Genomic DNA, 144,179 nt, shown 5'->3' on the forward strand with positions numbered 1-144,179 from the left:
ACTAGATGAGCACACCAGGTGAGCCAATGACAAGAGGCATATATGTGAAGCCACCAATCAGCAGCTAACTCCCAGTAGTGCATTGCTGCGCCTGAGCATACCTAGATATTCTTTTCAACAAAGGATACCAAGAGGAGAAATCAAGTTAGATAAAAGAAGTACATAGGAAAGTTGTTTAATATTGTATATTCTATCTGAATCATGAAAGAAAACAAAATTGTGTTTCATGTCCCCTTTAATAGGTATTTAATAGACACAGTAAACACTTTAATGTTTTATTATAAGTAGTAAAAACTTTGCATATACTCATTCATTTTATTTTGTCCCCTTTTCCTGTAATTTTAATCAGAAAATTGTGATCTTAGAGGGACAGTCAAAATTAAACTTGCATGATTCAGATAGGTCAGCACTGATTGGCTAAATGCATGTCTGTCAAAAGAACTGAAATAAGGGGGCAGTTTGCAGAGGCTTAAATACAAGGTAACAATCCCTGTTAGAAGTGAAAAATCAGACTCCCTACTTAAAGGTACAGTTAAGTCAAAATTAAACTTTGATGCTTTAGATACAACGTGCAATTTTAAACAACTTTCGATTTTACTTCTATTTAATTTGTTTTGTTCTCTTGATATCCTTTTTTGAAAAGCATACCTATGTAAGCTCGGGAGCAGCAATGCACTTCTGGGATCTAGCTGTGGATTGTTAATTGCACTTATATGCCCCTTCTCATTGGGTTTACCTGATGTGTACAGCTATCTCCCAGTAGTGCATTGCTGCTCCTTCAAGAAAGGATATTAAGAAAATGAAGCACATTTGTTAATAGGAGTAAACTGGAAGGTGTTTTAAACATGTAAGCTCTATCTGAATCATGAAAAACAAAATTGGGGTTCATGTCTCTTTAGAGCACCTCTAGTCTTTATTAGGGAAGATCTTTAAAAGCAGGGGTGGAGTGCAAATTTGCGCACCCACGAGTTCTTTTAAGCTCTCAGGGTCGCATACTCGAACAAAAAAAAAAGACTGCAAAGTTGTGAATGTAGGATCGTATTCCCCCATAGGCCTCTATTTAACAAAGGTCTTGCGGACCTGATCCGACAGTGCGGATCAGGTCCGCAAGACCTCGCTGAATGTGGAGAGCAATACGCTCTCCGTATTCAGCATTGCACCAGCAGCTCACAAGAGCTGCTGGTGCAACGCCACCCCCTGCAGACTCGCAGCCAATGGGCCGCCAGCAGGGGGGTGTCAATTAACCCGATCGTACTTGATTGGGTTGAATTCCAGCGATGTCTGTCCGCCTGCTCAGAGCAGCCGGACAGGGTTATGGAGCAGTGGTCTTTGTCGCCAGAAACACGGGGCATCAAGCTCTATTCGGAGCTTGATAGATATGCCCCATAGACTTTAATGGAGATACGTTTTGAACAAAAAACAAACAAACAAAAAAAAAAAACAGCCACCAGCTCATACAAATACGAGAGCAGGATTGTAATGAGATATGTATGTATTTCTATACATATTATTATTATTATTATCGGTTATTTGTAGAGCGCCAACAGATTCTGCAGCGCTATGTATATATGTCTGTAAATAGATATATACACATAAATAAATACATATTTTCAGATGTGGTAATCTTGGATTCAATAAATGTCCTAAATGTTCATATCCCTCAGCCGATTTGTTACATATGCTATGGCACTGTCCAAAAGTAAAAAATCTCTGGACCAAATTGGAATATTGGCTAAAGAATGTATTAAAGATAGCCCCTCTCTCTTTGTCACTTTATCAGATAATATTTTGTCTAAAGATCGAACCGGGTAAACAGATTAGCGAAAAAGTAATTATCTCCTCTATTCTTGCCACCAGATACTTAATCTGTAAAAAATGAAAGAGCCGAGCAATCCCAAGTATTCCCGAGGTTAAAAACTGCATGAAAAAGCAATGCATCTTAGAACAAAGAGATACGAATATAGAAAATGAGCAGGATATCAGAAAGTTTTTTAACAAATGGGCAGTATTTCTAAAAATATTTCCCTCTACAGAAATAAACTATCTAATTTTCCCATTTCAAAACTCAGAAGTAGTGTTATTAGGGAACTGGTAAGTTGCAGAGAGGGGCGGAGGAGGAGGACAGATGGGAATTGTTCTTCCCCTTCCTTTTTTTTTTTTTTCTTTCGATTTTATATTCCACACAGGGTGAGAAAAAGGAAAAGACTCAAAAACTCTGTCAGAGATAAATGATTATGATGTACTAGTATGTTGAATAATATACAATGTAACTTTATTCATGTATGACAAGTAGGATTAACACAGCATTGTATAAATTAACATATCTGAAATTTTTTGATTATGTTATGCTTTAATATTTACCATTTTTGTGCATGAGAACAAATGTATTATCTTATTTTGTACAGTGTTTTTGATTATAAATAAAAAAACCCCAAAAAAACCCAGTACTGATCTGGATCAGACCTACATGTCTGACACATTTCCAGAATGACACAGTGTTTATAGACTGCAAAACTATACTTGATGCTGAAATTGGATGACCACTTTCTCCTGAGAGATTCCCCGTAGCGGTGTTTGGTGCTCCTGTCTACGTCACCTGACGCTGGTGTGTGGGCGGTCTGCCCTGAGTCTTTCGGGCGACTCCGTTGGTCCCGTGCAGTCTAGTCGGGCACTCCGGTTGTGCCTCTCTGTTTGTGAGTAGTTATCTTCAGGGGGGTTCATCTGCTATCGCTAGTACTCTCCAAACAATATTACCCTATGTTGGCGCCTCTTTTCTTCCCTGCACTAACAGGTTTCATTTCTTCACTTCACACCACCAAGAGTGCTTCCAGACTTTGTTCATCTATCCACTATACATCAGTGCACCTCCCTAGAATCGATGGTTCTAGCTTCACTGGACTTTTTGTCAGTAAACACCATTGGTGGGTTTGGTGCACACAGAGAGGTAGCTATATGTAAAATTATAAGTCAAGCCCTATATCTCTATTCTGTCTCCTTGGGTCAATGGAAAAACGCCCAAAAAAACATTAAAATGTTTAGAAAAGCAGGCAAAATATTTTTTTCTTAATTAGGCATAATAAAAATAGTTATGGGAAATGTAATCTTAGCTGTAATGTTATGTGTCCTATGTATAATTTGGGAGAAAATTGATCAAACTCCATTTGCAATTTCAGAGACTTTAGGGTTCAGGCTCAAAGGTAACAACACATTTAAGAAGGAGTTCTTAATGTTTCTCTTCTCCACCACCTCAGAGATAGTGAAGATAAATCAATTCAGATTAGCTTGTTTAGGATGATTGATAGGCCTTGTTGTTCTGTGATTGCAGTGGAGTCACTAGAAGGGTGCGGCCCACACCCGGGTGACACCCTAAGGGGGGGTGACACCACACCACACACCATCAAGTTGTATTTTGTATATAATAGTTTATTATCATTTATCGTCACTAAGTACTTTAGTGAGAGCTAAGAGTTATGATTATGAGTCAAGTGCTGTATTAAACTATGCTATTAAACTATCTGTGCTGTATTAAACTATTATTATTATTAATATTACTTTACTTTAGACTTAGTGTGCACTGTGCCACCCCCCCTCCCCCCACACACACACACATGGCAACTGGCTGGCTCACCGGGGCACCGGGGAGATGGTGGAGAAGCTGAGAAAGCGGGAGGAAGAGCAGGACCTGCTCAACTCATCGCTGCTGGCCCTCACATCTCACTTCGCACAGGTGCAGTTCCGACTAAAACAGATTGTGCGGACCTCCGGTTGGGCGGAGCTAGCGGCTGGAAGCAGGTACAAGGAGCTCCGTGCTCAAACTAATGCAAAGCCTGTAAAACGCTTTCTATCCTGCTTTTTTTCCCACGCCAATACCTTGCTGGACATCTCCAGAAGGACCAGCTGGTCACAATAGCGTGAAGGGCAATTACAACGCCATGCCCAGGGAATCCAACTGAGTTTGCGGCGTAGCCGCTCTGAGCGCCATCTTTGGGCCACAGTTGCCTGTGGGCACCACTTGAAAGCCAACACATCTGAGGTAATAGCCGACCATCACATCAGTGCTGACCACAGTGATATAGGACGGACCCGGGGTGCCCATAGACTTACCGGCCATGACTCCCTGCACAGCCTGATACATACAGTAAGTCCCTCCTGGGGTCTTTTCCTCACACCTACCACTAGTGATACAAAGACATACATACTTACCACTCTGAAAAGCTTACGCATTTCTAAACAAGACTTATTCAAATGGCTATGAGTTATAAAATAACCTCTTGGAACATTGGGGGTATAACCTCCCCTGTGAAAAGAAGTATGATATTACAACATCTTAATACACAGTGCATGGACATAGCATTGCTGCAGGAGACTAGGTTATCAGCTGCAGAACATGAAAAACTCAAATCACGATGGGTAGGCCAAATTATCTATACACCGACAGAGGGTAGAAAGCGGGAGGTGGCAATACTAATCAGAAAGGGAATACCAATTTCTTTTACTGACACAGTAGCCGACATTATGGGCAGATACATCATTACAGCAATGCACGTGCACACCTTTACATATGTCTTGTGTAATGTATACGGCCCTAACATATACTGCCCTAGTTTCTGGTCCACCTTGCTGGCAAAACTGGCCACATATGATAATTCATCCCTGATTGTTGGTGGAGATTTTAATTTAGCACAAACCCTACCACTAGATAGGTTCAGAGACCCTACTAAGAGCCACACTGTTACATTGAACGCTTCAAGACACAAAAGGGAAACACAATTAATGAGCACTTTCAAGGAAACTTTGAGTTTGACTGATACTTGGAGAATGCTAAATCCAGACCAGAGAGATTATACTTGCGTTTCTAAGTCACATCACATCCTATCACGTATTGACTACTTTCTGACTTCTGTTGATCTCACACCCCAGATTAAGTCACCCACAATTGGTCAAGTAACAATCTCGGACCATGCCCCGATACACTTGAGGCTTCAACCTATAGCTAAGGGTCAGACAAACAAGTCCTGGAGATTTCCATCCTATTTATACAATAATGTAGAGTTCAAAAAATGCCTTACACAAGTTTGGACACAATACACGACTGACAATGAGCAGCATTTAGAAGATAAAGATCTGTTCTGGCACACCTCAAAAAGCAGTTATGAGAGGCCATATCACATCCTTTATGGCCCATTATAACAAATTGTCCAAAAAAAATAGATGGACAATTTCTGTCCCAATTAACAGAAGCTTATAATGGATATCTCTCCCTCTCGATTAACAAGACAAACTTACTATGACCTAAAAACAACTAGAGACACCTTTTTAGCCCAGCAAGACTACAAATACAATATTCATAGACAAGGACGCTTTTACAGGCATGGAAACACAGCAGGCAAATTGCTAGCTAACCTGGTTAGGGCCCAAAATCCTAGGACATATATAACATCATTACAGACACAGTCAGGCATGATCACACAGACAAAAGAGATTATGGATGAATTTGTCACATATTACAAGTCATTGTATTCCCAGCAATATATAGACACAGAGAAGAGGGACAGGTTCTGGGGGGATGTTGTGGTTCCTGCTTTGACAGATGATCAGAGGGAAAAATTGCCCCAATCAAAACTCAGGAAATATCTAGAGCGATTAAACATCTTAAACTGGGAAAGACGGCAGGCCCAGATGGGTTGCCGGCAGAATACTATAAACTCCTAGGGGAGGAAGTTGGCCCCATATTATACTCCTAACTACTTAACGAACAGGTCTCAGCCTAATGTATGGTTTACGGAGGTATTCTACCCAAGCCGGACAGAAACCCCACACTTACCTCCTCATACAGACCGATATCTCTGCTTAACAGCAACTACAAGTTACTGACTAAAATATTGGCAGACCGATTAGCACGGGTCCTCCCATGGTTAGTTCACCCTGATCAAACCGGATTTGTCATGGGATGTTCATCCGTGGTAAATATAAGAAAAACTCTAGCTATATCTTCATATTATTGGTACACAACCCATTCCGGTAAACAATCAGATCTACCAGATGCATGTGTTTTGGTGCTGGACGCCGAAAAGGCCTTTGATAGGATAGAGTGGGACTATCTATACACATCCATGACCCATTTCGGGATCACTGGCACCTTTTTTAATCTTATCCAGAAATTATACTCAGCCCCTACAGCGTCAATAATTATAAATGGTGGCTTGTCCACATCCTTTGGTCTACAAAGAGGGACCTGGCAAGGCTACCCCCTATCTCCACTCCTTTTTGACCTGGCCATAGAACCATTAGCTTGTTATATTAGGCAACATAGCAATGGAATTGGTATTAAAGGCTGCAGACAACATTTATAGCTATATGCTGATGACCTTTTACTATTCATAGAAGATCCAATGTACAATATAGACAAACTCCTAGACATTATTGACACATTCGGAACTTTCCCTGGATACAAAATCAATAAAGACAAATCTGAAGCCACATGGCTTAAAAACACTAAGCATCACACCCTCAACAGTACTGGCCTTTATACAACGGAGGGGACATTTAAATATTTAGGCATTCAAATCCACATTGATCCCAATAAACTATATTCATTAAACATAAGTAAGACGGTCACAAACATAAGGGAACTTTTGCGAGTATGGGATAAACTTACCCTGTCTTTGACGGGGCGAATACATCTGTTCAAAATGATAGCTTTGCCTAAGATACTTTATCCATTACAAATGCTTCCCTTACTGCTATCACAAAAAGATGCCAAGGCAATACACTCTGCTCTGGGCAAATATATCTGGAAAGGAAAAAAGCAAAGGATCAGCAGGATGGGTTTGGCCATGCCATTTGATAGAGGGGGACTGCGCCTCCCAAACTTCCTATGGTACAACTGGGCGACACTGACTAAGACTGTACTAGATTGGCTGGTGGGAAATGGACAGTTTACGATCCCTACTTTAGAGACAGGTCTTACATATCCACTACACCTAGCTTTCTTGCCTCACGCAAAGTTGAATTCCTTGCCCCAGGGAGTTAAGTATCATGTATAATTTAAAGATCCCCTGAGGGTCTGGGCCAAATTGTGTAGATTATGGGTTATACAGTTTACTACCAGTGGGTTCCTTCCTATACAGGGTAACCTCTCATTTCTGCCGGGATACACTACAGAAGTGTTTAAGGTGTGGCAGGAGAAAAACCTTACTCAAATCAGACAACTGTTTAATCCACTGACCCTTGACATTCACCCTTTTCAGGAGTTACAAAATACTTATCAACTTCCAAACACACATAGATTTGCATATCTTCAATGTCGACATTATGTTACACTAACAACAATTATATCATTACATTGTGCTCACTGGCCAAACAGGGCTCGTTTAGGTTAGCAAACACATTTGATCTCATACCCAAGCATCATGATGCTTTAAACATCCAAAAAATATCAGTAAAATGGTCTAAGTGCAGAGCGATGGAGATTGATGGTGAGAAACTTACAAATAGCTTCACGAAGGTAAGGGACACAACATTATCCGCAAACTTGAGAGAGGCACATACTAAAATTCTTCAACAAGCATATATCACCCCAGCCATCAGGGCCAAGTGGGTTGCTGGAGCAAGGGATGTTTGTATTAAATGTAATCGGGGGGGGGGGGGAATCCTGATTGGATTCACTTATTCTGGGACTGTCCCAAGTTAAAGTGGTTCTGGGGCAAGATAATATACTGGCTGACTAAGGTGACCAAACAGCAGATATCCATATCAGCACAACAGGTTTTGTTTTAACTCCCGGAACATGAAACACACTCACAGGGCACCTTGACTAATATGGCTATTTTGGTGGCCAGGCAACTGATACTACACAAATGGGTGGATAATACATTCCCACCGTTCCAAAAATTTCTTGCAAACATACATACCCAAATGCTGGTAGAGCAAGCAGATGTCAAGGGGAATAGTGAACAAAGGATATCACGTTTCATAAAGAAATGGGAGCTATACTTACTACACTTACCAAAAACGGTTAGAAAAAGAGTCTTATACCCATTTAAACATTGTGACTTTATATTAAAAGAGAATCTCAGAGGAAACTGGTGCTTCTCTGGCACTGCAACATAAAATGTCCAATCGTCTAACATAACTCTCTCACACTTGCATTACTTCGGGGGACTAGCAGGTGGCTGGTGGCCTGGGGGCGCTCCGGGTAAGTAGGATTTGCACCACATTCTACTGGTGCATGTTATTATTTTATTTTATTTTACTTTACTTTATTTTACTTTATGTTGTTAATTGTTATTATTGAAAAGAAAATGGAAAATGAGGGGTGAAAAGCATGACCAATGACCTTCGGATTATACTAATGAAGGACTATTATGAACTTTTCATTGGACAGCGACATCATCAAGGCCTTGTATTGGTAGTGATGTAAAACCTTTTCTATATAAGGAGACTTACCAATGTCCTTGGTTTATGTAAATGCCTCTTTGGTTGAATAAAAAAAGTTTTAAAAAAAAAACAGATTGTGCGGGCGGAGGGCAGCGAGAAAGAGTGTCTGCTGGCATAGCTAGAAGATTTTGCATTCAAGGGTTGCTCGCTTGTCTTGGGGACCCGGGAGCTGCAGGAGCAGGTCATACAGGACTCAGTGAGCTGGGGGAAGATTTCATGGATTAGAAGAACCGGGAGGGTATCAGGGATGTTGGACTTGGTGACACAAATGGGGGTATAGCAAAATAACTGGGTTCCAAGGATGACAGAACGAAATTAAAGAAGTGGCAGAGAGGGCAGTGTTAGCTGGCTGCATAGTGCAGGGTTATGGGTTTGGCAGACAAGTAAGGGACCTGGTGTTATTCAACAAATTAATTGGGGGGAGAACGGGTATTGGTTCTGTGTGTAGGGGAGCTGTTTAAACACCTGCTATCAGTTCAGATGCTACCCCTACCAATGCAGAGTTTTAAATCTCAAACATGCTCACCCCCTATCGCATATTCTGAGCTGATAGTTCCAATAGAATTTCATGATACTGACATGCAAAGTGAGAAAGTCAGCTCTGTGCCAGGAAAATAGAAGGGGTATATGTTTCAACCAAAATAACATGCAATAGCTACTAAGAGCTGCAAACACTTATATAAACTACTTAAACAAATTATTATTATTATTGCAGTTGGCACTGTTGTTATTATTATATAATGTGAATTTTGTAAGGAGCTAAGAAAACCTTGTTAATATCTAACAAAGCATCAAATACAAATGTACATAATATAAAATGTGGTAAATAATATTTGTTCCACCTCCTGTGTCGTTCTCCTACTCTCATTCAGCAGTTGCCGCTTTCTCTGCACGTTGTTATTTATACTTTTATGTTAAGGGACAACATTATCAGACCCAATACACAAGTTTGATGTGTATATAAGAGGTTTATGAGAATACAGATTTAAATACACCAATACCAATGGAGCTAAATGGTATCCACATTAGCTTACGTGGCAAGTAGTGTGAGACGGTGGCAGAGAACAAATTATCTACCCCACAAACTAATATTCACCTATATTACGAGTTTTGCGTTGCGGCTCGTAATGCTGAAAATATGGCATTTTCAGCGTTAAAACAGCACAGCAGCTATTACAAGCCTTGTCGGTATAGGTGTACCGCACACCTTTTAGCCTGTATCGCAACGTCAGTACCGCACTCGTAAAAATTACGTTTTTTCATGGGATTCCCATAGCGCCGGTATTACAAGTTTTTCTGTGAGGCTAAAAAGCGAGCGTTACAGCCTAAAACAACAAGATGCATACTGCCATCTAAAGTCAGTAGTTGTGAGTTTTACGCTACAAAGCTGTAACATAAAACTCATAACTAAACTGTTACAAAGTACACTAACACCCATAAACTACCTATTAACCCCTAAACTGAGGCCCTCCCTCATCGCAAACACTATAATAAATTTATTAACCCCTAATCTGCTGCTCCCGACATAGCCGCAACAAAAAAATGTTAACCCCTATTTCGCAGCTCCCCGACATCATCACCACTATACTAAAGTTATTAACACCTAAACAACCGCCCTCCCGCATCACAAACACTATGTAAATATTATTAACCCCTAATCTGCCGTCCGCCCACATCGCCCCCGCTATACTAAAGTTATTAAGCCCTAAACCACAAGCAACTATAATAAACCTATTAACCCCTAAACTGAAAGCCCCATCACAACTAAATATACTAAATAAAACTATTAACCCCTAAACCGAAAGCCCCCAACATCGCAATAAACTAATTTAAACTTGTAACCCCTAAACCTAACGCCACCCTAACTTTATATTAAAATTACAATTTCTCTATCGTAAATTAAATTAAAAACTTACCTGTAAAATTAAAAAAACTAAGTTTAAACTAACAATTAAACTAATATAATTATTAAACTAAAATTAAACTAACTACCAATTAAATTAAACTAAACTACACATTAAAAAAATCCTAACACTACTCTAAAAATTACAAACTATCGGCTAGATTACGAGTTTTGCGTTATGAGCAAAAAAAAGCAGCTTTAAGGCTCATAACGCTGCTTTTATACTACCGCTGCAATTACGAGTCTTGTAGGTACAGCTGTTCTGCACACCTTTTTGGCCGTACTGCAAATTAACACGCAATTTGCGTAAAGTCTTTTTTCAATGGGACTTCCATTGCGCTGGTATTACAAGCTTTTTTTTTTAGGCCAAAAAGTGAATGGTACAGCCTATCCCGCAAGATTCGTAACGCATTCTAAAGTCAGTAGTTATGAGTTTTACACTACAAAGCCGTAGCATAAAACTTGCTAAAAAGTACACTAACACCCATAAACTACCTATTAACCCCTAAACCGAGGCCCTCCAGCATCACAAACACTAAAATAATATTATTAACCCCTAATCTGCCGCTCCGGACATCGCCGCCACTAGAATAAACATATAAACCCCTAATCTGCCGCACTCCCGCTTCGCAAACACTAGTTAAATATTATTAACCCCTAATCTGCTGTCCCTAACATTGCCGCCACCTACATTTATTAATATACTAATCTGTCGCCCCCAACGTCGCCGCCACTATACTAAAGTTATTAACCCATAAACCTAAGTCTAACCCTAACTTAAATATAATTAAAAGAAATCTAAATAAAACCTACTATTAATAACTAAATAATTCCTATTTAAAACTAAATACTTACCTATAAAATAAACCCTAAGATAGTTACAATATAAACAATAGTTACATTGTATCTAGCTTAGGTTTTATTTTTATTTCACAGGCAAGTTTGTATTTATTTTAACTAGGTGGAATAGTTACTAAATAGTTATTAACTATTTACTAACTACCTAGCTAAAATAAATAAAAATGTACCTGTAAAATAAAACCTAACCTGTCTTACACTAACATCTTACACTACAATTAAATAAATTAGCTAAATTAAATATAATTACCTAAATTACAAAACCCACCCCACTAAATTACACAAAATAAAAAACAAATTACAAGATAATTAAACTAATTACACCTAATCTAATAGCCCTATCAAAATAAAAAAGCCCCCCCAAAATAAAAAAAACCCTAGCCTAAACTAAACTACCAATAGCCCTTAAAAGGGCCTTTTGTGGGGCATTGCCCCAAAGAAATCAGCTCTTTTACCTGCAAAAAAAATACAAAAAACACAACCAACCCCCCCAAATAAAACCCTAACTAAAAAATCCTAAGCTCCCCATTGCCCTGAAAAGGGCATTTGGATGGGAATTGCCCTTAAAAGGGAATTTAGCTCTATTGCTGCCCAAACCCTAACCTAAAAATAAAACCCACCCAATAAACCCTTTAAAAACCTAACACTAACCCCCTGAAGATCCACTTACAGTTTTGAAGAGCCGACATCCATCCTCAGCGAAGCCGGAAGAAGTCCTCAATGAAGCGGCAAGAAGTCCTTAACGAAGCCGGGAGAAGTCTTCATCCAAGCCGGGAGAAGTGGTCCTCCAGACGGGCAGAAGTCTTCATCCAGATGGCATCTTCTATCTTCATCTATCCGGCGTGGAGCGGGTCCATCTTCAAGACATCTGGCGCGGTGCATCCTCTTCTTCTGACGACTCTCGACAAATGAAGGTTCCTTTAAGTGACGTCATCCAAGATGGTGTCCCTTAGATTCCGATTGGCTGAGAGAATTCTATCAGCCAATCGGAATTAAGGTTGAAAATCAGCCAATAGGATTGAGCTCGCATTCTATTTGCTATTCCAATTTTTAAGGGTTTATTGGGTGGGTTTTATTCTTAGGTTACGGTTTGGGAAGCAATAGAGCTAAATGCCCTTTTAAGGGCAATGCCCATCCAAATGCCCTTTTCATGGCAATGGGGAGCTTAGGTTTTTTTAGTTAGGGTTTTATTTGGGGGGTTGGTTGTGTGGGTCGTGGGTTTTACTGTTGGGACGTTGTTTGTATTTTTTTTACAGGTAAAAGAGCTGATTTTTTTAGGGCAATGCCCCACAAAAGGCCCTTTTAAGGGCTATTGGTAGTTTAATTTAGGCTAGGGTTTTTTTTTATTTTGGGTGGCTTTTTTATTTTGATAGGGCTATTAGATTAGGTGTAATTAGTTTAAATATCTTGTAATTTGTTTTATTTTGTGTAATTTAGTGTTTTTTTTGTAATTTAGGTAATTGTATTTAATTTAGGTAATTTAATTGTAGTGTAAGGTTAGGTGTTAGTGTAAGACAGGTTAGGTTTTATTTTACAGGTAAATTTGTATTTATTTTAGCTAGGTAGTTAGTAAATAGTTAATAACTATTTAGTAACTATTCTACCTAGTTAAAATAAATACAAACTTGCCTGTGAAATAAAAATAAAACCTAAGATAGATACAATGTAACTATTAGTTATATTGTAGCTAGCTTATGGTTTATTTTATAGGTAAGTATTTAGTTTTAAATAGGAATAATTCTTTAGTTATTAATAGTAGGTTTTATTTAGATTTCTTTTATTTATATTTAAGCTAGGGGGTGTTAGGGTTAGACTTAGGTTTAGGGGTTAATAACTTTAGTATAGTGGCGGCGACGTTGAGGGCAGCAGATTAGGGGTTAATAAATGTAGGTAGGTGGCGGAGATGTTGGAGATGGCAGATTAGGGGTTAATATTATTTAACTAGTGTTTGAGATGCAGGAGTGCTGCGGTTTAGGGGTTAATATGTTTATTATAGTGGCGGCGATGTCTGGAGCGGTGGATTAGGGGTTAATAAGTATAATGCAGGTGTCGGGGCGGCATAATAGGGGTTAATAAGTGTAAGATTAGGGGTTTTTAGACTCAGGGTTTATGTTAGGGTGTTAGGTGTAAACATACATTTTGTTTCCCCATAGGAATCAATGGGGCTGCGTTAAGGAGCTTTACGCTGCTTTTTTGCAGGTGTGAGGATTTCTTTTCAGCCGGCTCTCCCCATTGATGTCTATGGGGAAATCGTGCACAAACACGTAAAACCAGCTCACCGCTGACTTAAGAAGCGCTGGTATGGAGTGTGGTATGGAGCTCAATTTTGCTCTACGCTCACTTCTTGCTTTTTTAACGCTGGGTTTAGGAAAATCGGTAATACCAGCGCTGTAGGGAAGTGAGCGGTGACAATAACAGGAAAGTTAATACCGCACCCCTCTTACCGCAAAACTTGTAATCTAGCCGTATCTAATTACAAAAAATAAATAAATAGTAAGTTACAAAATATAACAAACACTAAATTAAAAAATAAAAAACGAAATGATCAAATATAAAAAAAAATTACACCTAATCTAATAGCCCTATAAAAAAAAAAGCCCACCCAAAATAAAAAAAAGCCCTAGCCTACAATAAACTACCAATGGCCCTTAAAAGGCGCAGTGTCAGGGGCGGAGCCAGCATTCCACTTGAGCAGATGTACAATGCTGGAGCTCCAGCTAATAATACATATTATATCTGTTATATATAATTTAACCCATGACACAGGAGATGTACACACTTTAATTGAGCCCTACAACAGCCGAGGAACTGCTGGGCTGGTTGAAAGCGGGCTTAGTTAAGTGAAGAGGAGTGAAACTTTGTGATGCAGATTGGGGCCTAGTCAGACTCAGAGCCCTCCAGGAAAGAGGCGCGCCTTGCTCCTTACATAGCAGGACAGCAAAGAGAGTGTAACGGAGTACATGGCTTTTGGGAGCATGGGGGAGCTTCCCGTGGCATTAAAGGACTTATTTGAGGACTTTGAGGGACTTTGAGGGCAGGATGTGCAGAAGATTTGACCGCTTCCTATCTATTATGGCAGACATACACGCAGAGGTCGGTAATGCTGATCCGGAGGTGGCACTATATGCAGCTTCTCGTGCACAGCGTACCGATGTACAGGAGGAGGCGATACAACCCCCGGCTGTCTCTGTGCGCTTTTCATTTGCAGCTCTGTCTCGGATCCGGGGAGATATGGCCGGCCTTCCGAAAGAGGAAGATGAGCATCTCAGTGCTATGAAGGATAACTCTTTATTTGGCGCTGCGGGGCACATTATGCGTGAGACGCAAATCACAGGGAGTTTTGTTGCTGATACAGAGCTCCACGACTATCCAGATATGCTGGAGGATTCTCTGGGTGGACCTAACTATGATAGAGGTACATTAGAGATTTGGGAGACAAGGGACCTCCTGCCAATAACTAGCAATGCCCCCTTTGCCGGTGCCTTTATAATACAGAAGCAGCGCCTTCAGAGTCCTGTGACTTTGTGCCTTCCCTGCTCCACTGAACTACCCGTAAACAAGAGGGGACAACGACCCTTAATGTCTGAGAGGAGCAAACAGGGAATCGGCTAAGACTGTGTTTGATGTTTATATGCAGTCGTGCATGTTAGTACTGCAACATTTCTTGAATTTTGTTAACTGTGGTCTGCTATGACGGCCCTTAGGCCTGATATATAGATTTACAGTATGCTCATGTGCTTATTATATTACATTACATGTTCTCTTAGGGACGCATTGTATGTATCCATATAGATTATTATTATTTTTTGAACACTTGCCATATATATGACCAACTGTTTTGCAGTACCCAACTTGGACAGGTATATTTTCAGGACCAGATTTTCACATACTATGATGTCTACCCTGTCAAAATTCATTCACTTTCTCTCACTAATTTCGTATGTGGATCCTTACCCCTCAACATTATTATGTATGCATGTGCTTTTATGTTGTCTATGGACAATTAATAATTTTCCTTTTTTTTTTGATCAGGCTTTATTCTGTCATAATTACAGTAGCTATTAGCCTATGCCATAGGTCTCAGAGAAATGTATAAATTTTCCTACGGCTATGAATGGGGTTTCCCTTACCAGTTAGGGGTAATACATAGATTTATTACATGGTTTAAATAGGGAGAATTCCCTTCCTGGGTCTATACCTTGGGGATTATTTCTGTTCAATATTCCTGTTGATGTGTCTGGGGGAAGGTTAGACATATATATATATATATATATATATATATATTCTTTCAATTCCATTTCAGGTTCTCTAACATTGTTCGCATTGGTATTTTTTTTTTTTTTTAAATTTTAAATTTTTTCTTTATTAAGAACAAAAAGTACATACAATTAGATAACCAAAGAAAGAAATTACTTTCCACAAGTACATCAAAACAATTACATGGCTTTAACATATAACAATTAGGCGTATTGCAGAGTTATATACATCCATATATATTGTAAGCAATATTTGTGCTTCTATTCAGTCAATGCGGAGTGTCTATAATGTACCTAGAAGTCACGGATAGCGGAGTATAACTCCAGTGTCGTAATGATAAGGTTAAGGTGACAGTTATAACCACGTTTCTCAGTTAGCTTGTCGGTCTCTATTTTAACATGGTCATTCAGTGGTGTTGGGAGTAAGGGGTAGGTTATAGGGTAAGTAGAAAGGGAGTCATCACATGGGAGGGGGTGGGGAAGTTCAGGTGAGAAGGGGTGAGGAGAGGGAAAGGGGTTAGGGTAAAGAACGCGGTAGTGGAGATGGAGACATGAAGAAAGGGAGTGGGGGAGAGAGGGGAGAAGAGAAAAAAAAAAAAAGGGGGCTAAACTACTTGTGCGCGATATCTCCTGGCCCAGCTGCCTAGGAAGAGGGAAAGCGGTACGGGAGTCCATATGGGTCTACTGAATCTGAATCCAGTCACCCCAAATTGCCCAGTAAACTTCCATTCGCTCTAGCGAGCTATATGCAAATTTTTCCATGTTGGCTAAGTATTGTATTACCTCACAGACTTCCGAAATCGTGGATGAGGTAACCTGTTTCCAGGCTCTAGCAATGCAAAGTTTGGTGGCTGCCATCACATAGATCACCAGTTGCTTGCTACATTTGGGGAGAGTTTTATCCATGATGTGGAAGAGGGCCACCCTTGGCGTAAGCTGTATAGTCAGATTCATAGAATGCAAGAGTGTCTCAACATCTTTCCATAGGTCTTTTATTTTAGGGCATGACCACCACACATGAGAATTGGAGCCTACCCCTTCGCACAATCTCCAGCAACCCGGAGATACATTAGGAAACATTCTCGACAGTTTGGTGGGCACTCTGTACCATTGTAGTATTAGTTTCATGTAACTTTCGAAGATCGTTATACAATGGATCGTTTTTTTTGTCAATTCGATCGCTGCTTTCAGCTCCATATCTGATATGTTTAAAGCCAACTCCTTGCACCACATTTTGATTTGACTTGGGAGGCCCTCTGAGTGATCTTGTAGCATGGCTTTGTAGTGGAATGTGAGGGGCTTCCATGTCCCCATCTCAAGCAGCCATCGTTCTTCCCATTTAGAATGGGGTCTGAGAGTCTGAGTGCCAAATTTCCAGGAGCGAAGTAAGCTGAGTACCCTGCAGCTCTCAAAGTAGAGCCATAAAGGAGAACCGCTTAGTAAGTCGAGTACTTGATGGACTGTCATAAGCTTACCATTTGAAAACAGGTGTTCCACCATGTCCAGGTTGTGTTGTATCCAAAACTCAAGATGGATATTCGGTAGATCCCAGAGAAGACCCCTTATCTGGTGGATCGGTGAGGGGTGTGGGGCAATCTCCTTATGATGTCTAAGTTCATGCCACATTTTAACATTTTGTTGTACTATGGGGTTAGGAACCCTATCTACCAGCTGCTTGTGTTTATGAACCCAGAGAATACTTGGTAAGTCTAGGCCTTCAGGCAGGTGTAGTTCCTCTATTTTGAACCATTTCGGTTTCTCTATAGTCGGGCCCCAGGCCGTGATCTGTGATAGTCTAGCGGCTTCATAGTAAAGGAATATATTTGGAAAAGCTACTCCACCTTTAGAGAACTCTCTCTGCATGGTTTTGTAGCCAATCCTGGGTATCTTTTTCCCCCATACATACTTAGAGAAAATTCGGTGAATTTGTTGTAATGTGCCATGCGGGATGTTCAATGGGAGACATCGGAATAGGTACAGCGCTTTAGGAAGCAGTGACATTTTCACCGTGGCGATACGACCCATCCAAGAGATTTCTCTGAAATCCCATCTGTGTGTTAAAGATCGTAACTCAATGATGAGGGCGTCAAAGTTTAAAGAGAGGATGACGTCTAAGTCTGAACTTAAGTGAACCCCTAGATGTTTGAGGGACGTTGTAGACCAATGAAAGTCATACGTTTCGCGTAGGCTCAGGAGTTGGTCTTCGGGCAAGTTGATACTGTATGCCTCTGTTTTTGTGACGTTTATCTTGTAGTAGCTCAGAAGGCTATACTGTTCCAGGGCAGTGAAAACTGCCGGGACTGAACTTTGGGGGTTTGTGAGAAAGAGAGTAACGTCGTCCGCATACAGAGCAATCTTTTCCTGACTAGTGCTTACTGGTAATCCCTCAATAACAGGTGACATCCGAATCAGTTCCGCCAATGGTTCCATGACCAGGGCAAATAGCAAGGGGGATAATGGACAGCCTTGCCTGGTACCATTAGAAATATTGAAGGGAGGAGAGCAGAAGCCCAACCCTCTTACTCTGGCACTTGGATTAGAGTACAAGACTTTAATCATGGTTATGGCTTCGGGTGGGAAGTCAAACGTGTCTAAGACTCTCCACATATACTCCCATCTGACCCTGTCAAACGCTTTTTCAGCGTCTAGTGACAGGGCCAGAAGGGGGACAGCTCGTCTCTTCGCCTCAGAAAAGACGGAAATCAATCGTCTCGTATTGTCCGGACCCTGCCGGCCATTCACGAATCCGACCTGGTCTGTATTGATTAATCCCGGCAGCAGAGGAGACAGCCTTTCCACGAGAATTTTAGAGTATAATTTTGTGTCTACATTAATAAGTGAAATGGGACGGAAATTGCCACAAAGGGTCGGGTCTTTACCCGGCTTTGGGATCGCAACTATAGTTGCTTCAAGATATTCTTGTAGTATCTGTCCTTCAGTTCTGATTTCGTTATACGCTTGGCAGAGTACGGGTTTGAGTTGCGCTTGTAATTTTTTGTACAATTGCCCCGGAAACCCATCCGGGCCCGGGGCTTTATCAGTCTTCAACTGTTTAATTGCTATTCCAAGTTCCATCTCGGTGATAGGTTCAGTTAGCTTAACCTTGTCTTCCTCTGAGAGTTTGGGTAGGCCTAGTCTCTGTAAGAAGGAGGAGATGTCCGGAGGAGACATCACTTTGGGTATCTCATGAGAGTTAATGTTGTACAGGCGTTCATAAAAGTCGGCAAAAGCCTTCCCTATGTCTTCAGGGGCATGTACTTTTTGTCCTTCATGGACAAGGTATGGTATTCGGGAGCTAGCTAGTCTCTGCTTCAGTTTATTTGCAAGCATCGAGCCTGCTTTGTTGCTTTTTGAGTACATAACCATTTTGAATCTCGAAAAGGGCTCGCTTAAATTTTTCCACTTCCAGGTTTTTAATCTGTGATTTCAAGTTCAAAATCTCAGTGGATAGGCTAGCTGTAGGCATTAGTTTATTTTGTTTTTCTTTCGCCCGTAGGTCGCAAGTGAGCTTGCCTAGCGGGGCCCCCCATTTTTTTTTGATATTCGAAGCCTTTGCAATACAAAATCCCCTGATGTACGCCTTTAATGCTGCCCACCTTATTTGATGCGAAGTCTGATTGGGTCTGTTAGTGTCTAAGAATTCCTCAACCTTGTCGACCAATTCTGTGACAAAAGAGGTGTCCTCCCAGAGAAACCTCGGGAGCCTCCATGACGGTCTAGCCAATACGGATCTCTCAATGTCGATAGACATTGTAACAGCGTCATGATCTGACCATGGACAGCTGCATATACTGGAGTTTGTGATGTTGTTCATAGACCAGGAGTCTACAAAGAAGTAGTCCAATCTCGAGTATGACCGGTGAGGGGGAGAAAAATACGTGTAATCTCGTGAGTCTGGGTGACATGCCCTCCACACATCATAGAGCTCAGACTGGTATATCAGGTTTTGAAATTTAGGAGCTGTAGACCTAGAGTAGCTGTCTAAAACTCTATCTTTCGGGATTTTTTTGTCCATATGGGGGTCCCAGACTAGATTAAAATCTCCTCCTAAAATTAATGTGCCTTGCTTCAGGCCATCGATAAGATGCAGCATTGTGCGGAGGAAGGCTATCTGACCTTGGTTAGGGGCATACAAGTTTACTAGAGTGAAGAGGTGTGAATTTAGTCTGCAAACCACCAAAAGAAACCTTCCTTCTGGATCCATTTCTATATGTTGTGGTTGGAATGCAACTCTTGCACTGATGCAGATTGAGACACCTCTGGTTTTTTCATGGTAGGTCGAGTTAAGGACCACCAGAAAGTGTTTAGATTTCAGTACTGGAGTATTAGTTGAAGACCAATGCGTCTCCTGAAGGAAGGAAACATCACACTGGAGCTTCCTCAAGTAAGTTTGTACCATGCTTCGCTTCTCTGGCGAGTTAAGTCCCTTCGTATTGAGGGAGACAAATTTAAGACCAGGGTTCATCGCGCAAACAAGAGAAAAAAAAAAAAAAAAAAAAAAAAGGGGGGGGGGATCTAAAGGATGAGGGGGGATGAGGAAGGGGGGTTAAATAGCCGTTGTTAGTAGTCTAGTCTGAAAGCAGTAATGAGTGTGGGCTGGTGGTTATTGTCTGCTTATAAGTTATGAAAATATGAAAAGTAGGTCACTAAGTGAGTGCGATTGAATCTGTGTTCTTGTGCTTACTTTCGGTAAGCTATGGTGTTACCCTTGGGGGGGGGTGGAGAGATACAGTCCTACGACTGCATTAACCGATGTCCAAAAGAGTAATAATAAAAAAAAAGAGAAAGAAAAACTGAAAATCGGGGAGAGGAGAGAGGAGATGGGGTTCGGGCCGAGGCAAGGTCTGTGAGCAGGGGGGGGGGGGGAGGGGGAAGGAGAAACAGTAATGTGCGTCACGTCCCTGGTAGGCAAGGTCTATTCTGTGTATATTTATCGAGGTATAGCTGTATAATTTAGTATCATTATATAGGTCATGAGGAAAGAAGGAAAGGTGGTCCTGCTTAGGGTTTAACTGTAAATGATTGAGAGTGCAAATGTCAAAGAGAGAGAAATGAGATATTAATGGTTCAGTCTGCTGTCCTGATGGTCATGTAAAAACTTTATCTGATCAAAACAATATCTTTCAATCGTAAATGCGAGAGAAACTGGTGTAGGATCACAGTAATCATAATAGCTTCACTCTGTGTAATTAGAACCTACCAACTGTATTCTAGCGCATAATGGTATCTTTATTGCCTAGGTCAGGTGTTCCTGTTCTGATCTAACATCTGGTATGGGTCATAATAGCTTCACTCTGTATAACAAAAACCTGCCAACTACATTTAAGTGCATAATGGTATCTTAATTGCCAAGGTCAGGTGTTTCTGTTCTGATCTCACATCTTGTATGCGGATATCTATTGATATTTAGGCTAATCTATACTCACAGGTGCAAAACTAATATATCTTAATGAATAATTAACTCATATAAACAATAGAGAACTAGAGGGGAGCTAGTAAGGCCTTTTTGTCAAACATGCTTAGGACTTGTCTTCTAGCAGTTACTTTAGGACTTAATAAGTTGTGCCTTATCAAGCAAGACTCTCTGACTGAGGCTAACAGGCTCCAGTCATGTAGTGAAACATATCCTTCCTATCACAGCCACACTAACATACCCATTCGCATGTTCAATGACTTATGTGTCTCCATTAGTACCTAGTGAGTGTATGCTAGGTTTGAATATAATCGTAGGGTGCTATGGGCCGAGAGCTATTAAAGCAAGAATGAGTGTCTAGGGGATAGGGTGCGGCAGTTGAGGTCCTGGGAAATGATAAGTACTTTGGAACAAAGATAGTAATATTTTATCTCTTATAGAGACTGTTAGATTGGTCAGGAATTACCTGTTTCAAATCTCTAGACACAAGTAACATATAATAAACATAGGGCTTGTGAGTTATGATAAACAGTGCATATAATCAGTGTCAAGAGTAGCACATAATAACTATAAACATTGCAAGAAAAAAAATAAAAATAAATAAAAAATAAAAATTCAAGCATTTTCGTTATCAGCAATAGGTCAAAATGGGATAGTCTCTTATTGCGTGTCCAAGTTTTTACAGCATATCCCCATTTATACCTTCCATATAGGATTCACTGAAATTTGCAACAAGTAACAGAGATGATAAAAAATAAACCTAAGCATTGCAAGAAAGGTATGTATTACTCTGACATTTTCACAGTCAAAGCCAAGACAGGAGCATGAATCCTGAGGTAGAAAGTCTCTTATGACAGTGCATGTAATCAATATCAAGAGTAACACATAATAACTGTAGACACTGCAAGAAATAAAATTCTAGTATTTACATTATCAGCAATAGTAAACCTAAGCATTGCAAGAAAGGTATGTAGTACTCAGATATTTTCACAGTTAAAGCCGAGTCAGGGGCATGGTTCCTGAGGTAGAAAGTCTCTTATAATATGTATGTGCCCATGAAACTTATCTTCAATCAGGATCCAATGTCTCTAGTCCTGTAGTTTAACATTCCCCCTTTCATCACAGTTGTACAACTAGGGAGCAAACAAAACATCCCCCCTGCAAAACAATATAACAAAAAACATTTAGTAGCAAAGGGTATACTTATCAGTCTTCATCTCCTGAGGATTCTTCTGCCCTATCTGATGATAGTTGCTGAGGTGCTAAGTTCTGTCTTTTAGAAGGGGTACTTCTCTGAGCAAGGGGTCTCCATTCAAATGCAGATGGTCTTAGGATAGAGGAGTGGGTAGTGTTAAGTTCCGTATCCTGAGGGATAAGGGAGCTATTTTCTCCAAATTGGTTGGGGAACTTGGTCCATCCCTTGAGAAGGAAGAGGCCTTTGTCTGGGGTATCCGCTGTGTAGAATCGTCCATCTTTTTGAATCAGTAGTTTAGTAGGGTATCCCCACCTATATTTAATCCCCATCTGTCTCAATGTCTTTGTCACTTCACGAAATGTGCCTCTCTTTTGCATCGTATATTGAGACAGATCTGGAAATATTTGTATAGAGGCAAATTTGGCTGGTAGAGTGGGGCGAAGAAACATGGCTCTGAGGATTTGTTCTTTGTATGTGAAATAGTGGAATCTGGCAATCACGTCCCTTGGTTTCTCTGCTGAGACATTCCTCCCCCTGGGGAGTCTGTGTGCTCTGTCTATCAGGGTCTCATTGGGGAAACCTGGAGGGTGGAGTATTTCACACAGTTCAAGAAGGTATTTGCCAAGATCAGTTGGGGTAATCTCTTCAGGTACACCTCTAAATCTTAAGTTGTTCCTGCGAGAACGATCTTCCATATCCGCCATCTTGGCTTCAACCGTGTCTAGCATGTCAACTAGAACTTGAGAATGGTTAGCCAAATTTCCTTGTTCAACTGTTAAGTCCTCTTGTTTTTTTTTTCCAGGACATCAATGCGTTCACTAATAACGCCAATATCTCGCCTGAGGTCCGCCGTGGAGCTCTTAATAGCTTTTGTAAGGGAATCTTGGAGAGAATTCATCCTCTGGGTAAGGGTAGTGACAATATCTGAGGCTACAGAGTCAGGGATACTGCTCTCAATGCTAGCAGCTTCGGCCATATCACAGCCGTTCCCTAGTAATTGCTGTGGAGTGTCAGGATCGGTTGCAGGTTTTCCCAGAGTAGGTTTGACTTTAAAGTGGTCTACCACTGATTTCCTATACTCTGAGGGGTTAGCGGTTTTTCTTCTAGACCCTTGTGGCATGATAAAGGAAGTGGGGGTTCAGTAGAAGTACTCCAATATGAAATGATATGATTGGGTAGAGATCTCTTAGTTTCTTAGATCATATTCCTTTATGTTCCATTTTATGCCTCGGCCCTAAGGACCCCTGTCTCCTAGTGCATGTTGTGAGCCATGTGGATCGACTAGTTTAAGATTAGAGCCAGCATATGGTTGTACTTTACCCAATGGTGGCCTATAGTGAGAGTTTCCTCGGTTTCAAACAGTTTCAGAGTGAGGAAAAAGCAATTAACAGAGTAAAGCCTTCTATAACCACTGTCTCCCCCCCGGGGATATGCCTCCTATCGGCGAAGTCGGTAAAAGGTTGGGGGGTATGACCCACAGGTACCCCGCTCCTGCAGGAAAGGGTGGGGGGGGGGGACTAGTGAAGAGTAGTTATAATAAGGATAGTGAGTAGTGCCAGGCCCTTATTGTGGTCAGTAGGTACTGAGAATTCTGTTAGTGTAGGCTTCTGAGGGGCTGCAAGTAAGTATGAGGGAGAAGGGAGCTGCAGCAAACGTCAGAGGTGTCCAGGGTATATAGGGCCGATACAGTGTTAAAAAGCTGCTGTGAAAAAGTCTGTGTGAGCAATTGCCTGTGCGCTGTATCTTAGAGGGGGGTAATATACGTAGTGATTTGGATATAATAGTCACAGTCTATGTGTCCCTTATAGGAGCAGCAAGGAACTCACTACTTACAGGTTGCCACGTGGGATGCTGCGGGGGTCACTTTGTCTGCCAAAGTGGCAAAAAGTAGAATCCAGTCGGTGCTTCCCCTCTCTCCTAGGGTTATTGTAGGTCCGGTAAGTCTACAAGGTGTATTGTTGCCACCGGGTACAGTTTTATTTCTTCAGGCCTGGTATCGAGTGCCGGTGTAGGCCGCAGCCGCGGTCTTTCCTGGAAAGCGGTCCGGTTCTCTTGGGTGGTCTAATTTTGCGGCCAAAATTAACTGAAAAATCGGACAGGGATCTGCTCCGGATAGTGTCACTAGCTGCCCCAGGTGGTTTGTGTGCAAATTCGCTGGGTGTATCTAGCTAAAAAGGCTGAAATACCGCTTTTGCAAGGAGAGCTCAGTCACTACACGTCTTGCTAGTTATGCTGCTGGCTCCGCCCCCCCGCATTGGTATATTATACACTTTTTTTTAACTGGTATGCTAGGGGGGAGATAACATTGCCTAATTAGGGGGGGAGGGCAGAGCATGTCCTTGTTTTTTTACCTTACCAGAAAAGAGAGTGACCCTCTAGTTGATTTTGAGTTCCTCCCCTTTGGTGAATAGTTATGACGCCCTCACATGACCCCACTGAGAGAGGCCTAGTTATTTCCCTCATTTTGGCATTAATTGACTATTGCTTTGCTGAGCTCCGCCCCTACATTTGGAATTAGTGCGGATAGGGGTATTTAATACTCTCCGTAGTTCCAGGCAGAGTTAGGGAGTCTCTGCCCTATCTTAAGTGCTGACGTTAGCATGTTATTTGATCTCTGTGAATTTGAGGCCCTATAAAGGCCTATAGTAATTTAATGGGTGCACTGAGAAGTATACCATTACACCCTACTATGGTATTCCCCAGCATTTACCCCAGAAAAATGAGGTTCCTGTGTAGTTTGCACCTTCAATTCCAGGTATCTTCTATGAGGCACAGCGTATTAAAATTATACTGAGATAGTTATAGTGTGCCTTCACTATAGGAAGGCTTGGAGCACCTTCAGTTCAAGGGTTGGATTGTGAGTTGATACTTAAATATGTTGTAAGCTCATCTGACCTTTTGTTTTTTGTTTTGCTTATTGGATGATTTCTTGTATTGTACAAACCATGCTTATAAACCTCAATAAAAAAATTATTTACAAAAAAAAAAAAAAAAAGCGCAGTGTCTCCTTCCCTGCTCGTTGCCAGGGGTAGTGTCGGATCTGGATGCGTGCGGTGCTGACATCATCACTGCACTCTCCTGATGCCGGTCGGACCTCTGTGGCGCAAATTCTGCGCCTATTTAAACTGTTTTGCAACGATCTGTCACTGCCCAAGTATAGGTGTTGCTTTGTGTGCTTCTGGGTGTGACAGATCGTTGTACTTTTGCCTACTATTGTTGCTGAACCTGCCTGTCTGACTACTCTACCTGCTTTAACCCTTAACTGCTGGATTGAACTATTGTTGCTGAACCCTCCTGTCTGACTACCTGCTTAACCCTTAACTGCTGGATTAAACTATTGTTGTTGAACCTGCCTGTCTGACTACTCTACCTGCTATACCCCTTATCTGCTGGATTGATCTATTGTTGCCAAACCCCTGCCTGCCTGAGCATTCTAGTGGTTTATCCTTGGACGGCTCTGCCTTTGCCGCTGGGGACTGTCCTGCCTATGGTGAGTGCTGCCTTCCTCATCTTACTACTTTCTCTACTCTGGGATATTCCCTATCATTCCGGCTCGACACCGGGATAACAAGACTACTGGCCGAGTTTGGTCTGATAAAGGAGTATCCCACAAGCATTACAGACCCTAAATTAAAAAATAAAACCCTCCCAATAAACCCTTAAAAAAGCCTAACACTATCCCCTGACGATCTACTTACAGTTTTTAAAGTCCTGCATGAACGATCTTCACCACGGCGAAGTCTATATCCAGGCGGCCCCTTCTATCTTCATCCCGGCGGCGACATCCTGATCCAAGCGGCGAGAAGTCTTCATCCAGACGGCCTCTTCAATCTTCATCCAGGTGACATCTTCCATCTTGATCCCGGAGCACGGAGCAGGTCCATCCTGAATACATCCGGCGCGGAGCATCCTCTTCATACGGTTGCCGCCGTACACTGAAACTTCAATGCAAGGGACACGATTCAAGATGGCGTCCCTTGCATTCTTATTGGCTGAAAAATTTGAATCAGCCAATAGGAATTAAGGCTGCTAAAATCCTATTGGCTATTCAAATCAGCCAATAGGATTTAAGCAGCTCTCATTCTATTGGCTAATTCAAATTAGTAGTAGTGTTAGTAGTAGTTACCTTAGACGTGACAGAGTATGGCTAATTACTACCAGGGGCGGACTGACAAGTCAAGCAAAAATCGGCCATTGGCCGAGGGCCCTCATCTTAGAGGGCCCGCAGTAGCAGAAATAAGTTTTGTTCATTTTTTTTTTTAAATAAAATTTAATTTATTATTTTTATTTGGCCTGGCGGCTGGACTTGAAGTCACTTTGAGGAGGTGCTCTTGTGTGTGCGGTGGTGGAGATAAGTGTGTGGGGTCCAGTGAAGTGGAACTAGCTGGTAAGTGCTGGCTTGGCATATACATGCAGCTAGGACTGGAGCCCTGCACCTGCAATATGTGGACCGGATGTGGATCCACATATTAGTGATCTCATCATCAGCCAGCTCCACCCACCCACTCTCAGCCATAAAAGTTTGAGTTGACTGCGCACAGTGTGCTCTCACAGTGAGGAGGAATGGAAACAGCTATTTATTAACCCCTAATCTGCCGCTCCCGACATCACCACAACAAAAAAATATTAACCCCTATTTCACAGCTCCCCGACATTGTCACCACTATACTAAAGTTATTAACCCCTAAACCGACACCCTCCCGCATCGCAAACACTATTTAAATATTATTAACCCCTAATCTGCTGTCGGCCCACATTGCCCCCGCTATGATAACAGAAGAAATTAGAATATTGTTTATGGGGTTCTATGTCTCTTTAATGGATTTTGTGTGTTGATTTTCCATCGATATGTGACCATTTTCCAATGACTTGTTATGCATGCTGCAGAGTATAAAATGTATTTTATAGTTAATTTTGTTATTTGAAACACGTGACGTGCTGGCAGGCTTAATATTTTATGGCCAAAATATAAGCGGCGCTGGGGGGGGGGCTGACCACTGGCTCAGTTTCTAGTGGCAGCCCTGATTACCACAGAACCCCATAAACAATATTCTAATTACTTCTGTTATCACTATTTATCACTCACTTGCTCTATTCTCTTGGTATGCTTTGTTGAAGGAGCAGCAATGCACAACTGGGAGCTATCTGAATACATCAGGTGAGCCAATAACAAAAGACATATGTGTGCAGCCTCTAATTAGCAGCTCTCTCCCAGTAGTGCATTACTTCTCCTGAACCCACCTAAGTATTCTCTTCAACAAAGGATACCAATAGAACCAAGCAAATTAGAAAGCCACATTTTCAAGATACCTGAACTGGAGCACCGGTTAAATAATCAGCAGATTAGTAAACATGGTTATTTTACCAACTCTCATCCAAGGTAATCCTGAAAACCTGGCCTGTTGGGGATGCTTGAGGACAGGTTTGAAACCAATGCTCTATCTGAATCATTGAAGTTTAATTTTGACTTTATTGTCTCTTTAAAATATAACATCTACCTACTTACCAAAAAATGTGGCAGCGCAAAAATTAAACTGATATAGGGTACACTCTACCTATTAGATACCACAATTTAAAATTCTAAAATCTTACAATCCAAAGAATACTAAAAAGTCTTTTATACACAATTCTAAACTACCAATGGTAAAGTGCGAGTGCTATTACTATTCTTCCTTAAATGATTTAATTAAAAAATGTATTTCCTTATCTACCTGAGTAATATAATAAACTCAAAAATCTGTTATGCATGTAAAAAATCTATTACACATATAAAAATCTATTACACATAAAACACTGTTTCATGTAGTATAAATACCGCAGTTCAACCTCTTGAATTAAAACAGGTCCCGAAAAGGGTTAAAGTCCAAATGGAGTAAATATGGCTTGAATGTTCTTTAGCAATAGGTTTCCAGCTGATATCTGTGATCTTTCCGTTGCTGCTTGTCTCAGGGTCCTACTTGTATCCAGATCCTCCTTTCACACGAACTAAAACTACAAAAACACAAGCGCATCCGAGATTCACTGTATCTTTCTTTATTATTTTAAAATAAAGCCATAAAAATACACACTTACAAGATAAGTGCAAATTATGTGCACATAAAGTTTAAAGTTGCTCTGCGGTCCCAACCCAAGCCTCAGTATCTGGTCTTTGTAATGGGAGCTGTATGTCCGCTCTTTTATTCCTCCAGCTTAGTGATTCAGCGAATCCGGTATTGTTTCACCGGTAAGGCACGATTGTCCTGTCAGTAAGCAAGGTTTGTTCAACTTTTCCTCCCGAACGCGTTTCATTCACTCTCGGGTGAACTTTCTCAACGGGCTTTGCATGTTGAACAGCTGTTGTTGTGAGCTTTAAATTTACCGGGTTTGGCTCTCATTGGTTGGTGTCATATTACTCACAAGTACAATGTATCAGAGTTAGTTGCGGTAAGTCTGACATTACATCAGTATAAGTGCTCTGCAGATGTTAAACTGTAACTTATCCTAAAACATTTATATTAGTAAGATGAATCATTTATAATTTATAGGAAACTGTTCATAAGTCTCGCTCTGTGTTATATAACATCAAATCAATTCCACATTAAACGCTATTAATACCTACAATCAACTTTCTCCAAGAAATGCTTAAAATCCCTTTACAAAATAATAGAATTATAAATCAATACATAACCTTCAAAAAAATATATAATAATTTAACAAACACATTTAAAAAGATGCAATTTGATTAATATTAATTAAACTTCATTATGATATTAACCCCTTAATGACCACAATGTACCCTGTATGTCACTGGTCGTTAAGGGTTTTTTCAGGACATAATAGCACAAGTCTAGCAAGAAAACGCTATTAATGCCCTCTCTCCAGAAGGCTTTGTGGAATAGAGCAGTCTCAACGCTGGTGGCAAGACCGCACTATAAAACAATCATGTCCCAAAAAAAGGCCAGCGACATACAGGGTACGTCGCTGGTCCTTAAGGGGTTAAAAATCCCTAAAAGACAAACCATTCTATACAATAAGATACGATTAAATAAACTTATAATTAAATTATGCTAAATTTATTCATGTTTCCTTTTATTTAAATTTTTTTAAAAATATTAAAAAATACTAAAAAACTAGTAATTACTATAGATTAACACTATACTGCTCTTTACCTATTTCGTGGGACAGACATATATTACACTATACCATAAAAGCTTGAAGATCAATTTCTATGTTTAATCCTCTAGGGCTTAAACTTCCTAATTGGTGAATCCACTTGGTTTCAGCTTTTCTAAGTTTTAATAGGCGATTGCCCTGATTATCACTAGTGACATGTTCCAACACTTTGAATGTAATTCCTACACTACTACACTGATGTTTTAATTTACAATGATGGGAAACACTATGGCCTTCTAAACCATTTTTTATATTGTTCAAATGTTCATAGACTCTCCTTTTTATTTTACGTTTAGTACGCCCTATATAAATTAATCCACAAATACACGTCATTTGGTATACTACATATGTTGAATGACATGTAGTTCTATCTTTGATTTTAAATTCATTAGTTCTGTCCCAATTCCAAGTACTCTCTGATGTTTCATCTATAATAGGGCATAAACAACAGTCTATTTTCCTACACTTATATGTTCCTGGTTTAAGTGCTAACCAATTAGACAGGGTTCCCTCATTTTTTGGTCTGGTAACTTTCAGTTTGGATGGAGCAATTAGACTCTTAATGTGCCTATTTTTCCTATACACTACATCAGGCCTCTCTTCTAATTCTCCTGCTAATATTGGATCAGCTAATAAAATTTTCCAATGTTTATTTAAAATAGATCTAACACCCTGTACTCCTTCACTATATGTTGTTATAAAAGTGGTATTATTTTTCCTCTTTCTTACATTTGATACTTTATTTCCTTTATCTACTAGCAGTTTACTTCTATCATATTCTAACCCTCTTTGTTTAGCTTCCTCTATTCTTGATTTTTCATAACCTTTTTGAAAAAATGTATTGCTCATTATCTCTGCCTCCTGCATATAATTATTGATGTCTGTACAGTTCCTACGTATGCGCCTAAATTGCCCACTTGGGATATTTTCCTTCCAACGGGGTAAATGACCGCTAGTAGCATGTAGAAAACCATTTTTATCGGTGGCTTTCCTAAAATTCCTCACTGCTATTTTATTAGAACCATCAATATACAAAACCAGATCTAAAAATTCTATTTCAATAGATGAAATTTTACTAGTAAACTGAAGATTATATTGGTTGTTGTTAATATATTTAATGAACTCTTCTGCTTGTTCCCTTGACCCCTTCCAGATCATAATAATATCATCTATAAATCTGTAGTATTTGTATATATTAGAATTGAACCTATGTTTCCCCCAAATCATAGAATTTTCAAAATGCCCCATGTATATATTAGCGTAAGATGGGGCCATATTAGTCCCCATCGCTGTCCCTTGGATTTGATTGTAATATTTTCCTTCGAACAAAAAATAATTGTGAGTTAATATATAAGAAATACTGTCACCTATGAATTTCACATGTATATCAGGGATATTCCACGTTATACTAGTTTCTTTGAATGCTTCTATGCCTAATTTGTGGGGGATTTTTGTGTATAACGAGGATACATCACACGATATCCACAAGAAGTCATCTTGCCAACCTATACCTTCAAAAATATTTATAGTATGAGTTGTATCTTTAAGGTACGATCTCACCTTTTTGGCCATTGGTTGAAGATACCAATCTACATAAATGGATAAATTACTACTCAGTGAGTCAATACCCAACACAATAGGTCTTCCCGGGGGGTTGGTACTATTTTTGTGGACTTTTGGGATATGATAAAATGTAGGTATATTAGGACTTACTTTATATATAAACTTAAATTCCTCATCATCAATAATATTTTTTTTGTATATTGATGGTTCTAATAAAATAGCAGTGAGGAATATTAGGAAAGCCACCGATAAAAATGGTTTTCTACATGCTACTAGCGGTCATTTACCCCGTTGGAAGGAAAATATCCCAAGTGGGCAATTTAGGCGCATACGTAGGAACTGTACAGACATCAATAATTATATGCAGGAGGCAGAGATAATGAGCAATACATTTTTACAAAAAGGTTATGAAAAATCAAGAATAGAGGAAGCTAAACAAAGAGGGTTAGAATATGAGAGAAGTAAACTGCTAGTAGATAAAGGAAATAAAGTATCAAATGTAAGAAAGAGGAAAAATAATACCACTTTTATAACAACATATAGTGAAGGAGTACAGGGTGTTAGATCTATTTTAAATAAACATTGGAAAATTTTATTAGCTGATCCAATATTAGCAGAAGAATTAGAAGAGAGGCCTGATGTAGTGTATAGGAAAAATAGGGACATTAAGAGTCTAATTGCTCCATCCAAACTGAAAGTTACCAGACCAAAAAATGAGGGAACCCTGTCTAATTGGTTAGCACTTAAACCAGGAACATATAAGTGTAGGAAAATAGACTGTTGTTTATGCCCTATTATAGATGAAACATCAGAGAGTACTTGGAATTGGGACAGAACTAATGAATTTAAAATCAAAGATAGAACTACATGTCATTCAGCATATGTAGTATACCAAATGATGTGTATTTGTGGATTAATTTATATAGGGCGTACTAAACGTAAAATAAAAAGGAGAGTCTATGAACATTTGAACAATATAAAAAATGGTTTAGAAGGCCATAGTGTTTCCCATCATTGTAAATTAAAACATCAGTGTAGTAGTGTAGGAATTACATTCAAAGTGTTGGAACATGTCACTAGTGATAATCAGGGCAATCGCCTATTAAAACTTAGAAAAGCTGAAACCAAGTGGATTCACCAATTAGGAAGTTTAAGCCCTAGAGGATTAAACATAGAAATTGATCTTCAAGCTTTTATGGTATAGTGTAATATATGTCTGTCCCACGAAATAGGTAAAGAGCAGTATAGTGTTAATCTATAGTAATTACTAGTTTTTTAATATTTTTTAATATTTTTAAAAAAATTTAAATAAAAGGAAACATGAATAAATTTAGCATAATTTAATTATAAGTTTATTTAATCGTATCTTATTGTATAGAATGGTTTGTCTTTTAGCGATTTTTAATATCATAATGAAGTTTAATTAATATTAATCAAATTGCATCTTTTTAAATGTGTTTGTTAAATTATTATATATTTTTTTGAAGGTTATGTATTGATTTATAATTCTATTATTTTGTAAAGGGATTTTAAGCATTTCTTGGAGAAAGTTGATTGTAGGTATTAATAGCGTTTAATGTGGAATTGATTTGATGTTATATAACACAGAGCGAGACTTATGAACAGTTTCCTATAAATTATAAATGATTCATCTTACTAATATAAATGTTTTAGGATAAGTTACAGTTTAACATCTGCAGAGCACTTATACTGATGTAATGTCAGACTTACCGTAACTAACTCTGATACATTGTACTTGTGAGTAATATGACACCAACCAATGAGAGCCAAACCCGGTAAATTTAAAGCTCACAACAACAGCTGTTCAACATGCAAAGCCCGTTGAGAAAGTTCACCCGAGAGTGAATGAAACGCGTTCGGGAGGAAAAGTTGAACAAACCTTGCTTACTGACAGGACAATCGTGCCTTACCGGTGAAACAATACCGGATTCGCTGAATCACTAAGCTGGAGGAATAAAAGAGCGGACATACAGCTCCCATTACAAAGACCAGATACTGAGGCTTGGGTTGGGACCGCAGAGCAACTTTAAACTTTATGTGCACATAATTTGCACTTATCTTGTAAGTGTGTATTTTTATGGCTTTATTTTAAAATAATAAAGAAAGATACAGTGAATCTCGGATGCGCTTGTGTTTTTGTAGTTTTAAAATATAACAACTGCAAATGTTTTTCATGAAAAAACGTTTCAGTCAAAATATTAGACTTTCTGAAATAATTTAAATATTTCACTTGCAACATAGGGTGGTTTCAAACCCTGAATAATTCTAGCCAGAGAATAGTATACATATCCAAATCACAGATTATCCTGAGAATTGTTCTATTAGCAAAAATGCTTCTAGTAAAAGTTATTACTGTTTTTCAGTGGCATATGCACCAGTATTCAAACACCATGCATGCTCACTATTTACAAAGACATCATTTATGTAATTTAAGCAACTTGACTCTAAGAAGGTGTTGTGTTTGAATACCTGGTGCATGGGCTCTTGCAGCATATGTGCATATTTTACAGAAAACTGTTATAAGTTCTACTAGAAGCACTTTTTGACAATTGAGGTGGGCACATGATGTTGCATAACTTAAAGGGACACTGTACCCATATTTTTTCTTTTGTGATTCAGATAGAGCATGCAATTTGAAGCAACTTTCTAATGTACTCCTATTGTCAAATTTTCTTCATTCTCTTGTTATGTTTATTTGAAAAGCAAGAATTTAAGTTTAGATGCCAGCCCATTTTTGGTGAACAACCTGGGTTGTCCTTGCTGATTGGGCAGCACCAATAAACAATTGCTGTCCATGGTTCTGAACCACAAATTTGCTGACTCCTCAGCTTAGATACCTTCTTTTTCAAATAAAGATATCAAGAGAATGAATAAAAATTGATAATAGAAGTAAATTAGAAAGTTGCTTAAAATTGCATGCTCTATCTGAATCACAAAAGAAAAAAATTTGGGTACAGTGTCCCTTTAAACACGGACCGTGCTGTCTCCTGGCTACAGCAAGCCTTTAAGTCATAGCTTCCTTTATGTTCATAAAAAAAAAATATAGAAACAAAGAAGAGTACAGGCAGTGCAGAGTTTTTTACATAACACCAAACCAAACAGGGAACCAAGTCACCAACAAGAAAACGTTTTACATGAGCTTTTGGAGGGGAAAAAATGAAAGCGTTATATTACTTTGTACATCCAACAAAGTCCTGCAATTGTTTTACCTATAATAACAATAAATCTGATGAGTGTTTACTTGCACTGTCACATAGGATTGTGTTTTCTATTATATATTTGCTTTGTACATTTTTTATCCTCTTAAAATCCAAAGGACATTGTGCTAAATTTTGATATCGGTTGCAGTCCTGCCTCAAAAGCAGAGACTAAATTAAAGCCAACTTGCTGTACTTATCAATAGTAAAAAAAAAAAATAGCTTAAAGTTCAGTTGCTGAATCAGCTAGAAATGGCTTTAATTTTTTCTCTGCTTTTGAGGCAGGACTGCAACAGATATCAAGATTTAACACAGTGTCCCACTCCCTTGGATTTTAAGAGGATAAAAAATGTACAACAAAGCAAATATATAATAGCAAAAACACACTAATCCTAATAAGCAAAGCAGCTGCTATTTATTCCACATTCACTGGCTGCCACACTGTGTAGCAGTGCCCGCCCCGGCCGCCCTCTCTTGTTATGTGACTCACTCAGCTTCTCGCTGTCTCCTTTTACCTTTTTCCATCCAGTCCAAGTCAAGTTTCCAGGGCCAGGCTGAGGCTTTGTCAACTTTCAAGTGCATGTGCGGCCGTGTCACGGACTCCCACCCAGTGCCTTCCTCTTCCTGCATGCATGCATGTGATGTGCACATAGTGCCTAGTATGGCCACTGCCGGCCAGTCCCGCGCACTCTATTGTCCCGCCCCTTCTCCCCGCCCTCCTAACCAATCAAAATACATTCCTGCCCTGTCCTGTGATGGTCACAGCCAAAGAGTCTGTTGCAGCGAGCGGAGCTTCATTAGGATCGGGCCGCAGGTGGGCTTGGCTTGTGGGTGTGACATCATGGGCCCGGGTCGAAAACCCCCCATAACAGACTACAGACTTCAATATTTTTTAACAGCATCTGTGATGAAAAAACATATTACAAATTATAACATTACTTTCTATGTCAGTGGGCCCAGTTGGACCCCTCATCCCAGGCGGGCCCCTGACTGTAGTCATCCCTGACTGTCACCCCCTGATGGTGGCCCTGCGGGTGACACCAATCCTAGTGACGCCACTGTGTAATTGGTTGAACTATAGCAGGAGGTGGGATTGTACAAGGGAACTCTTGTGCAATCTTAAATTTAATCTAGTGATGCTGCATCTTAAATGTTGATTTCAGGCAGACAGATTACCTGCTTAATAACTTGTACCTGTAAAGCTTGATAATGTTTCCTTTTAGTATATTAAAACTTTAAAAAAGACAAGTTGGTAACCACCTGTATTAAATCTATATTTAAAGGGACATAATACTCATATGCTAAATCACTTGAAACTGATGCAGTATAACTGTAAAAAGCTGACAGGAAAATATCACCTGAGCATCTCTATGTAAAAAAGGAAGATATTTTACCTCACAATCTCCTCAGCTCAGCAGAGTAAGTTCTGTGTAAAAAGTTATACTCAGCTGCTCCCAGCTGCAGGTAAAAAAAAATGAACAAATGAACAGCAGCCAATCAGCATCAGCAGTGCTGAGTTCATGAACTCTTTTACTGTGATCTCATGAGATTTGACTTAACTCTCATGAGATTTCATAGTAAGCTTCCTTTACCTGATTGGTGAAATAATATGAGAGTTCACGAGGCTCATCCCCTAAGCTGTCCCAGGACAGACACACTAATATGCTGCTTAGAAATTCTTTACAAATTCTTTAGAATTTTTTTTTTTTTTTTGGGGTTTTTTTCTTCCTTTTTTTTTTTTCTTTTTTCTCTCTCCTTGTAACATTATACATTGCTGGATATAAATAAAAAGAAGAGAGGGGGGAAAAGGGGGAAGAAAAAACAAAAGACACCCCACAGAGAGACCTCAAAGTCTTAGACATAGTGCATAGGCGCTAGGCTGACCCTGCCATATGGGTTGGTAGAGACTAATAATCTGCGTAAATATATGATGTCAATAATACAGTTTATTTAGTTGTGTTTTTTTTTTGTTTTTTTTTCTTTTCTCTTTTTTTTCTCGTTTTTTTTTTTTTTGTGTGTTCTCTATGTGTTTTATTTTGTTTCTCTGTATGTGACGTCATGAGGGGCATGACGTTTAAGGAAATTGTTTTGTAAGGGAAAAAAAAAAAAAATTCCAGCAGAGTATACAACCTAATTTTGTGAAATGTTAGCAACTGATAAATATTCTTTGTTTGTGATTTCACGTTATATCTTTTGTTTTTCATGGGCCCTGCATGGCGCAAGATGTGATTTTCCTTTTTTTTCTCTGTATGCATTGCTGGTTATAAATAAAAGTTTAAAAAAAAAAAAAAAAAGAAATTCTTTACAATGGGATGTGGCTACTGAGGAACTTTTGAGGTAAAAATATCTTTCTTTTTTACATAGAGATGTTCAGGTGATATTTTCTAGTCAGCTTTTTACAGCGATACTGCATCACTTTCAAGTGTTTAAACATTTGGGTATTATGGCCCTTTAAAAAAAAAAAAAAAAAATCTATGGACTGGCTAAGATTTGCTTCTTACTGAAAAAAGAGAAATGAGAAATTATTTTTTTAACAAAAAAAATAGTGTGTTTATTACAGAGAAAATATTGCTGTTAATGTTTTATCACAGTGAGATACTGTTCTCCTGCTGGCTAAGGCACATTAAAGATGTAATTTTTGCAAGAAGATTTAATAAGTATTTTGTCTAAAATGTCATGAGATCATTTATGAAACTTATGAAAAAGTTAATAATCAAAAATGACATTCCTAAGAAGCCATTTTATTTAAATCAAATATTCATATTATATACTGTATCTGTAACACAATTACATTTTATGGATTGAATATAAGCAACAGATTTACGAAACCGAGAAAAAAGTTAAACAAATTATTTGAGATACCAGAAATTTGACTGAAAATCTATACTTAAAGGGATGGTGTTACCCTAATTTTTTTCTTCACTTCATTTTTTTCCCAGTGATTAATTCCGCCTTGAGTGTAATACATTGTCTTCAAAAGATTATTTACCTTTATTTCAGCTATTTTTGCCTATGGTATTCCTACCTATGCTGAAAGTTTCTATACTTAAGTATTGGCTATAGAGAAGCTGTTTAAACAGACAGCTGAAGAAATTATACTCACAGTAGGGGTTAGAAGAGATAAAATGACAATTTTCAATTGTTCTGTATAAGTTTGATAAACAGTCAGATAATATAAAGGAACGTGTGTTTACAGAAAGTGATAGAGATCTGATTTACAACAGAGGGGTTTTTTGGTTACGCACACCACAAAAGGACTGTTTAAACTTAACACACATATTGTGGGAGTGCTACCAAAGTGACCAAAATAATTACAAAACAACAAAAGATATTTTGGTGCACATCCAACCACTTAAGTCCACTCTTTCATGGCATATTAGTATATGCTTCTGTCTGCCAAATATACTTACATAGCTTCTAATAAGATTGGGATAAACATCTCGCAATAATATGAGCTTATATTTGTGCTGCACAAAAAAATATACTTCTATCTGCTAAATATATTTACATAGTTCAAATAAAATTGAGATTAACATCTTGCAATAGTATTGACTTATATTTATGCTGCAAAAAATTTTTTTTTTTTTTTTTTGCTTTTTAAAAAATGCCTTTAAATGAAATGGGATCTTAGTCACACAATATGATCATATTCTGCTAAGCCAGTCTACCACTTACAAGGTGTCCCACATCAGACCGGTCCTATACTAACCAGTTTCCACACTGCAGCAAGTCATGTCTACACAGTGTGAAGCTTTCTAGCTTATTGAGTATATTTATCAGGAACACACCTGGGCTGGGTGGCGTGCAGTAACCAAAGGGGAGGGATTTGGTCAGCTCCCTATTTAAGAAATACAACAGAGGGGTTTTTTTGGTTACGCACACCACAAAAGGACTGTTTAAACTTAACACACATATTGTGGGAGTGCTACCAAAGTGACCAAAATAATTACAAAACAACAAAAGATATTTTGGTGCACATCCAACCACTTAAGTCCACTCTTTCATGGCATATTAGTATATGCTTCTGTCTGCCAAATATACTTACATAGCTTCTAATAAGATTGGGATAAACATCTCGCAATAATATGAGCTTATATTTGTGCTGCACAAACAAATATACTTCTATCTGCTAAATATATTTACATAGTTCAAATAAAATTGAGATTAACATCTTGCAATAGTATTGACTTATATTTATGCTGCAAAATTTTTTTTTTTTTTTTTGCTTTTTAAAAAATGCCTTTAAATGAAATGGGATCTTAGTCACACAATATGATCATATTCTGCCAAGCCAGTCTACCACTTACAAGGTGTCCCACATCAGACCGGTCCTATACTAGCCAGTTTCCACACTGCAGCAAGTCATGTCTACACAGTGTGAAGCTTTCTAGCTTATTGAGTATATTTATCAGGAACACACCTGGGCTGGGTGGCGTGCAGTAACCAAAGGGGAGGGATTTGGTCAGCTCCCTATTTAAGAAATACAACAGAGGGGTTTTTTGGTTACGCACACCACAAAAAAAAGAAATCTGATTTCCCTGCAAGAACAATCTATTTTAATGGGTTCCTGCTTTTAAATAATAAAAGCAGCTATATACAAAAATAAACATAAAGGGAGGACGGAGCTTGGCCGCGCAGGCAAATGGCCGCATGATTTGTTAGCTCCTAGGCCCCACTCCTTAAACCTCACAAAATTAGCCTTGACAACCAGGTGAACTGGGAAAATAACTTCTGCCCATTAGAGGGGAACCCCTCAAGGTACGTTACAGCACCGCGACCGCTTGCCCGACAACAGCAGGAGAGACCTCTGGAGAAAACAAGGTGCCACATAAGAGCAAGCGGTGCGTACAGCACAGAGTCATAAGCAGGGACCAAGGCTCCGGTTCTTACCTTATTGCGGACTCAACCCGAGTCGCGCAGCGCACACGGCCACTTCATAAAGGGGGAAGTACAGGACCTGACTCGCGGCACGGCCTAGGACTGAGGCCTGCGCGTGACCGCTCTACAAATAAACAGAGGCCATTAAAGACAGCAGCGGGAAACCTGGGCCCGAGCGCGACCGCATCACAAGCAGACTGAGGTGGGTAAAGCCCACGCACATACAAGTAAAGACTGGTCTCAGCTATACTATAGCTCCAGAACAAAGACTTACAACAGAAATCAATAGAAGGGTGAGCTGGCCACATGGGGAGTAAAAATATAAAAAAGAAAAGGATAAATAAAAGGATTATCACGGGAACGCTTGCTGGCAGGCTACACAGATACACAAGAGAGAGTGAAAACTTGCTACTGTGAAACCAGCACACTTAACAAACACAGAACCATCGCAGGTACATCATATAGATACAGAACCTGGCCATGCCAGGCCGCAAGATAAACAGAACAGAAACCAATATTAAAAACAAACCGATACAGCAATACTTAAAGACACAAGAGAAACCCAGCATTTTGCAAAACATGGATTCTGAGCAACAACAGAGACAGGCAGACCGACCACAGACCCCAAACACCTCAGCTACACCACAACCTCTCACAAAAGAGGACTTAAATTCACTCTGCACAAAAGAGGATATTAAAGAAATAGTTGGGGAAGTTAAAAATTGGTTTGGGGAATTAAAGAAAGACCTAACAAAAGTAACACACAGAATATCAGCCCTGGAAGAATTCCATAATACCACGTGTAATGGCGTGCAACATATCTCAAAACTGGTGTATGATCAGCAAGAAACAATATACCAACTACTGGACAAAGTAGAGGACCTAGACAATAGAGGAAGGCGTAACAACCTTCGAATACACGGAATCCCTGAATCAATACAACCATCAGCGATTGAGGGCTGCCTACAAGCGCTTTTCAGAACTATTAAGGGTACTAACAGCTCTCCAGACATAAAGATTGAAAGAGCCCACAGGGCACTGCGAGCAAAACCGCCGCCGAAGGCACCTCCTCGTGATATTATCCTAAAACTGCTTAACTTCAAAGATAAGGAGGAGATCCTTCGCCATGCTCGACAAAAACAAAAGATCATGCATGCTGGCAACCACATACAGGTATTTGCTGACTTGAGCCCAACGACACTGCAGAAAAGGAAGGAATTGCAGTTCATTACTACAGTGCTCAGAGAACAGAGCATCCCATACAGATGGGGCTTCCCCGTCAGTATCATAGCAAGCAAAGGAGGAACCACTGCAGTTTTTAGAAATATGGACGACCTCTCCAACTTTAATGAGGCCTTACAGATTAATATCCCGGACCCCGAAGACAACCAGCATAATGTACAGAAAAAGAAACCGGCTTCAAAAGATCCACAGCCCACACAGACCAACAGCACTACTTCAACAGACTCCCCAGGGTCTGATCACATAGACATCTGACTCCCCTTGGACTGCACAAACTGTTCACCTGGCTGCTACCAAAAGGCTAAAGGTCGTATGTTATGTAATTATAAGAAATGTTCTAGTATAAGTTTGGGGGTGGGGATACTATCCCTGTTTTAGTAACTTACTGTTATAATAGTTCTATTTTGCTTAAAGTGAATTAACAAAATCTGTAACAAGAATTTTAAGCTCAGGTATATATGGTAAAGGCACAACTGAGCTGAGAGACTCTGAAAGACTTATACCTGGAAACTGTTTGTATTGTTGTTGCATTTCCTGCATATTTACCTAAAAATACTATTGTTCCTTGTTGATTGTTTACAGTTTTTTCTTATATTTTTTTTTTATATATATTTCTGAACCTATTGCATTGGTACACATATACAACAGCAACACACACTTACTAGCGAACTAACGATCCCAGAGACACAAATATAAGATGGAACACAATGCACACACACTCACACTGACAACGGTGAATGTGAAAGGACTCAATAGCCCAGAGAAAAGGTCTATGGTTTTTAGGGACTTATACAAAACAATGGGAGACGTCCTGTTTATTCAGGAAACACACTTCAAGAAGGGGAGAGAGCCTAAAGTCTTAAGTCATAAATATAGAACCTCATACTTGGCATCAGGTACCACAAAAAAAGGGGTGGTGGGAATCCTACTCAAAAACAACATACAATTTCAAGCTACTTATATAGAACGAGATAGGGAAGGCAGATACATAATCTTAGTTGGCCTCCTCTTTAATAAACCAGTGACATTTGCGAATGTTTACCTGCCTAACAAATACCAGCACTTTGTCTTTAGAGCAGTGTTTCAGTCCTTACTCTCTCACACAAAAGGAATACTATTCATAAATGGGGACTTCAACACACCATTAGACCCGGCACTAGACACATCTACAGGGGCCTCCTGCACACCCAAGAAGGTGATCAAAACTATAAATAGCTACATTTAGCAACTAGGGCTTCATGACGTCTGGAGAACGGGTAACCCCACTACTAAAGACTACACGTTCTATTCCCACCCGCACCACACATTTACAAGAATAGACTACATTCTAACTGACCAGACGGGACTCTCTATGATCACAGACTCTAAAATTCTTCAAATTACGTGGTCTGACTATGCACCCGTGCAGTGCAAGGTGGAATGGCCAAACATCCCACACAAACCTTTCATGTGGAAATTGGATGAAAACATACTAGAACACACATTGATTAGCGAAGGGATAAAGCGCACACTAGGGCATTATTTCAGAGAGAACAACTCAGTCGAGGTAAACCCATCTGTAGTATGGGAAGCACACAAGTGCGTAATGAGAGGGGAGTTCCTCATGTATAAAGCCAGGAAAAAGAAAGAAAAAAGACAATTCCTGAACTCTACTCTTGCACAAATAGGGTACTGGGAAAAGCTACACAAACAAGACCCACAGTATGCTACAGCATTGAGTGAACTGACTAAAGTAAGGCAATCATTAAAGGACCACCTCATTAAGGAACACCAACACAAATCCGCATTACTAAGGCAGAAATACTTTGATGTGCAAGACAAGGCAGGAACCTCATTAGCAAGGGCACTCAAAAGGAAGCAGCTTAACACATACGTGCACACTATCTCAGACAGCCAAGGCAATATACACAGAGACAGTAAAAATATTGCAGACGTTTTCCAGGAATACTACTCGACATTGTACAACATAAAGGACACAACCACATGCCATTCGATAGATTCATATTTAGGTGATATAAACTTTCCCACACTTGAAAAGGAAGAGATGGACAAACTAGATTCCCCTATCACGACAGACGAAATCAAAAAGGCAATTCAGGAGATGCCAGCTGGGAAAAGTCCAGGCCCAGATGGATTTAGCATGAAGTATTACAAAAAATACATAGACCTCCTGGTGATACCCCTAGAAAAGATGTTTAACTCATTCTCCTCCGCCACCGGCTTCCCCGCAAAATATGTTAGAGGCCCATATAACTGTCCTGCCAAAACCGGGAAAACAACCTGACAGACCAGAACACTTTCGCCCGATATCACTCTTGAACTCAGACATTAAGATATTCGCCAAAATATTGGCGAATAGAATCAATCAATACCTACCCAGGCTGATCCACACGGATCAGGTTGGCTTTATCCCCGGCAGAGAAGCGCGGGATAACACGCTGAAAACACTTCAGATAATAACACACGTCCAAAACAATAAAATACCTACAGTACTAGTTTCCACAGACGCTGAAAAAGCATTTGATAGGGTAAATTGGCAATTTTTAAAAGCGGTCATGCATAAAATGAAATTTGGCGACAAATTTATAGCACAAGTGTTCTCCCTGTACACATCCCCCACAGCCAAAGTTAGGGTAAACGGACTCCTATCAGAAAACTTCCATATAAGCAATGGGACGAGGCAGGGCTGTCCACTATCCCCAGTGCTTTTTGCAATAACCATAGAAGCATTAGCGCAGAAAATTAGAAGCAATGAACAGGTAACGGGAGTACAGGTTGGCAACACTGATCACAAGTTAGCGCTTTATGCAGATGACGTCCTCCTTACACTTACTAACATAGAGGCATCCCTGCCAGAGGCAATGAAAGAGTTCCAAGATTTTGGAAAGGTATCAAATTTCCTAATAAACAATACTAAATCTGAAATACTAAATATAACATATGAAGGTGAGACACTAAAACAACTGACAACGGACTGCCCCCTAAAAAAACAAACTACAAAACTCAAATACTTGGGTATTTTCCTAGCGCCAGACGCTCAGGTCATATTTCAGGCCAACTATAAAAAAATGGAGGAAAACCTGGCAGCAGATCTCTCTAGTTGGAAAAACAAATCAATCTCTTGGGTGGGGAGAATTAATGTAGTAAAGATGAATGTCCTCCCTAGGATCCTATACCTCCTACAGACTACTCCTATCCACCTACCAAATCAATACCTAGACCGTATCCAATCTCTAATAGAACAATTTATATGGCAAGGGGCCAGGCCGCGGATAACAAAACAGACAATGTACTTACCCAGAGAACAGGGAGGGTCCCTAATATACGCACGTATAAGGCAGCAATTGCACTACACAGGCTGATAGATTTATGCACCAACAACTTGTATAAGCAATGGACAGACAAATCCTACAACTTGACAATGTGGGTGTTATGGCATGGTTACCAACAAAACAAAGATCACCCATTATACAACAATATCCAATGTTGGCGGAGCTGTTCGCTACATGGGACAAAATGATAAACACTACCACAAACATATCAAGCACACTCTCCCCAATGACCCCCTTGTGCAATAATACCACTCTACCATGGAACATTAAAGTCACCCATTCAGAACAGGGAGTACATATAAAAAATAGAGTTATGACAGGATTCTGCCAAGACGGTAAGATGAGGGCTCTAGAGGACATTACGGAAAGTCACCCCGACATACACCTAAACTGGTACTCATACTCACAAATAAAACATTACATAGACACACACCCCTGTAAGCAACAACTGACTAGACGGTTAACACCTTTCGAAAACCTGTGTCAACTAGAAAATACACCCAGGCACACTGTATCTATATTGTATAAGCAACTACTAACCGATGATAAACAACAGCTTCCATCATACACAATAGCATGGGAGAAAGAAATGGGAATAACGATTCCTTTAAAAGAATGGCAGAGAGCCTTCCTAGCCACCAAAAAATCCTCAATCTCAACGAGGATACTTGAAACAAATTACAAATTCCTCACAAGGTGGTACCTCACTCCCACCAGATTACATAAAATATATAAATCGGCGAGTGACAGATGCTGGAGAGGATGCAGGGAAGTAGGGAACCCCACACACATTTGGTGGAAGTGCGATAGGCTAGACACTTATTGGGTAGAAATACTAAAACAAATCTCAGATATAATCGGGAGTCATCTACCCAACGATCCTCGGATTCTATTCTATATGGCATTACCCAAAATCGAAAGCACCACAGCCAGGACCTTACTGACAGTATTAATTAACAGCGCCAAAACACTGATCCCAAAATACTGGAAGACGGCAACAGTGCCCACAGTACAGGAGTGGAGGGCACAGGTAGATAACTTATTACACCTAGAGAGATACCATCATTTGAAGGCTGGTACCATAGAGACACATGAACTCATGGTAGAAATATGGAAAAAATATTACAGATAGGCATACAGGGTAAACCTACACGATGATACACACTTTAGAAGCCAGTCACTTAATATGATCCCTAATCACAGACTAGGAGTGTGGTTTTTATGGTATACATTGATCTAGTTATAGTGTGTTGTTGTACAGGAAGAAGGACTTTATGGGGTTATACCCCAGAGCGCATAAGCTCTGACCTTTTTTAAAAGAGGACATTGCATTAGAAAATTCAACGCAAAGTAGACCCACGGGAGTGGGCGGACTTTTAACTGTCGATCTAGATGTCAGACTTGTATATCTGTACTATGTATTTATGGATCGCCGCCTTATCAATATATGTAAACGGACAATTTTTGTTGATAATATGTTTAATACTAAATAAAAAAACCTTTTTTAAAAAAAAAAAAAAAAAATTAAACATAAAGAAGCAACTTCTAATTTTATAATCTGCAGCTAGTATAATAAGTCATTGAAAACACATTAAGGGAAAAAAACATTTTACAGACTATTGTCCCTTTAAAGGCGACATGCGGACCTCTTATAGTTTATTTAAGAAGTTTGCAAAAAAGGATGATTGATTGGCATTTGGGGCAAATACATTGGCTATGGTGAAAGGCCTGTTGTATAACAGACTATATACAAATGGTTAGAGACAAACTTAATAAAAAAATAACAACACTATTGCTCCTTTAAGAAAAGCAGAAAATATCAATAAATATTTGTAATGCTTTAGTAGATGAGAAACACGTTGCTGTGTTTTTATACTTGTGTTTTAATATAAAAAATAAACAAACCTTGCGGTGTACTTTTTATACAATTCACTTAAATATTTCATTTTCACTCCTGGTCTGGGATTTGGAGAATTCATCTTAAAGCAACAGGAAGCTGCAAATTCTCCCAGGCTACCTGGTAAGAACTATTAATGCACTTATTTTTTGAGTGTATTTTTTCCTCTGTGTTTTTCAAAGTTATTGAGAAACTGATGCACAATAGAAATGAATCTTGTTCTGCATGAACATTTACAGATTTGGAAGACTGGAATAAAGGAATAGCAAGCTTAGGTGATGAACATTTCTCCAAGACTGTTAGAATAAGCACAATTGTGCTTTTAGATTTGTGAGTGTGTTTCCATTTTTAATATTCATTTATTTTGTACTTGGTAATGCACCATGGGAGAGCTCTCTCTCATTTGCGTATTTTAGAGATAATTGTTGTATAGGAGGCCTGTAAGAATAATAAATCTTCCTTCAGGATTGGTGCAGTTGGAAGGGAAGACAGCTGTGAATAAGGATCGATGTCTGTGTTATGTCCCCTTGATGTTTACAAAACTACTTGACTACATTGGAATGCTTAGTTGGTGAATTTAGCCATTTGGCATTTTGAGATAGGACTCTGATTGGGAAAGGTTTAGTTGGAGTAGGAACCATCAGAATGTTACCTGTGCAAGTGGATCTATTACCATGACTAATAGGTTGTTGTTTTTTTTTAAAACATAAATTGGTTACTAATGAGGTAAGGTGTACAAGTGTCTTACCTGGAATGAGCCCCTTAGATCCCACTAGATGAGATGTCTTCCAATCATTCAGTGGAGGGGAGGGCAAGGGAGTGGATAGAAGTTCAAAACCTAATTGGGTATAGATAATCTCTTAGTATTAGCTTTATCTAAGGTACACAAAAAATAAACAATAGTGCCAACTTCTTTGGAACTGGGCAAAGTGCCCTATGGACCCTATCAATGCCAATTTCCTTTACTTCTGTGCCCAGGAGTTGGTTGAAAAGTTCCTGTAGTTATTTATGCAGTTTTTTGAGCAAACTGTATTCAGGTATCCCTCTGAGCCACACATTTTGTCTGCTGCTCCTGTTATCTAAGTCATCCTCTCATTATTGCAACTGCTCCATTAAGGTATCATGGTGGTCAAAGTGATGGGTCAATGAATAATCTGGCCCACCTGCTTGAGGAAAATATTGAAGTCAGTCTTTGTTGGGAGAAAGTGAAGTTGAGCCCTGGTCAAAGATGCGTTATCATACCCAACCAATGAGTCCACATTGTGGGCAGTAACCCTTAGTGGTGAATTTGTCTTAACCTCTGTGCCCTGGGAAGAGTCAAAGGCCTTGAAGAATGATTTCATTTTTGAGTCTGAGGGAGTCTAACCTTTCAACTTTCTCTCCTATTTGGTAAGAATTGTGGAAGCCATAGGGATGATGTTAGAGTGCAGCAAAGCTAGATGCGAGTGATAGCCATGTAAAGTGGTGAGAATAGCATCCTATTGCCAAATGGGAGGATTGAACTGGACTTATGATAGGGCATTATAGCTATAAGGAAATGTTATTTTCTGACCCCTGCACAAGGTTTTATAACTGATCTTTTGAAGAATTGTGGATCATTAAAGAGATGAGAGGGGCTGTAGCTGTGCTTTGTAACTTTTATTTCTTCTTCAGCTGACTTTTGTTGCTAGCACAGTTGATTGGGAGTCTTATTAAAGGAATTTCTAAGTTCCACAAGGTACAGTTCATTGGCTAAAGAGTATAGGCAGATAGAAATAAACATTTTGGGAGGGAAGCTGTAGGTTGGAGGAAGTTTGGAAAGAAAGAAGGGTTGCGTAGAAGAATAGGCCTCATTATTGTGATTATTGTGTGGCCTAGAAAATAAAAGTCTCTCTTAAATGGTCCGGTAATATTTATTCCCTCTAAGTGGAAACTCGTTGCTTATGCAAAACAGAAAGAGAAGCAGTCTGCCAGGAACGAACAGCAGCATCAATAGCTTGTTCTATGGCCTGGTTGCCCCAAGGGAGTAGCTTTTTTCTGCCCAATTGTGCTTTTCAAAGAGGAAAATTTTCCTGAAGTATATCAGTCTGATCCCGCCAACATGGTCAGTCCAGCCCCGAAATACCAGGCAATTCTCCTCTAAACAAGGAAAATGACAACCCCAGATGATTGTTTCGGCCTCCTTTGGGCCTCGTCAGTGAGGTGCAGCCATATCCCTCTAAGCACATTGGGCAAGGAGTCCACGTCTGGTTTCCCCCATCACCCTTAGGGAGACTATCCCCAGGGTCATATTTACATATGCAAAACAGAAAGAGAAGCAGTCTGCCAGGAAAGAACAGCAGCATCAATAGCTTGTTCTATGGCCTGGTTGCCACCTGGGAGTAGCTTCTTTCTGCCCAATTGTGCTTTTCACAGAGGAAAACTTTCCTGAAGTATATCAGTCCGATCCCGCCAACATGGTCAGTCCAGCCCCAAAATACCAGGCAATTCTCCTCTGAACAAGGAAAATGACAACCCCAGACGATCGTTTCGGCCTCCTTTGGGCCTCATCAGTGAGGTGCAGCCATATCCCTCTAAGCACATTGGGCAAGGAGTCCACGTCTGGTTTCCCCCATCACCCTTAGGGAGACTATCCCCAGGGTCATATTTACATATGCAAAATAGAAAGAGAAGCAGTCTGCCAGGAACTGGGCAGAAAGAAGCTACTCCCAGGTGGAAACCGGGCCACAGAACAAGCTATTGATGCTGCTGTTTGTTCCTGGCAGACTGCTTCTCTTTCTGTTTTGCATATGTAAATATGACCCTGGGGATAGTCTCCCTAAGGGTGATGGGGGAAACCAGACGTGGACTCCTTGCCCAATGTGCTTAGAGGGATATGGCTGCACCTCACTGACGAGGCCCAAAAGGAGGCTGAAACGATCGTCTGGGGTTGTCATGTTCCTTGTTCAGAGGAGAATTGCTTGGTATTTCGGGGCTGGACTGACCATGTCGGCAGGATCAGACTGATATACTACAGGAAAGTTTTCCTCTGTGAAAAGCACAATTGGGCAGAAAGAAGCTACTCCCAGGTGACAACTGGGCCACAGAACAAGCTATTGATGCTGCTGTTTGTTCCTGGCAGACTGCTTCTCTTTCTGTTTTGCATATGTAAATATGACCCTGGGGATAGTCTCCATAAGGGTGATGGGGGAAACCAGACGTGCACTCCTTGCCCAATGTGCTTAGAGGGATATGGCTGCACCTCACTGACGAGGCCCAAAGGAGGCTGAAACGATCGTCTGGGGTTGTCATGTTCCTTGTTCAGAGGAGAATTGCCTGGTATTTCGGGGCTGGACTGACCATGTCGGCGGGATCAGACTGATATACTTCAGGAAAGTTTTCCTCTGTGAAAAGCACAATTGGGCAGAAAAAAGCTACTCCCAGGTGGCAACCGGGCCACAGAAAAAGCTATTGATGATGCTGTTCGTTCCTGGCAGACTGCTTCTCTTTCTGTTTTGCATAAGCAACGAGTTTCCACTTAGAGGGAATAAATATTACCGGACCATTTAAGAGAGACTTTTATTTTCCTGGCAGACTGCTTCTTTTTCTGTTTTGCATATGAAACTCGTTGCTTGTAGCACATGGTCCAGCAAATTGGTGGCTTGATGGAGTAGGAGGGGACCTGGGTGGATCAGTGGTATTGTGGGGGAAGTAATGGCTATAGGACTATGTCTAAGGCATCTAGCCTACCTGAAAAGGCTAACAAGTCAATGTGGTGCCCAGCTTGTTATGAAGTTGTATCTCCTGTTGATCAAACAAGTGTTCTTCTTTGGCGGTTCCCACAAACTAGCAGAGTAGGCTAAGTGGCGATTGCTAGTGATACGCATCCTGCTTGTACAATTCAATGCTGCCGCTCTGCACTTCACCGTACTCAGCAATCTTCGGCCCCTATCTCTGACTGCTGTCAGTCCCTGGGTCCAGCACTGTGAGGTCAGGATTGCTGCTTCAGATGCAAGTAATTGGAGTCAAGGAGAGAGACTATATTCTGGAGCACAGATCTTAAGCGGCCTTCAATCTTCCTGGCCCGAACCCACCATAAATATAACAATAATAATAATAATAATTAAATACTAATGTTATAGAGGACATTACATTTAATAACATGGAGTTTTTATAAAGGCTACGTTAGGCTTATTTTTATTTAAAATGGTACTCTTTTGTACACTTTCCAATTATTATGATTATTATTATACTTAGAAGGAAAACCATGTTCTGCTACTTGTGCTTATTTAATCTGTTTATAATTAAACTAATTAATCATCTTATTCAGATATTTTAGAAATATCTCTGATTTTATAGAACTTCATTTTGTGATGATCAAATTAATCTAAAACCTGATATAAAAGGGATAATAAACACCTTGTGATTACAACATTTTTTTTACAGTTTTCCAATAAATTAACACATCAGCAGAGTCTAAATGGTTTAGCAGATTAACACTTTGTTCACTACCTTTGCTTTTCAATGGTCAAACTCCCCTCCCACCTACTTTCTTTATTTGGAGGAGCCAATGTGGAATTGAGTCTGGAGATAACTGGGCTTGCCAGTTGCAACTGTCATTCTGTTCAGAAAATCCAAATTGCTTAGCATCAGCAGAAATGATAAGATAAGAATCTTTAAAGTAGCGAGATTTATGTGGCAAGGTTAGGCTTGTGAAGCGTGCCATGTGCTCCTTTACTTTTCAGGATTTGAAAATACACAAACTACAAGAAAAGGGTGCAACATAAATAATGCAAATCTATCAACTTTTAATACTATGGAATTATTTTTTTTATATTACAATAGCAAAGTGTTTGCTTTACCTTTAATCTGCTTATAAATAAAACAGTTTAATTGGCTCCTATTTCTTAAAGGGACAGTCTAGTCAAAATTAAACTTTCATGATTCAGACAGGGCATTTCATTTTAAACAACTTTACAATTTACTTTTATCATCAAATTTGCTTTGTTTTCTTAGGCCTAGATTTGGAGTTTGGCGGTAGAAGGGCTGTTAACGCTCCGCGGGCTTTTTTCTGGCCGCACCATAAATTTAACTCTGGTATCGAGAGTTCAAACAAATGCTGCGTTAGGCTCCAAAAAAGGAGCGTAGAGCATTTTTACCGCAAATGCAACTCTCGATACCAGAGTTGCTTACGGACGCGGCCAGCCTCAAAAACGTGCTCGTGCACGATATCCCCATAGGAAACAATGGGGCTGTTTGAGCTGAAAAAAAACCTAACACCTGCAAAAAAGCAGCGTTCAGCTCCTAACGCAGCCCCATTGTTTCCTATGGGGAAACACTTCCTACGTCTGCACCTAACACTCTAACATGTACCCCGAGTCTAAACACCCCTATCCTTACACTTATTAACCCCTAATCTGCCGCTCCCGCTATCGCTGACCCCTGCATATTTTTTTTAACCCCTAATCTGCCGCTCCGTAAACCGCCGCAACCTACGTTATCCCTATGTACCCCTAATCTGCTGCCCTAACATCGCCGACCCCTATATTATATTTATTAACCCCTAATCTGCCCCCTCAACGTCGCCGACACCTGCCTACACTTATTAACCCCTAATCTGCCGAGCGGACCGCACCGCTACTATAATAAAGTTATTAACCCCTAACCCGCCTCACTAACCCTATCATAAATAGTATTAACCCCTAATCTGCCCTCCCTAACATCGCCGACACCTAACTTCAATTATTAACCCCTAATCTGCCGACCGGAGCTCATCGCTACTATAATAAATGGATTAACCCCTAAAGCTAAGTCTAACCCTAACACTAACACCCCCCTAACTTAAATATAATTTACATCTAACGAAATTAATTAACTCTTATTAAATAACTTATTCCTATTTAAAGCTAAATACTTACCTGTAAAATAAATCCTAATATAGCTACAATATAAATTATAATTATATTATAGCTATTTTAGGATTAATATTTATTTTACAGGCAACTTTGTAATTATTTTAACCAGGTACAATAGCTATTAAATAGTTAAGAACTATTTAATAGTTACCTAGTTAAAATAATAACAAATTTACCTGTAAAATAAATCCTAACCTAAGTTATAATTAAACCTAACACTACCCTATCAATAAATTAATTAAATAAAATACCTACAATTACCTACAATTAACCTAACACTATACTATCAATAAATAAATTAAATACAATTGCTACAAATAACTACAATTACATAAACTAACTAAAGTACAAAAAATAAAAAAGAACTAAGTTACAAAAAATAAAAAAATATTTACAAACATAATAAAAATATTACAACAATTTTAAACTAATTACACCTACTCTAAGCCTCCTAATAAAATAACAAAGCCCCCCAAAATAATAAATGCCCTACCCTATTCTAAATTAAAAAAGTTAAAAGCTCTTTTACCTTACCAGCCCTGAACAGGGCCCTTTGCGGGGCATGCCCCAAGAATTTCAGCTCTTTTGCCTGTAAAAAAAACACATACAATACCCCCCCCCCAACATTACAACCCACCACCCACATACCCCTAATTTAACCCAAACCCCCCTTAAATAAACCTAACACTAAGCCCCTGAAGATCTTCCTACCTTGTCTTCACCATCCAGGTATCACCGATCCGTCCTGGCTCCAACATCTTCATCCAACCCAAGCGGGGGTTGGCGATCCATCATCCGGTGGCTGAAGAGGTCCAGAAGAGGCTCCAAAGTCTTCCTCCTATCCGGCAAGAAGAGGACATCGGGACCGGCAAACATCTTCTCCAAGCGTCATCTTCGATCTTCTTGCATCCGGTGCGGAGCGGGTCCATCTTGAAGCAGGCGACGCGGATCCATCCTCTTCTTCCGTTGTCTCCCGACGAATGACGGTTCCTTTAAGGGACGTCATCCAAGATGGCGTCCCTTGAATTCCGATTGGCTGATAGGATTCTATCAGCCAATCGGAATTAAGGTAGGAATATTCTGATTGGCTGATGGAATCAGCCAATCAGAATCAAGTTCAATCCGATTGGCTGATCCAATCAGCCAATCAGATTGAGCTCGCATTCTATTGGCTGTTCCGATCAGCCAATAGAATGCGAGCTCAATCTGATTGGCTGATTGGATCAGCCAATAAGATTGAACTTGATTCTGATTGGCTGATTGGCTGGTTTATTTAAGGGGGGTTTGGGTTAGATTAGGGGTATGTGGGTGGTGGGTTGTAATGTTGGGGGGGGGTATTGTATGTGTTTTTTTTACAGGCAAAAGAGCTGAAATTCTTGGGGCATGCCCCGCAAAGGGCCCTGTTCAGGGCTGGTAAGGTAAAAGAGCTTTTAACTTTTTTAATTTAGAATAGGGTAGGGCATTTATTATTTTGGGGGGCTTTGTTATTTTATTAGGGGGCTTAGAGTAGGTGTAATTAGTTTAAAATTGTTGTAATAATTTTCTTATGTTTGTAAATATTTTTTTATTTTTTGTAACTTAGTTCTTTTTTATTTTTTGTACTTTAGTTAGTTTATGTAATTGTAGTTATTTGTAGCAATTGTATTTAATTTATTTATTGATAGTGTAGTGTTAGGTTAATTGTAGGTAGTTTATTTAATTAATTTATTGATAGGGTAGTGTTAGGTTTAATTATATCTTAGGTTAGGATTTATTTTACAGGTAAATTTGTTATTATTTTAACTAGGTAACTATTAAATAGTTCTTAACTATTTAATAGCTATTGTACCTGGTTAAAATAATTACAAAGTTGCCTGTAAAATAAATATTAATCCTAAAATAGCTACAATGTAATTATAATTTATATTGTAGCTATATTAGGATTTATTTTACAGGTAAGTATTTATCTTTAAATAGGAATAATTTATTTAATAAGAGTTAATTAATTTCGTTAGATTCAAATTATATTTAAGTTAGGGGGGTGTTAGTGTTAGGGTTAGACTTAGCTTTAGGGGTTAATCCATTTATTATAGTAGCGATGAGCTCCGGTCGTCAGATTAGGGGTTAATAATTGAAGGTAGGTGTCGGCGATGTTAGGGAGGGCAGATTAGGGGTTAATACTATTTATGATAGGGTTAGTGAGGCTGGTTAGGGGTTAATAACTTTATTATAGTAGCACTCAGGTCCGCTCAGCAGATTAGGGGTTAATAAGTGTAGGCAGGTGTCGGCGACGTTGAGGGGGGCAGATTAGGGGTTAATAAATATAATATAGGGGTCGGCGGTGTTAGGGGCAGCAGATTAGGGGTACATAAGGATAACGTAGGTGGCGGCGCTTTGCGGTCGGAAGATTAGGTGTTAATTATTGTAAGTAGCTGGCGGCGACGTTGTGGGGGGCAGGTTAGGGGTTAATAAATGTAATACAGGGGTCGGCGGGGTTAGGGGCAGCAGATTAGGGGTACATAAGTATAACGTAGGTGGCGGTCGGCAGATTAGGGGTTAAAAAATTTTAATCGAGTGGCGGCGATGTGGGGGGACCTCGGTTTAGGGGTACATAGGTAGTTTATGGGTTTTAGTGTACTTTAGGGTACAGTAGTTAAGAGCTTTATAAACCGGCGTTAGCCCATAAAGCTCTTAACTCCTGCTATTTTCAGGCGGCTGGAGTTTTGTCGTTAGAGCTCTAACGCTCACTTCTGAAACGACTCTAAATACCGGCGTTAGAAAGATCCCATTGAAAAGATAGGATACGCAATTGACGTAAGGGGATCTGCGGTATGGAAAAGTCGCGGCTGAAAAGTGAGCGTTAGACCCTTTAATCACTGACTCCAAATACCGGCGGTAGCCTAAAACCAGCGTTAGGAGCCTCTAACGCTGGTTTTCACGGCTACCGCCGAACTCTAAATCTAGGCCTTAGTTTTTTTAGTTGAAAGCTAAACCTAGGTGGTCTCATATGCTAATTTTAAGCCCCTGGAGGCCACCTCTTATCTGGATGCATTTGACAGTTTTTCACAACTAGAGGGTGTTAGTTCATGTGTGCCTTATAGATAACATTGTGCTCACGCCCGCGGAGTTACTTATAAGAGGGCACTAATTGGCTAAAATGCAAGTCTGTCAAAAGAACAGAAATAAGGGGCAGTCTGCAGAGGCTGAGATACAAGGTAATCACAGAGGTAAAAAGTATATTAATATAACGGTCTTGGTTATGCAAAACTAGGAATGTGTAATAAAGGGATAATCTATCTTTTTAAACAATAACAATTCTTGAGTAGACTGTCCCTTTAAACAGTGGGCATGGAATAGATATTATGCACAGGCACACAAATGTATTATGAAACATTTCAATCTTTTTACTCAGATTTATAAAGTGCATTTTTTTTTACAATTTATTATCATTGTAAAAATGTGTGCATATTTTCACATTTTTCAACCATGGGCCTATTTTGTACCATCCAGTTTCACTCTATGCACATCAGAAGAGAAGTAAATCTGCAATTTCCCTCACACACCTGCTGCAGAAAGATTAGACAGAAGGCAACAAAATAAAGTAAATTTTTCGAAATTCTAGGCCAAATTACGTTTTCTAAAATGTTTAGGGAATTTAAAATGAATCTTTCAAACAACTGTTACATGAACAGGTAAGCTAAATAAAAGAAGCTATTTGCCTGCTGCTACAATATGTTTATTCCGCTACTGTGAAATTGTGCTTGTTAGTTAATAAATTATTTTAAAGGGACATTCTAAATAAAAAATGAAATGCTCTGTTTTGCATCTTTACGTTTATTTCAAACTCCCTTGAGAACTGTTTTGTTTAAACCCTGCAAAGGGGTTCAGTTCAACCAATAACTAAAGCCTTACATGGTGGCTGTAACACATTCTAGCTTCTGAGCAGGACAAGACTGGTGACCCGATAAGGAACAACATCTTCATGTAACAGCCAATCACGGCCTGTGTTTTGCTCAGAGATGAAGGGTGTTTAGCCCTGTTGTAGAGATCAAATCAGTGGGGTATTTAGGATTTGTTCTGCCCTGAAAATGCCAAATTCAGCCTTTTTCTAAGCTAAGGCATGGTTCAAGCTTACCTACCTGTGTGATACATATGTGTGTAGTGGCTATTAAAGGGGTGCAAAAGAACTACAGTTTTCTTTTTTTCAAGATCACAACTTACAAGTTATATAACATTTAACACACTTTTTAACTTTTTATCCCTCCCTGCCCCTGTCCATTTAGGCAAGCCATATCCCAGAACCACCTATAGATTTATCTGTCTGGCTAACCACACCACTTGACTGTCAGGCTCCACTCTCCACAAATAAATATCCAGGTATGCATATAGCAGCACTGAAATGGGGGAACTTCTGTTAAAGCCATGTTTGTTCTTAGCAACAAAGCAAGGGTGGCATTTTGTTAGAGTCAAAACAAAAATCTAGAATAGAAATAGCAATAGAAATGCAGTGAACAAATTACCTAATGAGGGTGAAGTTGTTGCCATAGGGGCAGAGCCAAATACAATGTACAGGGCTGGGAGGGTCAAGGTTGAACATGTAGAGAGTTGGGTAATGAAAAGAACTAAGGCATTCCCTAGTTTTACTCTAGAAACCTGGGCATTTGCATTTAAAAGGAGTGGGAGGGTCAGTGGGCAGAACTTCTAAACCATGACAATTTAATAATATTAGGACAGTTGGGAGCTCTACAAATGATGGGCCTCATCTTCTATTGCATATTTAAGCATGTACAGTACTGTGCAAAAGTTTTAGGTAGGTGTGAAAAAAGGCTCTAAAGTAAGAATGCTTTCAAAAATTTAAATGTTAATAGTTTATTTGTATCAATTAATAAAATGCGAGGTGAGTGAGGAAAATTCTCAGGACACTAGATGGGTGTACTAGGGTTCCACTGGTTCCTGTCAATGCCAATTCTGAGCTGATAGCACTGATGGACATCTTCTGATAGTGAAGGTAAGTAAGCATAATGAGGCCGAATTATCAAATGTCTGTCGGATGAGGTCCGACAGACATTGCTGAATGCGGAGAGCAATACGCTCTCCGTATTCAGCATTGCACCAGCAGCTCACAAGAGCTTCTGGTGTAACGCCGCCCCCTGCAGACTCGCGGCCAATGGGCCGCCAGCAGGGGGGTGTCAATAACCCAGATTGTACTCGATCGGGTTGAATTGTGGCGATTCCTGTCCGCCTCATCAGAGCAGGCGGACACGGTTATGGAGCAACGGTCTTTAGACTCTCCAGAAACACGGGCCCTCAAGCTCAGTTCGGAGCTTGATAAATGGGCCTCGATATGTCTTTCATTTGCTGAACTAAGTTTCCTTGGCCGACCACTGTGTCTACAGCCCTCAATGTTGCCCTTTTCTTTGTGCTTCTTTAGAAGAGCTTCAATGGCACTTCTGGAAACCCCTGTTTACCTTGTAATTTCTGCCTGGAAGAGACCTTGCTGATGTAGTGTAACTTATTTGTGTCTTATTGCTGTGCTCAGTCTTGCATGGTGTATGACTTTTCAGATTAAACTGTCTTCAGCAACCTCCCCTTGTTAACAGTCTGGCTGTTCCTCACTAAGTTTTATTCATCCTACACAGCTGTTTCTGTTTCAGTAAATGATTGTGTTTCAACCTACATATTAAATTGATGATTATTAGCATTTGTTTAGTATAATTGTTAAATCATGCACATGACTATAAGCCTACAAAATCCCTGTCTTTGCGCAAGTGTACCTAGACGAATTTATACTGATTTGAAGGGAAAGGGTGGTCTGGTCACACCAAATATTGTTTTGATTTAGATTTTTCTTCTGTTGATCACTCACTTTGTGTTTTGTTAATTTATAAAAAATAAACTATTAAAATTTCTATTTTAAAAGCATTATTACTTTATTACAAAAAAAATTTCACACCTGCCTAAAATGTTTGTGCAGTACTGTAGTTTTAAAAATGTCTCTTCTCCCTTATTAAAGGGCTATTATAGTAACATAGTAGATGCGGTTGAAAAAAGACCGAAGTCCATTGAGATCAACCTATACAAATCTAATATACTTACAAAAAGCTCCAGTTGAGCTTAAATTAATCCCACTAAAAGGTGACCCATTTAATACAAGCAATCATATCCATTAATTTTGTTTCTAGCCAGAAAGATATCTAAATAATTTTTAAATGTATCTAGGGCATTCACTACCTCCTTTGGTAATGAGTTCCACAATTTTATTGCTCTTACAGGTAAAAAACGTTTCCATTGCAGGAGATTAAATCTCCTTTCCTCCAACCTTAAATTGTGACCTTTTGTCACAATTTTGTTGGAATAAACAGAGCTTCTGCCATCTCTGTATATGGGCCTTGAGTATATTTATATAAAGTAATCATGTCACCTCTGAAGCCCCCTCTTTTTAGGGAAAACAGACCCAGTTTGGCTAGCCTATCCTCATAACATAAATTCTACAATCCCCTTATTAGCTTTGTGGCCCTTACTGAACTTTTTCTAGTTCTGCAATATCTTTTTTTGCGATCAGTCCACAGAACTGCACGCCATACTCAAGGTGAGGTCTTACAAGGGATTTATATAGTGACAGAATTATGCTTTCCTCCCTTGAATCAATGCCTCTTTAAATACAAGCTAGTATCTTATTAGCCTTTGAAGTCGCTGCCCGGCATTGTGCTCTCACTTATTAGCGCATGCAATATTATCAGTAGTGATGCTGCAATGCAATGGGCTAGATTACAAATGATGCTCTAACTGTTGCGCTTAAGCGATATCGTCTTTATTCGGCTTTCTGTAGGCTGCAGAAATAGCACTCGTATTACAAGTTATAAGTAAATGCGATAGCAAGAGTGCAATCGCATTTTAGGCTTGTCCAGTTAGTGCAACTGAAAACCACATAGAGGGTAGTGCGTTAAAAAACGTTGCACTTAACACAACATAAATACACTGAAAATAACATTTACACTGATATAAACAGTATCTGATAAAATGTATTCATAAATATTTGAAAAGTTATAAGGGTTAAAAAACATATGGTATATGAAGATGTGTTTCACTGCAAAGGACTATATCATATATATCCATACATATCCATATATATATATATATATATATATATATGTGTGTATAAATGTATTTGTGTGTTTAACTGTATATTTACTCTACATATTTAATGATCCAATGTTATTCACATACAGAACATTCAGCTAGATTACGAGTTTTGAGCGCTATAGGGAAATTAACGAAAGCAACAAAAGTTGCGTTATTTAATTCCCTATAGCGCTGCCTTTAAAAGTTTTGAAAAACCCGGCTTGCGCGTGCGATATGGAGATTTTAAGCTCCATACCGCACCCAAAACAAGCGGTGTTTTGACGTGCTCGTGCACACTTTCCCCATAGACATCAATGGGGAGAGCCGGCAAAAAAAAAGTCTAACACCTGTGATCGCGGAAACAAAATCTCCGTAATGCAGCCCCATTGATGTCTATAGGGAAAAAGAAAATACAGTTTAAACCTAACACCCTAACATAAACCCCGAGTCTAATCATCCCTAGTCTGCTGCCCTTGACATCACGACACCTGCCTACAGTTATTAACCCTTAATGTGCCGCTCCCGATATCACCGCCACCTAAATAAAATGATTAACCCCTAATCGCCGCCACTATACTAAAGTGATTAACCCCTATTCTGCTGCACCCCAACATCGCTGCAACTATATTAAAGTTATTAACCCCTATTCTGCCACTCCCCAACATCGCCACAAATAAATAACGTTATTAACTCCTAAACCTCTGGCCTCCCACATCACTACCACTAAATAAACCTATTAACCCCTAAACCGCCAGCCCCCCACATCGCAACAACCTAAATTAAACTATATTAAGCCCTAAACCTAACCCTAATCCTAACCCTAAACCTAACCCTAACACCCGCTAACTTTAACATAATGAAATTAGATCTAAATTAAATTTACAATTATTAACAAAATAATCCCTATTTAAAACTAAATACTTAACTGTGAAATAAAACCTAAGCTAGCTACAATATAACTAATAGTTATATTGTAGCTAGCTTAGGTTTTACTTTTATTTCACAGGTAAGTTTGTATTTATTTAACTAGGTAGACTATTTAGTAAATAGATATTAACTATTTACTAACTACCTAGTTAAAAAATACAAACTTTCCTGTGAAATAAAACCTAAGCTGCCTTACATTACAAAAAATAAAAAAAACTACCAGTACAAAAAAACAAGACCTTTTGTAGGGCATTTCCCTGGGTTAAACAGCTCTTTTGCTCCAAAAAAAAAATACAAAACACCCCCTAACACTATACAAACCCCCCCACCCCCCAAACTACCAAGGGCCCTTAAAAGGGCCTTTTGGGGGGGGGGCTTAAAAGGGCCTTTTGTAGGGCATTACCCTAAGTTAAACAGCTCTTTTGCTAAAAAAAAACACCCCCTAAAAATATACATTACACAAAATAACAAACAAATTATCAAAAATAAAAAAAAATATTCATATTCTAATACCCATAAAAAAACACCCCAAAATAAAAAACCTAATCTAGAATAAACTACCAATGGCCCTTAAAAGGGCCTTTGTAGGGTATTGCCCTAAAGATAGCAGCTCTTTTAGTGAAAAAAAATTACAAAGACCCATTAACATTACAAACCCCCACCCCCCGCAAACCCACAAAATAAAAAAAAAAAAAAATCTAAAAAACCTAAGCAACCCATTGCCCTGAAATGGGCATTTGTATGGGCATTGCTTTTAAAAGGGCATTTAGCTCTTTTACTGCCCAGACCCTAAACTAAAAAATAAAACCCACCCAATAAACCCTTAAAAAAGCCTAACACTAACCCCCTGACTTACAGTCCCTCTTGAACGATCTTGATCCCAGTGTTGAAGTCCTCATCCAGGTGGCGAGAAGTCTTCATCCAGGTGGTCTCTTCAATCTTCATCCCGGCGGCGAAGTCCTGATCCAAGCGGCAAGAAGTCTTCATCCAGGCGGCCTCTTCAATCTTCATCCAGGCGGCATCTTCTATCTTGATCCCGGAGGAACGGAGAGGGTCCATCCTGAAGACATCCAGCGCGGAGCATCCTCTTCATATGGTCGCCGCAGTACACTGAATCTTCAATGCAAGGGACGCGATTCAAGATGGCGTCCCTTGCATTCCTATTGGCTGAAAATTTTAAATCAGCCAATAAGAATTAGGGCTGCTAAAATCCTATTGACTATTCAAATCAGCCAATAGGATTTTAGAAGCTCATTCTATTGGCTCTGCACCGCCGGGATCAAGATAGAGGATGCCACCTGGATGAAGATTGAAGAGGCTGCCTGGATGAAGACTTCCTGCCGCTTATGAGGACTTCCCGCCGGGATGAAGATTGAAGAGGCCATCTGAATGAAGAGTTCTCGCCGCCTGGATGAGGACTTCAACGCCGGGATGAAGATCATTCAAGCGGGACTTCAAAAACTGTAAGTGGATCATCAGGGGGTTAGTGTTAGGCTTTTTTAAGGGTTTTTTGGGTGGGTTTTTTATTTAGTTTAGGGTCTGGGCAGTAAATGCCATTTTCAGGGCAATGGGTAGCTTAGGTTTTTTAGAATTAGGTTTTTTATTTTGGGGGGTTGGTTGGGTGATGAGTTTTACTGTTGGGGGTGTCTGTGTTTTTACAGGTAAAAGAGATGATATCTTTGGGGCAATGCCCCACAAAAGGACCTTTTAAGGGCCATTGGTAGTTTATTGTAGGCTAGGTTTTTTTTATTTTGGGTGGGCTTTTTTATTTTGATAGGGCTATTAGATTAGGTGTAAATCTTTTTTATTTTGGATAATTTTGTTTTTTATTTTTTGTAATTCAGTGTTTGTTATTTTTTTGTAATTTAGTACTTTTTTTGTTTTGTAATTAGATACTTTGTATGCAATTTTTAGAGCAGTGTTAGGATTTTTTGAATGTGTAGTTTAGTTTTATTTAATTTGTAGTTAGTTTAATTTTAGTTTAATAGTTATATTAGTTTAATTGTTAGTCTTAACTTAGTTTTTTTAATTTTACAGGTTCGTTTTAATTTTATTTAAGATAGGAAAATTGTAATTTTAATATAAAGTTAGGGGGGCGTTAGGTTTAGGGGTTACTAGTTTAAATTAATTTATTGCAATGTGGGGGGCTTTCGGTTTAGGGTTTAATAGTTAAATGTAGTATATTTTGTTGTGGGGGTCTTTCCATTTAGGGGTTAATAGGTTTATTATAGTGGCGGTGGTGTAGGTCTTAATAACTTTAGTATAGTGGGGGCGGAGTGGCGGGACGGCAGATTAGGGGTGAATAATATTTAAATAGTGTTTGCGATGTGGGAGGGCTGTGGTTTAGGAGTTAAAAAGTTTATTATAGTGGTGACGATGTCGGGGAGCGGCGGAATAGGGGTTAATAAATTTTTTTAGTGGCCGCGATGTCGGGAGCGGCAGATTAGGGTTTAAAACATTAAAATAGTGTTTGCGATGCGGGAGGGCCTCGGTTTAGAGGTTAATAGGAAGTTTATGGGTGTTAGTGTACTTTTTAACACTTTAGTTATGAGCTTTATGTTACAGCTTTGTAGCGTAAAACTAATAACTACTGAATTTAAATGGCGGTACGGAACTTGTCATTTTAGGCTGTAACGCTCACTTTTTAGCCTCACCACAAAACTCGTAATACCAGCGCTATGGGAATCCCATTGAAAAACGTAATTTTTATGAGTTGCAGGACTGACGTTACGTTACAGGCTAAAAGGCTTGCGGTACACCTATACCGACAAGATTTGTAATGGCTGCGGTGCTGTTTTAACAATGAAAATACCATATTTTCAGGGTTAAAAGACAAACGCAAAAACTTGTAATCTAGGTGAATGTTATTTTTATTGTAAATATATACTACTATATATATCTGTATATACCTAGACCTGTATATCTATTTCTATAGATATATAAGTATAGATATCTATAATTTTACATTAACATTATTATATATATATATATATATATATATTCAAGGATTGATACAGCGCCTATATGTCCAATATACTGTTGGGGTATGTAAAGAGTATAAAATAAATAAAAAAAATAAAAAAATAAAAAAAAATAAAAGATAAATAAATAAAATAAATGAAAGTCCAGCTAAAAATTGCATATAAAATATATGAACTCAGAAACAATGTTCATATGAGTCCTAAAAATGATATAGTTCGTAGTGAATCTCCAGATGTAGTTGATATACAGTTATAGATGGTATATAATACCCTTACCAGATATTACCTCAATCGAATGAGGTAAGTATGCCGCACTGGGGGTATATATAGATGATTGGATTTCCTCCTTGTATCCAGCTGTAGTGCCTCTTGTAGTATTCGTTAACCTCTTGGAGTATGCAGGGATGTGTTTCTGATGGTGAATAGATCCCTTACACTTCCTGTGGGTTAGTGGTTGGCCTCTTGGAGTGCTTTTTCTGTCCTGGTATTAACTTTCTCCAGCGTAAGGATACCTGTCACGCCGATTCCTGTGTCAGACACAATCGCTAACTCAAATATGTTCTCACTATGCACAGCACACAGTTGTCCGTCCGCAACTGTGTGCTGTGCATAGTGAGAACATATTTGAGTTAGCGATTGTGTCTGACACAGGAATCGGCGTGACAGGTATCCTTACGCTGGAGAAAGTTAATACCAGGACAGAAAAAGCACTCCAAGAGGCCAACCACTAACCCACAGGAAGTGTAAGGGATCTATTCACCATCAGAAACACATCCCTGCATACTCCAAGAGGTTAACGAATACTACAAGAGGCACTACAGCTGGATACAAGGAGGAAATCCAATCATCTATATATACCCCCAGTGCGGCATACTTACCTCATTCGATTGAGGTAATATCTGGTAAGGGTATTATATACCATCTATAACTGTATATCAACTACATCTGGAGATTCACTACGAACTATATCATTTTTAGGACTCATATGAACATTGTTTCTGAGTTCATATATTTTATATGCAATTTTTAGCTGGACTTTCATTTATTTTATTTATTTATCTTTTATTTTTTTATTTTTTTTTATTTTTATTTTTATTTTTTTATTTTATACTCTTTACATACCCCAACAGTATATTGGACATATAGGCGCTGTATCAATCCTTGAATATACATTTACTCTTACTGTCTAGGGCTTCACATCCCTCCCAGTATTTGTACTATATAGCTGCCACTATTTCCTACTCACTTTTTGACTAGCGCCTACTACAGAGTATCACTTGTGTCAACTCAGTCCGCTGAGGAGACACATTTTACTTATTCATATATATATATATATATATATATATATATATATATATAAATATATTTAATAATAAAAATTACATTTCTTTCTATGTGAAGAACATTGGAATGTTAAATATGCGTAACGCGATTTGTATTCTGCGGTTTAGGACTAACTTGTTTCCTGGTTAACACACATGAAGAATTACAAATCTCAAATTTGAAATATTACATATAAAATGTTAAAACATATGAATAATAATTATTAAAAATTATTATACATACTGTAAAAAAATCTAAATAATCCATAGAATATACACTCATTGGCCACTCTATTAGGAATACCTGTTCAATTGCTTGGTAGCACAGATTGCTAATCAGCCAATCACATGGCAGCAACTCAATGCATTTAGGCATCTAGACATGGTGAACACAACTTGCTGAAGTTTATCACAATGGGAAAGAAAGGGGATTTAAGTGACTTTGAGCGTGGCATGTTTGTTGGCACCCGACAGGCTGGTCTGAGTATTTCAAAAACTATTGATCTACTGGGATTTTCACACACAACCATCTCTTGGGTTTACAGAGATTGGTCCGAAAAAGAGAAAATATCCAGTGAGTGGCGGTTGTGTGGACGACAATGCCTTGTTTATGTCAGAGGTCAGAAGATAATGGTCAGATTGGTTCGAGATGATAGAAAGGCAACAGTAACTCAAATAACTACTCGTTGCAACCAAGGTATGCAGAATACCATCTCTGAATGCACAAGACATTGAATCTTGATGCAGATGGGCTACAGCAGCAGAAGACCACACCGGATGCCACTTCTGTCAGCTAAGAACAGGAAACTAAGGCTACAATTCACACAGGCTCAGCAAAATTGGACAATAGAATATTGGAAAAACATTGCCTGGTCTGATGAGTCTCGATTTCAGCTGCAACATTTAGATGGTAGGGTCAGAATTTGGAGTAAACAACATAAAAGCATGGATACATCCTGCCTTGTATCAACGGTTCAGGCTTAGCCCATCACTGACATAGCACCTGTAAACTGTATTTTCTTTAGAAGTGAGCAGCACTGTGAAAAAAACTGAAGCTTGGTATTTATTTTTAGCAATTTCTTAAAAAAAATACAGGGGAGGGGGGCTTCAGAGCCCCCGTCTCTGCCCACCCGGTCCCAAATATCAAACAGGGATATGATGCATGACACCGATCGCTGTTTGTCTTTTTGAAGTTGCAGGGTAAGACCGTCTTGTGAATGGTTAGAGGGGAGGGAGAAGGGGCAGGACAACAGAGTGCGCATAGAGTGTGGGGGAACTTCCTGGCCCTGATGTAAGGCACATGCAGGAGAGCTAACGGCCACACAGGGGAGGAGTACTAACTAGGGTGTGTGGGAAGCGTGACACAAGCGTTGCAGCGAGTCAACGACTCTGAGACTGACTAACTGAGGGAGTGAGAGGAATCTTGAGTAACTTGATAGATATATAAATATATAAGGAAGGAATCAGATTAAGGAGTCAGTGTCACACAACAATGAAAGTTCAAGCGACTACACACTACACTTGGCCTGGCCCCCTGGCACACTCACACAGTACTATACAACGGACGTAGCCTTAGGTAAAGGTTGTTGGTTATTATTATTGTTTTAAATAATTTTATAAAAATAATAACTAACAATCTTTACCTAAGTCCATTGTAAGAATAGTACTTTTATTTAATATATTTATTTTTAAGCAGTTTCCATTGCTGCAAGCCAGCACTGGTGGAGAATAAGATTTAAAAAAAAAAAAAAGTTTAATGCCCAGGACTCAGGGAACATAAGAGGAGGGCTGCCTGTAGTGATGTCGCGAACCTAAACCGGGCGAACTGCCATTGACTTCAATAGGCAGGCGAACTTTAAAACCAACAGGGACTCCTTTCTGGCCACAATAGTGATGGAAAAGTTGTTTCAAGGGGACTAACACCTGGACTGTGGCATCCCACGGAAAATTACATAGTTGATGCAGAGTCTGGTTTTAAACCATAAAGGGCATAAATCACCTAACATTCCTAAATTGTTTGGAATAACGTGCTTTAAAACATTAGGTATGATGTTGTATCGATCAGGTAGTGTAAGGGTTACGCCTGCTTCACAGTGACAGACCAAACTCCCCGTGTAACGCACCGCAAACAACCACAAACAGTACATTTGCACAACCACGAGATAGATTTGATAGATAGATACATAGATTACATAGATCAATAGATGCAATATACATTTGATAGATACGATTGATAGTTAGATAGATTTGATAGATAAATAGATAGATTTGATAAATATATAATTTCCCAGACAGAGAATTACAAGACGTGCGGTCTGGAACCCATGGTAAGGTTCCCAGAGGCAGTTGCGGCGCCAGGGGAGGTGTATATGGCATGGATTTTAGGAACCGGGAGATGGAAAAAGATGCTTGGTCGGTCCTCCTACTTCAAATTTGGGGCACTGCACGTGCAATCGTGGCCGAACTTTTAGCCGACAGGCATTTGTCCGACGGACATTTGGCCGAAACACCAGTGGCTGTTACAAAACAGTCCGGCCACGAGATAGATAGATTTGATAGATAGATACATAGATTACATAGATCAATAGATGCAATATACATTTGATAGATACGATTCATAGTTAGATAGATTTGATAGATAAATAGATAGATTTGATAGATATATAATTTCCCAGACAGAGAATTACAAGACGTGCGGTCTGTGACCCATGGTAGGGTTCCCAGAGGCAGTTGCGGCGCCAGGTGACGTGTATATGGCATGGATTTTAGGAACCGGGAGATGGAAAAACATGCTTGGTCGGTCCTCCTACTTCAAATTTGGGGCACTGCGCGTGCAATCTACTGTGGCACCAGATATGAGTGGTGTGTTAAGTAGTACTATTCTGATCAGTTTAATACCTGCTACTCCCCCTATCGGGGGAGGTATATATGGCATGGATTTTAGGAACCGGGACATGGAAAAAAATGCTTGGTCGGTCCTCCTACTTGAAATTCTGTTTCACCAGATATGAGTTGTGGCACTGAGCAAGTAGGCACAGTATATGCTGTGAGCCTGACACACAGGCTGGCAGTGGCAGGCAGGCAACTGCTAATAGATTACACTAGCAGACTGATGTAAAAGTTTTTTTAAAAAAAAAATACACTATTGTTACACCAGATATGACTGGTGGTGGCACTGAGCAAGTAGGCACAGTATATACTGTGAGCTTGACACACAGGCTGGTAGTGGCAGGCTGGCCTGGCAACTGAAATTAGATTACACTAGCAGACTGATGTAAAAGTTTCTTTAATTTTTTTTTACACTAATGTTACACCAGATATGAGTGGTGGCACTGAGCAAGTAGACACAGTATATGCTGTGAGCCTGACACACAGGCTGGCAGTGGCAGGCTGGCCTGGCAACTGAAATTAGATTACACTAGCAGACAGATGTAAAAGTTTTTTTTTTTTTTTAATTTACACTAATGTTACACCAGATATGAGTGGTGGCACTGAGCTAGTAGGCACAGTATATGCTGTGAGCCTGACACACAGGCTGGCAGTGGCAGGCAGGCAACTGCTATTAGATTACACTAGCAGACTGATGTAAAAGTTTTTTTAAAACAATTTACACTACTGTTACACCAGATATGACTGGTGGTGGCGCTGAGCAAGTAGGCACAGTATATTCTGTGAGCCTGACACACAGGCTGGCAGTGGCAGGCTGGCCTGGCAACTGAAATTAGATTACACTAGCAGAGTGATGTAAAAGTTTTTTTTTAAAATTTACACTAATGTTACACCAGATATGAGTGGTGGCACTGAGCAAGTAGGCACAGTATATGCTGTGAGCCTGGCACACGCTGACAGGCAGGCAAATGCAATTAGATTACAAAGAAGAAAAAAAAAGACTGATGTTCTAGCCCTAAAAAGGGCTTTTTGGGGTGTTGTCCTTACAGCAGAGATCAGATGAGTCCTTCAGGACTTTAGTGCACACTGAATACACTAGCCTAGCTATCAATTTCCTTATAAAATCAGCAGCAGCTACACTATCCCTCCTCTCACTAAGAATGCATCTAAAATGGCTGCTGCACGGCAACTGGGAGGGTCTGGGAGGGAGTGTCTGCTGCTGATTGGCTGAAATGTGTCTGCAGACTGTGAGATACAGGGTCAAAGTTTACTCAATGATGACGAATAGGGGGCGGATCGAACATCGCATATGTTCGCCCGCCGCGGCGAATGCGAACAAGCTATGTTTGCCGGGAACTGTTCTCCGGCGAACTGTTCACGACATCACTAGCTGCCTGCAGCATGTTTTTCATGCATGATGCATATACTACAACATAGTACATATACTATAGCTTTATAAAACAATGCTGCACTGACTTTCCCCTGGAAGAACTGCTGCTAAAATATTTTATTTTTCTAGCATTTCTCACAGTCACTGTTTGCCACACATTATATGATGTATTTTATGAATTGTGTGATATATACATGAGATAACTGTCCTGTTATGTATATTGCAGTAATAGATAGGTTTGTATGTGTTTGTGTGTGAACATTTATTTTGGAAATTCAAGAAATAAATTAACATTACTCCCTGTCTGACTAAAAAAGGCCTAGGGGTCAGTAGAATTTTGAGTGCCTATGACAGCACTAAATAGAAATATGCCACTGGTTGAGCAGTATAGAAGACATTTTTGATTGCTTGCTTGCTGTACTTTAGTGTTTGTGTACATAGAAATGAAATACTTCCAACTTATTTTTTCAAGAAGGTCATCTTTGCAAAAGGCTTTAGTGAGTGTTAAACTAAATACTAGTTAGATGTTGAACTTGAACTAATCTAAAAAAATACTTATATTGCAGTGTTGAACTTTTTCAAAGATGATCTTCTGGAAAAATACATTTTGAAAATTATTACTACTTTGTGCACAAACCAAACTACTGCAATGATGCAATCTATATATAACAATTGCAGGACTTGGTGTCTGGTGGGATGTACAAAGTAATGAAATGCTTCAATTTTTTCCCTCCAAAGCTGTAACAGTAATCAGATTTACCATGCAAATAGTGTTATAGTTAAGTTCCAAGTGAGCGTCAGCTACAGTATACAGGAATTACCTAATATAATATATATATTAAAATGTTGTTGCCGCAGCTGCAATATTTGCGTTGGGTGACTACTTAATGTAATTTGCACTATATATAAGGAAAGCAAGGCACTATATTTGTGTTCACTATATGCTAGAGATATATATGTTTATTTGAAAACCCCAATGATCATTAACCAAGTAGTATTTAATAAAAGTTAGATAACCAAGCTGCAAGATGAGCGTTTGGTAAATATCAACAAAACACTACTTTATCTGATAAGAGATAAATACTTATCTCATGACAAACGAAAACTATTTTACAGCAATTGCTAATAAATCCATGATATATGGTAGTAACACATTGCTTCAAAATATATTTATGTAAGAGTTATCATTATTAAAAAAACAAGCTCCAAGATGTTAGTTTGGTAAATATTAGCAAAACACTACCGTATTTGATAAGCGATAAGTACTTACTTCCTGACCACCTAATCCAAATTACCACAATTGCGAATGAAACCATGATATATGATAGTAACGCATTGCCGCAATATATATGAGGCATTCAGTTACATTCTAGCAACATAGTTGCATTTATGTAAGACTGATACTAGGTACATTTTGCCACAAAATTATATGTATTAGGATTGAGGTTATGAGGCCTATTTATCAAGCCGTCAACCGCAAATACGCTGGAATTCCGCAGCGTAATTGTGGCGAGCCTGATTCCCCTTCTTTATCAAAGCCTACAGACCGGCAAAAGTTGAAATCTGTGACGTAACATATGATCCGCCGGTCTCAGTCCGACACAGATCGATGCTTACATCATTACAGATGTTCCGAATACAAATTTGGCACTATCTGACAACTTTTGCTAGTTATCAAACTGCTACCAGGTACGCTCGCCACTATTCTGGCCCAGCGTACCTGGATTTCAATCCACCGCCCTGGAGGCGGCAGATGCCATAGGAATCAATGGGAGTCTGAAAGCAGCGAAAGCTTATGTTCGCTGCTGCCCGATATCCCATTGATTCCTATGGGAGAATACAAGTTATGTTTACACCTAACACCCTAACATGTACCCCGAGTCTAAACACCTCTAATCTGCCGCCCGACATCGCCGCCACCTACATAATGTTATTAACCCCTATTCCGCCGCTCCATACACCACCGCCACCTACATTATACTTATTAACCCCTAATCTTCCACCCCCGACATCGCCGCCACCTAAATTATATTATTATATTAACCCCTAATATGCCGCCCCAACACCACCGCCACCTACATAATGTTATTAACCCCGATCCCGCTGCTCCCGGAGCCCACCGCAACTAAATAAATGTATTAACCCCTAAACCCCGGGCCTCCCACATCACTAGGACTTTCTAAACTAATTAACCCCTAAACCCCGGGCCTCCCACATCACTAGCACTTTCTAAACGTATTAACCCCTAAACCGCCAGCTTCCCACATTGCCATAAACTAAATTAACCTATTAACCCCTAAACCTAACAACCCGCTAACATTACATTAAAATTACAACATCCCTATCTTATAATAAATTAAAAATTACCTTTAGATGTAAATTAATAACTAATAACAAACACTGTTACAAAAAAACATTGTTACACAAAATAAAAAATAAATTATCAAATATTTAAACTAATTACACCTAATCTAATAGCCCTATGAAAATAAAAAAGCCCCCCCAAAATAAAAAAAACAACCCTAGCCTACAATAAACTACCAATGGCCCTTAAAAAGGGCCTTTTGGGGGGCATTGCCCCAAAGAAATCAGCTCTTTTACCTGTAAATAAAAAATACAAATACCCCCAACAGTAAAACCCACCACCCACACAACCAAACCCCCCAAATAAAACCTAATCTAAAAAAAATAAGCTCCCCAATGCCCATTGTATGGGCATTGCCCTTAAAAGGGCATTTAGCTCTTTTTCAAAAGCCCAAACCCTAATCTAAAATTAAAACCCACCCAATAAACCCTTAAAAAAGCCTAACACTAACCCCCGAAGATCCACTTACAGTTTCTGAAGAGCCGACATCCATCCTCAACGAAGTGGCAGAAGTCCTCATCGAAGCCGGCAGAAGTCTTCATCCAAGCAGGCTGACGTCTTCATCCAACCGGGCAGAAGTCTTCATCCAGATGGCATCTTCTCTCTTCATCCATCCGGCGGGGAGCGGCTCCATCTTCAAGATATCCGACGCAGAGCATCATCTTCTTACGACGTCTTCTTCCGAATGAAGGTTCCTTTAAATGACGTCATCCAAGATGGCGTCCCTTAGATTCCGATTGGCTGATAGAATTCTATCAGCCAATCGGAATTAAGGTTGAAAAAATCCTATTGGCTGTTGCAATCAGCCAATAGGATTGAGCTTGCATTCTATTGGCTATTCCAATCAGTCAATAGAATGCAAGATCAATCCTATTGGCTGATTGCAACAGCCAATAGGATTTTTTCAACCTTAATTCCGATTGGTTGATAGAATTCTATCAGCCAATCAGAATCTAAGGGACACCATCTTGGATGATGTCATTTAAAGGAACCTTCATTCGGAAGAAGACGTCGTAAGAAGAGAATGATCCACGTCGGATGTCTTGAAGATGGAGCCGCTCCGCGCCAGATGGATGAAGATAGAAGATGCCGTCTGGATGAAGACTTCTGCTCGGTTGGGTGAAGACGTCGGCCCGCTTGGATGAAGACTTCTGCCGGCTTCGATGAGGACTCCTGCCGCTTCGTTGAGGATGGATGTCGGCTCTTCAGAAACTGTAAGTGGTCCTTCGGGGGTTAGTGTTAGGCTTTTTTAAGGGTTTATTGGGTGGGTTTTCATTTTAGATTAGGGTTTGGGCTTTTGAAAAAGAGCTAAATGCCCTTTTAAGGGCAATGCACATATAAATGCCCTTTTCAGGGCAATGGGGAGCTTAGGTTTTTTAGATTAGGTTTTTATTTGGGGGGTTTGGTTGTGTGGGTGGTGGGTTTTACTGTTAGGGGGGTATTTGTATTTTTTATTTACAGGTAAATGAGCTGATTTCTTTGGGGCAATGCCCCGCAAAAGGCCCTTTTAAGGGCCATTGGTAGTTTATTGTAGGCTAGGTTTTTTTTTTATTTTGGGGGGGGGCTTTTTTATTTTCATAGGGCTCTTAGATTAGGTGTAATTAGTTTAATTATTTGATAATTTATTTTTTATTTTTTGTAACTTAGTGTTTATTTTTTTGTAACTTGGTGTTTGTTATTCTTTATAACTTAGTTTTTAGTTTTTTGTAACTTTGTAATTTTTAATTGTAGATTTAAATTATTTTAATCAATTTAGTTAATTTAATTTGTAGTTTAATGTAATTTTAGTATAACAGTAAGGGTAGATTAATTATTAATTTAATATAGTTTAATGTAATTTTAGTATAACAGTTAGGCTATATTAATTATTAGTTTAATATAGTTTAATGTAATTTTAGTATAATAGTTAGGGTAGGTTAATTAGTAGTTTAATATAGTTTAATTTAATTCTAAAGGTAAGTTTTAATTTATTATAAGATAGGGATGAGTTAATATTTAATATAAAGTTAGCGGGTTGTTAGGTTTAGGGGTTAATAGGTTAATTTAGTTTATGGCGATGTGGGGGGCTGGTGGTTTAGGGGTTAATAGGTTTAGTAAGTGGTAGTGATGTGGGAGGCCAGAGGTTTTGGGGTTAATACATTTAGTTAGTTGTGGCGGGGTCCGGGAGCGGCGGAATAGGGGTTAATAGGTTTATTAGAGTTGCGGCGGTGTCGGGGACCAGCAACTTTATTTAGTTGTGGTGGGCTCCGGGAGCGGCGGGATAGGGGTTAATAAATTTTTTAGAGTTGCGGTGGGGTCGGGGAGTGGCGGGATAGGGGTTAAACAGTTTAGGATAGTGGCGGTGTTTAGTGACAGTATATAAATAAAGCTGGGAAAAAGCCGAATAGAAGCGAGATCGATGACTGTCAGTTAACAACAGTCCACTGTTCATCACCCCGTATTTGGTGGCGGCTTTTTGACAGCTTTTTATATAAATATGGAGAGCGTATTCAGGTCCGCGGCCGCGATATTAGGCGATGTCAGGCGAGCATATTGGTGCAGGTGATTGCAAGAAAGTTGACGGCTTGATAAGTAGGCCTCTATGTGTGAGTTACATATGTGAAACCCAGAGAGTCGTGAGCACAAGCAGAAAGGTCCTAGTACCTAGGAAGCATCTATACACCACTTTAACTCGGCTTAAGTGTGAATAATACACAGAAATTAGGAAGAATTTAACGGATGATAACCAAGTATTGTATCTCTCTGTTTCACACACAAGAGCCACAAGCACACGTGTACAAGCATAACACAACATCATATCCATGACCTAAACCTAGTCAACTTTCTAAACTATGTTGTTTCATTATATTGAGCTATAATTATTGGCAAACAGATTGAGAGCAAATTGTGAATATTACTAAGTATATTTCAACGCAGTATCAATACTTAGGATTGTGAAACACTGCCCCAACCGCAGTATTTGTTACCATTATTTCCTTATATTTATAATCTATTTTACTAGAGGTGACCATTGGGGGACATGGGTAACTAACCATTCTAACTTCTCGCCAACCTAACAACTCAGTGTAATAGCTCAGCCAGTATAATATTGGTATTGCCCCTCCCTAATTGTCCTCACAGAACATTAGGAGATAAATAAAAGAAATGGAAAGGTCAAATCTGAAATGTGCATTTAAATTGAAATAGAATAATTTTTGCAATATAACTAAGTCAAAGTCAAAAAGTGCTTCTAGTAGAACTTATTACGGTTTTCAGTGAAATATGCACATATGCTGCAAGGGCCCATGCACAAGTATACAAACATAACACATTCTCACAGTCAAGTGGCTTAAATGATACTTAAAGGGTCACTCAATCAAAATTAAACTTTCATTATTCAGATAGAGCATGCCATTTTAAACAACTTTCCAATTTACTTCCATTAACAAAATGTGCACACTTTTTATATTTAAACTTTTTGAGTCACCAGCTCCTACTGAGCATGTGCAAGAATAAGCGTGTATGCATTTGTGAATGGCTGATTGCTGTCACATGGTACGTGTATGCATTTGTCATTGGCCGTCACATGGTACAGGGGGAGTGGAAAAAAACATAACTTAAAAGGTCAGAAAAAAAATCTGCTACTCATTTGAAGTTCAGACTAAGTGCTATTGCATTGTCTTGTTATCTTGTTGATTATGCAAATCTACTGTGTTGACTGGTCCTTTAAGTCTTCACAGATGGTGAGCTGGCATGGTGTTTGAATACAGGTGCACAGGCCCTCAGCATATGTGCATATACCACTAAAAAAGAGTAATAACTTTTACTAGAAGCATTTTTGCTAATGGAATTATACTATTCTCTGGATAATCTTTGATTTGGATATATCATCATATATAGCATCACATATATCTACTGATTTATATCCCCAAGACTATTGTACTAGAGTTATTCAGGGTTTGCAACCACCCTATGTTGAAAGTGAAATGTTTAAACTATATCACAAAGTCAATTATTTTCACTGAAACTTTTTCCCATGAAATTAATTTGGATTTTTTTTTATATTTTAGAGGCATAGTAAAGTCAAAATAAAACTCAATGATTCAGATAGAGCATGCTATTTTAACAACTTTCTAATTTGCCTGGTTCTATTGGTATCCTTTGTTGAAGAGAATACTTTGGTGGGCTCAGGAGCAGTAATGCATTACTGGAAGCAAGCTGCTAATTGCACACATATGTCTCTCTTGTTATTGGCTCACCTGTTGTGTTCAGCTTGCTCCCAGCTGTACATTGCTTCTCCTTCAACAAAGGATACCAAGAGAAGTACACATGATAACATAAGTAATTTGAAAGTTGGTTATGGGGTTCTATGCCCCTTTAATTGATTGTGTGTGTTGGTTTCCAATTTATGTGTTACCATTTACCAATGACTTGTTATGCTGAGTATGAAATGTATTTGACATTGCTCCTTTCAGTTAATTTCGGTATATGAAACATGTGATGTGGTGGCAGTCTTAATATTTTTTTTTGCCAAAATATAAGTGGCGGGGGACCCTGACCACTGTCTCAGTCAGGGGCCCCAACATTTCAAGTGACAACCCTGCCATTAGTACCAATTAAGCATCGTTTAAACGCCACGGCCTACCTGAGTATTGTTGCTGACCATGTCCATCCCTTTATGACTACAGTGTACCCATCTTCTGATGGCTACTTCCAGCAGGATAGTGCACCATGTCACAAAGCTCAAATAATCTCAAATTGGTTTCTTGAACATGACAATGAGTTCACTGTACTCCAATGGCCACCACATTCACCAGATCTCAATCCAATAGAGCACCTTTGGGATATGGTGGAACGGGAGATTCGTATCATTGATGTCCAGTCGACAAATCTGCAGCAACTGCGTGACGCTATCTTGTCAATATGGACTTAGTTGAATCTAACACAAACATTCCACTACTTTGAACTTACAAGTTTTGAATCCACCCCTTTCTTAAAGGGACATAAACCCCACATTTTTCTTTCATGATTTAGATAGAACCTACAATTTTAAAGAACTTTCCTATTTACTTCTTCTATCAAATTTTCTTCCATTTCTTGTTATCCTTTGATGAAAAGCAGGAAGATAAGTTCTGGAGAGTGCACACATCTGCAGCACTAAATGGCAGCAGTTTTGCAGCAATGTTATACATTAGTAAGAGCACTAGATGGCAGCACTATTTCCTGTCATGTATTTTCTCTAGACATGTGCACGCTACCTATTTAGATATCTCTTTAACAAAGAATAACAAGAGCACAAAGCAAATTTGATAATAGAAGTAAATTGGAAACTTTTTTTAAATTGTATTCTTCATCTGAATTATGGAAGAAAAAGTTTGAGTTTCATGCCCCTTTAATCATATGCTTATTTTACATGTTTGGTTGTCAGAAAAATTCTTTTTTTCCTTTTTTTTTTTTCAGCTTCCTTCATCCCCCTTATCCCCCCAGAACCACATAAAATGGAAACTAAAAAGCACAGGGTTCTTTAACCCAGACCTTCTCTCAGTTTGTATGTCAGTTCATTATATAGTCAGTCACTATAGTCTTTCATTAAAGTGTACTTTGCAAATTTAACAAAATAGTAGAAATCATCTATTTAGCTATGAATGCTGTACAATAACAAAGTTTCCTTTAATCTTGCCTTGTATAGAGCTTTTGCTGTTGTTACTTTAAAGGGACAGTAAACTTAAAAAATTAAATCGAAAGATTTGAGAGATTTTAGTTCTTGAAGTTGCACTTACCTGGTCTCCTCTCAGCCTCTTCTGATCATGTCTTCTTTTTCAAAAGCGCTTCGCGGGTGCGCTGTCTAATCATAGCGCGCCCGGTCACGCTATTGAACTAAATGTAGCTTGCTCCCGCTATCAGACCGGAGCGGGAGCGAGCTACATTCAGTGCTCGCTGTGATTAGACCGCGCGCCTGCAAAGCGCTTTTGAAAATGAAGACCTGTGAAGAAGAGCCTGAGAGGAGACCAAGTAAGTGCAACTTTGAGAGCTAAAATCTCTCAAATCTTTTGATATTTAAAGCCGTTGCTAAGATAATGTTACATAATACTGCACTATGTGCAAAATTATATAACATTATTTTTAAAGTTTACTGTCCCTTTAATTATGCTCATAATGCAAATGCGAATAAAGTTTATATTTACAAAAAAAAAAAGTAATACGAATATTTTGACAGCACTAATATTTTTATACTTTTATTATAAAGGGATAGAGAGGTTAAAACTGAGATGTGTATGGGTGCCTTTCAATTTAAAATGTAAGCATTTTTGCAATATAATTCCATTAGCACAAATGCTCATAGTAGTAGCAAAAATTCTTATTATATGCACATATATTGTAAAGCAGTATTTAAGCAAATATTGCTGGTGGTGGTGTGTATTGTAACACTTAAATGGCCACTGTAAGTAAATATTTTCTATGCCTGTTACTAACTAACTACCCCAAATACGTTTTTTCTCAATAGCATTTCATTAACATATCTCTACCGTATATCAGAAATCTTGTCTGCAAATTTAATTGTTTTCCACACCCACTCCGTGGGTATCCTTTGCTCTGTACCAATCCGTTTACAATACCTAGGTTCCAAAATGGCGCTTTAAACACAAAGTTATTGGTTTAAGTATTTTGAACACTCAGTGCTGAAAATAGTGGGCAGGATAACGTGACATCATCGGCGAATAAAAGATATAACTTTTAGAACGTTATGAAACTTTGTTTTGGAGAAAATATAGGTCAGTAGGTTTTAATTAATGTTTATTAACTTTAATATGTTAGTTGTTTAGCTTAAAAATTACAACAGAAAGTAATCCTTTAATTTGTGTCATACAAGTCACTGCTGACTCTCTGAGAAGGTGTTATTGTTTGGATACTAGTACACAAACCCTTAAAGCATATTTGCATATGCCACTGAAAACCAGAAATAACTTATATTAGAAATTTTTGCTAATGGAATTGTATTGCAAAAATGCTTTTATTTATAATTGAAATGCACCCATGAATACTTCAATTTTGACCTTTACATCCCTTTAAAAAAATAAATAAATATCAAAACTTTGTCAAGTATAAAAAAATGAAAGGTCAATGTGTTTTGACATGAATTTTCACTCATTTATTAGTTTAACTTATTCCTGAAAATCAGCAATAAGTGACACCGAACGACTTGAAAACATGTTGTTTCATAAATATAAGCAGTCAGGTGGGATTTTGATAACCTCGTCTTATGCCCTGAGAGTTTACGTTGTCTCGCCAAGCAAACAAGTTTTTCATATTTATTTCTTAAGGGACTCTGACTTCAGTCAGTTTACTCTCTTAAATCTGAATTTTAACATTCAAATAAGAAGATGAACTTAAAAGGGTCACTTGGGAAATAAAAGATTCATAATTTGTCTTATGGATCACAGCATTTAAATTGTGTAGAAGGCAAAATTGGTTTTATTCAGCTCTGTGTCTGAATCCTATTTAAAAAAGATGAGCTGAACTCTATGTTTGATGAAAAGAATGAATTGTATTTTAGAGACTTTATAAAAGGAAGCCATGCACATTGTGTAGATAAGCCCTCTTGTGTGATTTGTGAGACTTGAAGAAGCAATCTACTGTGGACACAATTCTTTTATATTATAGCATCATTTCATTTGGAAGACAGGCTTTTATCTGATTTGTTCTGAGCATCTTGGGTTAAGAAAATGTAATATTTTGTGTGCTTTATGTAGTGTTTTAATGCAAAGCTATTGGAGCTCTTCCAAGGGAAAGCATACATTTATTACTGTCATGGTATTAATATTACTACTACTACTAATAATAATAATACAAATATTAGTGGTATAAATAATAATAAAATAACAATTCATTGTTGGACACCAGTTTAAGGAAATGTAATATTTGTGGGCTTCACTTATTGTTTTTAAAGGGACATATGTTTAACCTCTGTGAAGGGTTTATAGGTAATGTCAATAAATAAATGGCTAGCAGACACAAAACGTGTCTGACTGTGCTCCTGATGTCATTAAAGGGACATGAAACCCAATTTTTTTCTTTCATGATTTAGGTAGAACATTCAATTTTAAACAATTTTCCAGTTTACTTCTCTTATCAAATTTGCTTCATTCTCTTGGTATCATTTCTTGAAGGAGCAGCAATGCACTACTGGTTGTTGACTGAACACATGGGGTGAGCCAATGACAATAGGTATATATATATGCAGCCACCAATCAGCAGCTAGAACCTAGGTTCTTTGCTGCTCCTGATCTTTCCTAGATAAACCTTTCAGCAAAGGATAACAAGAGAAGAAAGCAAATTAAATAATAGAAGTAAAATGGAAAGTTGTTTAAAATTGTATTCTCTATCTGAATCATGAAAGAACATTTGTGGGTTTCATGTCCCTTTAACAGGTGGGATTATCTATGTATGCTCACAGAGGTGGCTGTGGTGAGTATTTCTTCTGAAGATGAAGTTTGTGTGAGTGTTAGGTGTGGTGTTGGAATACAGGATATGTGCATATGCCACAGAAAACAGTAATAATTATTAGAAGCATTTTTGCTAATGGAAGTATATTGCAAAAATATTTCTATTTCAAACTGATATGTACATATGCACATTCCATTTTTGACCTTTCTATCCCTTTAATAAAAATGGCTTTTTATTAACATTTTCAATGTGAAAAGGAGGGTGAATATTCTGTTGATAGGTAATGTCCCATGCATAAGCCACAGAGAAATACTTGTCCTTAGAAAACAGCAGGTGAACCTATTAGCATTGGTAGTCACACAATCCCACCAATCAACGACTGTGTTCTGCTTGGTTGCTGCAAAGCTTGCAGTTCTTGAGTATGACTTTACCTATGTGTTTAGCTTTTTTACTGGGGTTAAACAAATAGAGATTCATAGCAGGTAGCGGAAACATTACATCCTTGAACAAATTAGAGCATATAGTTTTTCCACTACAATGTTCCTTTAATAGTCGACTATTTGTGCGATTTCCAATGAAACATAAAATGAAAATTAAATGATAAACACCTCTTGATTTATGCAAAAATGGTGCTTTGTTCCACAATTCATATAGAGGCTGAAAAGCAAAATCTGAAACCTAGGTTTTGAAAATATTTAGACAAAAGAAAGAGGTGTCCCTTGAATGCTTCCTTAAGAAGTGCTCAAATATCTACTACCCATTTTAAACGCTGTTTAAAACCCACAAAATGTTACACTGCCTTAATCTGGGATCATGCAATTATTATTTTTTTAATTATTATCATTAGTTTGTTAAATGGATATTAAACACTAAATAATTTTATAAGCAGATTATTAAAGGATTACTTTCTGTTATAATTTTTAAGCTAAACAACTAACATATTAAAGTTAATAAACATTAATTAAAACCTACTGACCTATATTTTCTCCAAAACGAAGTTTCATAACGTTCTAAAAGTTATATATTTTATTCGCCGACGATGTCACGTTATCCTGCCCACTATTTTCAGCACTGCATGTTCAAAATACTTAAACCAATAACTTTGTGTTTAAAGCGCCATTTTGAAACCTAGGTATTGTAAACGGATTGGTACAGAGCAAAGGATACCCACGGAGTGGGTTTGGAAAACAATTAAATTTGCAGACAAGATTTCTGATATACGGTTGAGATATGTTAATGAAATGCTATTGATAAAAAGCGTATTTGGGGTAGTTAGTTAGTAACAGGCATATAAAACATTTACTTACAGTGGCCCTTTAAGGTTATTTACCACCGCTCTCTAGTTATAGGTGTCGCCAATTTAAAATCTTGCATTTACTGCATTCCAATGGTGACCTGTTTGCACAAGTGCAGCAATTCTCCTTCAGATACCTGAAGTGCAGTTTCTAGAAGGTATGTCTCTCAGGGAAAAATTCTAAAATGTGCTCCCCCCTCGTCCTGGACCTTCATGTCTCACTGTCATTTAGTTTTAAATAAGACACACACAAAGATACTCAAGCACACAAACAGGCACCTATAAACATCCATCCATAAACATCCACATGGACATACAAACAGGCATCCAGAGACATCAACATACACAAACGAACAGGCATCCAGAGACATCAACATGCACACACAAACAGGCATCCAGAGACATCAACATGCAAACGCAAACAGGCATCCACATGCACACATACTTGTATATAGAAGGCTTAAAAATGGTGTCTCAATCAGATATTGTTGTAAAATAGTACTGAGAAGAGTTGTAGATATCACCCTAGTCATTACTGTAAACTGGTAGCCAGAAGGACTACTAGGGATGGCAATTGGCAAACTCAGGAATATTGTAAACTGGTACTGAGAGGAAGGACCACAAACTGTCAACACATGGCTTGGATAGCTGTAAAGCTGTTTCAATATTAACGGCAGCTAGGATTCTATAGAAATAACTGCCACTATGAAGCCACATCAAAAGCTAATAACTCACTGAAGCAAAAAAACTAAACAAAGAAAAAACATGCTCTACATAAGTTTCACTATATGCCCTCAAAATAGGTAGTGGAGTACTCTAATTCCTGGGCTTTTGCTGCATAAAGGGGCTTATAAAAATCTAGCATCTGATGATAAATACTTTTTAAAGCAAACATAAATAATAAAAAATAAAAAATAAAGCAATGTTACTTTTTGAAATCAATTAAACAGATTCTAAAACAAATTACAAGAATGAAAAAGTGGTGCAAAGTTTATTCACAACTTAACTCCCACATATTCCTTTCCAGCAGAAATATATTATATACCTCTTTAAGTATAAATAAACAAAACAGTAGTTCATAAGTATTTTACATTAGATGTCTCTCTTTTAATAACACATTACAAAAAAGCAGATACAATATTATTTAGTAATTAAATTTGTGACTATAATTGTCCAGTATTATACAGTTGATTGGCAACAAATCCTTATTGACTCCAGACTCTAAGCTTTATTAAATAGATCTCCATACATTGGTACAGAACTCACATTACAACAACACATATGGGGATACCTACAAGGGTGGTAGCTCTAAGAGCTCCCTGTAAGAATATAAGTATCTCCTTATAAATATATATGTGTGTGACTGTGTTTGCATGTATATGTAGGGAGAGATGTATTGTGGGAATGGTGAAAGGTGTAAGAATCTTCTGTTATCAAATAGACAGAAATCACAAATCCATCATTGTTCAACTTCAAGAACTTTTTATTAACTGAAGAAACCCCACCCCTTTCACTGTAGTACCTCACATGTGTCCCTAGTGTTAAAATATATGAACTACAACAAATATACACCTAGATTATGAGTTTTGCGTTCATGTTTTAACGATGAAAAAATGTCCATTTCAGCGTTAAAACAGCAACGCAGCCATTACGAGTCTTATCGGTATAGCTGTACCGCAAGCATTTTAGCCTGTAACGCAACGTCAGTTCCGCACTCGAAAAAATTAAATTTTTACATGGGATTCCCATAGCGCTGCCATTATGAGTTTTGCGGTGAGGCTAAAAAGCTTGCATTACACCCTATACCGACAAGATCCGTACTGCCATCTGAGAGCAGTAGTTATGAAAAAACTGTTACATAAAACTCATAACTAAAGTGTTACAAAGTACACTAACACCCATAAACTACAACCATAAACTACCTATTAACCCCTAAACAGCAGTAGTTAGGAGTTTTACGCAACAAAACTGTTACATAAAACTCATAACTAAAGTGTTACAAAGTACATTAACACCCATAAACTACCTATTAACCCCTAAACCAAGGCCCTCCCGCATAACAAATACTATATTAAAGTTATTAACTCCTAATCTGCTCCTCCCGACATCCCTGCCAATAATAAAATGTATTAACCCCTATTCCGCCACTCCCCACATCGCCAAAAGCTAAATTAAACTATTAACCCCTAAACCTAACAACCCCCTAACTTTAAATTAAAATTACAAGATCCCTATCTTAAAATAAATAAAAACTATAAATTAAACTAACATTACTATTAGAATAAGATGAAAATAACTACAAATTAAATTAATTAAATTACACATTAAAAAAACCTAACCCTACTAAAAAAATTAAATCTACAGTTAAAAAAAATAAAAATACTAAATTACAAAAAATAAAAAAATACTAAATTACAAAAAATAACAAACAAAATTATCCAAAATAAAAACAATTACACATAATCTTATAGCTCTATCAAAATAAAAAAGCCCCCCCAAAATAAAAAAAAACCCTAGCCTACAATAAACTATCAATAGCTCTTAAAAGGGCCTTTTGTATGGCATTGCCCTAAAGAAATCAGCTCTTTTCCCTGTAAAAAATTAAAAAGACCCCCCCTCAAAAGTAAAACCCACCACCCAACCAACCCCCCAAAATAAAAAACCTAACTCTAAATAAAACCTAAGCTACCCATTGCCCTGAAAAGGGCATTTGTATGGGCATTGCTCTTAAAAGGGAATTCAGCTCTTTAAGATAGCCCAAACCTTAATCTAAAAAAAAAAAACACCCAAAGAAAACTTTAAAAAACCTAACACTAACCCCTCTTTAGGTACTCACAGTTGCTGAAGTCCGGCTTGAATGATCTTCATCCCAGTGGCTCCATCTTCATCCAGGCGGCTCCATCTTCATTTAGGCGGATCCATCTTCATCCATCGTGGGACCGGCATCTTCTTCATGCCTGCGGAGGCAGAGCGGTCGATGCACGGAGGCGGAGGTCCAGGGGAAGGTCCAAGGCGGAGGTCCAGGCGAAGGTCCAAGGCAGAGATCCAGGTGGAGGTCCAAGGCGGAGGTCCAGGTGGAGGTCCATCGATCCGATGTGGAGGTCCTCTTCATGCGATCGTCCGCCGCACACTGAGGATTCAAATGCAAAGTACCCCTTTTATACTGGGGGTACCATTGCATTCTTATTGGCTGAAAATTTTTAATCAGCCAATAGGAATTAGGGCTGCTAAAATCCTATTGGCTGTTCAAATCAGCCAATATGATTTAAGCAGCTCTTATTCCTATTGGCTGATTCGAATCATCTAATGCCATGCAAATGCCCTTTTCAGGGCAATGGGTAGATTAGGTTTTTTTAATTCGTTTTTTTTATTTTGTTGGAGGGGGTTTGTAATGTTAGGGGGTGTTTGTTTTTATTTTTAGAAAAAGAGCTGATTTCTTTAGGGCAATACCCTACAAAATGCCCTTTTAAGGTCTATTGGTAGTTTATTGTAGATTAGGGTTCTTTTATTTTGGGGTGTTTTTTTTTTTTTTAAAACAGGGTATTAGAAGAGGAATAATTTTTATTATTTTGGATAATTATTTTTTTTTATTTTGTGTAATGTTTTTTTTTCTTTTTGGGTGAGGTTTTTTTTTTTAGAATAGACATTTTTTCATTTTTAATGGGCAGCAAAAGAGCTGTATGCCCTTTTAAGGAAATGCCCACACAAATTCCCTTTTCAGGGCAATGGATAGATTAGGTTTTACTTTATTTTTATTTTGTGGGTTTGGGGGGGGTGGGGGTTTGTTTGTATACTGTTAGGGGTTATTTGTTTTTCTTTTGTAGAAAAAGAGCTGATTTATTTGTGGCAAAACCCTACAAAAGGCCCTTTTAAGGGCCCTTGGTAGTTTATTATAGATTAGGGGTGTTTTGGGGGGTGTTTTTTTTAAACAAGGTATTAGAATAGGAATAATTTTTATTGTTTTGGATAATTTTGTTTATTTTTTGTAATGGTAGGTTTTTTTATTTTTTGTAATTTTATTTTTTTATTTTTGTAATGGTAGTTTTTTTTGAATTTTTTGTAATGTTAGGTTTTAGTGTAAGGCAGCTTAGGTTTTATTTCACAGGTAAGTTTGTATTTATTTTAACTAGGTAGTTAGTAAATATTAACTATTTACTAACTAGTAGTGATGTCGCGAACCTAAAATTTTGCGTTCGTGAACGGCGGACGCAAACTTCCACAACTGTTCGCGAACGGGCGAACCGCCATAGACTTCAATAGGCAGGCGAATTTTAAAACCCACAGGGACTCTTTCTGGCCACAATAGTGATGGAAAAGTTGTTTCAAGGGTACTAACACCTGGACTGTGGCATGCCGGAGGGGGATCCATGGCAAAACTCCCATGGAAAATTACATAGTTGATGCAGAGTCTGGTTTTAATCCATAAAGGGCATAAATCACCTAACATTCCTAAATTGTTTGGAATAACGTGCTTTAAAACATCAGGTATGTACACTACTGTTACACCAGATATGAGTTGCACTGGGGTGACACTGTGCCCTGGCAGGCAGGCACTGAAACGCACACGTGTGAAGGAAACTGACTGCTATTATTTAACACAGTCAAAAAAGTGTTGTTTCTTTTAAATATACACTACTGTTACACCAGATATGAGTTGCACTGGGGTGACACTGTGCCCTGGCAGGCAGGCAGTGAAACGCACACGTGTGAAGGAAACTGACTGCTATTATTTAACACAGTCAAAAAAGTGTTGTTTTTTTTAAATCTACACTACTGTTACACCAGATATGAGTTGCACTGGGGTGACACAGTGCCCTGGCAGGCAGGCACTGAAACGCACACGTGTGAAGGACACTGACTGCTATTATTTAACACAGTCAAAAAAGTGTTGTTTTTTTTAAATCTACACTACTGTTACACCAGATATGAGTTGCACTGGGGTGACACTGTGCCCTGGCAGGCAGGCACTGAAACGCACACGTGTGAAGGAAACTGACTGCTATTATTTAACACAGTCAAAAAAGTGTTGTTTTTTTTAAATCTACACTACTGTTACACCAGATATGAGTGGTGGCACTGGGCAAGTGGGCACAGTATACGCTGTGAGCCTGACACACACGCTGGCAGGCAGGCAACTGCAATTAGATTACACAGGAAAAAAAAAAAAAGCAGACTGATGTTATAGCCCTAAAAAGGTATTTTTGGGGTGCTGTCCTTACAGCAGAGATCAGATGAGTCCTTCAGGACTGTAGTGGACACTGAATACACTAGCCTAGCTATCGATTTCCCTATTGAATCAGCAGCAGCTACACTGTCCCTCCTCTCACTAAGAATGCAGCTTCCAAATGAATCTAAAATGGATGCTGTCCAGGAGGTAGGAGGGTCTGGGAGGGAGGGTCTGCTGCTGATTGGCTGGAATGTGTCTTCTGACTGTGAGGTACAGGGTCAAAGTATTACTCAATGATGACGAATAGGGGGCGGATCGAACATCGCATATGTTCGCCCCCCGCGGCGAACGCGAACAAGCTATGTTCGCCGGGAACTATTCGCCGGCAAACTATTCACAACATCACTACTAACTAGTCTACCTAGTTAAAATAAATACAAACTTACCTGTGAAATAAAAATAAAACCTAAGCTAGCTACAATATAACTATTAGTTATATTGTAGCTAGCTTAGGTTTTATTTCACAGGTAAATAAGGTATTATTTAGTTAATAATTGTAACTTTAATTTAGCTCTATTTTAATTATGCTAAAGTTAGGGGGTGTTAGGTTTAGGGTTAGGGTTACGGTTAGGTTTAGAGTTAGGGTTAGGTTTAGGGGTTAATATAGTTTAATTTAGGTTGTTGCTATTTGGGGGGCTGGCGGTTTAGGGGTTAAAAGGTTTATTTAGTGGTAGTGATGTGGGAGGCCAGAGGTTTAGGGGTTAATAACTTTATTTAGTGGAGGTGATGTCAGGGAGCGGCGGAATAGGGGTTAATATCTTTATTATAGTGTGGGCGATGTTGAGGTGCGGGGGAATAGGGGTTAATAACTTTAGTATAGTGGCGGCGATATCGGGAGCGGCAGATTACGGGTTAAAAGATTTATTTTTTGCGGTGGCGATATCGGGAGCGGCAGATTAGGGGTTAAAAGATTTATTTTGGCGGCGGCGATATCGGGAGTAGTAGATTAGGGGTTAATAACTTTATTTAGGTGTCGGCGATGTCGGGAACAGCAGATTAGGGGTGTTTAGACGTGGTGTTTACGATAGGATGTTAGGTTTAAACATAACTTTTTTTTCCCTATAGACATCAATGGGGCTGCGTTACGGAACTTTTCATTCCTCGATCGCAGGTGTTGGGTTTTTTCTAACACTCTCTCCCCAATGATGTCTATGGGGAAAGCGTGCACAAGCACGTCAAAGCAGCGCTTGTATTTTGTGCGGTATGGAGCTCAACGCAACTATATCGCATGCACAAGACGGCTTTTGAAAGAAGGATAATGGCAGCGCTATGGAGGGTGAAATAACGCAACTCTGTTGCGTTCGTTTCGCACCCTCTATAGCGCAAAAATTGTAATCTAGGTGATAGACAATAACAACACTTGTAATCTAGCCCATAAATATATGTTTTAGTTTTAAAAGGACAAAATAAAAAAAATGTTTTATTTGGGCATCTTATAGATAGGGAACATTGTACTTTCAGAGATAAAGCACAAGACTGCCAGACTCAGTAGCAGTCAAGTAGGCAGAGCAACATGACTTTAGCTGTGCTCAACTTGAAAAGCTGTCCACCCGCCTTTGCTGCATGCAGGCAGTGGATCTGTTGATCCGCTGGCTCGTATGTATCATTACACACTCCGATGAGTGTGTAATGCCCGCCCATTCATTTGCACGACCAATCAGAGGTGGCAGAGAGTGTAAGTCAAGCAGTGGTCTAATGACCGCTGCTTCTTACATTGCAGGAAGCAGGTTCGCATATGGGAAACTGCCCCACAAGGGCTCCGGAGCAGCTCTCGCTGCTTCTAACATGTAGCCCTTCGAGCAGCCCTGGGGAGGCCCCTTTATATAAGTGAGAAGAAATAAGTGATGTACTACTTATAGTTTAGTCAAACTAAAGGCATGACTTATGACAAGGCGAATGCCCCAATAGGATGCAGGCTTGTTCATTTGAGCCTGCAACTGATATTTATTAAATCACCCCGGATTAATTCAACTGGGGTGATTGACAAGCCCTTCTCTCATGCAATTGGTTGCGTGATGGCAGGGAAGCAGACTTGCACAAGTGTTTCCTTGTGCAATGATAAATATGGGGAACATTTCCACCCAACAATTTGCGATCAAGTGCAGACAGGTTTACAACTTGTGAATCGTGTCCACTCACAAATAAATAAATATTGCCCTGAGTCTGCGTGGCTGCCAGGATTCCTCCAAGCATGGGAATAGAGGAGTGGCTGTGCATTGTGCAGTAGACTGCTTCCCTGTTCTAGCTGCCTGCCGTAAACACATGCTGGTGTTAGTGCAGTTTCCTCAAAGCAAGTAGATGGAGACTCTTTAGTTCAGTAACTTTGCTGGGGTGGGGATTATGCAACACGATCCCCGCCCCTAGAAAAGTCCCAGATACCTGTAGTACAACCTAGGTTTCATACTGGCTGCACCCATGGTTAGAGGGAGATGCATGAAATGTATGGCCATTTAAAGGGACAGTCTACACCAGAATTTTCATTGCTTTAAAAGATAGATAATCCCTTTATTACCCATTCCCCAGTTATGCATAACCAACACTGTTATATCAATATACTTTTTACCTCTGTGATTACCTTGTATCTAAACATCTTCTGACAGCCCCTGATCACATGACTTTTTATTTATTTTCTATTGACTTGCATTTTAGCCAATTAGTATTGTGTTGTGCTGACTCTTAAATAACTCCATGGGCATGAGAACAATGTTATCTATATGGCACACATAAACTAGCAGTCTCCTGTTGTGAAAAGCAAATAAAAAAATTTAGAGGTTTAAATGTTATAAAGTATATTAATATAACAATGCTGCTTGTGCAAAGCTGGGGAATGGGTAGTAAAGGAATTATCTATCTTTTTAAACAATAACAATTTTGGTGTAGACTGTCCCTTTACAGGGAGTGCAGAATTATTAGGCAAGTTGTATTTTTGAGGATTAATTTTATTATTGAACAACAACCATGTTCAATGAACCCAAAAAACTCATTAATATCAAAGCTGAATAGTTTTGGAAGTAGTGTTTAGTTTGTTTTTAGTTATAGCTATTTTAGGGGATATCTGTGTGTGCAGGTGACTATTACTGTGCATAATTATTAGGCAACTACCCATTTCAATTATTTATTTTTACCAGTGAAACCAATATAACATCTCAACATTCACAAATATACATTTCTGACATTCAAAAACAACAACAACAAAAAAATCAGTGACCAATATAGCCACCTTTCTTTGCAAGGACACTCAAAAGCCTGCCATCCATGGATTCTGTTAGTTTTTTGATCTGTTCACCATCAACATTGCGTGCAGCAGCAACCACAGCCTCCCAGACACTGTTCAGAGAGGTGTACTGTTTTCCCTCCTTGTAAATCTCACATTTGATGATGGACCACAGGTTCTCAATGGGGTTCAGATCAGGTGATCAAGGAGGCCATGTCATTAGATTTTCTTCTTTTATACCCTTTCTTGCCAGCCACGCTGTGGAGTACTTGGACGCGTGTGATGGAGCATTGTCCTGCATGAAAATCATGTTTTTCTTGAAGGATGCAGACTTCTTCCTGTACCACTGCTTGAAGAAGGTGTCTTCCAGAAACTGGCAGTAGGAATGGGAGTTGAGCTTGACTCCATCCTCAACCCGAAAAGGCCCCACAAGCTCATCTTTGATGATACCAGCCCAAACCAGTACTCCACCTCCACCTTGCTGGCGTCTGAGTCGGACTGGAGCTCTCTGCCCTTTACCAATCAAGCCATGGGCCCATCCATCTGGCCCATCAAGACTCACTCTCATTTCATCAGTCCATAAAACCTTAGAAAAATCAGTTTTGAGATATTTCTTGGCCCAGTCTTGACGTTTCAGCTTGTGTGTCTTGTTCAGTGGTGGTCGTCTTTCAGCCTTTCTTACCTTGGCCATGTCTCTGAGTATTGCACACCTTGTGCTTTTGGGCACTCCAGTGATGTTGCAGGTCTGAAATATGGCCAAACTGGTGGCAAGTGGCATCTTGGCAGCTGCACGCTTGACTTTTCTCAGTTCATGGGCAGTTATTTTGCGCCTTGGTTTTTCCACACGCTTCTTGCGATCCTGTTGACTATTTTGAATGAAACGCTTGATTGTTCGATGATCACGCTTCAGAAGCTTTGCAATTTTAAGAGTGCTGCATCCCTCTGCAAGATATCTCACTATTTTTGACTTTTCTGAGCCTGTCAAGTCCTTCTTTTGACCCATTTTGCCAAAGGAAAGGAAGTTGCCTAATAATTATGCACACCTGATATAGGGTGTTGATGTCATTAGACCACACCCCTTCTCATTACAGAGATGCACATCACCTAATATGCTTAATTGGTAGTAGGCTTTCGAGCCTATACAGCTTGGAGTAAGACAACATGCATAAAGAGGATGATGTGGTCAAAATACTCATTTGCCTAATAATTCTGCACTCCCTGTAATGTCCTTTTTAATTTCTTCTCTGTCTTCTCTATTATTTTTTGGCTAGATTATGAGTTTTGCGGTATGAGTGAAAAAGCAGCGTTATGGGTTATAACGCTGCTTTTTCACTACCGCTGCTATTACGAGTCTTGTCAAAAAAGCTGTACCGCACACTTTTTTGGATGTAACACAAATTAACTTATGCAATTTGCGTAAAGTCTTTTTTCAATGGGACTTCCATAGCGCCGATATTACAAGCTTTAGTCATAACTAAAGTGCTAAAAAGTACACTAACACCCATAAACTACCTATTAACCCCTAAACCGATGCCCTCCCGCATCGCAAACACTAAAATAAAATTATTAACCCCTAATCTTCCGCTCCGGCTCCGCCACTATAATAAACATATTAACCCCTAAACCGCTGCACTCCCGCATCACAAACACTAGTTAAATATTATTAACCCCTAATCTGCTGCCCTCAACGTCGCCGTCACTATACTAAATTTATTAACCCCTAAACCTAAGTCTAACCCTAACACCCCCTAACTTAAATATAATTAAAATAAATCTAAATAAAACTTACTATCATTACCTAAATAATTCCTATTTAAAACTAAATACTTACCTTTAAAATAAACCCGAAGCTAGCTACAATATAACTAATAGTTACATTGTATCTAGCTTAGGTTTTATTTTTATTTTACAGGCAAGTTTTTATTTATTTTAACTAGGTAGAATAGTTAGTATATAGTTATTAACTATTTACTTGCTACCTAGTTAAAATAAAGACAAATTTACCCGTAAAACAAAACCTAATCTGAGTTACACTAACACCTAACATTACACTACAATTAAATAAATTACATAAATTATATACAATTACCTAAATTACAAAAAAAAACCCCCACTAAATTACACAAAATAAGAAAGAAATTATCCGATATTTAAACTAATTACACCTAATCTAATAGCCCTATCAAAATAAAAAAGCCCCCCCAAAAAAATAAAAAAACCCTAGCCTAAACTAAACTGCCAATAGCCCTTACAAGGGCCTTTTGCGGGGCATTGCCCCAAAGAAATCAGCTCTTTTACCTGTAAAAAAATACAAACAACCCCCCAACAGTAAAACCCACCACCCACACAACCAAATCCCCAAATAAAAACCTAACTAAAAAAACCTAAGCTCCCCATTGCCCTGAAAAGAGCATTTGGATGGGCATTGCCCTTAAAAGGGCATTTAGCTCTTTTTCAGCCCAAAAGCCCTAATCTAAAAATAAAACACACCCAATAAACCCTTATAAAACCTAACACTAACCCCCGAAGATCCACTTACAGTTTTGAAGACCGGACATCCATCCTCAATGAAGCCGGGAGAAGTCCTCAACGAAGCGGCAAGAAGTCCTCAATGAAGCCGGGAGAAGTATTCATCCAAGCCGGCAGAAGTGGTCCTCCAGACGGGCAGAAGTCTTCATCCAGACAGCATCTTCTATCTTCATCCATCCAGCGCGGAGCGGCTCCATCTTCAAGACATCTGGCGCAGAGCATCCTCTTCAATCGAAGTCTTCTTCCAGAATGAAGGTTCCTTTAAGTGACGTCATCCAATATGGCGTCCATTGAATTCCGATTGGCTGATAGAATTCTATCAGCCAATCAGAATTAAAGGTGAAAAAATCCTATTGGCTGATGCAATTATCCAATAGGATTGAGCTTCAATCCTATTGGCTAATCCAATCAGCCAATAGGATTGAGATCGCATTCTATTGGCTGATTGGAACAGCCAATAGAATGCAAGCTCAATTGCATCAGCCAATAGAATTTTCTCACCTTTAATTCCAATTGGCTGATAGAATTCTATCAGCCAATCGAAATTCAAGGGACGTCATCTTGGATGACGTCACTTAAAGGAACCTTTATTTTGGAAGAAGACTTGAATTGAAGAGGATGCTCCGCGCCGGATGTCTTGAAGATGGAGCCTCTTCGCGCCAGATGGATGAAGATAGAAGATGCCGTCTGGATGAAGACTTCTGCCCGTCTGGAGGACCACTTCTGCCGGCTTGGATGAAGACTTCTCCCGGCTTCGTTGAGGACTTCTTGCCGCTTGGATGAAGACTTATCCCGGCTTCGTTGAGGATGGATGTCCGGTCTTCAAAACTGTAAGTGGATCTTCGGGGGTTAGTGTAAGTTTTTTTTTTAACGGTTTATTGGGTGGGTTTTATTTTTAGATTAGGGCTTTTGGGCTGAAAAAGAGCTAAATGCCCTTTTAAGGGCAATACCCATCCAAATGCCCTTTTCAGGGAAATGGGGAGCTTAGTTTTTTTTCGTTAGGTTTTTATTTGGGGGTTTGGTTGTGTGGGTGGTGGGTTTTACTGTTGGGGGGTTGTTTGTATTTTTTTTTACAGGTAAAAGAGCTGATTTCTTTGGGGCAATGCCCCGCAATAGGCCCTTTTAAGGGCCATTGGTAGTTTATTGTAGGCTAGCGTTTTTTTATTTTATTTTGGGGGGGCTTTTTTATTTTGATAGGGCTATTAGATTAGGTGTAATTAGTTTAAATATCTGATATTTTTTTTTATTTTGTGTAATTTAGTGTTTGTTTTTTTTTGTAATTTAGGTAATTGTATTTAATAAATGTAATTTATTTAATTGTAGTGTAAGGTTAGGTTTTAGTGTAACTCAGGTTAGGTTTTATTTTACAGGTAAATTTGTATTTATTTTATCTAGGTTAATAACTATTTACTAACTAATCTACCTAGTTAAAATAAATACAAACTTACCTGTGAAATAAAAATAAACCCTAAGCTAGCTACAATGTAACTATTAGTTATATTGTAGCTAGCTTAAGGTTTATATTACAGTTAAGTATTTCATTTTAAATAAGAATTATTTAGTTAATGATAGGAATTTTTATTTAGATGTATTTTAATTATATTTAAGTTAGGGGGTGTTAGGGTTAGACTTAGGTTTAGGGGGTTAATAAATTTAGTATAGTGGCGGCGACGTTGGGGGCTGCAGATTAGGGGTTAATAAATGTAGGTAGGTGGCGGCGATGTAGGGGCGGGTTTTTGTAAACCTGTAATACCAGCGCTGTAGGTAAGTGAGCAGTGACAATAACTTGCAAGTTATTACCGAGCAGCTCTTACCGCAAAACTCGTAATCTAGCCGATTATTCTTTATAATAACAACAATAACAATAATAAAAACATTAAATCATGGCAAAAAAACGGAGTAGTGCTTTATTTCTAAGTATGTCAAAATTTGCATGCTCATAAATTCATACTGAATATAGATGTATCATAAATAGGTACTTGTAGGAATCTTCATTATTCGATAATGAGGAAAGCATCTGCTCTGCTTGTAAGAAGATTAGGCTGTTTCAGAGAGTGATACAATTAGCTGTGTAGCATGCCTAACATTTGATTATCATCTTTATGGATGCTTTGATTGTTAAACTCATCTTGATTAGAATTGCTAAGCACCTATTTTTCAATTGGAAAAACAATTTATAAAACATCTGAATGGTTTTACAACCTCTGTCCAGGTTTTGGGGATGAAATATCCTAGGTAGAAAAATCAGAAAAAAAAACATAAGAAAAGGAACATGCGCAAACTGTTGAAATTTGCAAGCAGAACATAAGCCAGCTCCATTAATTTATTATACATTATTCTAGCAGTTCAAATTTACCTTCCTTGATCTACTGTCAATCATCAAGGATAGGGCTAAATTAATTAATTTAGTATTACATCCTATTACTGGCACCACCTGTTAACTTAAACTTACCAACCAGGGATAGATTTCTTATTATGGAATACAGTCAGTTCTTGAAGGTCACATGATAAAACTTTGCACTACTATTCTGAACAGTGTTTATTTTATAATCTGCATGTTTGGCTAAACTGCATTGCCTCATATAGCCAATCAGAAACTGTATTTTGGATAGGTTATGTGTATGTTTTGGGTTGGCAGTGATAATGCCAGCGGTATCATCAGCTGGCAAATTCTGGTTAAAAAACTCAAGCAATATCTAAACTGTATTTAAATTTGTCCCTGTATAGAATCACCTTAACATCTTGTATGTCTTCGGATCTTGTGGTAATAGCATAGTATGAATACCAGACACTCTTCTGTTATCTGTTGCCAGGAAGGGAATTGTATCCCACTATATATATATATATATATATATATATATATATATATATATATGTGTGTGTGTGTGTGTGTGTTACAGGTAAAGTCATAAATCCAGGTAATCCTAGGATTACCTGGGTAAACCTGACATTACCTAAGTGGTTGTGGGTAATGTCAGGTTTACCCAGGTAATCCTACACTATTTTTTTTGCCTCTGCCTGGGGAGTTCAATAAAGGTGCCGCACCGATCCTCTTGCATTGCCCCCCTTGAACCCCCCCAGACCGAGGCAAAAAAGATAGTATAGATGTATGAATTACAGTGCATAGTATATATGTTTGATGCCGTGATTCAATGCACTTTGAGAAGATTTATCATGTTACTACAGGCTTTACCCACAGCCACTTGGGTAATGTCAGGTTTACCCGGGTAATGCTAGGATTACCCGATATCTGACTTTACCCACAACATATATATATAGATAGATAGATAGATAAATGTTCCTCACTGCATGTTTAAAAGGCTGTAAGATAGAGTGTCTAAACATGTGCTCAAGTCTATACTCTATTTGTTTATATTTATTTACAGCTCATGACTGTTTATGCTGTTTTCCCATATGGATCAGTTCCCGTTAGTGCATACTATAAAAACAGTAATTAATTTAGTGATACCTATAAACATTATGTTAATTTTATTTGTATCAACACCAACACTGAGTATATTTTGCTGAACAATTAGTTTGTCCCCAAACATAGTACTAAAGGGAACAAGAGATGGACAATGAATGAAAATTAAAGAGACATTAAAGTAATTCTAATATAAATATTTGCATATAATGTATCAGTAATTACTCACTGTTAAAAAATAATTAAAACTGTTATTTGTCTGCAAAACAACTTTAGAATCGGTTACATTTAAATTGCTGTGTCAAGTTAAGGTCATCTATAAAATGCTCCTTCACTGATCTAACAAACAGGGTGTAGAATGTTTTAAAGACATGGTTCTTAAGTCTGCAGGATGCAATCTAGTCTCTCAGGGGCCAATGGACCCCCCACACACACATATTTCAGAGTTAAATTCCAGGAAAAAAATGGCAAAATCAATTATGAAATAAATAAATATTGAAAATACTTGGGAAAATGTTTTAATATGCATAATTAAACATTTGTATTATAAAGATTTGTATCCAGAGCCATTCAAACCACCTTAGATTTATTGAAATTCTTATGAAAGTTTTAAGCTTATCAAATATAAAGGGGGGATGGGAACTCAGTCAGCACTAAATTATTTCATATAGCTCGATGGCTCAATAGTCAATACTCCCTGTTACCCACTTAAACCCTACAATTCCACAATAATACCAGACCGCTCCGGTGACCTGAGAACTTTACCGGCCTTGAGCACTCCAAACCTTCACTTCAGTCGTCTTGGCCTTAGCGGTGAGCTGGTACTCTGTCCCCTCGGACAGGCAAAACTTTCCTTCAGCACCTTTCTCTCCTTCGGCTCCAGTGAATGACTCGGCTCGGTGTTGATCCCACCCTGTCCCTTCATAGTGATGTCACTGTCCAGCCTTTAGTGACCATGGGTACAGGCTAACAGAGCAAACAGGAGCAGCTACAAGTGGTCCAATAAGCTGGTAATCCAAATTCAGAGAAAACAATGGTAGGGCCTTGCTTGCTAAAATCAAAAACTTTATTGCACAAAAAGTTAAAAGGTACATGGAGGAACCAACATAGCTTACGCGTTTTGGCTGAGTGCTGTAATCATAGCCTAAGGTGCTACACCTGCTTGTAATTTAAAACAGGTAATCTCAATTCTTATTCGTTAAGAACAATACATTACTTCCAACCTGTAATATGCCCCTCTCATCTATATACTTTTTAACTGCACTGATGTATCTGACTACAAAACTTATTACATCGGCATTCAACAAAAGTTACATTATTGAATTTACAAGAGTGTTAGCCTGACTAGATTATTACACAATGAAAAATATGTACTAGTTCATATATACATCTTACATCTAGACAATTGATCACTGCTATTTTATATCATAAATTCACATATTTACAAATGTTTATATATAAAATGGAAAGAAAAAAAAACAGAATTGCTTAAAATGTAATATATATTAGAATAGTTTTGACCAATATAAATAACGGGAAGGTTAGGTAGAAAAGAAACCACACCCGAACTCCCATGTATATGGAGGGAAATAGCACCTCACAATTCAAATAATATCCTATGCTACATAGAATATTATAGTGTGACAAACTGCATTTATATTGTGAGAGAATCACCCCATCTATCATTCTGGCAACAGATCACATCCCATCCTTTATAGACTGTCAGGCACTGTCTAGACTAAGCTATATAAAATGACAAACTTAGTCTAAGACAAAAAGTGGAGAGAATACCCTCAACAAGCCTTATGAGGAAAGTGCAGATAGATTTATCTATTCATATTACTCATTGGGCATCAGTTGCCCCTTCCTACTCCCAAAAGTTTATCATGTCATACCTTGAGTTTAGACCTGATGGAATGCGTGTACCCAATTTAAAGATCCAATATGTCTCACGTTTGGCCAAAATCTGTTCTATGTTTTCACCCCTACTGGGCAGCCTTACCCTTTCTTTAGCACACCACCTAAATGTATTTAAATTACTTTCATGTCTGGTGGCGAAACGCTGAACTAGAGGGGTATAGGATTTACCTAGTGTCAAAGTTGACAGATGATCCTTAGTTCTGGAATTTATGTCCCTGGTGTTGAGACCCACATATTGTACCCCACATTAGATACATTCTATCAAGTACACCACATGAGTCAAAGTACAGTTAATACATCATAAAATGTCAAAAGTTTCACCAGTGGTAGTAGATGTAAACTTTTTTGTCACACGGACATATTTGCAAGGTTTACACCTTTTATGCCCACATCTGAACATTCCTGTGTGTGTGAGCCAAGAGCTAGTTGGGGTAGTGGCCGTTTTTAGTTGTGTTGGTGAAAGAATGGATCCTAAGGTCCTACACTTCTTGTAAGAGCATCTGATACATTTTTTCCACTACATCAAATAGGCCATCATCAGCCACAAGCTTTGGACAGCATAATAATGCAAATTTTGCTTACAAAATTAAATTTTTTATGTTTTTTAAATATATTATTTTGTATCCAGATCTTTGCTGTACAAGGCTTAATTGCTAATATGTACTATGAATATACATAAAAAATGAATGCCCCTTTAACGAGATGAGAGTAAAGTAAAAAGTTTATCCATTCTAGATTACATGTCCACTGAGCCTTAGGGCTCTCTGCACAGGCGAGATGATCTAAAAACTCTTGTCAGTATGACGAGGTCGCTCAAAGAATTTTAGAAACACAAAGTTTACCTTGTGATATGTTTATCTCACTGTGCGGAGTTCTATATGTGAAGTAAAGACTCATATATTACAATATAAGATGTAAAAAAAATCCCAAAAATTTTATGTCATTTCTCTCCATGGCGGTACATTTTTGATCATCAAAATTCCCACAATTTGTGTTCAGTATTCATCCTCACAAATATAGTAATAGAGCCACACACAAAAGATAAAGCATTACATAACTATTAAATGGCAAGTTGCCAATAGTTAATGTGTTTGAAAATAGCAAAACAGAAGATGGCTCAGTATGACATTTTTCTTTCATTTATGAAAATAAATGTAGCGTATGGAGTTATGTTTTTAAAACAGCTGTCCTTTATATGAAATCAAAGCAGTAGCTTCAAAGCTAATGCAACATTTTAATTGAGGCTTGTTATATGGCATCAGAAACATTGCTGGAGAATGTTGGTTATATTATATTTCATTTGAATGCAGTCTGCAAAGAATTAAAAAACAAAGAAACAACAAATTTCACTTTTAATAATGCTAAAATAATTGATTTTATTGATGGTTAATTAGCAACATATATCCTTCTGTAGGGTATAGCTAAATATAGAATAAAAATGCTATAATTAGGAATATGAATAACTAAAGTGCAAAAAGTTTTGCATATTATTATTATTATTATTAACAGGTATTTGCAGAGCGCCAGCAGACTCCGCAGCGCTATAAACATAGTTGGTATACAGGATAACATTTATAGGGATCAAATGGGTAGAGGGCCCTGCCAAGATTTGCACTGTTGTAGTCTGCTCTTATGAAGGTGATCTGCAAACAGCTGGGCTCATAGGCTTATATTCTAAGGGGATCAAGGGGAAAGCAATGGAGTTAGGAAAGGTTAGTTTCGGTTGCATGCATCCCTGAATAGTAGAGTCTTTATGGAGCGCTTCAAGCTGTTAAAACTAGGGGAGAGTCTTGTGGATCGAGGCAGGGAGTTCCACAAGATGGGGGACAGTCTGGAGAAGTCCTGTAAATGGGAATGTGAGGAAGTAACAAGAGAGGAGGAGAGTAGGAGATTGTGAGCAGAGCGAAGGGGATAGGAGGTACAGTATCTGGAAACAAGGTCTGAAATTTAGGGGGGAGCAGTGCAGTTGAGGGCTTTATATGTCAGCATGAGGATTTTGTGTTTAATCCTGGAGGCAAGAGGAAGCCAGTGAAGGGATTGGCAGAGAGGTGCAGCAGATGAAGAGCAACGTGTAAGGAAGATGAGCCTGGCAGAGGCATACATTATGGATTGTAAAGGAGCTAGGCGGCAGCTAGGTAGACCAGAGAGAATGGAGTTGCAGTAGTCGAGACTGGAAGGGATGAGAGAGTGGTTTAAAATCTTAGTTGTGTCTTGAGTAAGGAAATGTCTAATTTTAGAGATATTTTTAAGGTGGAAGTGGCAGGCTTTAGCCAAGGACTGAATGTGAGGAGTGAAGGAAAGGTCTGAGTCAAGTGTGACCCTAAGACATCGGGCATGCGGGGTAGGGGTAATGATGGAATTATCAACAGTTATAGAAAATTGGGGGGTGGAGATTTTGGAAGAAGGGGGAAAAATAAGGAGTTCAGTTTTGGAGAGATTTAGCTTAAGGTAGTGAGAGGACAACCAAGATGAGATATGAGAAAGACAGTTAGTGACACGGGTTAGTAAGGAAGAAGGTAGGTCTGTTGCAGAGAGGTAGATTTGGGTGTCATCAGCATACAAATGATATTGAAACCCGTGGGACTTTATTAAGAAACCTAATGATGATGTATAGATTGAAAAGAGAAGGGGACAGAGCCTTGAGGTTCCCCAACAGAAAGTGGTAACGGGGCAGAGGATGCTCTGGAGAAGGCTACACTAAAGGTATGTTTAGATAGATAGGAAGAGAGCCACAAGAGATCTGTGTCGCAGATGCAGAAAGATTGAAGGGTTTGGAGCAAAAAAGGGTGGTCAACAGTGTCAAAGGCTGCAGACAGATCAAGGAGGATAAACAGAGAGAAGTGGACAATTGCTGTCTTTGTGGAGTGATGAGGACGAAATTCAGATTGCTGTGGGTCAAGAAAAGAGTATAGTGTAAGGAAAAGGGACAGACCTGCATATACTAGCTTTACAAGGAGCTTTGAGGCAAGAGGGAGTAGAGAAATAGGATGGTAGTTGGGTGGGGAGGTTGGATCGAAGGAAGGTTTTTTTGAGGATACGTGTGCATGTTTTAGAGATGAGGGAACTATACCAGTGCTGATGGAGAGGTTGAAAATGTGTGTGAGAATGGGGTGAGGGTAGAAGAGAGGGAGGGGAGTAGCTGTGAGGGGATAGGGTCAAGGGGACAGGTAGTAAGGTGGGAGAAAAGTATAAGGGCAGAAACTTCTTCCTCGGTAACAGGGGCAAAAGAGCAACATTTAAGGGTATTTGGGTTTTGGATGATTGTGAAGAAAGTGGTTGCAACTTTTCACAATTACGATAGTAGGCTTTACAAAGTTCATACACTGTAAATTAGGTTTTTAAAAAAAGATTTCTAACATTGAAACTATTGACCTAATTCAATAGCACCAAGTTTTAAATATATAAGATTGAAAAATGACTGCCACCTCCAGCTTACGTAAAAAAATATTTCAGCCTCTTAAATCTTCTTAAAACTGGACCTTGATTTAAGTGTACATACAAAACAGATGCTTAGAGCCATATGTAGGCCCTTAGTCATGACTCATATATTAAAGGGACATAAAAACACTTCTCTGTTCATAATTGAGATATATATGAATCAGACCATATGATTTTAAAAAACTTTCTACTTTACTATTATCAAACGTGTTGCATTCTCTCTTAGTAACTGTGGTTTTTAATTAGTTAAATGGATGTTTAATTTTTACTAAATATAATTCTAATTGAGTACTAAATATAATTCTATGGTAAAACCACTAAACCAATACAAGTAAGTTGTGAAATAAACACTATAAAAGGGTCTCCATTGTTTCCAAAGAATTTATTAGGAATCAATATATGTTAATAATAAGATAAAAATTTACAGATACACATCTTAAAAGGGCAGTTAGCTCTTTTGCCACCCAAACCCTAACCTAAACCCCCCCCCCACCCAATACACCCTTAAAAAAATCTAACACTAACCCCCTGAAGATCGACTTACCGGGAGACGTCTTCATGCAAGCCACGCCGAAGTCCTCAACGAAGCCGGGAGAAGTCTTCATCCAAGCCGGGTGAAGTGGTCCTCCAGACGGGCAGAAGTCTTCATCCAGACGGCATCTTCTATCTTCATCCATCAGCCAATCGGAATTAAGGTTGAAAAAATCCTATTGGCTGATGCAATCAGCCAATAGGATTGAAGTTCAATCATATTGGCTTATCCAATCAGCCAATAGGATTGAGCTCGCATTCTATTGGCTGTTCCAATCAGCCAATAGAATGCAAGCTCAATCCTATTGGCTGATTGGATCAGCCAATAGGATTTACCTTCAATCCTATTGGCTGATTGCATTAGCCAATATGATTTTTTCTACCTTAATTCCGATTGGCTGATAGAATTCTATCAGCCAATCAGAATCTAAGGGACGCCATCTTGGATGACGTCACTTATAGGTACCTTCATTCAGCTTTAGTCGTCGCCAGAAGAGGAAGCTCCGTGTCGGATGTCTTGAAGATGGACCCGCTCCGTGCCATCTGGATGAAGACTTCTGCCCGTCTGGAGGACCACTTCGCCCGGCTTGGATGAAGACTTCTCCCGGCTTCGTTGAGGACTTCGGCCCGACTTGGATGAAGACGTCTCCCGGTAAGTCGATCTGCAGGGGGTTAGTGTTAGGTTTTTTTCATGGTGTATTGGGTGTTTTTTTTTTTTAGGTTAAGGTTTGGGCGGCAAAAGAGCTAACTGCCCTTTTAAGGGCAATGCCCATCCAAATGCCCTTTTCAGGGCAATGGGGAGCTTAGTTTTTTTTTTAGATAGTATTTTATTTGGGGGGTTGGTTGTGTGGGTGTTGGGTTTTACTGTTGGTGGGGTTGTTTGTATTTTTTTTACAGCTAAAAGAGCTGATTACTTTGGGTCAATGCCCCGCAAAAGGCTATTGGTAGTTTAGTTTAGGCTAGGGGTTTTTTTAATTTTGGGGTGCCAATATGATTTTTTCTACCTTAATTCCAATTGGCTGATAGAATTCTATCAGCCAATCAGAATCTAAGGGACGCCATCTTGGATGACGTCACTTATAGGTACCTTCATTCAGCTTTAGTCGTCGCCAGAAGAGGAAGCTCCGTGTCGGATGTCTTGAAGATGGACCCGCTCCGTGCCATCTGGATGAAGACTTCTGCCCGTCTAGAGGACCACTTCGCGCGGCTTGGATGAAGACTTCTCCCGGCTTCGTTGAGGACTTCGGCCCGGCTTGGATGAAGACGTCTCCCGGTAAGTCGATCTGCAGGGGGTTAGTGTTAGGTTTTTTTCATGCTGTATTGGGTGTTTTTTTTTTTTAGGTTAAGGTTTGGGCGGCAAAAGAGCTAACTGCCCTTTTAAGGGCAATGCCCATCCAAATGCCCTTTTCAGGGCAATGGGGAGCTTAGTTTTTTTTTTAGATAGTATTTTATTTGGGGGGTTGGTTGTGTGGGTGTTGGGTTTTACTGTTGGTGGGGTTGTTTGTATTTTTTTTACAGCTAAAAGAGCTGATTACTTTGGGTCAATGCCCCGCAGAAGGCTATTGGTAGTTTAGTTTAGGCTAGGGGTTTTTTTAATTTTGGGGTGCCAATATGATTTTTTCTACCTTAATTCCGATTGGCTGATAGAATTCTATCAGCCAATCAGAATCTAAGGGACGCCATCTTGGATGACGTCACTTATAGGTACCTTCATTCAGCTTTAGTCGTCGCCAGAAGAGGAAGCTCCGTGTCGGATGTCTTGAAGATGGACCCGCTCCGTGCCATCTGGATGAAGACTTCTGCCCGTCTGGAGGACCACTTCGCGCGGCTTGGATGAAGACTTCTCCCGGCTTCGTTGAGGACTTCGGCCCAGCTTGGATGAAGACGTCTCCCGGTAAGTCGATCTGCAGGGGGTTAGTGTTAGGTTTTTTTCATGGTGTATTGGGTGTTTTTTTTTTTTAGGTTAAGGTTTGGGCGGCAAAAGAGCTAACTGCCCTTTTAAGGGCAATGCCCATCCAAATGCCCTTTTCAGGGCAATGGGGAGCTTAGTTTTTTTTTAGATAGTATTTTATTTGGGGGGTTGGTTGTGTGGGTGTTGGGTTTTACTGTTGGTGGGGTTGTTTGTATTTTTTTTACAGCTAAAAGAGCTGATTACTTTGGGTCAATGCCCCGCAAAAGGCTATTGGGGTGCTTTTTAATTTTAATAGGGCTATTAGATTAGGTGTAATTAGTTTAAATATCTGTAATTTGTTTATTATTTTCTGTAATTTAGTGTTTTTTTTTACTTTTGCTAATTTAAATTAATTTAGGTAATTGTATTTAATTTATTTAATTATAGTGTAGTGTTAGGTGTTAGTGTAACTTAGGTTAGGTTTTATTTTTTAGGTACTTTTGTATTTATTTTAGCTAAATAGTTAATAACTATTTAATAACTATTCTACCTAGTTAAAATAAATACAAACTTGCCTGTAAAATAAAAAAAACGAAGCTAGCTACAATGTAACTATTAGTTATATTGTAGCTAGCTTAGGGTTTACTTTAAAGGTAAGTATTTAGTTTTAAATAGGAATTTTATTTAGATTTATTTAAATTATATTTAAGTTAGTGGGTGTTAGGTTTAGGGTTAGACTTAGGTTTAGGGCTTAATAAGTTTATTATAGTGGCAGCGACGTTGGGTGCGGCAGATTAGGGGTTAATAAGTGTAGGTAGGTAGCAGCGACATTGGGGGCAGCAGATTAGGGGTTAATAAATATAATGTAGGTGTCGGCGATGTTAGGGGCAGCAGATTAGGGGTTTATAAATATAATGTAGGTGGCGGCGGTGTCCGGAGCGGCAGATTAGGGGTTAAAAAATGTATTATAGTGTTTGCAATGCGGGAGGGCCTCGGTTTAGGGGTTAATAGGTAGTTTATGGGTGTTAGTGTACTTTTTAGCACTTTAGTTATGAGTTTTACGCTACGGTGTTGTACCATAAAACTCATAACTACTGACTTTAAAATGCGGTAGGACTCTTGACAGGAGAGGGTGTACCGCTCACTTTTTGGCCTCCCAGGACAGACTCGTAATACCGGCGCTATGGAAGTCCCATAGAAAAAAGACTTTACGAAGTTTACGTAAGTCGTTTTGTGGTAAGGCCAAAAAAGTGTGTGGTGCCCCTAAACCTGCAAGACTCGTAATAAAAGCAGTAGTAAAAAAGCAGCGTTAGGACCTGTTAACGCTGCTTTTTTACCCTAATGCAAAACTCGTAATCTATCCGTAATTTTCTTGCACATTTTTTTTTTTTACAAAGGATTGATTTGTACTGTATAAATTTGTTACACCTAGAGCTGTAGCTTGCCCTATACATATGTTAATGTAAATTCCTTCCTGTTGGGGGAAGGTGCCGGCAGGTAGGTTGGCTAGCAAGTATTTGGATTTACAAGTAATATAGTCTAGAGTAATATTTTAAAAGCACAAACATTTTTAACATTTTTCACTGTTTAAACTAAAATCATCTGAAGGGTGTTTAGTTTAGCCTGCATTTTCAGTTTGGTCTATATTTGGTCTATGTTTTTTTCTTTTGTATTTTTTTTAATGCTTGATTTCTGCTCCTTGTATTCAAAATGATCTCCTTTACAGGAAGTCTAAATTGCTTAACTTCTGTTTAGTCTGGTGTGTCATTGCCCTATAGGTATGATGTTAATTCCTTACATTTGGGGCAGGTAAAATAGTCTGGCAAACTATGCTGTGAAAGACACACTATTCTTAGTCTGTTCCCCAGATTTAAAATAAAAAATATTGAGCAGTGGTTAGGAAAACAAAAAATGTAACTATATTACCACCTCAGCTGGGAAAAACTATATTTCACAGGAAATCTGTGATTATTTTAACAATTATATTCATAAATATAATGGTCCATTCCTCATCCCAGAAGCTAAAAAACCCAAATGTGAAGTTTTTTAGAGATACTAACACAGGTAGTAACTCTTAAAAAGATTAATAATAATAAAAGAAAATGTATGATAACGCAGGCAGTTATTTCAACAATAAGAGGACTAACAAACATTATTGTAGACTTGACAGAGCAAAATAAAGATCTGAAATTAAAGTTAGATAAAACACAGACTGACAGAGATTGTATTAAGCTTTCTGCTTTAACTACACCATACAGATTGGTAAATTACAAAGGAGAGAGCCAAAACAAGTGATGAAACAAGATAATATGCCACTGGGTCCCACTAAAAACCCAAGTTCTGTTCCAATTGCCCCTGTCATAATATCTGAGCATTTTAATACCCCTTAAGTTCCTACAGGTTTTTCAAATCAGACTAGGCCAATGACTGTAGCAGATAAAGACATTTTTCAGAAATGATGGGGCACAATCCCCACAAACAGCTTTAATAGTACATTGGTTTCACAAGGGGTCTGAAAAAGCCATAAAAGTAGGTATGAGCATGCAGAAATGGACAGAATTGCTTCAAGATGCCATGGGCCCCTATGCCAACAGGTTATTAGGATTTAACTCAAGCATATCTGAGCAGGCTGGGAAAATAGTTAAAACATTTTTTAATTTTACTAGTCTAGAAAAGAGATTAGTGAAATTACCATGAGACCTCTAGATGGGCCATTTGAAGTAGCAAAAATAGTTTTATTCTGCTGTGTGCTGCACCAGACACAGAGCCAAATGGTCTGGGGGTCACCAGCTAACATACAGAGGGTACTTGAAGCTCTCCCTAGAAAATGTCAAGAGTTTGTAAAGCTGTATGATCCAAACTCCACAAACTTAGAAATGGTGCTCACTAGAGCTGAGAAGTGGTGGAATTATCACCCATACACCATTAAGGCAATTTATGCAGTGAAACAGTCAATGCAGAACAATCTGAATATTCCCAGGCAGGAACCAGAGAGGGGCAACAGGAGACATGTTTGGGGATATCAGAATAGTAGAGGATCAAATACAGGAAACTGGAGAGATAGGAATTTAAATGGTGATATTAACAGAGGAGAAAATAAGCATAAAAATTGGAGGCTGGGGCCAAATGAGATAAACAATAAGGCCAACTTAAGTTATTGGGAACTCAAACAACAAAACAGAAGATTGAGAAATGAAATTGGGTTTCTAAAGAAACAGCTGACAGAGTCCACATGCAAGAAAATTTATATGTAAACTGTCTGAAGTCTTATCTTGCAGGAAGAAAACCAATGAAGATAGAAGGCTTCTCACCTTTCCTTCCAGCTTTTCCCAATAACACATATTGTAGATTGTTGTTTTTCAGGTGTCATAAGGACTGATCTAACCAAGAATCTATGATGGTGGAGTTGGACAAATTAAAAATAAGTATAAAATGTATCACAATGGAGATGTAAAATGGGACATTAGGCCAAAATAATATATAGCATAAAGGGGTAAATAATCATATAGGACAAACAACATAAGTTTAAGTAAGGGGGCGAGTGGGATGATGCAATGCTAGAGGCCCCTCCCAACTTGAAGTTAATAACTGTGAATGTGGTTTCTACTGCAGATGGAGTGTTGTAGTGGGAAGTAAACATATACCTGGTTTTAATCTCTTTTCATTCCTTCGAGGGTCCTGAAAAAACTTAAGTGGTTCAAAGATAGGTGATTGGTAATGCAAAAGCAAGGATCAGATGCCAAAAGATGACAGCAAAGAACTTCAGTGAACCATTATAACTTTTGTTTTACAGGCACAATTCACACTTTATTAATAAAGATTTTACTACACGCATACCCATCTAGTGTACCCACACTCACGCACTCATACATGACCTTTTAATTTTTTCCAATTTTAAGACCATTGTATAAATGTTGCTAATGGGGGTTAGCATAGGATTTTGGGGTCTATTTATCAAGCTCCGAACGGAGCTTAATGCCCCTTGTTTCCGTCGAGCCTTCAGACTCGCCAGGAACAGAAGTTATGGAACAGTGGTCTAAAGACCGCTGCTCAATAACCTGTCCGCCTGCTCTGAGGTGGCGGAGAGAAATCAACCAGATCGAATACAATTGGGTTGATTGACACCCCCTGCTAGCAGCCGTTTGGCCGCAAATCTGCAGGGGGCGGCATTGCACCAGCAGTTCACAAGAACTGCTGGTGCAATGATAAATGCCGACAGCGTATGCTATAATTTGTAATTCTTTTTTTATTTTCTGTAATTTAGTGTTTTTTTTTTTTGTACTTTAGTTTATTTAATTTAATTGTAGTTAATTGTAGGTAATTTATTTAATTAATTTAATTATAGTGTAGTGTTAGGTGTAATTGTAATTTAGGTTAGGATTTATTTTACAGGTAAATTTGTACTTATTTTAACTAGGAAGTTATTAAATAGTTAATAACTATTTAATAACTATTGTACCTAGTTAAAATAAATACAAAGTTGCCTGTAAAATAAAAATAAATCGTAAGATAGCTACAACGTAACTATTAATTATATTGTAGCTAGCTTAGGGTTTATTTTATCGGTATTTTAAATAGGATTAATTTATTTAATAGTAGTAAATTTATTTAGTTTTATTTAAATTATATTTAAGTTAGTGGGTGTTAGGGTTTGGGTTAGACTTAAGTTTAGGGGTTAATAAATTTAATATAGTAGCGGCGACGTTGGGGGCGGCAGATTAGGGGTTAATAAATGTAGGTAGGTGTCAGCGATGTTAGGGACGGCAGATTAGGGGTTAATAAAATTTAAAGGGACACTGAATCCAATTTTTTTCTTTCGTGATTCAGATAGAGCATGCAATTTTAAGCAACTTTTTAATTTACTCCTATTATCAATGTTTCTTCGTTCTCTTACTATTTTTATTTGAAAAAGAAGGCATCTAAGCTTTTTTTGGATTCAGAACTCTGGACAGCACTTTTTTATTGGTGGATGAATATATCCACCAATCAGCAAGGACAGCCCAGCTTGTTCACCAAAAATGGGCCGGCATCTAAACTTACATTCTTGCATTTCAAATAAAGATACCAAGAGAATGAAGAAAATTTGATAATAGGTGTATTATAAAGTTGCTTAAAATCTCATGCTCTATCTGAATCACGAAAGAAAAAATTTGGGTTCAGTGTCCTTTTAACTAGTGTTTACAAGACGGGAGTCCAGCGGTTTAGGGGTTAATAAATGTATTAAAGTGGCGGCGATGTCCGGTCGGCAGATTAGGGGTTAAACATTTTAGTTAAGTGCTTGCGATGTGGGGGGGGGGCCTCGGTTTAGGGGTTAATAGATAGTTTATGGGTGTTAGTGTTCTTTTCAGCACTTTAGTTAAGAGCTTTATGTTCCGGTGTTAGCCCATAAAACTCTTAACTACTGACTTTTAAATGCGGTAGGAGTCTTGCCAGGAGAGGGTCTACCGCTCACTTTTTCAGGCGATCGTAATACCGGCGTTAGGAAAATCCCATTAAAAAGATAGGATACGCAATTGACGTAAGGGGATTTGCGGTAAGCTAAAATCGCGGAAAAAAAGTGAGCGGTAGACCCTCTCCTGCCTGACTCGTAATACCAGCGGGCGTTAAAAAGCAGCTTTGGGACCCCTCAACGCTGCTTTTTAAGGCTAACGCAAGACTCATAATCTAGCCGAATATATGTTAATAATAAGATAAATATTTACAGATCAATATACACATTTATTTTACAGCAAAACAGTCCAAATAATGAATATGTTCTGTGAAATTTCTTTGAGTTTTTACAATTTTATGACAACAAGCAAATAAAACTGTTTTATTATTTCATAATGTCTTTTGAGATGCAGTTCTTCATAATTATATGAAGAACTTGAAAACGAGAGAAATCTCAATGTATCCTTCCTGGTAAAATATTTTATAAATAAATAAATAAATAAATAAATTATAAAGAAGCTATCTTAAATCATTAGTCTGTCACATGAGATTAAAAAAATATCGGTAATTGGTATCGGCGAGTATTTAAAAAAGTACTGGTACTTTCTATATATATCTGAATATATCTATACCTATATATATATATATATATATATATATATATATATATATATATATATATATATATATATATATATATATGAATATCTATTTAAAAATGCATAAAACATATTCCCCTATGTAAAGAACTTTGAAATATGAAATATTTACAGTACATACAACACTTTATTAAAAATGAATATTGCATTAATATGATTTTCTATGTTTCATCTACTTTACTGCAGAGGGCTCCAATGCACTTATATATATATATATCTTTATATATATATACATATGTATTTATGTGTTTATATGTGTGACACATCATCCCAAATTAGTACATTGCTATTTAACATATTTAGATGACTCAAAATTGAAACACAGATTACAGTGCCGTATAAACATATCCACCAAATGTTTGGCAGAATTGTATTCTACCCTCAAGAGTATTTATATTCAGATGTATCTTAGTGTTTAAACAGACAAGGATAACAAGGATAAGATCTGTTCTTAAGTATGCCTAGATATACTGTACATTAAGGTTCCATCTGTTCTGCAAAATGACTCACCATCAAAGAAGCCACAGTTCCTGTAATTTTATTTACGTTTTTCTAACCAGTAACTTGAAATATTGAGATGTATTATGCCATTATTATTAACTCTATAGGTTACATTATGTGGGTTCATCTAAAGGTATATAAATCCCTTTTTAACTACAAGACAGTTTTTTTTTTCCCTATAGAATAACATATCCGCCAAATGTAAACCTTTTTTTAAGTTAACATCTTTTAACATAGCAGCCTAGTCTAAATGTGTTTTAAACAAATAGGCATAAGGGATTAAAGGCTTACCACTCATTACCAGCAGAGAGGGAATAATAACATATATATAACCTTAAAGGGACAGTTAACGCCAGACTTTTTGTTGTTTTAAAAGATAGATAATCGCTTAATTACCAATTCCCCAGTTTTGCATAACCAACATAGTTATAATTATACACATTTTACCTCTGTAATTACCTTGTATCTAAGCCTCAGCAGACTGCCCCCTTATTTCAGTTCTTTTGACAGACTTGCATATTAGCCAATCAGAGCTGTCTCCATGGTAAATTCACGTGCATGAGCTCAATGTTATCTATATGAAACACATGAACTAATGCCCTCTAGTGGTGAAAAACCATCAAAATGCATTTAGATTAGAGCCGGCCTTCAAGGTCAAAGAAATTAGCATATGAACCTCCTAGGTTTAGCTTTCAACTAAGAATACCAATAGAACAAAGCAAGATTGGTAATAAAAGTAAATTGGAAAGTTGTTTAAAATTACATTCCCTATTTGAAACATGAAAGTTTTATTGGGATTTGACTATCCCTTTAACTCCTAAATGAGGTATAACTGTAATAATAAATAAAGACACAACAACTTTTTTGTGGGAAATTTTTAACCGTCACAGGTTAACATTTTTATTAAATATTAAGCATAACTATAGAACCGACAAGCAGGCTAAGATGGTGGCAAGCAAGAGCTAACTAACCCAGCGTGACTGGAGATCCGCGCCCCAAAATGGAAATTGCAGCAGAGGGGGGTCCCCTCTGCTCAAAGGAGATGCTACTAAGGGGTTGCTGAGATCACGTGACCCACCCACGAGGGGAAGAAGGTGCACCACATGTGCACCTGAGGCTATTTGCCCCTCCCATCTTTAGATTGGTCATCATTTCCCCCATTCACCCTCTCCATGCAACAGGGCCACTACCTCCTGCAGCCAGGGTGTAAAGAGTTCCCCCCCTTTAAGGGTGTCTGATACGTAGCCACTCGAAACTAGTATGCAGATATTGGGGAAGATAGATTACCGCTATGGTCTTACTGAGCTTAGATTGACTAATCATAACTATGCCATTGGCATCTACTAGATGTTATTGTAAGCCACCATGAAACAGGGGAGGGAGGGAGGGAAAAAGGGGTCTCTGCTTCAGGATCCAAGGAGAAAGAGGGACAGGAAGCTACATGCAACGCTTTTTAAGGTAAATCCAGGGACTCCTCCCTACACTTGCAAAAATTTTGCACTAGCTTCTCCACCCAGCCCTCTTCTCCTATCTCACTCATTCTAGCTTTAACCCTTAGGTTGCTACAGTCCCATGCTGGTCCTTTCACTGTCTTAAGGGATTAAAGGCTTACCACTCATTACCATCAGAGAGGGAATAATAACATATATATAACCTTAACTTCTAAATGAGGTATAACTGTAATAATAAAGACACAACAACTTCTTTGTGGGAAATTTTTAACGGTCACAGGTTAACATTTTTATTAAATATTAAGCATAACTATAGAGCCGACAAGTAGGCTACGATGGCGGCAAGCAAGAGCTAACTAACCCAGCGTTACTGGAGGTCAGTGGCCCAAAATGGAAACTGCAGCAGAGGGGGGTCCCCTCTGCTCAAAGGAGATGCTACTGAGGGGTTGCTGAGATCAAATGACCCACCCATGAGGGGAAGGAGGGGCAACTCATGTGCACCTGAGGCTATCCACCCCTCCCATCTTTAGATAGACTCCCCCCGTTAACCCTCTCCACGTAACAGGGTCACTACCTCCCACAATAAAACCACAATCTGGCTTACAGGAAGGGGACAAGAGACCTTTGAATATCCTGAATAAATATATCTAAGGCCACATTCTGTAAATTAACCCTATCTCTCCTCTCTGACTTGTCGGCCGTTAAGGCATCGTGTCTGACCACGAAACCCCCCTGCTCTATGACGGTTCTACTGATGGTGGAAATAATTTTCTTCCTTACCCTGTATGCTGCACTGTGGAATGACATGTGCTTCCATTCTAGTCTCGGGATGACATTAGACCTGCCCAGAATGACATTGGGAATATGGGTTCTGATACAGCTAATATCTGCCTGCATAATTTTTATAAGGTGCAGGACTGGGAGGGCACCTAAATCATTACCCCCTTAATGCAAAATGACAATATGAGGTTTACCCCAACGTACCAGGGCCTCGGATAAAAGGGAGGGGAGTCTAGGCCAACACATCCCCCTCTCACCTAACCACCTAACTGACACTCTGGAAGTGGGAAACCACAGGTTTTGGCCCCCAGGAAGGGATAGGGATTGGATTGACGCCCAAAGCACGTACGAGTGCCCCACGATCCATATCCGCCTAGCGCCTGGGGGTACGCCTGAAAAAACAAACAACGTTAGTAACTGCAACCAGGTAACAAAACAACATTTTAAATGATTGGGCAAACCATAACGTTTGTATTTGATAGAGCGCCACCTGTCTAAGCGCTTGAATGAGTCTATTGAAGCACCTGACATAGCCGCATTTGTCGCTGTGCCTATGCGGAAGGATCTAGACCGTCCAGGGAAGCCGTTTGAGCCAGGACCCTAAGGAAATGATAAAGGGATAACGATGTATCATCTTTATGTATGAGGAAAGAACCTGAAACCTTGGGGCGGATTCCTAAAAACTGATTAACCAACAGCACGGGACAGCAGCTACCTTGTGTCTTATGAATAGTCATCCAAAGACCTTTACCTTGTTGGTCCGTTTTAGACAGAGGGATAAAAAGCAATAATGACTCTGGGGAGGCTTTAATGTGCTGGAGCTGGAGACTTCTGTTGGTATGCGGCTTGGAAGGGGACACTAGTTAATCTATACGAAGAGCCGCGGAATATGCCAGTACGAAAGCTATGCAAAACAAAAGAAGTTCATATGGAAAAAAGCATACGGCTTCTAAAGCAAGAACCAACTTCTGCAAGCGGTCATGGTTGATGGGCTTCCTAACATCCTTTTGCTGCGGTTGAGAATGACCCCAGCCCTTTACCACTTGACAAACAAAGAGTTAGTAGGATCGGGTAGGGAAAGTGTGCGGCAGAAAAAGGTCAAAGCCGCTAGGTGATAATGAATGGCACCTTGCCGAGCACCATCATTCCACAAACTCACCAGCCAATCATATAAGGTGACTTGCGATGCTTCAGCCGCTTCCACCTTCCTGTCAGACAGAATATGTCCCATTCCTTCCACAACCTCACGTGGATGGGTCTAGTGAGGCATGTACTAAAGGGAGCCGGGATATCCAGGGTTTAGAAGCAGTCAAAGGAAACCAGGACAGGGTAAGCCCACTCTAGCAGCATGGGGAATAGGGCACTTAAATCTCACCCAATCAAACCTCGATAGCATGTCAACAATTACATTATTCACACCGGGGACATGCTGAGACTGAAACTGAATGTTAAGTTCTAGACAGCATAACACCAAGTGCCGTAACAAGCAAACCACTGCGGCTGAGGTGGCCGACAAGCCATTGACTGCATGCATGACACTCAGGTTATCCATCCAGAAGACAACCGTTCTGTTTGCAAACTGCTTCCCCCAGAGCTCAATGGCGAGGACTATAGGAAAAAGTTCAAGGAGCGTGAGATTGTGAATTAACCCTCTATCCTTCCAATCTGTAGGCCAAGGGCCCGCACTCCACGCCCCTTGAAAATATGCACAATAACCCAGAGACCCAGCCGCATCAGTAAAAAGGTATAAAAGCTGGCTAGAGATAGGATCAGAGCGCCAAAAACGAATGCCATTGAAGTGCATTAGGAAAGACTCCCAAACTTTTAGGTCAGCTACCATGCCCCCTGAAATGTTTATTTTGGCCGATGGGTTAACCTTTCCACAAAGTTTACTCTCCAACCTACGATTAAAAACCCTCCCCATAGGAATGACTCTGCAGGCAAAGTTAAGAAAGCCAAGGAGGGACTGTAAGAACTTTAAGGTAATGCATTTAGAGGAAACAGCCGCTTGAACCACCTTCAGCATACCCTGCACCTTATCTAAAGGAGGCCTGCATATCATGTTTTCGGTATTAATATCTATACCCAAAAACGTTAAAAAAGTGCAAGGACCTTGCGATTTGTCCTCTACGAGGGAAACACCATGAGCCTGCGAATTGCATTCATCACACCTAGGCAGTCATCCGACCCCCTCTGACCCACTATCAAGAAATCGTCTAAGTAGTGTGCTACGGGATCCCTGCCAACCATACGGGCCACTGCCCAATAGAGAAAAGTGCTGAACTTCTCGAATAGGGCACAAAAAATGGCACAACCCATAGGAAGGCAGCGATCCACATAGAAACCACTATCAAACTTACATCCCATAAGTGGAAAGGCTGATGGTTGTAAGGGCAACAAGCGAAAAGCGGACTCAATATCCAATTTCACCAAACAAAGCACCTCTCCCGGCTCCCTTAACTAGCTCCAGCGCACAGTCAAAAGATTGATAGCGCACGGAGCTAAGCTCAGGATCAATGGCATCGTTCACTGAACTTCCTTGGGATAGGAGAGGTGCTGTATTAGACAAAATTTCCCTGGCTCCTTCTTAGGGACTACTCCTAAAGGTGATACAATAAAGTCTTCAAATGGAGGATGGGGCCAATCATGCGTATTAGGTTCAATTCTTTTACTAACTTTTCTTTGACTACATGAGGGTATTGGTACACTGAACGCAGGTTACAGTAATTATCTGAAACCCTGATTCTTGAAGATACATGGATTAGAAAGCCATGTGAGAAACCATCCAAGAGCAAATCAGCAGCCTGGCGGTCAAGGTAAAGACGCAGCCAAGGTTCAAGGGCATGCACCCTCACTGGCGAGGGTACCTTTCTGAACATTATTGTTTCTGGGTTTGGGCCTATTATTTGTATTATCCTTTTTCCCACAATCATACCCTGGATGGAGTCCACTGCAGAACTTACAAGTATTTGGAAACTACAGACACCTCCTTTATCACACCTGTTCTCTTGGAATGCCCACCATTAGGAATTTCTATGCTTACTTTTTTGGTTACAAAAGGACTGAGAGGGAGCAGAGCTGGAGGAGGAGGGAGAACTTTGAGGGCCTAGTTGCCACAGATGAGTGTCTGTGCAGTCAAATGTAAGGACTGGATTACCAGCCATCTTACGCTGAAATTCCGAGTCGTAATCTATCCAAGCCCCATCACTGAACTTCCTCTGGATCCAGTGAATAGAATCTGTGTATTTTAATACTGCATGATTCTGACTGGGGTAATTCTCTAGGTAACACGAGGCGAAGACTCTAAAGCAAATAAGCCATTCCTCGAATGTCTCAGGCGTTTAAACCATTTGGGACCTTTCCCATCAGAATTTTTTTCTTTCTGCTTGTAAGCTTCGGGTGATAATTCGAAGACATTTACATATTTCTCATGCTATATTTTCAGAATAGTTTTTGACTTTAAATGAGCATGAAGTGACGGAATATAAGTGGGAATCTTATCCCCATGCAAGGCAACTTTGCGCTCAGGGATAGCACTAATAGGGGGACGCTGTACTAGGTAATTAGCAGAGGTTAACTGCATGACTAACGGTGTTACTGAGGACGGGGCAGGGGCTCCTGACTGAAATTCATGCCACATTTTTTTAACCATGCTAAACATACGTTTTTGTCCCTTTCCCCTTAAACCCAAAGAAGTGTCAATATCCGAGTCAGAGTCTGTTCTAACATGTGTAAAAGTGTGTGACTCACCAGTAGCCATAGAAGAGGGCTCCTGCCTTGCTAATTCCGAAGCCGTCCGAACTGGAGAAGCGTCTGGAACCTGGGAAGTTTGCGCCGCAGGTGAAGACATCTGGGCTGAGGTGCTAGGTGCTGCAGACAGTTCAGGTGCTGTAGCCATGACTGGGAAGGATTCCTCTGGCTGAATCATACCCTGCAATAAAGAAAACAATTTGCAAGCACGGGAAATGGGAGGATTTGCATTTCATGTTATATATTGACTAGCGACATGTCCTGTGTGTGAGTGTGATTTAGTAGCTGAATTGAAAATGCTGAAAGCATTAGTTTGCCCTACTTGTGATGTGCTCCCTAAAGCCTGGCTGGTGTTATTATTCTGCAACGTATGCACGCTGCTTATAGTTGTCCTATTTGCAAGATTCACCACAGGCACACTCACACATGTACTGGAAAAGCATTGCTCATGCACACCTCAGAAACAACATTGAAAATATAATTTGCGCCAGAATGAGTATTTGCATGCGCCACAGGAATAACATTCATACTTGAAGTATTGTCCGCCACATTCAATTCCCTTTCACTCACATTCATACCCATGTTAGGGTTTATAGAATCTGACATGGAAGAGTTTTCCTTATTACTATTGTCAATTTTCTTATTGTGACCTCTTCAAACTGCCTTTTTTTGCAGCAGAATAAGCCCCCATTGGTGTTCGAATACTGCCCCTATATGCTCCCCTTATTTTGGTACCACCCCAATTTTGTGTGCTCCCTCGTGGCTTCTATGAAACCGTTTTACGGCCTAATTGTCCCTTCCGGATAGCTCCGCCCCCGCTGACTTGCCTCTAACATTTATGCCTTCCGCTTCTGACTGCTGCCGGATGGAGCCCAAAGCATGCTGCCTAACACCCCTTATCTGCAAAGATCCTACCACCGCCGGTGTCCTCTCTTGGTGCTCACCTCTCACAAGCTCCTGAGTACCCGACCGCGTGGTTCCATTGCTGCGCTGTGAATGAGGATTGATGACATCAATGGAAGGGGCGGGACTTGTGACAACAACTTCCGGAACTGCAATTGAGCCAACCAGAATGGAGGAAGACAGAAGAGCAGAAGAGGGAGACATTGCAACCGCAATGGACGCCAGGAATGAAGAAACTGCAGATGTGGCAGTCAGAGGGATGGCAGAAAATAAGGATGTGACAGAAGATGTAGGTAAGAGGTTGGAAGGGGGGAGAGGGGGCATCAAACCAAGGCTTTGGTCGCCATGTGGCCTAGAAGACCTTGGACCACTTGAACCACCTATGTCAGTACTGTCCATAGGTATAGTAATAGTGGGCACTGTAGGGTGAACCGGAGACTCTGGAACAATGCCAGGTAAGTTAACATCGCTACTAACAGACACGCTGCTACTCTCGGTGATAGGTGGGGGCTGAATTAAGCCCACAGCTGCATGAGGGTTAATGTGAGTTGCCGGGCTATGTGTATATTGTGTAGGTGCAATGGTATCCTCGCTCTCATTGTCAATTTCCAAGTTACTTATCTGCTTTTCAGGTTTGCAGGTGATGCAAACTTCAATTCCTGGAGCCATACTGGAGGCAGGACAGATCCTCTGGAAAGATGCATGATGCTGGATAGGATGCGACCTAGGAGCTCCAAAGCAAAGAAAAAAGGGTTCTCTGCTTCAGGATCCAAGGAGAAAGAGGGACAGGAAGCTACATGCAGCTCTTTTTAAGGTAAGTCCAGGGACTCCTCCCTACACTTGGAACAATGTTGCACTAGCTTCTCCACCCAGCCCTCTTCTCCTATCTCACTCATTCTAGCCTTAACCCAGGGCCGGCTTAAGGCATAAGGCCAGTTAGGCGATGGCCTTAGGGCGCCCAGCAGGGAGGGGCGCAAACTTGGAGCGGCAACACATTGATAATTTTTTTTTTAACATTTGTGTATGTTTTACTGTGTCTGCTGGCCTGTATGGGCTTTTTGGGCAATATGCGTGCCCCCCACATGTGTCGGCTCCCACCATGCATCACCACCCCAATACCCCATACTACACATTCCAGTTCCAGCCACTGCCAGGTCATCGGTCATGTTCCTTTTAGTCACACACACAGCAGAAGGAACATGACCGGAGAGCAAGGGGGAGGAGCCAGCCAGGCTGTGCAGAACAGAGCACAGAGGAACTAGAGAGCGGGAAGGAGCAGCACCAGGCATCAAGCTGCAAAGAAGATCTTTGAAAAATGACTGACAAAGATCTGGGGTAAGTGAAGTGGCGTCATTGACAGGGTGTGCGGACCGTGGGGTGACATGCTCAGGGGATGAGTGATATCAGGGCTTGCACCACGCCAGTCCAAAGAAACTATTGTTGTTTTTTTATTGTGGCAAAACACTGCACTGCACGTGGCTTTATCTTCATATAAAGCACATGGCTAGTAACTAAATGACATGCGCTTTGTGGGGCCCCACAAAAAAACAGGACATAATTGTTGGTAGTACAGTGGATTAGTGGAAACTAGCACAGGGATGCAGCAGCCCTGGTTATAAGAGAAGTGTTAGTGTTTTCTGTGTGTTCTGATTTATAGCTGTTACTTACAGAGCAGCTATCAGGTTACAAACTTAACTGATAGCTGCTCTGTAAGTAACGGCTATAAATTCTGCTTGGCTACTCCACATGTGAATCGGGAGGAAGGGTAGTAAAAAGTTAAAGGTTAAAACTGATGTGGCTGCGTGATTTCAAGAGGGAAAGCTGTCAGTGAGAATGTGTCAGACAACATAACACTCCTTCACTAGAATAAATCAACCATCTATATAATTTACTGGCTGCTGATCTCTGGACTATGTCTATGGAACAGATCAAGGTAATTTTATAATCTGAATATCTATTATAAGATTTGTTTACTGCTGTTTATGACTATAGTCCATTGGCTTTTAATTGAAGCAGCTGTCTGTATGTATGTGTGTATGTATGTGTGTCTGGGTATGTACATTGTGTATGTATACAGTATGTTACTGGGCATATGTTTATATGTGTGTGTATGTATATGTGTATATATCTGTCTGGGTATGTACATATGTGTGTGTATGTATGCATATGTGTGTGTATATCTGTGTGTGTATATGTGCCTGTGTATGTACATGTGTGTGTGTATGTATATATATATATATATATATATATATATATATATATATATATATATATATATTTGTATGTATATTTGTGTTTGTGTGTATATGGATGTGTGTGTGTGTATATATATATAAAATGTGTATGTATGTGTGAGTGTCCTAAAAATGGTCTTTGGCTCCCAGGAAATGCCCTGGTTTGAGGAGAGAATTAAAAGGTCCAACAAATGCCAGGTTCAATACTCGCCACCTTATTCCTGACAATTTAGTTCTAACTCACATCACTGTCTAGTGGAATAAGTATAAATCTGTCAAAAAAGGTTAACTCACTTACAAATATGCAATGCAGTAGTTAACCATTTTGTTTCTGGGGTTTTCATATTGAGATTTATACTTGTCTTACATTTTTTGTAACAATGGAAAGGAACCATTTCAAATACTTTTTCTGTTTTTTTTGAGGATTTTTTTTGTTTCTTTTATAATTTTTTTTAAACCTGTTATTTTTAGAAATGTACATGATATACAAATCAGTTTAAAATGTACAGAATGTCTGCAATTAAACATCATAGCCAACCCCCCTAAAATAAAAACTAGTTATTTAAACTGCATAGGTTTGTAAACATTTTACATTACCATCTTAGTTTAAAGTTTCAATTATTCTAATATACAACTGTTCTTTCTAAGAACAACAGCTCTAGCCAATTAATAGCCAATTAAATTATATATATTTTATTCCTAAGAAGGGGGTGACACCAACCCTAGTGACGCTACTGGGTAAGTGGGGTTACATAGGTACACCGTACTAGGTTATTAATGTTGGATCAAAGATATCATGCATGCTCTGACGAGGACCTAGGATTACTCTGCAGGGCTGTAAGATTTGTCCAAAGAATTTAAACAATAGTTCCAGTGCAGGGTGCAATGCCTTTTAGATCTTCCCCTTTTAGATCCCAGGAGTTTTCATGTGTTATAGAAAAAAATGCAGAAAGGCAGAACTCCAAAAAAGTAGAAAATAACCTTTATTTGAAAGCTAAAACATAGCTATGTTTTAGCCTTCAAATAAAGTTGTTTGGGTTTTTTTGTGCTGCCTTCCTGCCTTTTTTTTCTTTAGTACATGAAAACTATCAGGTCAGAGATAAATAATCAATGTTAAATTTGACTAAATTAAATTATGCAAATGCTTTTAAACAACATATTTTTCAAATATTATTTAATCCTGTTAAAGTCAGTGTTTGTATATAGCAATGATTCCCAACTAGGGTCTGCACACATACTAACCTATCAGTACCAAATTTATGTATTAACAATTAGTGTTGTGGGGGAAATAAATATGCAAGCTGATTTATGAGTGACAGAATAAATAACCTGTAAAGGAAGGTTAATTATAAATGTATATAATATTTAACCTCTTGGTTGCTCTGCAATACATTTTAGCCCTCAAGGGGTTAACATTTAACTTACTGCATTTTATATAGATGGCATTTTAAAGAAATGCTATGCTTATCATATTTCTAATAAAAATGCAGCACTACCACTGTTTAATTTGCATTTAGCCACCATTCAGCAAGCGCTACCCAGGGTGCTGAACCAAAAATGGACCGGCTCCTAAGTTTACAATCCTGCTTTTCAAATATAGATACCAAGAGAACGAAGAAAATTTGATAATAGGAGTTGATTAGAAAGTTGCTTAAAATTGCATGCTCTATCTGAATCATGAACAAATAAAAATGGGATTTCATATCCCTTTACCTAGCAATGGGATGGTATGTAATCGGGGGGGGGGGGGGGGGGCGGCAAAATGTATCCTCGCCTGTGTGGCCAAAAATCCTAGCACCGGCCCTGCCTTAACCCTTAGGTTGCTACAGTCCCATGCTGGTCCTTTCGCTGTCTTAAGGGATTAAAGGCTTACCACTCATTACCAGCAGAGAGGGAATAATAACATATATATAATCTTAACTCCTAAATGAGGTATAACTGTAATAATAAATAAAGACACAACAACTTCTTTGTGGGAAATGTTTAACCGTCACAGGTTAAAATTTTTATTAAATATTAAGCATAACTATAGAACCGACAAGTAGGCTAAGATGGCGGCAAGCAAGAGCTAACTAACCCAGCGGCAGAAGGGGGTCCCCTCTGCTCAAAGGAGATGCTACTAAGGGGTTGCTGAGATCACGTGTCCCACCCACGAGGGGAAGGAGGGGCACCTCATGTGCACCTGAGGCTATCCACCCCTCCTTTAGATTGGCCATCACTCCCCCCCTTCACCCTCTCCATGCAACAGGGCCACTACCTCCCACAGTCAGGGTGTAAAGAGTTCCCCCCCTTTATGGGTGTCTGATACGTGGCCGCTAGAACTGAGTATGCAGATATTGGGGAAGATAGATTACCGCTATGGTCTTACTGAGCTTAGATTGACTAATCATAACTATGCCATTGGCATCTACAAGATGTTATTGTAAGCCGCCATGAAACATGGGAGGGAGGGAGAGAGGGAAAAAGGGGTCTCTGCTTCAGGATCCAAGGAGAAAGAGGGACAGGAAGCTACATGCAGCTCTTTTTAAGGTAAGTCCAGGGACTCCTCCCTACACTTGCAACAATGTTGCACAAGATTCTCCACCCAGCCCTCTTCTCCTATCTCATTCTAGCCTTAACCCTTAGGTTGCTACAGTCCCATGCTGGTCCTTTCACTGTCTTACTATTTGCTCAAATTGATAAATAATTAATTTACAAGTTTTTCTTTAATTTTTGCTGTGAAAAGGTTAATTTCACACATGCAAATGGTTATTATCATTTCACACTGTACAATGTTATCAATGCTAACAACTGTATTGTAAGATATACACCTACTGAATGACTATTGGTGATTTGCATTTGTTTAACAAACTGGAAGGATTCTGGGAACTTCTTAATGGGAAACACAGTTTTCTTTCTACTCTGGTAACGGTGCGTTTGAATAAAAAAACGTTACTTTCAACGTGTAACATGACGAATGCACAGATGCCCTCGTTATACATACGGTATCGATTTCACTCAAGAACAATTTACATTAGATATCTCACAAAAAATACTATTCCATTTGTAAACAAGGCCTTAAATTAGGAAAAGTTGGATATATGAACAGTATATATGTATACAGTGCTGATTTATCCATTAGGCCACATAGACACAGCTAGCTGATGATTGGTGCCTGCATACTTTTGTCTCTTGTGATTGGCTAACTAGCTTGCTGCCAGTAGTTCAATGCTGTTCCTTCAGCAAAGGATAACAAGAGAATGAAGCATTTAAATAATACATGTAAATGTGAAAGTTGTTTAAAACTTTATGTTCTATTGAATCATAAAATAAAAAAATTGAGGTTTATTTTAAAAAACTTTGTCAAATAATTTAACTACAAAAATAACCATGGACTTTATTAGTGATATTCTGTAGAACATCATTAGATATGTTTTGCTAATGGATTGTGTTCGACCTCTAAATTACTTATAATACACTTTCTGAAGTCCTTAAAGGGACATGAAACCCAAAAATGTTCTTTAATGATTCAGGTAGAACATACATACAATTTTAAACAACTTTCCAGTTTACTTCTATTTTCAAATTTGCTTCATTCTCTTGGTATCCTTTGTTGAAGGAGCAGCAATGCACTACTGGTTTCTAACTGAACACATGGACGAGCCAATGACCATCGATATATACAGGTGGCCCTCGTTTTACAGCGGTTCAATTTACACCGTTTCAGAATAACAACCTTTTTTTCCAGCCATGTGACTGCTATTGAAAAGCATTGAGAAGCAGTGCATTTACTAAAATAGCCAGTAGATGGAGCTGTCCGCTTGTGTTGCAGCAAAGCCAAGCAAGCTGAAATTAATCAGTTTAACCAGACCTGAGCTATCGAGCAGATTTCAAAGGAACAAGATCTTCCTGTCTATAAATCAGTCCAGATTGGAATGCATAGAAAGAATTGTTTGCAGAAAAATGCAAGTGAAGTCTGTGATGTGTTATTATTTTATTAGGTTTATAATGCTGTTTAGCAAATGTTTTTGTTAATTTAACTTAGTTTAATTATATATTCTGTGTTGTGTGATTATTTTATTAGGTTTATAATGCTGTTTAGCATTTAAACTCTTCATTTCAAAGCTTTAAAAATAAATGTATTAGGTGTTACTTATGACAATTTTGAGAGGGGCCTGGAACCTATCTCCCTCACTTCCCATTGACTTACATTATAAACTGGGTTTCAATTGACAACGGTTTCGATTTACAACCATTCCTTCTGGAACCTAACCCCGGCGTAAACTGAGGGCTACCTGTATATATATATATATATATATATATATATATATATATATACTGGAATACTGTATATGCAGCCATGGCTCAGCAGCTAGAACCTAGGTTCTTTGCTGCTCCTGAGCTTACCTAGATAAACCTTTCAGCAAAGGATAACAAGAGAAGGAAGCAAATAAAATAATAGAAGTAAATTGTAAAGTTGTTAAAAATGGTATGTTCTGTCTAAATCATGAATGTCTAATTATGACTTTATTGTCCCTTTAAGCTCCAGGGCAGGGTGTCAGTTCTCGGTCTGTCTCCAGCTCCTTTTCTGCTTGTATTTGTCTGACACTGCCTATCCTTGTTTGACAGTAGTGACCAAGAGCAAAGCACCACAGTCTCTGCCTAAGATCTATTTAGGGGGTGGCGGACACAAGGGGGGGACAAGCCATTATTCATGTCTGGCCGGTGCCCTCCAGCCTCCCTTTAGTGACATCATTGCTTGGCCTTAGGCTCCAAAAGAACAAAAAAAAAACACAACTTAGCCTTAGCCCTGTTATTATTTATTGCAATAAAAGCAATGGTCATAGTTATACCAATGCTACCCCATAATACAATTTTTAATATAATTTTTTTTTTACAAAGGGACCCACTAAGGCAAAAGTGTATAAGCCCAATCGTAGTAAAAATGCTGCCCTCAATGTATTAATTAGATACAGGAATTATCTTTCCAGACTTTAATTATTATAAACTTTATGTATAGTACATGTAACATTTTTATATAATTAAAGGAACATGAAACCCAAATTCTTTATTTCATGATTTAGAAAGAGCATTCAATTTTAAGCAATTTTCTAATTTACTTCTATTATCTAATTTGCTTTATTCTCTTGATATTCTTTGCGGAAAAGCATATCTAGATAGGCTCAGTAGCTGCTAATTGGTGGCTGTACATAAATGCCTCATGTGATTGGCTCACCAATGTGCATTGCTATTTCTTCAGCAAAGGATATCTAAAGAATGAAACAGTTTAGATAATAGAAGTAAATTGGAATGTTGTTTAAAATTGTATTCTCTACCTGAATCATGAAAGATTTTTTTGGCGTTTAGTGTCCCTTTAAAGGAACATGAGCGGGGGGAGGAGTCTGGAGCAGCAAGGGAATGGCTGCTTAAGCTGAGAGCTCCGTGCAGGAGAAGGAGAATAAAGGCAAGAAGTCAGTGCTAGAGGCACATCAGAGACACAGAATGTGAGCGTATGTGGTGTAGAACATCCAGACACTACTCTATAGACATCGGAGCAAAGACCCTTTCAGTGTTAAGCAAGGTTTGGTGGAGACTTATGACAGGGAGGCCGGTCGCCATTTTCACAGCCCACGTGGAGAAACTTTCTTAAGAAAAGGCTGCAGTGGCTACAGAGCTTGATAGCGGAGGCGGGTAACAGGCTTAAAATATTGATAAAGGGTCTGAACCAGAGGGAGACAGATGTAAATAACCGTCAAGTGAAGGAGGAAGAGAGTGAGGTTGTCTTCTGCAGCTCCTAAGCTACGGAGTGATAAAGGCCTAGCTGACACAGACCTGCATAGCAGGGATGTCTGGATAAATAGACAGAATAGCTTCAGGGGCCACATAACCTTTAATGGGAGACACAGCTACAGTGAAAAAGAGGGACATTTACAAAGAAAGAACCGGAGGAGCTGGATGATGCAAACAGTAATAAGCTGCCAGGGATAAGAAAGACAAAATTATACAAACTCTGCATGCTGCAGTTCTATTAATGCAGTGAATGAGAGATGTCACACAGGCCCATATAACTTGTATGAATACAGAGAGAACAGCGTGGTGAACTTTCCCTAGGGATAAATATAGGGGAACAAGCTGCTTGTTTTAAAATACATGGGGCCCTGAAGGATCCACTGAAAGGGTCAAGAAAGACAGACTGTGAGAATGTTTATAAGTGTGTTGGAGGAGAGGAGGAGGAAGCAAAAGCCACATCCTGTAACAGCAAATATGTAATCTCTCATATACTTGAAACTGTGAAGGAAATTATGATTTAAACAATGTGCAACTTGTCATTACATATAGCAACTTTCTCCCTGGCTCTGCAGTTTTCAACTCTATATTCAAAGGGGTAAATATACACTGCTTGTCTATTTTTGCCTGTTGGGAGATAAAGGAGGAGGTTTGGCCTGTGATACCGTTAAAGGACAGTACTTATAATTCTTATATTTGCATCAGTGACGCGCCAAAATGGCTGCCAGAAAGAATACTAAGGTGAACCCTCTGAGTAAACAATCGGCCTCTAGCCTCTTTTTCAGACCCGCAAAGGGGGATAAAGCCTCCGATATACAAGCACAGCATTCTGATGAAGAGAGGGATATGGATGAGCATCCCACAGAAGGGACAACAGATACAAGGCCCATAACTAAGGCTGATTTAGATCACCTGGTCTCCAAGCGGGACATAAATGCAAACTTTGAGAAACTATTGGAAAAAATGGAAAGCTTGCAAAACTCTGTGACCAATAGTATAGCAGAGCTGAAAAAGGAGGTGGTATATTTAGGATCTCGAGTAAACACCCTGGAGGAAAGCAGAGATTCTATGGTGGATGGTCTAAATGAAATGACAGAAAAGGTCTCCTCCCAACAGGCGGACATTGAGGATATATATGACAAGCTGGAAGATTTAGAAAATCGGAGCGGCAGATCTAATCTGCGGCTAAAAGGAGTCCCAGAATCAATTGGCCCTAAGGAGCTGAATGCATATTTGCTCAACCGTTTTCATTCCATCACTGGCTCAGCTGGAGAGGAGAAATTCCAGATGGAAAGAGCGCATCGGGCACTCAGGCCCAAGCCTAAGGGGGAAGAACCTCCCAGAGATGTCATCATAAGGATGCTACGCTTTCAAGAAAAGGAAGAAATACTTGCTGCAGCAAGGAAGAACCCAACATTTAAGTATCAGGGCAATGTTATCCAGTTCTTCCAGGATTTATGTTTGAGGACACTACACAGAAGAAGCTCTCTTCGGCCTCTAACTTCTTTACTAAGGAAAAACCAGGTCCCATATAGATGGGCATTTCCTTTTGCCCTACACATAACGTGGGAGAACAAGTCATTCTTCATTAAAGAACCGTGGGAGATTCCAGAAGTATGTCGTAAGCTAAAGATGGAGCCTCCGGATCTTTCACAACAGGGAGGACCCTCAGATCAACTCAGTCAGGGGAACAAAACCCGACAGAAGCAATGGACCAAGATACCAGAAAAGAAACGGAAAACTTGAGGAGTTTGGGTTATATCAACAAAAGATAAAGAGGAAGGACACATGTCCCTTTTTTGGGTACCCCCCAATTAAAGGGGAGGAACTCTATGTGATTACCCAAAGGTTATTAAAGAAAGGGACGATGGATAGATAAGTATACTAAAGCTGTATTTACTTTATGTTTCCTTTTTTCTTTCTTGTTTTCCAAGAAAATAAGGGTTGGAAAGTTTAATGTCTTGTAGGAGAAGGTTGGGGAGATATGTTGATCATCATTTGGGCCCTCGAAAATTTGGCCATACTTGTAAGTTATGACACTATGTTAGTTAAAATATAAAGTAACTGTTAATATTAGACACAGTCTGTCTTCTGGTGAGGAAGAAGTAGGATCATTTTTTCACAATAAGTTGCTGATCCACTGACTATACTGTAGAGGGAGAAATGTAAATGACCTCTTAATGTTTTATTTGTTTCTGTACATTCCAATTTCATATCTTGCCACAATAACTATTTATGAATGTAACTGCACTTAGGTACAATATGTGGTGGAGTCCTAAAAGGACCAAAACAGTTAATGTTTTTGATGGTGTTTTTTATTGTTATTTAATGTGGTTTTTTTTTATACCAGGTGTTTCCTAGTAAGTATAGGATGGCAGAACAGGAGAGAAGACGAGATGAGAAGGTGATACAGGTGTCTGGGGGCAAGGAAGTAGGAGGGGGGTCTCAGGGCGGTGGGAGCTTGGTTGAAGTGATAACTATATGGGACATACTGAAAGGTTTTGGGAGAAACGGCAATGTCACATAATTTAAAATTGATTTCTCATAATGTTAGGGGACTTAATACAGACAATAAGAGACGCACGGCCATGACGCACTATCTGAAACTAAAAGCAAACATTATTTTCCTTCAGGAAACACACTTTATTTCCCAGACAATACCAAAATATTGGTCGCACCAATTTCCCCATCACTTCCACTCCACGACGGACGCAAAAAAAAGGGGGGTGACGATATTATTACATAAGTCATTAGACTTTATCCTGGACAAAGTAACTAGAGATAAGGAGGGCAGGTTTGTAATTGTTCGGGGCACGATTCAGAATATCAAAATCACATTATGTAATATTTACGCACCTAATGAGACAAAGAATACCTTTTTTCGGCAAATATCACATCATCTCACCCAGTGGTCACAAGATAGAGTTATTTTAGCAGGGCATTTTAATGTATCTATGTCCTCTTTCTCAGGGGGGGGCCCAAAGGGATGACAAGTAAACAACACAGGCATAATGCTATTCTTAAGTCCATTAGAGAATCACTGGGAGCTCATAACCTTATAGACTCTTGGACAGCAATAGGTAATTCCAAACATGACTATACATACTACTCGCCGGCACACCAATCATACTCAACATTAGACTATATATACGTGAGTCAAATCATGACTCCTAACTTGGTTGCATCAAGCACACAGCCGTGCGTTTGGTCAGACCACTCCTTAGTGACTTTGGAACTATCGGGTATAATAAACTTCACAAGACAAAGGTCGTGGACATATAACACACTCTTTAGGAATCCAGAGACACATGAGAGAGTAACCAAAGCATTGAAAGAATACTGGCAGATAAACGTGGGGTCCACAAGCAACCCCCTAATGACATGGGCGGCACACAAGCCCTTTATGAGAGGCCTATTCATTAAAGAGAAGTCGATGTTGTTGAAAAGGTCAACACAATTAGTTAATGCCCTTCAGGGGGAGGTTGAGACACTTGAGAGAGAACATAGACGTACCTTATCAATTAGAATATATAAGAACCTTCAGTCCAAAAGACAGGAATTATCTAAAATCTTAAATGAATTCTCTATCCGAGCGGCTTTGAAACTGAGGGCGCACTATTATGTATATGCGAATAAGCCTGACAAATATCTGGCGTTTAAATTAAGGGAGAGAACTAAATTTTTTGCTATACCTTCCATTCAGAAACCAAACAGTGCTCCCACCTCAAATCCTCAGGAGATAACTGAAACCTTTGCCCAATATTATGAGGATTTGTATGATGGGAAAAAGGTGGCTCCGGGGGACCTTACGACACAAATAGACAATTTTTTACGACAGGCTGACTTACAGGTAATCCAGGACTCTGACCTTACACAACTTAACGCGAAAATTACGGCCATAGAAATACTAACGGTTATCAAAGATTTGAAGACAGGGAAAGCAGCGGGCCCCGATGGCCTTACAGGAGAATATTACAAATTGTTTGGGAAGGATTTGGTAGGTCACCTACTCACATTCTGCAATGAGATCCTGGCAGGGGGGAGCTCCCTAAAGAAATGCTACAAGCTAAGATTGTGGTAATACCTAAGGTGGGAAAGAATTTGAAACTTTGCCAAAATTATAGGCCTATATCGCTGATAAATACAGATCTTAAAATTTTTACAAAAATTATGGCGAATAGATTGAAATTGATTCTTCCCTCCCTGGTCCATCAAGATCAGGTGGGATTTGTCAAAGAGCGGGAAGCCCCAGATAATGTGCGGAGAATAGTGACCCTAATAGACTACTTAGCGAAAACTGAGACGCCAGCATTACTACTATCACTCGACGCGGAAAAGGCGTTTGATAGGGTGGACTGGAATTATATGTTTAAAGTGCTAGATAAAATGGGATTTCGGGGGGCCTTTATAAAAGCCTTAACAGCTATATATTCAAATCCAACGGCGGTGGTGGGTGCCGCAGGTTATACCTCGAGGTCCATAGAAATCTTGAATGGGACTCGTCAGGGGTGCCCACTATCGCCGCTCTTATTTGCCATTTGCATCGAACCGTTAGCAGCGGTCATTAGACAATCAGGGGAGATATCGGCTGTACATTTGGCGGGGGGAGACTATAAGATGACGTTGTTTGCTGACGATGTCTTGTTGACGCTGACCAAGCCCCTAATCTCTTTACCTAACCTATATGACATTCTGGGGAAGTTTTCAGAGATATCAGGATATAAGGTTAACATAGACAAGTGTGAGGCCCTTCCGATCTCCCTTCCCCCTCATACAAAAAAAACGATGGAATTGAATTTTAACATCTCATGGGCAAAGGTTCACATCACTTATCTAGGGGTGAAATTAAACGGGAATTTCTCAGATTTATACCGATTAAACTATGTCCCCCTCTATAAAGCTATTAGGAAAGACCTCAGTAATTGGAAAAAGGGTAGGTTCTCGTGGTACGGGAGACTGTCGGCTTTAAAAATGAATGTGCTACCTAGGATCATGTACCTCTTTAGAGCGGTACCGATAGTGGTCCCCCTGACAGACTTGCAGGCCTTACAAGTAGATCTGCTCCGCTTTTTAAGAGGAGATGGGAAAGCAAGAATAGCAGCACAAGTGTTAAAGCAGCATAGACAGGTCGGGGGTGCAGGAGTCCCGAATCTAGTAGACTACTACTATGCCTCTAGGTTAGCACAAACTACCATTTTAGAGAAAAATCTGAAGGATGTCATTTGGACACGAATAGCTGGGTGTGAAAACCAGGCAGATATTCTGTGGGATCCCACTTTGAAAGCAAAAACGCTGACGTATAGATCCCCTGTAACATGTGAGACAATACATTTGTGGGACAAGTTTACTAAAACAATGAGACTGTATTCTCCTCAATCCTTACTAATGCCAATGAAATTCTTAACGCCCCGGGAACTGAGGAAATCTGTGGGGAAATGGGAAAATAAGGGATTATATAGGGTGGCGGACTTTCTAGATGGAAACACAATACTCACATTTAACCAGATCAAAGATAAGGTTCAACCATATATAGTACACTGGTTCCTCTATTTACAGATCTCGTTGGTTATTACTAAATATCTGTCTAACAGCACTGGCTAGTCCCCGACCCTGTTAGAAAAGATTTTCAAAAACCCCTCTAGAGGAAAGCATCTATATCACAATTATATATATTGCTTCAGGAGATGGGAACTGTCTTTAAGTCTTCCCTGATGGAAAGATGGGAGAAAGATATTGGTGAGACTAGGGAGAAGGGAAAATGGGATGACATCCTATCGGAGGTGGGTAGGGGACTGCTGAGTGCAGATATGAGGGAAAACTGCTTGAAAGTAGCTTTCAGATGGTATCTTACTCCTGAGCGGACAGCGCACATGACCCCGGATAGGACAGGGACCTGTTACAGAGGGTGTAAGGAGAGAGGGACATATAAGCATATGTGGTGGGACTGTCCGAAAGTGCAACCACTGTGGGTGAGGCTCTCGGAGTTACTCAACAACACTCTAGACGAAAACATTACACTGACGATAACTCAGGCACTACTAAACGAAAGAAATAGAGCGTTTAACTCAGCGATCAATACTTTCATTAAGACTCTCTGTACATGCTTACGGATATGTATAGCCAGGCATTGGAAGGTGGGAGCGCCTAGTTGGGGGGAGGTAGTGGATAAAATTAAAGACACCTACACAATGTCAGAATTAGCAGCATGGTCTCAGGGATCTAATGAGCAGTTTCAAAAAATATGGTTTTACTGGATCTTGAGAAAGGATAATTTCTTATAGATTTGCTGGCAGGAACAGATGTGAAAGGGATGAAGCTGAGTAGGACGGGAGAGGGGAATAGTAGAGAACCCCAGACACCTGACACCCACACCTAAATATTTATGCAAAGACAATGTATTTAGCTAGCTGTTGATACAAGAGTATTGATTTTGCCAGGATTTAACTATGGTTCTTGGAAACACCTGGGGGGGGGGGGGGGAGGGGGGGGATTTTGTGGGAGTTATAAATGTTTTGAATATAATGTTTGAATCTATGTTATTGGACTTGCAGGGATGAGATAAGGTAGAGTCTTTATATTATGGACTATGGGAAATATAAAAAGAGACTTTTATGACATGTACCCGGGAAATGATTGTATGACTCTGTCCATCTTTAATCACATGATTTGTTCTGTATTATGTCCAATGGAAAATGAATAAAAATTTATTTCAATTAAAGGAACATGAACCCCATATTTTTTTCCAGGATTCGTAGAGCGTACAATTTTAAACAGTCTTCCAGTTTAATTCATTGTCAAAATTGCTTCATTCTCTTGGTTTTCTTTGTTGAATAAGCAGTATTGCACCACTGGGTGATAGCTAAAAACATTGGCTCTGGCAAGAGGCTTGTATGTGGAGCAAACAATAAGCAACTGGCCCCCAGTAGCGCATTGCTGTTCTAAAGCCTACCTAGGTATATTTTTCAGTAAAGGATACCAAAAATGTTAGTTTTAATATCCCAAAATTTCTTCAGTTTCATGCTACTGAATTTTGGAACTCAAAACATAATCTTGACCCAAGAAACTGACCATTGAATCCCAAACCAGGGAGCAGAAGTCATCTGCCTTCATATGGTAAGGGAACACTGATCATGCTCCCTTACCATATGAAGCCAGATTGCCTGATTGTTACAGAGTGTGACACTGTCTATGTCAGTGTTTGTAATGATTTTCCATTTGTGCTAGTGGGAGGTATGGGAAGGAAGAATGGAGGCGGGTTGGCCGCCCAGAGCAGGAGGGGGAGGGAGGAGTGGAAATCCTTAGATTACGTCAGGGGCGTATTTAGGTTTTGTGCTGCCCTAGGCACTCAAAATTCTGCTGCCCCCCCACCCCACCCCAGGTTTAAGGCCTTTTTTTAGACATAATATTTTTGGGGCAGGGTGTAAAAAAATAAAAAAAATAATGTCTTTTTAAGTAGATGTTCATCAGGGCTTGCATTCACTCTGGTCACACAAACATGCCTAATGAAGATGTATTGAAGGGAGAAAGGCATATGCTGTTTCACAGTGGTCACTTTGTAGTGCACACTGCACTGTGTAGTCTGTGTGAGTCTCAATCACACGGTGGAGCCAGGAAGAATACCGCATTCCCTCTCAGTCCAGAAATTTGAGAAATTTGGCTGCCAGTAAAAAACTTTGAGGGGTACAGTGGGAGGTTTATAGAGCTGTTTGGAGGGGGGTGAGGGATATAAGGGGATGAGGAAGGATCCCTGCACTACAAATAAAAAAAATAAAAAAAATAAACATATATTTATATAAAATCCTTAAACTGCATACTAGCAGACTGTCTGCCAGTACCTAAGATAGTTGTGACCAGTGGGCGGAGGAAAGAAAGCTGTTTGGGAGGGATCAGGTAGTGACCAGAGGGTGTGAGGTGTCAAAGGGAAAGTAATCCCTACACTACAGCAAAACCTTACAAGTTACATGATTAGTCCCTTCACTTCCGCAAATTTTAGAAGTGAGGGGCATAGCTGCAATTAACGGTCTTCTAATTGCCAAAAACCAACGGGAAAGCCATGCATGTCTGTTATTTCTGAACAAAGGGGATACTAGAGAAGCTTATACAACCATTTGTTTTATGACTGCAGTAGTTGTGTGCAAATAATTTCAGTGAGAAACCCAAAGTTTGCAAAAAGTTTTTTTTTTTTTTTAATATGATCGTATTTGGTGGCCAAATAGAGGCATAAAATATACCATAATTTGCCTAAGTCAATATATTGGATTGTCTACTTTAACAATATATATAATTGTAGTAGGTAAAAAAAACAGAGGTTCTATTTCTGTTTATAGGGAAGATAGCAAAAAGTCTCCGGTACTTTCAGCAACTTTTTTTCTAAAATTCCCTGTAGCAAAGGGGTTAGATGAGAATGACATATTTTAAATTTTACTTTACTTTTCCAGTGCCCTGTATCATGTGACCACAATCAATCTCATATCTATACACTATGAACTTGAGATTCTCAGTGCACAATTTAATAATGAAAGTAAATTGGAAAGTTTCTTAAAACTACATTCTCTATCATGAATCATGAAAGTTTAATTTTTAATTTAGTGTCTCTTTAAACTTTATTATACGCATAGATAAAAGACTATGGGCCAGATTATGAGTAGAGCGCAAACAATAAGGGGTATATTGCGGATGTTTGCGAGTGTCATGCTTACCTCTGGTATTATGAGTTGAAAGTTAACGCAATCGCTTGAGTGCAATCGCAATTTAGACTAGAATGATTACTGCATCATTAGAGCTCTGGTTAACTGTTTCGTGAAACTAAAAAGTGTCACAAAACACATAAAGAATACATTACAGAGTACAGTTACACTCATAATAACACAATCTAATAAAAATTAAAAAGTTATAAAGGCTCAAAGATAAGAGGTCTCAGGTGTCAGAAAAAGGCAGACAATTGAGGTACATAGATATACATGTCTAAATATATATTTAATCAAACAAGTAAAACTAGTACACCTTACCCAGCAACCCCCATATTAAGCCTAATTAAAAAATAGTAAGAGTTTTAATACCTCCCATGAAAACACATCATCAAACCAATAATTGCATTTAAAGAATTTATTAATCAGCACCAAAAAAACAAACACACAATTCATCCAATAAATGAAACCATAGAGGTATCAGTATACAAAAAAAGGAGTTTGAATCAGGGATCCCGCTCACTGGACTGTAACGAAATACAGCACGGGTCACTCACCACCCATACACCTAGATTATGAGTTCTGCGTTAGCCTTAAAAAGCAGCGTTAAAGGGTCCTAACGCTGCTTTTTATTTAACGCTGGTATTACGAGTCAGGCAGGAAAGGGTCTACCGCTCACTTTCTTTGCGCTACTCGAGGCTACCGCAGATCTCCTTACGTCAATTGCGTATCCTATGTTTTCAATGGGATTTGCCTAACGCTGGTATTTAGAGTCTGGAAGAAGTGAGCAGTAGGCCCTCTACCGACAAGACTCCAACCGCAAAAAAAAGTCAGTAGTTAAGAGTTTTATGGGCTAACGCCGGAACATAAAGCTCTTAACTACTGTGCTAGAAAGTACATTAACACCCATAAACTACCTATGAACCCCTAAACCGAGGCCCCCCCACATCGCAAACACTATAATTATTTTTTTAACCCCTAATCTCCCGCTCCAGACACCGCTGCAACCTACATTATACCTATGAACCGATAATCTGGTGCCCCTAACATCGCCGACACCTATATTATATTTATTACCCCCTAATCTGCCCCCCCAACGTCGCCGCCACCTACCTACACTTATTAACCCCTAATCTGCTGACCGGACCTCGCCGCCACTATAATAAATGTATTAACCCCTAAACTGCCGCAGTCCCGCCTCGCAAACACTATAATACATTTCATTAACCCCTAATCTGCCCTCCCTAACATCGCCGCCACCTACCTACAATTATTAACCCCTAATCTCCCGCCCCCAACGTCGCCGCTACTATAATAAAGTTATTAACCCCTAAACCTAAGTCTAACCCTAACACCCCCCTAACTTAAATATAATTTAAATTAAACGAAATAAATTTACTATCATTAAATAAATTAAATCTATTTAAAACTAAATACTTACCTATAAAATAAACCCTAATATAGCTACAATATAACTAATAGTTACATTGTAGCTATTTTAGGATTTATATTTATTTTACAGGCAACTTTGTATTTATTTTAACTAGGTACAATAGCTATTAAATAGTTAGTAACTATTTAATAGCTACCTAGTTAAAATAAGTACAAAATTACCTGTAAAATAAATTCTAACCTAAGTTACAAATACACCTAACACTACACTATCAATAAATTAATTAAATAAACTACCTACAATGATCTAAACTAAAATACAATTAAATAAACTAAACTATAGTACAAAAACAAACACTAAATTACAAAAAAAAAAGAATTACAAAAAGTTTAAACTAATTACACCTAATCTAAGCCCCCTAATAAAATAAAAAAGCCCCCCAAAATAATAAAATGCTCTACCCTATCCTAAATTAAAATGTAATCGGCTCTTTTAACAGCCCTTAAAAGGGCTTTTTGCGGGGCATTGCCCCAAAGTAATCAGCTCTTTTACCTGTAAATAAAAATACAATCCCCCCCAACATTACAACCCACCACCCACACACCCCTATTCTAAAACCCACCCGATCCCCCCTTAAAAAACCTAACATTAACACCCCTGAAGATCACCTACCTGTAGCCGTGTTCACCCAGCCGGGCACCGATGGGCCAGAAGTGGACATCCGATCGGGGCAGAAGAGGTCCTCCAAGCGGCAGATGTCTTCATCCAAGCGGCATCTTCAATCAACCGGAGCGGAGCCATTTTGAATCCATCCAACGCGGAGCCATCCTCTTCGTACGATGTCATAAGTCCGAATGAAGGTTCCTTTAAATGACGTCATCCAAGATGGCGTCCCTCGAATTCCGATTGACTGATAGGATTCTATCAGCCAATCGGAATTAAGGTAGGAAAAATTGTACGAAGAGGATGGCTCTGCGTCAGAAGGATTCAAGATGGCTCCGCTCCGCTCCGGTTGATTGAAGATTGAAGATGCCGCTTGGATGAAGACATCTGCCTCTTGGAGGACCTCTTCTGCCCCGATCGGATGAAGACTTCTGCCGCTCCGGATGTCCACTTCTGGCCCATCGGTGCCCGGCTGGGTGAACACGGCTCCAGGTAGGCTGATCTTCAGGGAGGGTAGTGTTAGGTTTTTTTAAGGGGGGATCGGGTGGGTTTTAGAGTAGGGGTGTGTGGGTGGTGGGTTGTAATGTTGGGGGGGGATTGTATTTTTATTTACAGGTAAAAGAGCTGATTACTTTGGGGCAATGCCCCGCAAAAAGCCCTTTTAAGGGCTGGCAAAAGAGCTGATTACTTTTTAATTTAGGATAGGGTAGGGCATTTTATTATTTTGGAGGGCTTTTTTATTTTATTAGGGGACTTTGATTAGGTGTAATTAGTTTAAACTTCTTGTAATTTTTTTTTTTTGTAATTTAGTGGGGGGGGGGTTGTACTATAGTTTAGTTTATTTAATTGTATTTTAGTTTAGATCATTGTAGGTAGTTTATTTAATTAATTTATTGATAGTGTAGTGTTAGGTATATTTGTAACTTAGGTTAGGATTTATTTTACAGGTAATTTTGTACTTATTTTAACTAGGTAGCTATTAAATAGTTATTAACTATGAAATAGCTATTGTACCTAGTTAGAATAAATACAAAGTTGCCTGTAAAATAAATATAAATCCTAAAATAGCTACAATGTAACTATTAGTTATATTGTAGCTATATTAGGGTTTATTTTATAGGTAAGTATTTAGTTTTAAATAGAATTAATTTATTTAATGATAGTAAATTTATTTCGTTTAATTTAAATTATATTTAAACTAGGGGGATGTTAGGGTTAGGGTTAGACTTAGGTTTAGGGGTTAATAACTTTATTATAGTAGCAGCAACATTGGGGGTGGGAGAGTAGGGGTTAATAATTGTAGGTAGGTAGCGGCGATGTTAGGGAGGGCAGATTAGGGGTTAATAAAATGTATTATATAGTTTGCGAGGCGGGACTGCGGCGGTTTAGGGGTTAATACATTTATTATAGTGGCAGCGAGATCCGGTCGGCAGATTAGGGGTTAATAAGTGTAGGTAGGTGGCGACGACATTGGGGGGGGCATATTAGGGGCTAATAAATATAATATAGGTGTCGGCGATGTTAGGGACAGCAGATTAGGGGTTCATAGGGATAATGTAGGTTGCGGCGGTGTCCGGAGCGGCAGATTAGGGGTTAATAATAAAATGCAGGAGTCAGCGATAGAGGGGGCGGCAGAGTGTAAGGTTACGGGTGTTTAGACTTGGGGTTCATGTTAGGGTGTTAGGTGTAGACTTAGAAAGTGTTTTCCCATAGGAAACAATGGGGCTTCGTTAGGAGCTGAACGCTGCTTTTTTGCAGGTGTTAGGTTTTTTTTCAGCAAGCTCAGCCCCATTGTTTCCTATGGGGATATCGTGCACGAGCACGTTTTTCCATCACTACCGTAGGCAACGCTGGTATTGAGAGTTGAAGGGAAGCTTATGCTCAACGCTACCTTTTCTGAGGCTAACGCAGCCATTCAGACAACTCGTAATACCAGCGTTGGCTTAAGGGTGCGCTGGAAAAAAAAGCCTTGTTAGCACCGCGGGTCTTTAACGACAAAACTCGTAATCTAGGCGTTGATTTGCAGACCTCACTGAAAGCTGAACTCGCCTTTATCCGTCTCTGAGTGGTGTTCCTCTCACCTGTTTTCATAAATCATAGGCGTATTGCATGTTCAGTTTTTGATCGCAGTGTCTCTTATCGGTGGTTACCATCTGTTTCAAAGGAGTTTAGGAGGGTAATATCCTTATAGCACCACTCGTGTAGGGAGGGGTTCAAACTCCTTTAGAGAGTAATGTCCGCTGCAATTATCAAGGCATATAGCCCTATAGCAAATAACTGCTACATGTGTTTCACCCCCAGCATCTCACAGGGCTTCATCAGGCAGAAATAATTGATCACTATAGAGTCAATTCAACACAATTTATACCTTTGCCCAGGTGAATTAATCAAGCATGCTCAAAAAATACATCACAAATACAGTTTGTGTATTCATGAATAATTAATACATAGGGTTGGCAGTGACTAAATAATAGCTACATAGTCACTTACTCCAAAATTATACCATTTGGGAAAATTTATCAAGAAAAAATTAAAAGCGTACAAAGGATTCTTAAGGAGGTAAATATATAGATCAGTTCTAATCATACTGATCACTCTAAGTATAGAGGAAAAAACTGAAGTGATGGTCTTATCTTAATTATAAGCATAATGCTTCAACACATAGAAAGGATCATCTGAAATCTAACTTGCCAGAAAAGGGGCATAGTTAATTTCTTTGTTCAGGCCTGATGGTTTCAAAGAGCATAGATTGTAAATCCATTTGCATTCTGCCATAAGGAGTAAGTTGTCCCAATTCCCCCCCCTTTCACTGATATCACCCATTTAAGGCCCACGAATCACAGATCATCATCTTTACTATTATGTAATTCTAAGAAGTGTCGTGCCACTCCACTATCTTTGATTCTTTCTCTCAGGATATCCCTTCTGTGTTCCTTCATACGTTCCTTAAATTCTCTATACGTTTTGCCCACGTAAAAATGTGGGCACAAGCAAAAGGCTACATAGACTACCCCTTCATCGCTGCATGTAATATGCCCTATAATTTTATGGGGACGTCCATCTCTGTCTATCATAAATTGTCCTTTTACCAGATGTTTACACATTTTGCATTTGCCACATTTGTAGCACCCATTTTTAGTTTAATGTTTCCCCAGCCATTCGTTGTGTCTTTTGAAATAGCTATGTACCAGTTTATCTTTAAGTGATGGTGCACGTCTAGCTAGCATAAGTGGGTGTTTCCCCACAATTTTCTGAATCTCAGGATCAGTGGATAATATTTTCCAATGTTTAGACAAAATTGCTCTAATGTCATTCCACTGGGTATTAAATGTTATGATAAATCTGGTTTCAGAGCTTTGTTTTTGTAATTTCTCACGTGAAGTTTCACATGCTCGCTTGAAACCCTTTTTAATCACCTTATTTGAATATCCTCTGGATTTGAATCTCTGTTTTAAATCATCTGCATACATTTTAAATGACAATTCAGATGAGCAATTCCTCTTTTGTCTGAGATATTGACCAATGGGGATAGCATTAATCTGATTTATTGGGTGGTGGCTAGAGGCTTCCAATAAAGTATTGGCTGAGGTACTTTTCCGAAAGGTTTCAGTAATCAATTTATCTTGGAATCCTGACGTTTTTAAATCCAAAAAGGCTAATGAATCATTGCTCCATTCGTATGTGAAGCTAAGGTTCCATTCATTATGATTTAGGTGCTGCATGAATCTGTGAAGTCTCTCAGGTGTACCTTCTCATAATAGTAGCACATCGTCAATAAAACAAATCCATAGTGCAATTGCATTCACAAATTCATCCACAGCATCTAAAATATTATAATTTTCCCATCTGCCAAGATAATGGCAAGCATAAGTTGGGGCACAGCAAGAGCCCATAGCTGTACCGATTAGCTGTCTGTAATATTTTGGAACAAATTTCAAATATTTTCTGTTTAGAACAAAATGTAGGAGGTCTACCACAAACTTAGTATGGTTATCAAATTTTGGTCCCCTTTGACCAAGGATTTCTTTAATAGTGTCAATACCTTTATTGTGGGGGATGGAGAAGTATAGTGCCTCCACATCGATTGAGACTGAAATTGTCTCTGGTGTGAGTACTATACCAAACAAAACAAGAGAATCCAGCGAGAATCGTTGAAAAAAGGAGGTAATTTTATTAATAAAAATAATGATAAGATACACTCAAAAAATTAGGGGAAAGAAAAATATGAGTTAAAAGGTATACTAATTACTCATGAGCAGCCAGTAAAGGTCTTATGCGTTTCGGCTGCAAAAATAGCCTTATTCATAGACCATATTGTGTATCTGGTTAACATCCCTTTTAAAAGCCTGGTCAATACAATTAAGGATGTTCAGCTGATGAGTATTCAATACCTTATTTAACCCTTTATGGCACTTAGAAAACAATAACAAAAAAGTAATGGGTTTTAATTTAGAAATTGCAAGTTTGTATCACATATATAGAGAGAGGGAAATTCAAAGAATAACAATAACATTTTCTCATTTAATAATATATAAGGGTACAGTAATGTAGGTCAGAAAAAAACATTTTAACCTTTAGGATAATTTCTCTGTGTACTTGTATGTGTACTTTTTCCTTTTTTCCACAAGCTTTGGAAACACTCGCCCCTTATTTTGAAAAGATAATAATATTTATATTTTATAACCTAAGTAAATAGATCCTCCTCATGAGAAAATTATTCCAATTCATTATAATGTGCTAGTTAAGAAATTGTTTATTGCTTAGAATTGAGGAAACTCAAAAGAAATATAAAGGTTACTTCCTTGCTCTGTAAATGTTTATGTATAAAATTACTGTATTAGGCTGCCATTGTATACTACTTATGTTGCCAATGGTTTATGACATCACCAACTGCATTAAAGCCCTTTGGGCGTCTAGTTTGCAGGGTGAATATCCAAAAAGCCTCTCTATGTAGTAATTTTTGTTGCCTATCACCTCCTCTTGCAGTATGTGTGATACTCTCAATGACCTGCCATCTAAAACTAAGGACTGATTTGTTATGTTGGTAAATGAAATGGTGTACTAAGTCTGATACATCAATATCCTTGTCAATGTTATTAAGGTGCTCCCTAATACGTGAGCGTGCTTCCCTTATGGAGCACCCCACGTATTGCTTGTCACACTGCGTGCATTCCACCAAATAAATCACATACTTGGTACGACAATTTGTGCAACTGGATGACAGAAAAATTCTTTGTTTAACTTTAGATTGGAACCTGTCAGTTACTTTTGCATGACTGCAAGCTATACAGTTTGAGAAATGACATTTAAAATGACCTTTGACTACCAACCAGCTACTCCCTGTTGTTATAGTTTTTCTAAGTGAACTAGGAGCCACAATATTGCCAATTGTGCGGCCTTTTCTAGGTATACAGTTTATACCTTCTGTTACTAAATCCTTGAGACTATCCTCACCTGTTAATACTGGGAGATGTTTTTTTATTATTTGACAAATTTCAGCAAATTGTGGGCTGAAATTTGTGATAAACTTAGGTTTCTTTTGGCCAAAAACTCTATTTGGAGGTTCTTTGTGATGTAGCATGTTATTCCTATCTAGTCTACTGACTTCTAAGAAAGCTCTATTGATTACTTTACAAGAGTACCCTCTGTCTTGTAACTGGATTTTCATTACATCTGATTCCTTTACAAAGTTTTCCTCGGTTGAACAATTTCGTTTCAACCTTATAAATTGTCCTTTTGCCACCCCAAAACCCGTGTGTTTGGGGTGGCACGATTTGGCATGTAGAATTGTATTTGATGAAATTGGTTTTCTATACAGTGTGGTCTTAACATTCTGGTTTACCAAATCACCCATCAAATAAAAGTCTAGATATGGGATTTTAGCTTTTTCAAAGCTAAAAGTAAATTGTAGGTTGATTTTGTTATTGTTAAGATAAGCAATGAAATTTTCCATTTCTTGTTCTGTTCCAAGCCACACAAATAAAAGATCGTCAATATATCTTTTATATGATCTTATCAGATGTCTGTATGGATTATTTTCGTGGGTCCTTTCCCACCAGCCCATAAAGATATTTGCATAGGCTGGGGCAAACTTCGCTCCCAAAATAATCACCAAACTTAAAGAAATTATGTCCCAAAAGAAATTCCAAAGCTTTCAAAATATATCCCTTCAATTTGGGATCATAATTACTGTACATATCCAGTGATAGCGATACGGCCTCTAGGCCATAAAAATGAGGAATACAGGAATAAAGGCCCACTACATCCACTGTAAGCCAAGAGCATTCATTGCTCCAAGAAATTTGCTGAAGGCAATTAAGTAGATGTGTGGTGTCCTTAAGAAATGACGGAAGTTGCTGAACAATGGGCTGCAGGAGGGACTCAATCCAACCTGACATTTTCTCAAAAAGGGAACCTATTCCCGCAATTATGGGTCTTCCCCTCACCTCCTCCAAGGATTTATGCACCTTGGGGAGGTGATGAAAAATGGGAATAACAGGACTTTCAACATATAGATAATTAAACGTGTCCTGGTCAATGATTCCCTCCTGCAGTCCATCATCCAACAAGTCAAGTAGCTCACGCTGAAAAATACCTGTTGGATCTCTGGGAAGAGGAAGATAAACTTCAGTATCTGTAATTTGCCTTTCTGCTTCTTCTATATAAGCTGTTTTGTCCAGGACCACAATGCTACCTCCCTTATCTGCTGCTCTAATCACTATTTCATCTCTTTTACTTAGATTTTCAAGAGCCAGCTTCTGCGCTCGACTCAGATTTGGGGGGGCAGCATTGTGGTAACTGGACAATGTAAGCAAATCTTCTTCCACCCTTCAATGGTAGGCCTCTAAAAAGGGACCTCTTTCTCTCATAGGGTAAAAGACAGAACGAGGCTTAAATCCACTATGAGTGGTTTTTAGAAAGCTATTTTGAACATTGGATTCAAAATTAAGATCATGTAAAACGAGGTAATCACATGCCTCATCGAAGTTCATAATATCCATTATTGGACTCAGTTCACTTGGATTGTCCCAAATGTTGCTATTTTCTGAGACATCGGTATCTGGTATGTGTTTGTCTTTGCCCCAGAAAAATTTCCTGAGTGTGAGATCTCTAATAAAACGATTGAGATCTACAATTGTCTCAAAAACATTAAAGTTTGAGCTGGGCACAAATCCCAAACCTAGGCCTAAAACCGATGTCTCATCAGCAGTTAGATTATACTTCGAGAGGTTTATGATTTTTATATTAGATATTTGTTTTGTTGACCCCTGCCTCTGCGGCCTCTTTGATTTTTTCCTCTGTCTCTTCCTCTTCCTCCTTCTGTTTCCATCCCTACCTGTCCTAAAGGGCGCTGTAAAGACTGGTTGGTAGTTTTCAAGCATGATTTAATAGGTACATTTATAGCTGGGGTGTCACTTTCATTGTCACTTAGAAATTCTCTCCTTCTAATTTCAGTGTTATCTTGGTCTATGTCCCTTTGGCTAGCATTCCTGGTCAATATGGGTTCAGATCTTTGTGATGTGGTGTCTTCTTTCTGTCGTATATTTTTAACTTTATGTTTTGGTCTTACTATTAGTTCCTCTTCATCAGACTGGTCACTTGTGCCACTCCTAGAGGAGGCACCTGACTGTTCATTGTCAGTACCTTCTGAATCAGAGAAGGTAACCTTTCTCTCCTGACCCCCATGTTTCTGTTTATTAAACCACCTTTTTCTGTTTCTTGTGTTTTTAGTGTTAGTGTGCCAAACATAAACTTTGTTGATTAAATAATCCTCATTATCACGATTGAACTTGCATAATTTAAAATTATCTAATTCCAATCTAAATTTGTCAACACTGTCTTTTAGAACTTTATCTAAGTCGTTATATTTAGGATGGTCCACAAATTCATTTAATTGTGACTGTACACAAGCTATGTCTTCTCTGATTTTAGTTAGCTGTTTGTCCTTATGTTTAATAATAATTCCCATTAACACTTTGGAACATTCAGTTAGTGCTGCATTCCACTCATTAATGAAATCATAGTCATCCACTTGGAATGCAGGAAATTTGTTGAGGCGTAGACCTCTAGGTATTAACTCCAACAAGAGGTATTTTTCTAATGCTCTCTTATCCCACCAAATGCGATATTATTTGATAAGAGAGCGTTCCATCAACAAAAAAATGTCACTGATATTAAATGTCTCTTGTTGTCTTACGAATGTATCCTCTAAAGTTAATCTGTTAGTGTCCATATCGGTTAAAGATTGTAAGGAAAAATAACTCATATTGCCCCTGAGTGTATTTATCAATATAAAGGAACAGTAATAGGGTCCCAGAAGTCCAAAAATACTCACAGCATATATTCCCCAACAAACAACTGAGTCCAAACAGAGGAAATAACAATCACAGCTTAGTCCAAAATTCAAGAAAATCCTCTGTGATAGGACTCCAAGTTGCTATAGTGTTAGTCCGTTATTATATATATATATATAATATATATACCGTCTAATTTCTTCAGTACATCAGTAGTATCTTTGACGTATGAGGGTAATGAGGTTAAGTATGGCCTAAGACACCAATCCAAATATTTGGTGATACCCTCAGTTAGACCCCCCATCCCCGAGACTATTGGTCTACCTGGAGGTGGATTTTTGTTTTTATGCATTTTTGGGGAGTATAGAAGGTAGGGGTAACAGGGAATTTGACCTGCATAAATGCTAGTTCATTTTTATTAATAATACCATTTGCCAGGGCCTCAGAGAGGATTTTATCTAGTTCATCTTTAAACTCAAGGGTGGGATTGCGTCTTAATTTCTCATACTGGTCCTTATTCATAATTTGCTGCATATATTCTGCTTTATAATTTTTAGCACTTAAGATGACCACATTGCCACCCTTGTCAGATGGCTTTATGATAATTTCTTGGTCTGTAGTTAAATCATTGAGTGCCTTGCGTTGATTCTTAGTTAGATTATCCCTCACCTTATTATCAATAGTTAAAGGATTACTTTCTGTTATAATTTTTAAGCTAAACAACTAACATATTAAAGTTAATAAACATTAATTAAAACCTGCTGACCTATATTTTCTCCAAAACGAAGTTTCATAACGTTCTAAAAGTTATATCTTTTATTCGCCGATGATGTCACGTTATCCTGCCCACTATTTTCAGCACTGCGTGTTCAAAATACTTAAACCAATAACTTTGTGTTTAAAGCGCCATTTTGAAACCTAGGTATTGTAAGCGGATTGGTACAGAGCAAAGGATACCCACGGAGTGGGTTTGGAAAACAATCAAATTTGCAGACAAGATTTCTGATATACGGTAGAGATATGTTAATGAAATGCTATTGATAAAAAGCTTATTTGGGGTAGTTAGTAACAGGCATAGAAAATATTTACTTACAGTGGCCCTTTAAAGCTTGAAGATCTTTCTCCACTAGTTTGACAAATGTCATAACGCACGGGGCCATAGATAGGGCTGGCATGTATGAGGAATTGGGTTAAAGGTTACAAAAACCAATGTGATTATTAATCTCCTCCTCATCACAAATTTCCTAGGATAATGTTTCAAGGTTATGTAAAGTGATCTTATCATTCATATCTAGTTTATTCTCTGCTGGTTTCCCTGCATTGAATTTTCTCAAAACTACCTTCCTGAAAAAAAGGTGAAGGTCCTTGGTCGTGGTAAACTTATCCAATGAATTGATTAGGCAAAAGGTTAAGCCCTTTGATAGGAGTTCATTATGTGCTGCCGTGAGTACTTTATTGGACAAGTTTATCACCTCCAGGTCATCTGTCTTTTGGTCATTGTATGTTATTTCTGATGTTGTTTGCCCTGTTGGCTTCTCAAAGCATCACTTGAGTTTGCCCTCCCCTCCTTCTTTTTTTGTCC

The sequence above is a fragment of the Bombina bombina genome, chromosome 4, assembly GCF_027579735.1.
Source record: "Bombina bombina isolate aBomBom1 chromosome 4, aBomBom1.pri, whole genome shotgun sequence".
NCBI lineage: Eukaryota > Metazoa > Chordata > Amphibia > Anura > Bombinatoridae > Bombina > Bombina bombina.